Here is a 144179-nt window from a genome sequence, read left to right as displayed (position 1 = left end):
TGCTGACACACTCCAGCCACATGAGGTCTAGCATTGTCTTGCATTAGGAGGAACCCAGGGCCAACCGCACAAGCATATGGTCTCACAAGGGGTCTGAGGATCTCATCTCGGTACCTAATGTCAGTCAGGCTACCTCTGGCGAGCACATGGAGGGCTGTGCGGCCCCCCAAAGAAATGCCACCCCACACCATTACTGACCTACTGCCAAACCGGTCATGCTGGAGGATGTTGCAGGCAGCAGAACGTTCTCCTTGGCGTCTCCAGACTCTGTCACGTCTGTCACATGTGCTCAGTGAGAACCTGCTTTCATCTGTGAAGAGCACAGGGCGCCAGTGGCGAATTTGCCAATCTTGGTGTTCTCTGGCAAATGCCAAACGTTCTGCACGGTGTTGGGCTGTAAGCACAAACCCCACCTGTGGACGTCGGGCCCTCATACCACCCTCATGGAGTCTGTTTCTGATCGTTTGAGTAGACACATGCACATTTGTGGCTTGCAGGACGTCATTTTGCAGGGCTCTGGCAGTGCTCCTCCTGTTCCTCCTTGCACAAAGGCAGAGGAAGCGGTCCTGCTGCTGGGTTGTTGCCCTCCTACGGCCTCCTCCACGTCTCCTGATGTACTGGCCTGTCTCCTGGTAGCGCCTCCATGCTCTGGACACTACGCTGACAGACACAGCAAACCTTCTTGCCACAGCTCACATTGATGTGCCATCCTGGATGAGCTGCACTACCTGAGCCACTTGTGTGGGTTGTAGACTCCGTCTCATGCTACCACTAGAGTGAAAGCACCGCCAGCTTTTAAAAGTGACCAAAACATCAGCCAGAAAGCATAGGAGCTGAGAAGTGGTCTGTGGTCACCACCTGCAGAACAACTCCTTTATTGGGGGGTGTCTTGCTAATTGCCTATAATTTCCACCTGTTGTCTATTCCATTTGCACAACCGCATGTGAAATTGATTGTCAATCAGTGTTGCTTCCTAAGTGGACAGTTTGATTTCACAGAAGTGTGATTGACTTGGAGTTACATTGTGTTGTTTAAGTGTTCCCTTTATTTTTTTGAGCAGTGTATATATGTATATATATATATATATATATATATATATTGTGTGGTGAGGCACTGCAGTGCCTGGGTATGTGGAGCCTGTGCAGGGACATGTATGTGAAGTGTATTTAATGTAAAAATGCACTTACTGGTTGTGTGTCCCAGGAGGGGGGAATCCATGGCTGTGCAGGTTAGATTCCTCCAGTCATTTCCCCAAAAACTGAATGCCTTCCCCTCTAGCCTCCCACATGGAAGTATCATGGGGAGAGAGAGGAGCAGCTCAGCTTTCCAACAAGTAGAGTTGTTTTCTGGAGCTCCATAGGGATCATCTTTGGTGAGCAGGAAACCCTGACTGGGGATCTAGGCTGCCCATCTCTGGAGCCCAAATTCAGGCTGCAGATAGTAAGCAGGGTCCTGGGCAGATTCCTGGAAGTAAGTTTAGGCGGGAAAACTTTCCCCAGCCCAGGCTGAACATCACCGGGGCAGATTCCAGTCCTCCAGGATGGGATGGTCAATGGAGAGTGACCACTCCCCACTGTCCATAGAGGACAATGGGAGTCATTCCGAGTTGTTCGCTCGCTAGGAGATTTTAGCAGCATTGCACACGCTAGACCGCCACCCTCTGGGAGTGTATCTTAGCTTAGCAGAATTGCGAACAGAAAATTCTTAGCAGTTTCTGAGTAGCTCCAGACCTACTCACAGACTGCGATCAGCTCAGGCTGTTTCGTTCCTGGTTTGACGTCACAAACACGCCCTGCGTTTGGCCAGCCACTGCCCCTTTTCTCCAGACACTCCCGCGTTTTTTCCTGGCACGCCTGCGTTTTTCCGCACACTCCCAGAAAACGGCCAGTTTCCGCCCAGAAACACCCACTTCCTGTCAAACACACTCTGATCACTTCAACGATGAAAAATCTTTGTTCGGACGTGAGTAAATCTACTAAGATTTGTGCTAAAATACTAATCGCATGCGCACTGTGTACCATGCGCATGCGTATTTTTGCCTTAATCGCTCCGTTGCGAAAATCAGCAACGAGCGAACAACTCGGAATGACCCCCATTGGTAGCTGTGCATGTGACCAAGGCATGTACAGTACATGGGTAAACAGTGATTGGTTCTAAACCACAGGGCAGACTTACCCTCTGTGGTACTGTGTGGAAAATGGACATAAAAAGGAGGGCTGCGAGCCTTAAAAGGTGTATTATACCATCTACTTTCTGCTGTAAATATCTGCTGTATTGCTGAGTTCTTTTCAAAACTATTTTTGGTAAATAAACATCTGCCTCAAGACGACCACTTCATCTTGTGACCTGCAGGGCTAGGGGAAACCTAGCTCCATTTTCTGGCTGTCCAGGGTACACCCAGCATCTTCAAGCTCCGCCTTCCACCTGTTACCATGTTGTGCTTAGGCAAGCGACGATTGGGGATTCGTCAGCACCACACAGGGGTATGTCGATGCATACAGAGCAGAACCATGTTTCCAGACGCCACAACAGGGAAGATTCTAGTGGTGGCAGCATGGTACATGCCCACTGCACAGTGGGTGGAGTCAGAAACAGGCGGTTACTGACAGCAGGAATCCCCTATTTGGCCAGGTCCTGTGTGACCTAAAACTCCATTTTGTGACTGGGGACGGGACGCAAAGTGGTGAGGGCTCTCGTACAGAACCATCCGGTCACAGCCGACATCAGGGTATTGTACAGCAGGGGGGCATGGCTATGATGACGCGATTCAGCGTGAATTGCATCATCTGCCGCCTTGCAGATGGTGTTGATCTGGGGATGGATACAGCAGGGCCATATCTGGGAGACTTGCCTACTTTCCCGGGGGGGGGGGTTAGAGTGCCACCCCATTTTCGGGGGCCTCCCGTCATTCCGGGAGAGTAGGTAAGTATGTTGTGGTTCTGCTGACCACTGGCGTTGCTGGGCTTGGGAGGCATGGAGAAGGGGGGAGGGAAACAGCAGCTGGAAAGGGTATTACAAAGGGTATTACCGAAACACGAATTAATGATGAATATGGATCACCAATACATAAAGAAAATGATGTTCCTAACACAAGAGGAAACATTTATCTTAATTGTGTGTGTATGTAAACGCTAAAAAAAGAGGGAACTAGAAGTCCTTGCAGAAAACAAACGGTATGATATTATAGGTATTACTGAAACTTGGGACGGAACTCATGATTGGACAATTAATCTGGAGGGTTACACGCTGTTCAGGAGAGACAGAATTAACAAACAGGATGGAGGGGTATGTCTTTATGTAAAGCCTTTTTTAAAACCAGACATAAACGATGACATTCACAATGGGACTGTAAATACTGTGGAGACTTTATGGGTAGAAATTGCATGCGGGGGAAAGGGAACTAAAAAGCTACAAATAGGGATATGCTACAAGCCGCCTGATATTAATGTGTCTGATGAGGAATTGTTACTGAAGCAAATCGTAAAAGCGGCAGGATTAGGAGATGTAATAGTGTTGGGTGATTTTAAGTATCTAGAGATTAATTGGACAAATGATTAATGTGATACTGCTAGGGATAATAGGTTTTTAAACACACTAAATGATCACTACTTACTTCAATTGATTGAGGAACCAACTAGGTACAGATGGAGCCACGCTAGTCGTGGCTCCGCCTTTGTCAGGGCACGCCCATCCAGACGTGCCTAATACTGAGAGCATCTTCGGGCGGGTGCGCGCACCCGTGACGGAGATGCAACCCATTCACTAGAATGGGAGAATGTCTCCGTGCACTCCTGGCGGGGCTAGGCGGACAGATCGCCTAGTCACGCCGGGAGTGCACGCCTGCGATGGAGCCGCACTTGATGAGTGTGGCTCCATCAGTACAATGCAATCTTACACTTGGTACTAACAATGGGGAATTGATATCGAATAGTACAGTAGGGTAGCCCATGGGAAACAGCGACCACAATATGGTCACATTCAATATCACTTTTTACAAACAGGCCTATATAGGCTCTACCAAAACTTTAAACTTTAGCAAAGCCAAATTTGCCATGATGATGGAAACTTTAAGGGGTATTGACTGGGATTTTTTGTTTCAAGGCAAGAATACCACAGAGAAATGGATGTATTAAAAACGTTGCTCGCGAGTTATACTCCTAATTTCATTCCCATGGGCAAATGTAGGAGTAATTATTCAAAACCAATGTTTCTTAACAAAAAGATTAAGGAACTAATGGCTAAAAGAGGAGAGCATTCAAAAAGTATAAATCAGTTGTACAGTACAGTAGGCCATTGCTGTATCTTGCAGCTCCGTGTCACTGCAAGTATCCATATCTGTGCTGCATTGTTGTGAGCAGTATATAGTAGTACAGTGCAGCATTGTGGTGTCCAGTATACTACAGTACAATAGTCCAGTGCTGTTCTCGCTGCTCAGTGTCAGTTCTCCGTAGTATCATCAGTGCTCAGTATAATCAGTGATTGATCAGTATAATCAGTTCTCAGTATAATCAGTGCGCTGTTAGACGTGCGCCTGTTTTCCGCCATTAGTGCATTGGGATTTAGACAATTGATGAAGTTATTGTGTCCCCGGTACAAAATCCCATCTAGATTCCACTTCACTAAGCAGGCGATAGGGAGATTTTACCAATTAATATCAGTGATTTATAATTAATTTTTAATTACAGTGATCTTGCCAAATGATTCCAGTGATTTGGTCATTTTCTTCCAGTGATTTGGACCAATAATACCATTGATTAGAACGAATAATTCCTGTCATATTGAGATGTTTGTGTCGCTTAGCTTAGCCATCCAGCGACCACAGTGCACCTCTTTTTCTCTTTTCTTTGCATCATGTGCTGTTTGGGGACAATTTTTTTAAGTGCCATCCTGTCTGACACTGCAGTGCTACTCCTAGATGGGCCAGGTGTTTGTGCCGCCCTCTTGGGTCGCTTAGCTTTGTCATCCAGTGACCTTGGTGCAAATTTTAGGACTAAAAATAGTATTGTGAGGTGTGAGGTGTTCAGAATAGACTGGAAATGAGTGGAAATTATGGTTATTGAGGTTAATAATACTATAGGATCAAAATGACCCCCAAATTCTATGATTTAAGCTGTTTTTGAGGGGTTTTTGAAAAAAAACACCCGAATCCGACAAAAAATTTTAAGGGAGGTTTTGCCAAAACGCGTCCGAATCCAAAACACGGCCGCGGAACCGAATCCAAAACCAAAACACAAAACCCGAAAGATTTCCGGTGCACATCTCTAGTATGGAGGGAGGTGTCTGGATGTTGTAGTGTATGAGGGGAGGACTCTGTATGTTGTACTGTATACGGAGGTGTCTGGATGTTGTAGTGTATGGGGGAGGTGTCTGGATGTTGTAGTGTATGGGGGAGGTCTCTGGATGTTGTAGTGTATGGGGGAGGTCTCTGGATGTTGTAGTGTATGGGGGAGGTGTCTGAATTTTGTAGTGTATGGGGTGAAGTGTCTGGATGTTGTAGTCTATGAAAGGAGGTGTCTGGATGTTGTAGTGTATGGGAGGGAGGTGTCTGGATGTTGTAGTGTATGGGGGGAGGTGTCTGGATGTTGTAGTGTATGGGGGGAGGTGTCTGGATGTGGTAGTGTATGGGGGAGGTCTCTGGATGTTGTAGTGTATGCGAGAGATGTCTGAATGTTGTAGTGTATGGGGTGAAGTGTCTGGATGTTGTAGTCTATGAAAGGAGGTGTCTGGATGTTGTAGTGTATGGGAGGGAGGTGTCTGGATGTTGTGTATGGAGGGAGGTGTCTGGATGTTGTAGTGTATGGGGGGAGGTGTCTGGATGTTGTAGTGTATGGGAAGAGGTGTTTGGATGTTGTAGTGTATGGGGGGAGGTGTCTGGATGTTGTAGTGTATGGGAAGAGGTGTTTGGATGTTGTAGTGTATGGGGGGAGGTGTCTGGATGTTGTAGTGTATGGGGGGAGGTGTCTGGTTGTTGTAGTGTATGGGGGGAGGTTTCTGTATGTTGTAGTGTATGGGGGGGAGGTGTCTGGATGTTGTAGTGTATGGGGGGGCCGTAACTAGGGGGGGCTAAGGGGGCTGCGCCCCGGGTGCAGGATTTGAGGGGGCGCCAAGAAGTTACAGAGGATCAGCGATTTTTTTTTTTTGATTTTTTTTTACCGGCAGTGCTGTGCTGCTCCAGTGAGGCAGCAGACAGCACCCTTGGCAATGTCTCTGACCCACCTGTCTGTCCACAGCTGGCTCCAATGCTGTGCGGGTGAGCTCCAGTACCTGGGATAAACAAGTACAAAAAATAATTTGATGGAGGGCGCTGTCAATAGCCGCTGGTGCTGGGGGTGGTATATCCCCAAAGGAGTATAAATACAGAGAAAAACAAAAGGCACCTGCGCTCTGTGGCTAATAAGGGTAATTCCCCAACTTAGTAGAATATAAAGGATAAGGTTTGTATAAAAAGGACGGTAGGTTAAGTTGTATTAAAATATATATTCAATTTAATCAAAGCAATATCTAAAAAGAAAAGATGTCTTTCAAACATAAAAGCATTTCAATAAAATAAATTCATAGGTCATGGCACATTCACTGATCCCCTGAGAAGTATATCATACCCCAGGCTAGGATTCCCTCCGGAATTAAGTCCACACTTGTAGGTAGAAGGATTGTCAGATGATGGAGTTCATTAAGTCCCTTTTAAGCACAAAGTGCAAGCTTTTCATGCAGGTAGGGATATCTCCAGTATCTCCACAGGTGGTAGTGTCCAGAGAAGAAAATCCAATTGGTGCCGTCCGGGTAAAATTTGGAAGAGAGTTCTCCAGTCTCAAAGAGGGGATATTAGTGAAATGTCCAGCAATGTCGTCTCAACGCGTTTCGCTGGTGTTGACAGCTTCCTCAGGAGTGAATGGTAGAGTCTGACCTGAGACTCCTTATAAACCCTATGCCGTTAGTGAAATTCAAGACACCTGATAATCAATTAATTCAACAAACCTAACCGTCCTTAAAAAATATAGAAAATTATATCATATTAACCTAAGCTTAGGTCTCACATGTGGATGCATATAATATTAATTAAATGTTTTTCCAGTACCTGGGATGTCTTCTATGCCGGCTACTGTCTTAAACTCTCTCCTTTGCCACACAGTGCTGCGACTAGCGTGCGGTGTACTGTACAAGCTATAGAAGTGCACTGTGCTCTCAGTTAGCAGTATCAAGCTCCGCTTTGCCTCCCAAATGGGGGGATTTGGTGTAGCTTATAGGGGGATGTAGTGTAGTGATGTAGTGTACCATATAGGGTATGTAGTGTAGTAATGTATTGCAGTATATAGGGGCATGTAGTGCACTGATGTGGTGTAGCAAGTAAGGGGATGTAGTGTAGTGATGTAGTGTGGCATATAGGGTATGTGGTGCAGTGCATAGCGGCATGTAGTGTAGTGATGTAGTTCAGCGTGTAGAGGATGTAGTATAGTGATGTAGTGCAGTGGATAGGGAATGTAGTGCAGTGACGAAGTGTTATGATATAATGCAATGTATGGGGGGACACAGTGGAGCATGTAGTTGAACATGCTGGCAGGTCATGTGACGCATACTGTAGGGCATTTGAGGCACATAGGGGAATATTGTCCAATAGTATCCCCTTTTTTCAAATTTCCTGGTAATCTGATATTTTAGTCTGACAAAGTTTGTTTTACTGTTGTTTTTTGTTTTGTTTTGTTTGTTGTTTTTTGGGGGGGCGGCGGCGCAAACTATTGCCTTGCCCCGGGTGACGAAAATCCTAGTTTCGGCCCTGATGGGGGGAGGTGTCTGTATGTTGTAGTGTATGGGGGGAGGTGTCTGGATGTTGTAGTGTATGGGGGGAGGTGTCTGGATGTTGTAGTGTATGGGGGGAGGTGTCTGGAGGTTGTAGTGTACGGGGAAAGGTGTCTGGATGTTGTAGTGTATGGAGGGAGGTGTCTGGATGTTGTATTGTATGGGGGGAGGTGTCTGGAGGTTGTAGTGTATGGGGAAAGGTGTCTGGATGTTGTAGTGTATGGGGGAGGTGTCTGGATGTTGTAGTGTATGGGGAAGGTGTCTGGATGTTGTAGTGTATGGGGGGAGGTGTCTGGATGTTGTAGTGTATGGGGGGAGGTGTCTGGATGTTGTAGTGTATGGAAGGAGGTGTCTGGATGTTGTAGTGTATGGGGGGAGGTGTCTGGATGTTGTAGTGTATGGGAGGAGGTGTCTGGATGTTGTAGTGTATGGGAGGGAGGTGTCTGGATGTTGTGTATGGAGGGAGGTGTCTGGATGTTGTAGTGTATGGGGGGAGGTGTCTGGATGTTGTAGTGTATGGGAAGAGGTGTTTGGATGTTGTAGTGTATGGGGGATGGTGTCTGGATGTTGTAGTGTATGGGAAGAGGTGTTTGGATGTTGTAGTGTATGGGGGGAGGTGTCTGGATGTTGTAGTGTATGGGGGGAGGTGTCTGGATGTTGTAGTGTATGGGGGGAGGTGTCTGGATGTTGTAGTGTATGGGAGGAGGTGTCTGGATGTTGTAGTGTATGGGAGGGGGGTGCCTGGATGTTGTAGTGTATGGGGGGAGGTGTCTGGATGTTGTAGTGTATGGGGGGAGGTGTCTGGATGTTGTACTGTATGGGGGGAGGTGTCTGGATGTTGTAGTGTATGGGGGGAGGTGTCTGGATGTTGTAGTGTATGGGGGGAGGTGTCTGGATGTTGTAGTGTATGGGGGGAGGTGTCTGGAGGTTGTAGTGTATGGGGGGAGGTGTCTGGATGTTGTAGTGTATGGGGGGAGGTGTCTGGATGTTGTAGTGTATGGGGGGAGGTGTCTGGAGGTTGTAGTGTATGGGGGGAGGTGTCTGTATGTTGTAGTGTATGGGGGAGGTGTCTGGAGGTTGTAGTGTATGGGGGGAGGTATCTGGATGTTGTAGTGTATGGGAGGGGGGTGTCTGGATGTTGTAGTGTATGGGGGGAGGTGTCTGGATGTTGTAGTGTATGGGGGAGGTGTCTGGATGTTGCAGTGTATAGGGGGAGGTGTCTGTATGTTGTAGTGTATGGGAGGAGGTGTCTGGATGTTGTAGTTAATGGGGGGAGGTGTCTGGATGTTGTAGTGTATGGGGGAAGGTGTCTGGATGTTGTAGTGTATGGGGGAGGTGTCTGGAGGTTGTAGTGTATGGGGGGAGGTATCTGGATGTTGTAGTGTATGGGAGGGGGGTGTCTGGATGTTGTAGTGTATGGGGGGAGGTGTCTGGATGTTGTAGTGTATGGGAGGAGGTGTCTGGATGTTGTAGTTAATGGGGGGAGGTGTCTGGATGTTGTAGTGTATGGGGGAGGTGCACATCTGTCACCACTGATCGCAGCGTGCTTCTATCACCACTGATCGCAGCGTGCTTCTATCACCACTGATCGCAGCGTGCTTCTTATCACCATTGATCACAGCGTGCTTCTTATCACCATTGATCACAGCGTGCTTCTTATCACCACTGATCGCAGCGTGCTTCTATCACCACTGATCGCAGCGTGCTTCTTATCACCATTGATCACAGCGTGCTTCTTATCACCATTGATCACAGTGTGCTTCTTATCACCACTGATAACAGTGTGCTTCTTATCACCACTGATCACAGCGTGCTTCTTATCACCACTGATCACAGCGTGCTTCTTATCACCACTGATCACAGCGTGCTTCTTATCACCACTGATAACAGTGTGCTTCTTATCACCACTGATCACAGCGTGCTTCTTATCACCTCTGATCACAACGTGCTTCTTATCACCATTGATCACAGCGTGCTTCTTATCACCATTGATCACAGCGTGCTTCTTATCACCATTGATCACAGCGTGCTTCTTATCACCACTGATAACAGTGTGCTTCTTATCACCACTGATCACAGCGTGCTTCTTATCACCACTGATCACAGCGTGCTTCTTATCACCACTGATAACAGTGTGCTTCTTATCACCATTGATCACAGCGTGCTTCTTATCACCACTGATAACAGTGTGCTTCTTATCACCACTGATCACAGCGTGCTTCTTATCACCACTGATAACAGTGTGCTTCTTATCACCATTGATCACAGCGTGCTTCTTATCACCACTGATCACAGCGCGCTTCTTATCACCACTGATAACAGTGTGCTTCTTATCACCACTGATCACAGCGTGCTTCTTTTCACCACTGATCACAGCTTGCTTCTTATCACCATTGATCACAGCGTGCTTCTTATCACCACTGATCACAGCTTGCTTCTTATCACCACTGATCACAGCGTGCTTCTTATCACCACTGATCACAGCGTGCTTCTTATCACCATTGATCACAGCGTGCTTCTTATCACCACTGATCACAGCGTGCTTCTTATCACCACTGATCACAGCTTGCTTCTTATCACCACTGATCACAGCGTGCTTCTTATCACCACTGATCACAGTGTGCTTCTTATCACCACTGATAACAGTGTGCTTCTTATCACCACTGATCACAGCGTGCTTCTTATCACCACTGATCACAGCGTGCTTCTTATCACCACTGATCACAGCATGCTTCTTATCACCACTGATAACAGTGTGCTTCTTATCACCATTGATCACAGTGTGCTTCTTATCACCATTGATCACAGCGTGCTTCTTATCACCACTGATCACAGCGTGCTTCTTATCACCACTGATCACACCGTGCTTCTTATCACCATTGATCACAGTGTGCTTCTTATCACCACTGATCACAGCGTGCTTCTTATCACCACTGATCACAGTGTGCTTCTTATCACCATTGATCACAGCGTGCTTCTTATCACCACTGATCACAGCGTGCTTCTTATCACCACTGATCACAGCGTGCTTCTTATCACCACTGATCACACCGTGGTTCTTATCACCATTGATCACAGCGTGCTTCTTATCACCACTGATCACAGCGTGCTTCTTATCACCACTGATCACAGCGTGCTTCTTATCACCACTGATCACACCGTGCTTCTTATCACCATTGATCACAGTGTGCTTCTTATCACCACTGATCACAGCGTGCTTCTTATCACCACTGATCACAGCGTGCTTCTTATCACCACTGATCACAGCGTGCTTCTTATCACCACTGATCACACCGTGCTTCTTATCACCATTGATCACAGTGTGCTTCTTATCACCACTGATCACAGCGTGCTTCTTATCACCACTGATCACAGCGTGCTTCTTATCACCACTGATCACAGCGTGCTTCTTATCACCACTGATCACAGTGTGCTTCTTATCACCATTGATCACAGCGTGCTTCTTATCACCACTGATCACAGCGTGCTTCTTATCACCACTGATCACAGTGTGCTTCTTATTACCATTGATCACAGCGTGCTTCTTATCACCACTGATCACAGCGTGCTTCTTATCACCACTGATCACAGCGTGCTTCTTATCACCACTGATCACAGCGTGCTTCTTATCACCACTGATCACAGCATGCTTCTTATCACCAGTGATAACAGTGTGCTTCTTATCACCATTGATCACAGTGTGCTTCTTATCACCATTGATCACAGCGTGCTTCTTATCACCACTGATCACAGCGTGCTTCTTATCACCACTGATCACAGCGTGCTTCTTATCACCATTGATCACAGTGTGCTTCTTATCACCACTGATCACAGCGTGCTTCTTATCACCACTGATCACAGCGTGCTTCTTATCACCACTGATCACAGTGTGCTTCTTATCACCACTGATCACAGCGTGCTTCTTATCACCACTGATCACAGCGTGCTTCTTATCACCATTGATCACAGCGTGCTTCTTATCACCACTGATCACAGCGTGCTTCTTATCACCATTGATCACAGCGTGCAGCTTATCACCACTGATCACAGCGTGCTTCTTATCACCACTGATAACAGTGTGCTTCTTATCACCATTGATCACAGTGTGCTTCTTATCACCACTGATCACAGCTTGCTTCTTATCACCATTGATCACAGTGTGCTTCTTATCACCACTGATCACAGCGTGCTTCTTATCACCACTGATCACAGCGTGCTTCTTATCACCACTGATCACAGTGTGCTTCTTATCACCACTGATCACAGCGTGCTTCTTATCACCACTGATAACAGTGTGCTTCTTATCACCATTGATCACAGTGTGCTTCTTATCACCATTGATCACAGCGTGCTTCTTATCACCATTGATCACAGCGTGCTTCTTATCACCACTGATCACAGCGTGCTTCTTATCACCACTGATCACAGCGTGCTTCTTATCACCACTGATCACAGCGTGGTTCTTATCACCATTGATCACAGCGTGCTTCTTATCACCACTGATCACAGCTTGCTTCTTATCACCATTGATCACAGCGTGCTTCTTATCACCATTGATCACAGCGTGCTTCTTATCACCACTGATCACAGCGTGCTTCTTATCACCACTGATCACAGCGTGCTTCTTATCACCACTGATCACAGCGTGCTTCTTATCACCACTGATCACAGCGTGCTTCTTATCACCACTGATCACAGCGTGCTTCTTATCACTGCTGATCTCTGTATGTTTCTATGACTTCTGATGGATGATATATAAGAGAGTGACAGATGCAGGCTCCTGGCAGAAGAAAGTGGGTTTATTCCACTTTCCAATCAGATGCCAGATATTCCCTGATACCTGAGGCATTACATGGGAGCGATCAAGCGGCCTGGATGAGAGAGTAACCCGGAAAATGAATGTACCTGCTGGATATATATCTTAGCGGGCCGGCTGGTGTAACCTGCGTTCATGGTCTCTGAGTGATTGACGCTGCAGTAGATAAAGTAGGAGGACAATTACTTTTATTTGTAGAAAAAGGTAAAATTTATTTAAAAAAAGATGTTAACAACCCCAATGCGTCCTCCAGGGAGCCAGGGAACCATACATAAATAACAATGAATATATCATTTAGTTGAACAATGATATTATAAAGGAATCTATAAATAAATAAAATAAATAATAAAATAAATAAATTTCAAACAGGGCATTCTTTGTTATGATGATTAGCCAGATCCACCAGAGAAAGACGGGAGACCTCTTGTAGGATCAGGAGCCAGGCATGAGTATACGGAGGGAGGTCTAGCTTCCTCTTGTTCTAGGTCTCACCTGACAAGCTTTCCTGCAGCCCAACAAGTCACATCTTCTACCCTTAGTGAGATGAGGCTGAGTAACACAGCTCCCTGGACACATTCTGGAGATGCTGCTTCTGTAAAACGTTGGAGGTGGTGCAGCCAGGGCCTCAGCCGCTGGGAGGCAGGTTCTCTGTATTCTGGTGACTCCCTACAGATCATCAGGTCATCTCTCAGTGTGAGGAAAGCCATAAGTGACTGTGATACAGCGTCGGGCACAGCAGATGTGGACATATTGGTCAGTACATCTGTAGCTAGTGACACTCGCTCCAAGGTCAGGATCAGGCGGTCACTGGGCTCCAGGTCACATACAGACGGCTTGTGTCTCATCATTCTCCTGTAACATCTGGTTGCATTGATGGACATGTTCTTCTCAGAATCACTTTGCAGCTGTCTCAGGAGTTTGACGTCAGTGGGAGACACGGATAAATACCGGGACACCGGGCAGTGTCTTCTTTGCGGGGATCCACTCACTGCCACCACTAGTATGGTGATGGTCACAAGTCTGATGTCCATTGTTTATGTGCTGGTCTGGATACAGGGTTCTTCTGCTGGAAACCTGCCGGGTTACACTGCGTCTCTCCAGCGCTGGTCTCAGGTCTAGTTCCAGTCTCTCCATGTTTCTTCCTTTATATCTCAGTCTCCAGGAGAAAAGTCTCTTCATTTTCATGATGTTAAGGTTTCTTCTTGCGTCCGGAATACAAGTGACAGGAGAGAGGTGACAGCAGCCGCTGGGAATCCTGCACTACTTTCACTTTCCTTCCCATACAGGTGAGACGCTGATGTTAGGTAACTGGGAGGATACTTCCTCCTGTCACACCACAAGCGCCTCCCTCCTGTTACAGGTCAGACAAGGATTCCTCCTGTCACACAGAGATCACATCCATATTGCTGCATCTCCATGTATTACAGGGCTGGTGACTGCGGGGCTTGCTGTGCAATACGTTACTGACAGCTGTGACTAACAATAAGGGAATGACTGCAATGTATCACTGGCAGCGGGGCATTCTCCTTGTAAGGTGTGACTGATAATAGATAGGGGGTATCTCTGCGACAGGTATGGACGGACATGGGGATGCTGTCTCCACAAATATCTCTAGCCTAGGTATATGCATCCGTTGGGATCAGTGGTTGGTGATGACTTGGAGGACCCCGGCAGACTTCTTCCTGCTGCTTCTACAGAGCCCATACTTACTTGAGTTCTTGGATGGGAAAGCAGCTCCTATATCTCACACTACCTACAATAACCTCCGTATAGTGGGCTTTGGTCTCATTCAGTTCTATATATATGTGATACACCATTAGTAGCCACCTGTATTGATATATATTGGGCATCACTGTGCATACAGTATTTAAAAAAAAAAAACTGTAGGGACACTACAGATTATGAAGATACACAAATATCCCTCATAGAGGGACGGAGTTATACCGAGCAGTGTGTGATCTGTCTCTGAGGAGAGGGGCGGAGTGATTCAGGCTGAGGGTGATGAGTCCTGTCAGGGGTTCTCTCCTGAGGTAGCTTGGAGAGAGGGGAGCTGCCTTCCCCTTGGTGACTGACAGCAAAGGCTTGTAGTTAGGAGGAAACGCTGTCCTCAGCCCATACCTCCAAACTGTCTTGCTGTTTGGATACTGTCCCGCCAGCAGGCCATAGTGTCCCGCGGACGGGAAGGGGGGGCAGGTTGGGGAAGCCTATGACCGCTGCTCTGCTCTACGCATGTGCACGACATTTAACAGTGCAGGGAGATGAGCCGGGGAGCAGCTTAGGGAGAACTGGGCATGCCCACAAAATGATGAATGCTGGGTTCATACGGCAAGACCCCGCGCCATCCTCCTAAGGCCCCGCCCCATTTTGGTCATGGGAGCACCTCTGGCATGCCAGATCCCAATAACAAATCGTAAGAAGTTGAGGGGTATACTGAGGAACATGTCTGTCACCTGTGCCACACATTGCAATTGCACTGCAGCATTTATCATTGCAATAATCACAAAGCACAGTAAAAGCTGTAAACAAGTGAGCTCTCAGGGTGTAGTTAAAGATCAGACATTTCTCCTCAAGAAATAGCTCTCAGGAGAAGCTGCCTCTGAGACACTGTAATTGTAAGATCACATCTGCAGCAGACATCACTGCACAGAGCCACAGCAGATGACAAGAGACAGGGGCTAAGGGGGTAATTCAGACCTGATCGCTAGGCAGTGATTTTTGCAGCCCTGCAATCAGATAGTCGCTGCCTACAGGGGGAGTGTATTTTAGCTGTGTAAGTGTGAGAACGTATGTGTAGCAGAGCTGTACAAACAGATCTTGTGCAGTCTCTGCGCCGCCCAGAACTTACTCAGCCGCTGCAAACACTTCAGCCTGTCCGGGACCAGATTTGACGTCAGGAACCCTCCCTGCAAACGCTAGGACACGCCTGCGTATTTCCAGACACTCCCAGAAAACAGTCAGTTGCCACCCACAAACGCCTTCTTCCTGTCAATCTCCTTGCGAACGCCTGTGCGAATGGATCCTTCACACAATCCCGTCACTGAAAGGCCCTCCCCGTTGCAGCCGTGCGACGCGCCAGTGCAATGCGGTACATATGCATGCACAGTTCAGATCTGATCGCCCGCTGTGCGAAAACGCACAGCAGCGATCAGATCTGAATTACCCCCTAAGTACTATATCCTAGAACTAGGAGCTTCATCGCGCCCTACGGGCGCTCTTCACACCGTCGCAAGGGGCTACACCCCCTTAACCCTTGCATGCCTTTCTGGGGTTCAATATTTGTGTTATATGGAGTATCACCTGCATTCCTTTGTTAGTGGTTAAATATTGCACAATGAAAGGGTGTGCGATGGTGAAGTAGGCGCAGCCCCTTGCGACGGCGTGAACAGCACCTGCAGGCCACAATGTACAGAATGTAGCGGGTGCGGGGGGTAATGCGAATGGTGTCTGTAGATGCTGGGGATGGAGGGGGGACGGAAGTGGGGGTGGGGCCCGGATGGGGAAGGGTTGGGAGGTGCTGCGGGTGGGGGAGGGGCAGAGGAGTGGGGGATGCAGATGGGGGAGGCGTCCGGAGGCACTGCAGGTGGGGGAGGGGCAGGGGTGCCATGGGTGGGGGAGGGGCACGTGTGGCGATGTTGCAGATGGGTGAAGGGTTCCGGAGGTGCTGTGGGATGGGAAGGGGCGTTAGTGCCGCTGGTGGGGTAGGGGTCCGCAGGCGCCATGGGTAGGGGAGGGGCAGGTACGGGTGTTGTGGCGGATGGGGAAGGAGGTCCGGAGGTGCTGCAGGTGGTGGAGGGGCAGGTGCGGGGGTGCCATTGGTGGGGGAGGGGTGGGGGAGGGGGGGACCGCGGATGGAGGAGGGTGTCTGCAGATGCTGCGGGTGGAGGGGGGCAGGTGTGGGGGAGACATATAAGGGGGGTGAATGGTGGAGGGGGCCTGGAGATTGCTGGGGGTGGTAAAGGGGCGGAGGAGTGGGAGCCGCGGGTGGTGTAGGGGGTCTGGAGGCACAGCATGTTGGGGAGGGGTGGAGTGCCGCATGTGGTGGAGGGGAAGGTGCGGAGGTGTGGTGCATTGGGGAGAGGTCTGGAGGTGCTGCGGGTACTGTACCTGCCAAAAAGGTAGTTGGAGGGTATGCAGTAACAGGGCCAGGACAGGGGTGACAGGGTCAGAGCAGGGTTGACTGGGCCAGGACATGGGTGACAGGGTCAGAACAGGGGTGACAGGGTCAGAACAGGGGTGACGGGGCCAGGACAGGGGTGACGGGGCCAGGACACGGGCGACGGGGCCAGGACAGAAATGACAGGGACAGGATAGGGGTGACAGGGTCAGTGTAGGGGCGGAAGGACCAGGACAGGGGTGACAGGGCAAGTATAGGGTTGACAGGGCAGCACAGGGGTGACAGGGCCAGGATAGGAGTAGCAGGGCCAGCATAAGGGTGACAGGGCCAGGATAAGGGTGAAAGGGCCAGGATAAGGGTGGCAGGTCAAGGCCAGGGGTGACAGGGACATGACAGAACACAGGGCACGGGAGAGATTGGTATTAGGGACAGAACAGTGGTGACAGACAGATGTGTCTTACCGGAGTCACTGCTGCTGGCTGCTGCTGTTCCACTCCAACCTGTTGGGATCTGCTGCTGGTAGAGACTTGGCATGGCTGACTCTCTTAGGCTGTAGTCCTGCTTCCTCTGCCTGTCCGCATCACTCCCCCCCTCCTCAGTCACACACCGCAGACCTCGCGCAGCTGCCGGGCACTGTGGTAAGGTGAGACTGGGAGTGACTGGTAAGCCCCCAGGAGATGCTGCGGCTGGAGGGAGGAGGGGGTCATAGCATGCACGTGGCGCGGACCTCACGGTTGCTGGGCACTGTGGTAAGGGGAGACTGGGAGTGACTGGTTAGCTCCCAGGAGACGCTGCTGCTGGAGGGAGGAGGGGGTCAGAGCCTGCAAGCAGCGCGGACTTCTGCAGCGCTACCCGCCAGCTAAAGTGTGTGAAGGAGCTGGGCGCACCTCACTGCGGGTGGCAGCGCTGCAGCTAGCGGTGGGGTTGCCGGGGCTGGAGATAACAGAGGCAGTACGGAAAGTGCACAGCGGCTGGTGACCCACAAAACTACAGCTAAGAAGCGTGGAGTGTGCCAGAAAGTGACGCTCCTCCGCGCCAGAGAGACCCTGCTGAGTATGCTGATGTGGGGGGTCAAGTATGGCATACCCCCTCACAAACCCCCATACCTCCCAAATGTCCCGATTTTCGCCGGACAGTCACATTTTTGGGGGTCTGTCCCGCTGTCCCACCCGCGGGTCGCAGTGTCCTGCGGTGGGGGGGGGGGGGGGGGAGTTGGAAAGCTCCTGTACTCGCTGTTCTGCTTAGCAGAGCAGCGGTGAATAGTGGAGACAGAGGGAGATTAAGGGGGGGGCAGGCGGTACGTACCATTGGCCCCACAGTTGTAGGGGTCCCCCCGGCTCGAGTAGCTCTGTCCCAGCTCCGAAGCTCCCCCAACAACAACGGCAGCATTGTGCTACAGTCAGCACACGCTGCTGCGTGTTGGCAGGTCTGTGGTGTTGCAGGGAGGCAGCAGTCTCCCTGCTTTCTTCTGCCTGTGCGGGTGTGTAGGGGGAGCGACCACCTCCTCTGGATATAGCCCTAGCTGAGGGGCCAAAATTCCATTAAAAAAAAAAAAAAATCCCGGAATTTGCATGAGGGGGCGTGACCTCGCGGGCGCGATTAGGCCACGCCCCCAACCCCACAGCAGGCACAGCAATGAGATAGGGCTCCCCTGTCAAGTACCCTGTGCCCCCTGGACTCATAATCAGCCCCTGGGGGCATGCCAGCAGCTCACAGAGCGCTGGGCATGCCCCCTCACTGACGAAAACGGGGACCCTCCCGTGAAGCCACGCCCCCTTTTCGCTGTGTGTGTGTGTGTGTGTGTGTGTGTGTGTGTGTGTGTGTGTGTGTGTGTGTGTGTGTGTGTGTGTGTGTGTGTGTGTGTGTGTGTGTGTGTGTGTGTGTGTGGAAAGCTCATGAAGAAAGCTGGGAGATGTGCACCCCTGCCTGTGCCATGTCCATACTATCTGCTTCTGCAGCTGCTCCTAGTGTCCTATAGATTTGGCCAGATCTGTGACTCATTTGACTAACTCCGCCCACTGTTGTGACTCCGCCCAGCGTTAGCAAATGAATCACAAAATCACAGATCTGGGCTATTATATAGGAGATGGTAACTTCTACAGCAGTTTCAGATAATCCTTACCTTCAACTGTGCCATTGATCAGGATAAATCCAGAGCAACTTTCACTCTAGATAATTCACTAGCAGTGATATTTATTAAACATTTAAAAAAATCAAAACTATGGGATCTATTCAGGACCAGATTAAGAGCCACATAGGCCTGGAGCTGAAAATCTTCAAGGGCCTAATGTGAGATGCGGAGGGGCTGTGATCAGTGTGGGTGTGGGAGGGGCCAGAGCCACATGGCTTAGTAAACAGACCCCTATATATGCTAAGATCCATTACAGCATATACTTGACCCTGTTCAATAGATTTTTCAGGAGAGCTATTGCGAGTTGTGCCACAGTGGACAGGAGGGTGGATAGCGCAACAGCAAACAGAGGAGATTTCATTCTGCTAACATGCAGAACTGAAAAGATCCCGCTTCTAGTACTACAATATAACAGCAAAGAGCACAGGAAGGAGCTACTTACATTTCCTAAGTCTTCAGGGATCTTTCCAGTCAGACTGTAGTATTACAAAGCTTGAGTCTTAAACTAGATTACTAATGAACCCAGGCTCTCACCATTCAAGTGCTACTCTATAAAAGAGGAATTACGTACTATACACCTAAGTGTACCACCTCATAGAAATCAGCTGAACTGAATTGTGGGGTATTGTGGATCCACATTAGTCTAATATATTAATAACTGTTTTAGTAGCGGGTATTAGTGTGTCACTCTTGGTACCAAAATATTGGAAGTTGATGTTACACAATTGTAGTGTTATAACCTTTATTTGAATGTTTTCAGTATTCACGCTGACACCATAGGTAAGGTAATATATTGGAGTCTATGGTACCTCTAGGTTAAATCCTGACATAGGGTGGACTACGGCTACAGCACTTCGGGATTCCTGAATAATAAAGTTACTGCTTGGTCTTGGAGTGAATTGCATTGTATACTGGTGTTGTCTGACAAGTTATTGTAAAAGTGCTAATATATTGTTGGTAATTTAATTTTTACCTGATAAATATATCTCATAATACTGTAAATTGAAGCAATAGGTGAAACATTGTATGCAATTTCTAAGTTTGGACAATTATCTTCACCTCTCTGCAGAAGATTTGAGGAATGTGCAATTTAGAAAAGAGAACATACTCAGCTCTATAGAATTGTAGATCTAAAATAACAATAGCCCCGCCCTTATCGGCGGGTCTGATTATAATATGTCATAAGACGCCAAAGCTTCAAGGGCTTTTGTTTCCGCCCTAGAGAGATTAAACTTAATTTTAGCTGGGGCTGCTGAAAATGTAGTAATGGAGTCATCAAGCAGCCGGTGGAAGGATTTAAGAGAGGCGTTAGAAGAAACTGGATCAAACGAAGATCTTGATGCACGTTTGAGAAAACTTGAAAAAATGGAGGTGTCACTGGTGTCAGGAGAGTGCTGGAAAAACTCTTTAAGCCTCAGTTTGCGTGAGAATGCGTGAATGTCCTTGGACCAATTAAAGGCATCATGTAGGTTAGTGGGGACGAAACTCAGACCCTTGCTTAGCACCGATATTTCGGCCTGCTCAAGTTTCCGCTGGGATAGATTAAAAATTAGCGATGTTGACGCTGTGTTACTGCACGTACCCCTTTTGTTTTGGCCACCCCGGCGGGTGGCAGCGAGGTTGTAGGTTTTGAGGTGGCTCGGGTACCTTCCCCTAAAGGGGCTTCCTTGTTGCCAGGTGCATCCTCACCTTCAGATGCAGCAAATTCACTATCCGAACTTGAGCGTGGCCCATATCTATCCCTGGTAGAGGTGTTTTTAAGCCAGGGTCTCCTTGTTCTAGGGAATCTTTGGTGGACTTTCACTGGTTCACTCCCTGCTAACCACCTATCCACCTGATAGTCCTCATAATCTGCATCCACAGCCAATTTTTTATTACACTTAAATTTTAGCAGGTCTTTTTTGTATTGTTGGCATTGAGTTTCCAGTTTCCTGATCCAGTCTTGAGATGGATCTTCTTCCAAAAGTTTAAGAGAATCAGTTTCAAACACCACAATCTTAGACCGTATATATATTTATATGTAAAAGATGTTGTCTTATATATATATATAAGACATGCCCAAAGAGACGTTAGTCTACTGGGTTCTAGAGTCAACGCTATGTCGATTTCTGCTAGACGTGTCCTGTGGAACATGCAATGGACAGGTGATGCCGACTAAAAGAGGCATATGGAGGGTTTACCTTACAAGGCTGAGGAATTGTGTGGAGAAGGGCTCTCGGACCTGGTATCCACAGCTATAGCTGGTAATTCTGATCTTTTGCCTTATATTCCCTCACAGACTAAAAAAGCACGACATTATCAAATGCAGTCCTTTCGGTCGCAGAATAACAAGAAAGTATGAGGAGCGTCCTTTCTTACCAGAGGTAAGGGCACAGGGCACAGCTAGTTCTCAGGAACAGAAGTCCTCCCCGGCCTCTACTACATCCACTGCATGACGCGGGAGCTCCGCTAAGGGAGTCCGTCCCAGGGGGAGCACGTCTTCGACTCTTCAGCCACATCTGAGTTCACTCACAGGTGGATCCTGGGGCAATAAAAATTGTTCTCAGGGTTACAAAGGAATTCGAAAGGTGCCTCCTCGCCGGTTTTCCTTATCGGACCTACCGGCTTCTCCCCCAGAAAGGGAGAGTATATTAAATACAATTCACACATTGTATCTCCAACAGGTGGTGCTCAAGGTTCCCCTCCTGCAACAAGGAAGGGGATATTACTCAACCTTGGCTGTAGTCCTGAATCCGTACGGTTCGGTCAGACCTATTTAAAATTAAAATCTCTGAACCTATACTGGAAAAGGTTCAAATTTACAGTGGAATCGCTCAGAGCGATCATGGCCAGCCTGGAAAGGGGGGATTTGATGGTGTATCTAGACATAAAGGCTGCATACCTTCATGTTCCCATTTATCCTCCCCATCAGGCGTAGCTGAGAATTGCGGTACAGTATTGTCATTACCAATTTCAGGGTATTTGGCGGAAATGATGGTGCTCCTACGCAAGCAAGGAGTCACAGTTATCCCATACTTGCACGATCTCCTATAAGGGTGAGATCAAAAGAGCAGTTGTTGAACAGCGTGTCACTTTCGCTGAAGGTGTCACAGCAACACGGCTGGATTCTCAATATCCCGAAGTCACAGTTGGTTCCTATGACTAGTCTGCCCTTCTTGGGTATGATTCTGGATACGGACCAGAAAGGGGTTTACCTTCAGATAGAGAAGGCCCAGGAACTCATAACTCTGGTCAGGAACTTATTGAAACCAAGACAGGTGTCAGGGCATCACTGCACCCGAGTCCGGGGAAAATCATTCCCTTCGGCAGGTTCCATGCGAGGACTTTCAAATGGACAAGTGGTCCGGGTCACATCTACAGATTCATCATTTGATCACCCTTTCCCCCAGGGTATCTCTCCTGTGGTGGCTGCAGGGTGCTCACCTTCTATAGGGCCGCAGGTTCGGCATTCAGGACTGGATCCTGGTGACCACGGACGCGAGCCTCCGAGGTTGGGGAGCAGTCACACAGGGAAAAATAAAATTTCCAAGGTCTTTGGTCAAGTCAAGAGACTTGTCTTCACATCTTGGAACTAAGGGCCATATACAACGCCCTACGTCAGGCGGAGACCCTACTTCGTGACCAACCGGTTCTGATCCACTCAGACAACGTCACCGCAGTAGCTCATGTAAACCGCCAAGGCGGCACAAGGATCAGAGTGGCGATGGCGGAAGCCACCAGAATTCTTCGCTGGGCGGAGAATGATGTCAGCGCACTGTCAGCAGTGATCATTCCGGGAGTGGACGACTGGGAAGCAGACTTCCTCAGCGGACACGACCTACGTCCTGGAGAGTGGGGACTTCATCAGGAAGTCTTAGCACAGATTGCAATTCTGTGGAGACTGCCACTGATAGACATGATGGCGTCCCGCCTCAACACAAAGCCACAGAGTTATTGCGCCAGGTCAAGAGACCCTCAGGCAGTAGCTGTGGATGCCCTAGTGGCACCGTGGGTGTTCCAGTCGGTCTATGTGTTTACTCCTCTTCCTCTCATACCCAAGGTGTTGAGGATAATAAGAAAAAGAGGAGTGAGAACAATTCTCATTGTTCCAGATTGGCCACGGAGGACTTGGTATCCAGATCTGCAGGAAATGCTCACAGAGAATCCATGGCCTCTTCCTCTAAGACAGGACCTGCTGCAGCAGGGGCCCTGTCTGTTCCAAGACTTACCGCGGCTGCGTTTGACGGCATGGCGGTTGAACGCCGGATCCTAGCGGAAAAAGGTATTCCGGAGGAGGTCATTCCTACCCTAATTAAGGCTAGGAAGGAAGTGACATCGAAACATTGTCACCAAATATAGCGAAAATATGTTTCCTGGTGTGAGGCCAGGAATGCTCCTACGGAGGAATTCCTTTTGGGCCGTCTGCTTCACTTCCTTCAAACTGGAGTGAACTTGGGCCTGAAATTAGGATCGATAAAGGTTCAAATTTCGGCCTTATCCATTTTCTTCCAAAAAGAATTGGCTTCTCTTCCTGAAGTACAAACGTTTGTGAAGGGAGTACTGCATATTCAGCCTCCTTTTGTACCGCCGGTGGCGCCTTGGGACCATAACGTGGTGTTACGGTTCCTTAAGTCACATTGGTTTGAACCACTTAAGACAGTAGCGTTGAAATATCTCACCTGGAAGGTGGTCATGTTGTTAGCCTTGGCTTCGGCTAGGCGAGTTTCGAAATTGGCGGCTTTATCACCTAAAAGCCCCTTTCTGATTTTCCATATGGATAGAGCGGAATTGCGGACCCGTCCTCCATTCCTGCCTAAGGTGGTCTCATCCTTTCATATGAACCAACCTATTGTCGTGCCTGTGGCTACGCGTGACTTGGAGGATTCCGAGTCCCTCGATGTGGTCAGGGCTTTGAAAATTTAAGTGGCCAGAACGGCTAGGATCTGAAAAACAGAAGCACTGTTTGTCCTGTATGCAGCCAACAAGGTTGGCAGCCCTGCTTCAAAGCAGACTATTGCTCGCTGGATCTGTTACACGATTCAGCAGGCGCATTCTACGGCAGGATTGCCGTTACCTAAATCGGTTAAGGCCCATTCCACTAGGAAGGTGGACTCTTCTTGGGCGGCTGCCCGAGGGGTCTCGGCACTACAGCTGTGCCAAGCTGCTACTTGGTCGGGGTCAAATACCTTTGCAAAGTTCTATAAGTTTGATACCCTGGCTGAGGAGCACCTCCTGTTTGCTCAATTCGGTGCTGCAGAGTCATCCGCACTCTCCCGCCTGTTTGGGAGCTTTGGTATAATCCCCATGGTCCTTACGGAGTCCCAGCATCCTCTAGGACGTTAGAGAAAATAAGATTTTAAACCTACCAGTAAATCTTTTTCTCGTAGTCCGTAGAGGATGCTGGGCGCCCGTCCCAAGTGCGGACTACTTCTGCAAGACTTGTATATAGTTATTGCTTACATAAGGGTTATGTTGTAGTTTCATCGGTTTGGCCGAGACTATATTGTTTGTTCATACTGTTAACTGGGTAAGTTTATCACAAGTTATACGGTGTGATTGGTGTGGCTGGTATGAATCTTGTCCTTAGATTATCAAAATCCTTTCCTCGTAGTGTCCATCTCCTCTGGGCACAGTTTCTCTAACTGAGGTCTGGAGGAGGGGCATAGAGGGAGGAGCCAGTGCACACCCAGAGTTCTTTCTTAAAGTGCCCATGTCTCCTGCGGAGCCCGTCTATTCCCCATGGTCCTTACGGTGTCCCAGCATCCTCTACGGACTACGAGAAAAAGATTTACCGGTAGGTTTAAAATCTTATTTTTTCTATCACCACTGATCTGCAGTGGGCTTCTATCATTACTGATCGCAGTGTGCTTAAATCACAGCTGAACGCATACACATACACAGACATTATGAATAGGCTCTATTGAGAAAAATAAGAATTTACTTACCGATAATTCTATTTCTCATAGTCCGTAGTGGATGCTGGGGACTCCGTAAGGACCATGGGGAATAGCGGCTCCGCAGGAGACTGGGCACATCTAAAGAAAGCTTTAGGACTATCTGGTGTGCATTGGCTCCTCCCCCTATGACCCTCCTCCAAGCCTCAGTTAGGATACTGTGCCCGGACGAGCGTACACAATAAGGAAGGATTTTGAATCCCGGGTAAGACTCATACCAGCCACACCAATCACACCGTATAACCTGTGATCTGAACCCAGTTAACAGCATGATAACAGAGGAGCCTCTGAAAGATGGCTCACAACAATAATAACCCGATTTTTGTAACAATAACTATGTACAAGTATTGCAGACAATCCGCACTTGGGATGGGCGCCCAGCATCCACTACGGACTATGAGAAATAGAATTATCGGTAAGTAAATTCTTATTTTCTCTAACGTCCTAAGTGGATGCTGGGGACTCCGTAAGGAACATGGGGATTATACCAAAGCTCCCAAACGGGCGGGAGAGTGCGGATGACTCTGCAGCACCAAATGAGAGAACTCCAGGTCCTCCTCAGCCAGGATATCAATTTTGTAGAATTTTACAAACGTATTTGCTCCTGACCAAGTAGCTGCTCGGCAAAGTTGTAAAGCCGAGACCCCTCGGGCAGCCGCCCAAGATGAGCCCACCTTCCTTGTGGAGTGGGCATTTACAGATTTTTGGCTGTGGCAGGCCTGCCACAGAATGTGCAAGCTGAATTGTACTACAAATCCAACGAGCAATAGTCTGCTTAGAAGCAGGAGCACCCAGTTTGTTGGGTGCATACAGGATAAACAGCGAGTCAGATTTCCTGACTCCAGCCGTCCTGGAAACATATATTTTCAGGGCACTGACAACGTCTAGCAACTTGGAGGCCTCCAAGTCCCTAGTAGCCGCAGGCACCACCAATAGGTTGGTTCAGGTGAAACGCTGAAACCACCTTGGGGAGAAACTGAGGACGAGTCCTCAATTCCGCCCTGTCCGAATGGAAAATCAGATAAGGGCTTTTTCAGGATAAAGCCGCCAATTCTGACACGCGCCTGGCCCAGGCCAGGGCCAACAGCATGACTACTTTCCATGTGAGATATTTTAACTCCACAGATTTAAGTGGTTCAAACCAATGTGACTTTTGGAACCCAAAACTACATTGAGATCCCAAAGTGCCACTGGAGGCACAAAAGGAGGCTGTATGCAGTACCCCTTTTACAAACGTCTGAACTTCAGGGACTGAAGCTAGTTCTTTTTGGAAGAAAATTGACAGGGACGAAATTTGAACCTTAATGGACCCCAATTTCAGGCCCATAGACACTCCTGTTTGCAGGAAATGTAGGAATCGACCCAGTTGAATTTCCTCCGTCGGGCCTTACTGGCCTCGCACCACGCAACATATTTTCGCCAATTGCGGTGATAATGTTTTTGCGGTTACATCCTTCCTGGCTTTGATCAGGATAGGGATGACTTCATCCGGAATGCCTTTTTTCCTTCAGGATCCGGCGTTCAACCGCCATGCCGTCAAACGCAGCCGCGGTAAGTCTTGGAACAGACAGGGTCCTTGCTGGAGCAGGTCCCTTCTTAGAGGTAGAGGCCACGGATCCTCCGTGAGCATCTCTTGAAGTTCCGGTTACCAAGTCCTTCTTGGCCAATCCGGAACCACGAATATAGTGCTTACTCCTCTCCATCTTATCAATCTCAGTACCTTGGGTATGAGAGGCAGAGGAGGGAACACATACCCTGACTGGTACACCCACGGTGTTACCAGAGCGTCTACAGCTTATTGCCTGAGGGTCCCTGGACCTGGCGCAATACCTGTCGAGTTTTTAATCATGTGGAAGACTTCTGGGTGAAGTCCCCACTCTCCCGGGTGGAGGTCGTGCTGAGGAAGTCTGCTTCCCAGTTGTCCACTCCCGGAATGAATACTGCTGACAGTGCTATCACATGATTTTCCGCCCAGCGAAGAATCCTTGCAGCTTCTGCCATTGCCCTCTTCTTGTGCCACCCTGTCTGTTTACATGGGTGACTGCCGTGATGTTGTCCGACTGGATCAACACCGGCTGACCTTGAAGCAGAGGTCTTGCTAAGCTTAGAGCATTGTAAATGTCCCTTAGCTTCAGGATATTTATGTGAAGTGATGTCTCCAGGCTTGACCATAAGCCCTGGATATTCCTTCCCTGTGTGACTGCTCCCCAGCCTCGCAGGCTGGCATCCGTGGTCACCCGGACCCAGTCCTGAATGCCTAATCTGCGGCCCTCTAGAAGATGAGCACTCTGCAACCACCACAGGAGGGACACCCTTGTCCTTGGTGACAGGGTTATCCGCTGATGCATCTGAAGATGCGACCCGGACCATTTGTCCAGCAGGTCCCACTGGAAAGTTCTTGCGTGGAATCTGCCGAATGGGATAGCTTCGTAGGAAGCCACCATTTTACCCAGAACCCTTGTGCATTGATGCACTGAGACTTGGCTCGGTTTTAGGAGGTTCCTGACTAGCTCGGATAACTCCCTGGCTTTCTCCTCCGGGAGAAACACCTTTTTCTGGACTGTGTCCAGGATCATCCCTAGGAACAGAAGACACGTCGTCGGAACCAGGTGCGATTTTGGAATATTGAGAATCCAATCGTGCTGCCGCCACACTACCTGAGATAGTGCTACACCGACCTCCAACTGTTCCCTGGATCTTACCCTTATCAGGGAATTGTCCAAGTAAGGGATAACTAAAATTCACTTCCTTCGAAGGAATATCATCATTTCGGCCATTACCTTGGTAAAGACCCGGGGTGCCGTGTACCATCCATACGGCAGCGTCTGAACTGATAGTGACAGTTCTGTACCATAAACCTGAGGTACCCTTGGTGAGAAGGGTAAATTTTGACATGAAGGTAAGCATCCTTGATGTCCCGAGACATCATGTAGTCCCCTTCTTCCAGGTTCGCAATCACTGCTCTGAGTGACTCAATCTTGAATTTGAACCTCTGTACGTAAGTGTTCAAAGATTTTAGATTTAGAATCGGTCTCACCGAGCCGTCCGGCTTCGGTACCACAACAGTGTGGAATAATACCCCGTTCCTTGCAGGAGGGGTATCTTGATTATCACCTGCTGGGAATACAGCTTGTGAATGGCTTCCAAAACTGTCTCCCTGTCAGAAGGAGACATCGGTAAAGCCGACTTTAGGAAACGGCGAGGGGGAGACGTCTCGAATTCTAATTTGTACCCCTGAGATATCACCTGAAGGATCCAGGGGTCTACTTGCGAGTGAGCCCAGTGCGCGCTGAAATTCATTGAGACGGGCCCCCCACCGTGCCTGATTCTGCTTGTAAAGCCCCAGCGTATACTGAGGGCTTGGCAGAGCCGGGAGAGGGTTTCTGTTCCTGGGAACTGGCTGATTTCTGCAGCCTTTTTCCTCTCCCTCTGTCACGGGGCAGAAATGAGGAACCTTTTGCCCGCTTGTCCACGAAAAGACTGCGCCTGATAATACGGCGTCTTCTCATGTTGAGAGGCGACCTGGGGTACAAACGTGGAATTCCCAGCTGTTGCCGTGGCCACCAGGTCTGAAAGACCGACCCCAAATAACTCCTCCCTTAATAAAGCAATACTTCCAAATGCCGTTTGGAATACGCATCACCTGACCACTGACGTGTCCATAACCCTCTACTGGTAGAAATGGACAACGCGCTTAGACTTGATGCCAGTCGGCAAATATTCCGCTGTGCATCACGCATATATAGAAATGCATCTTTTAAATGCTCTATAGGCAAAAATATACTGTCCCTATCTAGGGTATCAATATTTTCAGTCAGGGAATCCGACCACGCCAACCCAGCACTGCACATCCAGGCTGAGGCGATTGCTGGTCGCAGTATAACACCAGTATGTGTGTAAATACCTTTTAGGATACCCTCCTGCTTTCTATCAGCAGGATCCTTAAGGGCGGCCATCTCAGGCGAAGGTAGAGCCCTTACAAGCGTGTGAGCGCTTTATCCACCCTAGGGGGTGTTTCCCAACGCACCCTAACCTCTGGCGGGAAAGGATATAATGCCAATAACATTTTAGAAATTATCAGTTGTTATCGGGGGAAGCCCACGCATCATCACACACCTCATTTAATTTCTCAGATTCAGGAAAACTACAGGTAGTTTTTCATCACCGAACATAATACCCCTTTTTTGGTGGTACTCGTATTATCAGAAATGTGTAAAACATTTTTCATTGCCTCAATCATGTAACGTGTGGCCCTACTGGAAGTCACATTCGTCTCTTCACCGTCGACACTGGAGTCAGTATCCGTGTCGGCGTCTATATCTGCCATCTGAGGTAACGTGCGCTTTAGAGCCCCTGACGGCCTATGAGACGTCTGGACAGGCACAAGCTGAGTAGCCGGCTGTCTCATGTCAACCACTGTCTTTTATACAGAGCTGACACTGTCACGTAATTCCTTCCAACAGTTCATCCACTCAGGTGTCGACCCCCTAGGGGGTGACATCACTATTACAGGCAATCTGCTCCGTCTCCACATCATTTTTCTCCTCATACATGTCGACACAAAAGTACCGACATACAGCACACACACAGGGAATGCTCTGATAGAGGACAGGACCCCACTAGCCCTTTGGGGAGACAGAGGGAGAGTTTGCCAGCACACACCAGAGCGCTATATAAATACAGGGATAACTTTATATAAGTGTTTTTCCCCTTATAGCTGCTGTATAGTTAATACTGCGCCTAATTAGTGCCCCCCTCTCTTTTTTTTAACCCTTTCTGTAGTGTAGTGACTGCAGGGGAGAGCCAGGGAGCTTCCCTCCAACGGAGCTGTGAGGGAAAATGGCGCCAGTGTGCTGAGATAGGCTCCGCCCCTTTTTCGCAGACTTTTCTCCTGCTTTTTTATGGATTCTGGCAGGGGTTAAATGCATCCATATAGCCCAGGAGCTATATGTGATGCATTTTTTGCCATCCAAGGTGTTTTTATTGCGTCTCAGGGCGCCCCCCCCCCCAGCGCCCTGCACCCTCAGTGACCGAAGTGTGAAGTGTGCTGAGAGCAATGGCGCACAGCTGCAGTGCTGTGCGCTACCTTGTTGAAGACAGGACGTCTTCTGCCGCCGATTTTCCGGACCTCTTCTGCCTTCTGGCTCTGTAAGGGGGCCGGCGGCGCGGCTCTGGGACCCATCCAAGCTGGGCCTGTGATCGTCCCTCTGGAGCTAATGTCCAGTAGCCTAAGAAGCCCAATCCACTCTGCACGCAGGTGAGTTCGCTTCTTCTCCCCTTAGTCCCTCGATGCAGTGAGCCTGTTGCCAGCTGGTCTCACTGAAAATAAAAAACCTAAACTAAAACTTTCACTAAGAAGCTCAGGAGAGCCCCTAGTGTGCACCCTTCTCGTTCGGGCACAGAGATCTAACTTGGAGGAGGGTCATAGGGGGAGGAGCCAGTGCACACCAGATAGTCCTAAAGCTTTCTTTAGATGTGCCCAGTCTCCTGCGGAGCCGCTATTCCCCATGGTCCTTACGGAGTCCCCAGCATCCACTTAGGACGTTAGAGAAATGTATAAATTTTTACTACCAAATGTCGTAATGTGATATATACTGAGGAGAAAAGAAATATAGATGTCAGGAGTAGGACAGGCACTGTCACTTCTGCTGTTTATTGTTTGCAAGATTGCATTGAATGATAAATGAGTGACAGATGCAGGCTCCTGGCAGAAGAAAGCGGGTTTACTTCTGCTTTCCAATGGGATGCTAGATAGTCACTGAAATCTGAGGCATTGCATGGAACCTATCAAGCGGCCAGGATGGGAGAGTAACCCGGAAAATGAATGTACCTGCTGGATATGTGTATAAAACAGGTGTCAATGCACTGTTAACATCACCAGCCTATATATGTGGCACCCCAGGAAACAAAGGTGCAGGTTAATTTAATTGAGAAAACAGTGCTTGCTAACATTGGTCACGTGTTCTAAGCAATGAGGTGGCGGGATCTGATTGGACAGAGTCTGATGAGAAAGTGGATTCTTTTGGGAAGAAGGGAGTGAGATGGTTGAGCTGGAATCATTGCAGGGAGCAGATATGTATGTGAGGAGCAGAGCAGAGCAGTGAACAGGAGAGCTGGGCGGTGACACAGAAGGCAGCTGTGAGACATGTGGGGGAGCTTGCATAAAAGTTGTGAGAGCTGGGAGAGCCAGTGTGGTACACCACAGCCGGGGACCAGACGCTACCAGGTCTATGCAGGGGCTCGGACGCCATTGCCATTTTGTGAAGTCTGCTGACGCAACGTGGAGACAAGCATAGACAAGGAGGAGCCGCTGAAAGTCTGAGTGAGTTACAGAGACTGTGCTAATCGTTGAACCACAGGAGGGTGAGTGCTAAACCTGATTCCCATTAACACATACGCACCGCCCAGCAACCACCTGGAGTAGAGTGCATAGAGACTGAACAGAGATAACTGCCACAGATTGATCCCTGTCTAAAGGTAGCACTGCCAGTACAGAGACACTTATTCCTTTGAGCAATCACCACAGAGACATTTTACTAAGATGGAACCTAAAGACATATTTGCCAAAGATATAGAGAGTCAGAGGTTTGATTACAGAACCTATATTTCTCTGACGTCCTAAGTGGATGCTGGGGACTCCGTCAGGACCATGGGGATTAGCGGCTCCGCAGGAGACAGGGCACAAAAGTAAAAGCTTTTAGGATCAGGTGGTGTGCACTGGCTCCTCCCCCTATGACCCTCCTCCAAGCCTCAGTTAGATTTTTGTGCCCGGCCGAGAAGGGTGCAATCTAGGTGGCTCTCCTAAAGAGCTGCTTAGAGTAAAAGTTTTGTTAGGTTTTTTATTTTCAGTGAGTCCTGCTGGCAACAGGCTCACTGCATCGAGGGACTTAGGGGAGAGAAGTGAACTCACCTGCGTGCAGGATGGATTGGCTTCTTAGGCTACTGGACACCATTAGCTCCAGAGGGAGTCGGAACACAGGTCTCACCCTGGGGTTCGTCCCGGAGCCGCGCCGCCGACCCCCTTGCAGATGCCGAAAAATGAAGAGGTCCAGAAACCGGCGGCAGAAGACTTTTCAGTCTTCATAAGGTAGCGCACAGCACTGCAGCTGTGCGCCATTGTTGTCAGCACACTTCATAGCAGCGGTCACTGAGGGTGCAGGGCGCTGGGGGGGGGCGCCCTGGGCAGCAATGATAGTACCTTATTCTGGCTAAAAATACATCACATATAGCCGCTGGGGGCTATATGGATGTATTTAACCCCTGCCAGGTCTCAGAAAAACGGGAGAAGAAGCCCGCCGAAAAGGGGGTGGGGCCTATTCTCCTCAGCACACAGCGCCATTTTCCCTCACAGAAATGCTGGTGGGAAGGCTCCCAGGCTCTCCCCTGCACTGCACTACAGAAACAGGGTTAAAACAGAGAGGGGGGGCACTTATTTGGCGATATGACTATATATATTAAAATGCTATAAGGGAAAAACACTTATATAAAGGTTGTCCCTGTATAATTATAGCGTTTTTGGTGTGTGCTGGCAAACTCTCCCTCTGTCTCCCCAAAGGACTAGTGGGGTCCTGTCCTCTATCAGAGCATTCCCTGTGTGTGTGCTGTGTGTCGGTACGTGTGTGTCGACATGTATGAGGACGATGTTGGTGAGGAGGCGGAGCAATTGCCTGTAATGGTGATGTCACTCTCTAGGGAGTCGACACCGGAATGGATGGCTTATTCAAGGAATTACGTGATAATGTCAACAGAGACGGCCGGCAAACAAAATAGTACCTGTCCAGGCGTCTCAAACACCGTCAGGGGCTTTAAAACGCCCATTTACCTCAGTCGGTCGACACAGACACAGACACAGACACGGACACTGATTTCAGTGTCAACGGTGAAGAAACAAACGTATTTTCCTTTAGGGCCACACGTTACTTGTTAAGGGCAATGAAGGAGGTGTTACATATTTCTGATACTACAAGTACCACAAAAAAGGGTATTATGTGGGGTGTGAAAAAACTACCTGTAGTTTTTCCTGAATCAGATAAATTAAATGAAAAGGCGCTCACACGCTTATCAAAACAAGTGGCGGTACCGTCTCCAGATAGGGCCGTCCTCAAGGAAAATATCCTAAGAAGTATATACACACATACTGGTGTTATACTGCGACCAGCGATCGCCTCAGCCTGGATGTGCAGAGCTGGGGTGGCTTGGTCGGATTCCCTGACTAAAAATATTGATACCCTTGACAGGGACAGTATTTTATTGACTATAGAGCATTTAAAGGATGCATTTCTATATATGCGAGATGCACAGAGGGATATTTGCACTCTGGCATCAAGAGTAAGTGCGATGTCCATATCTGCCAGAAGATGTTTATGGACACGACAGTGGTCAGGTGATGCAGATTCCAAACGGCACAAAGAAGTATTGCTGTATAAAGGGGAGGAGTTATTTGGGGTCGGTCCATCGGACCTGGTGGCCACGGCAACTGCTGGAAAATCCACCGTTTTTACCCTAAGTCACATCTCTGCAGAAAAAGACACCGTCTTTTCAGCCTCAGTCCTTTCGTCCCCATAAGAGTCATATCTGCCCAGGGATAGAGGAAAGGGAAGAAGACTGCAGCAGGCAGCCCATTCCCAGGAACAGAAGCCCTCCACCGCTTCTGCCAAGTTTCTCAGCATGACGCTGGGGCCGTACAGGACCCCTGGATCCTACAAGTAGTATCCCAGGGGTACAGATTGGAAAGTCGAGACGTTTCCCCCTCGCAGGTTCCTGAAGTCTGCTTTACCAACGTCTCCCTCCGACAGGGAGGCAGTATTGGAAACAATTCACAAGCTGTATTCCCAGCAGGTGATAATCAAAGTACCCCTCCTACAACAAGGAAAGGGGTATTATTCCACACTATGTTGTGGTACTGAAGCCAGAAGGCTCGGTGAGACCTATTCTAAATCTGAAATATTTGAACACTTACAAAGGTTCAAATCAAGATGGAGTCACCCAGAGCAGTGATAGCGAACCAGGAAGAAGGGGACTATAGGGTGTCCCGGGACATCAGGGATACTTACCTCCATGTCCCAATTTGCCCTTCTCACCAAGGGTACCTCAGGTTCGTGGTACAGAACTGTCACTATCAGTTTCAGACGCTGCCGTTTGGATTGTCCACGGCACCCCGGGTCTTTACCAAGGTAATGGCCGAAATGATGATTCTTCTTCAAAGAAAATGGACGACCTCCTGATAAGAGCAAGGTCCAGAGAACAGTTGGAGGTCGGAGTAGCACTATCTCAAGTAGTTCTACGACAGCACGGGTGGATTCTAAATATTCCAAAACCGCAGTTGTTTCCGACGACACATTGGCTGTTCCTAGGGATGATTCTGAACACAGTCCAGAAAAAGGTGTTTCTCCCGGAGAAGAAAGCCAGGGAGTTATCCGAGCTAGTCAGGAACCTCCTAAAACCAGGAAAAGTGTCAGTGCATCATTGCACAAGGGTCCTGGGAAAAATGGTGGCTTCTTACGAAGCGATTCCATTCGGCAGTTTTCACGCAAGAACTTTTCAGTGGGATCTGCTGGAAAAATGGTCCGGATCGCATCTTCAGATGCATCAGCGGATAACCCTGTCTCCAAGGACAAGGGTGTTTCTTCTGCGGTGGCTGCAAAGTACTCATCTACTAATGGGCCGCAGATTCGGCATTCAGGAAGGGTCCTGGTGACCAGGGATGCCAGCCTGAGAGGCTGGGGAGCAGTCACACAGGGAAAAAATTTCCAGGGAGTGTGATCAAGTCTGGAGAATTATCTCCACATAAATATACTGGAGCTAAGGGCAAGTTACAATGCTCTAAGCTTAGCAAGACCTCTGCTTCAAGGTCAGCCGGTATTGATCCAGTGGGACAACATCACGGCAGTCGCCCACGTAAACAGACAGGGCGGCACAAGAAGCAGAAGGGCAATAGCAGAAACTGCAAGGATTCTTCGCTGGGCGGAAAATCAGGTGATAGCACTGTCAGCAGTGTTCATTCCGACGCCCGGGAGAGTGGGGACTTCATCGGGAAGTCTTCCACATGATTGTGAACCATTGGGAAAGACCAAAGGTGGACATGATGGCGTCCCGCCTGAACAAAAAACTGGACAGGTATTGCGCCAGGTCAAGAGACCCTCAGGCAATAGCTGTGGACGCTCTGGTAACACCGTGGGTGTACCAGTCAGTGTATGTGTTCCCTCCTCTGCCTCTCATACACAAGGTACTGAGAATTATAAGACGGAGAGGAGTAAGAACTATACTTGTGGCTCCGGATTGGCCAAGAAGGACTTGGTACCCGGAACTTCAAGAGATGCTCACAGAGGACTCATGGCCTCTGCCGCTAAGAAGGGACCTGCTTCAGCAGGGACCCTGTCTGTTCCAAGACTTACCGCGGCTGCGTTTGACGGCATGGCGGTTGAACGCCGGATCCTGAAGGAAAAAGGCATTCCGGAGGAAGTCATTCCTATCCTGATCAAAGCCAGGAAGGAGGGGACCGCACAACATTATCACCGTATTTGGCAAAAAAATTGTTGCGTGGTGTAAGGCCAGGAGGGCCCCCACGGAGGAATTTTAACTCGGTCGATTCCTGCATTTCCTGAAGACAGGAGTGTCTATGGGCCTCAAATTGGGGTCCATTAAGGTTCAGATTTCGGCCCTGTCGATTTTCTTCCAGAAAGAATTGGCTTCAGTTCCTGAAGTCCAGACGTTTGTTAAGGGAGTATTGCATATACAGCCCCTTTTGTGCCTCCAGTGGCACCGTGGGATCTCAACGTAGTGTTGGGATTCCTCAAATCACATTGGTTTGAACCGCTCAAATCTGTGGATTTTAAATATCTCACATGGAAAGTGACCATGCGGTTGGCCCTGGCCTCGGCCAGGCGAGTGTCAGAATTGGTGGCTTTGTCTTACAAAAGCCCATATCTGATTTTCCATTCGGACAGGGCAGAACTGCGGACTCGTCCCCAGTTTCTTCCTAAGGTGGTGTCAGCGTTTCACCTGAACCAACCTATTGTGGTACCTGCGGATACTAGGGACTTGGAGGACTCCAAGTTGCTAGACGTTGTCAGGGCCCTGAAAATATATGTTCCAGGACGGCTGGAGTCAGAAAGTCTGACTCGCTGTTTATACTTTATGCACCCAACAAGCTGGGTGCTCCTGCTTCTAAGCAGACGATTGCTCGTTGAATTTGTAGTACAATTCAGCTCGCACATTCTGTGGCAGGCCTGCCACAGCCAAAATCTGTAAATGCCCAATCCACAAGGAAGGTGGGCTCAGCTTGGGCGGCTGCCCGAGGGGTCTCGGCTTTACAACTTTGCCGAGCTGCTACTTGGTCAGGGGCAAACACGTTTGCAAAATTCTACAAATTTGATACCCTGGCTGAGGAGGACCTGGAGTTCTCTCGTTCAGTGCTGCAGAGTCATCCGCACTCTCCCGCCCGTTTGGGAGCTTTGGTATAATCCCCATGGTCCTGACGGAGTCCCCAGCATCCACTTAGGACGTCAGAGAAAATAAGAATTTACTTACCGATAATTCTATTTCTCGTAGTCCGTAGTGGATGCTGGGCGCCCATCCCAAGTGCGGATTGTCTGCAATACTTGTACATAGTTATTGTTACAAAAATCGGGTTATTATTGTTGTGAGCCATCTTTTCAGAGGCTCCGCTGTTATCATGCTGTTAACTGGGTTCAGATCACAGGTTGTACAGTGTGATTGGTGTGGCTGGTATGAGTCTTACCCGGGATTCAAAATCCTTCCTTATTGTGTACGCTCGTCCGGGCACAGTATCCTAACTGAGGCTTGGAGGAGGGTCATAGGGGGAGGAGCCAGTGCACACCACCTGATCCTAAAAGCTTTTACTTTTGTGCCCTGTCTCCTGCGGAGCCGCTAATCCCCATGGTCCTGACGGAGTCCCCAGCATCCACTACGGACTACGAGAAATAGAATTATCGGTAAGTAAATTCTTATTTTCTTTAAGGAAGTGCCTAAAACCATTGTGCAACAAGTTCAGTTTAAGCCTCAGTATCCCACTGCAACACTGTGATACTGTAGGATCGATGAGCTCAAAAGTTTATTGCTGGTGAAGATCGGGACTGTGTGAAGGGAAATTGAGGGAAAATTAGAGGATTGTATTGTTTCTGAACCACAGTGACTTTAATTGATTTTTTGCAAATTGTTCATCTTTTTCACTGTCTTCTTGAAAATTGTAGTTAATAATGATGACATATCTGTGATTAGAGTGATTATAATATAAATCAGAGTTTTTATTAGCCACTGTTGAGTTAGGCCTGAACTGCATTCAGTCATCCAGTGTAATGTGAGCTGTAGTGAATTAATCTTTATTGAATGCTAATAAGTGATTTAATCTTTGTGAATATCTTAGGGAAAGGGTCCATCACCAAGCCACTGAACACCTGTGAGACCATCTCTAAGCACATAGACATCCGCCAACCCCCGGGCTGTTACATACATCCAGCCAGAAGGGGACAGACAGAGAGTGGTGCACAGTTGGGTAATGTCAGCTGCCTGCATCCATCTCCCTAATCTTAGCGGGCCGGCTGGTGTAACCTGCGTTCCTGGTCTCTGAGTGATTGGCGCTGCAGATAAAGTAGATAAAAGTAGGAGGACAGGTACATGTATTTGTAGGAAAAAGTAAAATTTATTAATAAAGATGTTAACCCCAATTCTTCCTCCAGGGAGCCAGGGAACCATATATAACAATAAATATAGAATTTAATTGAACAATGATATTATAAATTAATCTATAAATAAAATAAATAGGGTCTATCAAGCAGAGTATTGGGCATTCTTTGTAATGATGATTAGCCAGATCCACCAGAGAAAGACGGGAGACCTCTTGTAGGATCAGGAGCCAGGCATGTGTATACGGAGGGAGGTCTAGCTTCCTCTTGTTCTAGGTCTTACCTGACAAGCTTTCCTGCAGCCCAACAAGTCACATCTTCTACCCTTAGTGAGATGAGGCTGAGTAACACAGCAGCCTGGACACATTCTGGAGATGCTGCTTCTGTAAAACGTTGGAGGTGGTGCAGCCAGGGCCTCAGCCGCTGGGAGGCAGATTCTCTGTATTCTGGTGACTCCCTACAGATCATCAGGTCATCTCTCAGTGTGAGGAAAGCCATAAGTGACTGTGATACAGCGTCGGGCACAGCAGATGTGGACATATTGGTCAGTACATCAGCAGCTAGTGACACTCGCTCCAAGGTCAGGATCAGGCGGTCACTGGGCTCCAGGTCACATACAGTCGGCTTGTGTTTCATCATTCTCCTGTAACATCTGGTTGCATTGATGGACATGTTCTTCTCAGAATCACTTTGCAGCTGTCTCAGGAGTTTGACGTCAGTGGGAGACACAGATAAATACCGGTACACCGGGCAGTGTCTTCTGTGCGGGGATCCACACACTGCCACCACTGGTATGGTGATGGTCACAAGTCTGATGTCCATGGTTTATGTGCTGGTCTGGATACAGGGATCTTCTGCTGGAAACCTGCCGGGTTACACTGCGTCTCTCCAGCGCTGGTCTCAGGTCTAGTTCCAGTCTTTCCATGTTTCTTCCTTTATATCTCAGTCTCCAGGAGAAAAGTCTCTTCATTTTCATGATGTTAAGGTTTCTTCTTGCGTCCGGAATACAAGTGACAGGAGAGAGGTGACAGCAGCCGCTGGGAATCCTGCACTACTTTCACTTTCCTTCCCATACAGGTGAGACGCTGATGTTAGGTAACTGGGAGGATACTTCCTCCTGTCACACCACAAGCGCCTCCCTCCTGTTACAGGTCAGACAAGGATTCCTCCTGTCACACAGAGATCACATCCATATTGCTGCATCTCCATGTATTACAGGGCTGGTGACTGCAGGGCTTGCTGTGCAATACGTTACTGACAGCTGTGACTAACAATAAGGGAATGACTACAATGTATCACTGGCAGCGGGGCATTCTCCTTGTAAGGTGTGACTGATAATAGATAGGGGCTATCTCTGCGACAGGTATGGACGGACATGGGGATGCTGTCTCCACAAATATCTCTAGCCTAGGCAGTGTCGGACTGGAGCATGAAGGGCCCACCGGGGGTATGCAGTGGTAGGGGCCCATGATTAGAGGTGTGGCCAGCCTCCAAAGAGGGTGTGGCCCTTGATAATTTATATAGTAATTAATGCTAGTGCATGCATGATAATGTGGCAGATTAATGACAGTAATGTACTGTAGAGAATACATCATAATCCTGTGCAGTATAAGGTAACATATGTATAATGTATAATTCAAGAGCACAATCCAGAACTAGATCCCTAGAGGAGGAGGGGGCCCCAAGTAGTAGGGCCCACCGGTGGTTTCCCCTGTACCCCTGTGGGCCAGTCCAAGCCTGAGCCTAGGTATATGCATCCGTTGGGATCAGTGGTTGGTGCTGACTTGGAGGACCCCGGCGGACTTCTTCTTGCTGCTTCTACAGAGCCCATACTTACTTGAGTTCTTGGATGGGAAAGCAGCTCCTATATCTCACACTACCTACAATAACCTCCATATAGTGGGCTTTGGCCTCCTGTCAGCAGAGCTTTTTCTGAAGGTGATCAGAAGAAAGATAAAGATTCGGGACTAAAATAACTTGTCATAATAGTGAGACATATTTGTCAACCCAAGTAACCGCTATACTTTTCCAATCGTGGATATAGCATTTGGTTGCAGGTGCTCCCAGAATTAAGTAAGTGTACTCAATATTTTCCAGTTGCATAGAAGACAAAATATCTCCATGGGGCACACTTATGTAGTCTGCATTGTTTAAAATATAACTTTTAATATATTATATGAATAATATACTTGTAGCAATGCAAAATGTTATAAAATCGTATAAATTCCTAAGTTTAGGTCTCATTCAGTTCTATATATATATATATGATACACCATTAGTAGCCACCTGTATTGATATATATTGGGCATCACTGTGCATTCAGTATTTAAAAAAACCTGTAGGGACACTACAGATTATGAAGATACACAGATATCCCTCATAGAGGGGCGGAGTTATACCGAGCAGTGTGTGATCTGTCTCTGAGGAGAGGGGCGGAGTGATTCAGGCTGAGGGTGATGAGTCCTGTCAGGGGTTCTCTCCTGAGGTAGCTGGGAGAGAGGGGAGCTGCCTTCCCCTTGGTGACTGACAGCAGAGGCTTGTAATTGGGAGGAAACGCTGTCCTCAGCCCATACCTCCAAACTGTCCCTCTGTTTGGATACTGTCTCACCAGCAGGCCACAGTGTCCCGCGAACGGGGGGGGGGGGGGGGGGGCAGGTTGGGGAAGCCTGTGATCACCGCTGCTCTGCTCTACGCATGCGCACGACATTTAACAGTGCTGGGAGGTGAGCCAGAGAGCAGCTTAGGGAGCATTGGGCATGCCCACAAAATGACGAATGTGGGGGTCGTACTGCAAGACCCCGCACTATCCTCCCAAGGCCCCGCCCCATTTTGGTCACGGGAGCGCCTCTGGCATGCCAGATCCCATTTCCAAGTCATAAGAAGTTGAGGGGTATACTGAGGAACATGTCTGTCACCTGTGCCCCACATTGCAATTGCACTGCAGCATTTATCATTGCAATAATCGCAAAGCACAGTAAAAGCTGTAAACAAGTGAGCTCTCAGGGTTTAATTAAACAAAATCAGACATTTTTCCTCAAGCAATAGCTCTCAGGAGAAGCTGCCTCTGAGAGACTGTAATTGTAAGATCACATCTGCAGCAGACATCACTGCACAGAGCCACAGCAGATGACAAGAGACAGGGGCTAAGGGGGTAATTCAGATCTGATCGCTAGGCAGCGATTTTTGCAGCCCTGCAATCAGAGGTGTAACAAGGTGTCATGGTGCCTGGAGCAAGGTATGTTTCGGCGCCCCCCTCCCCTGTACTGAATTGGGGGCGTGGCATCCAGGGCTGGTTCTAAACCTAGTGACATCCAGGGCGAAAGTTTCCTTTGGCACGCCCCCCCCCCGCGCGCACACACACACACACACACACACACACACACACACAGAGGGTAAGCATAGTGCGCGCCGAAGGTGCGCTGCAGAAAATAGGAGTGTGGCTGCATAAGGAAGGGGCATGGCCACAGTTATGCCCCCTGTAGTTATGGACCCAGTAGTTGTGCCTCCTGTAGCTGTGCCCCCAGTAGATTTGCCCCCAGTAGATGTGCCCCCTGTAGCTGTGCCCCCTGTAGCTGTGCCGTCAGTAGGTGTGCCCCTAGTGGGTGTGCCTCCTGTAGCTGTGCCCTGAGTAATTGTGCAGCCTGGTCTGTGCCCCCTGTAGCTGTGTCCCCCATATATTTGTCCCCAGTAGTTGTGCCCCCTGTAGATTTGCCCCCTGTAGCTGTGCCCCCAGTAGGTGTGCCCCCTGTAGCTGTGGCCGCAGTAGGTGTGCCCCCAGTAGCTGTGGCCCCAGTAGGTGTGTCCCCTATAGATTTGCCCCAGTAGTTGTGCCCAGTGTAGATTTGTCCCCAGTAGTTGTGCCCCCTGTAGATTTGCCCCCAGTAGGTGTGCCCCCTGTAGATTTGCCCCCAGTAGGTGTGCCCCCTGTAGCTGTACCCCCAGTAGGTGTGCCCCCTGTAGCTGTACCCCCAGTAGGTGTGCCCCCTGTAGCTGTGGCCCCAGTAGGTGTGCCTCTGTAGCTGTGGCCCCAGTAGGTGTGCCTCTGTAGCTGTGCCCCCTGGAAGCGCTGAAAACATAAAATAAAATAAAAAACAATACAAACATAAAATACTCACCTGCCCGCTCCTGCTTCCCGACTGCTGCTGGCCGCGTCTCCGCCGTCCGTGCTTGTGACGCATGACGTCACACTAAAGTCACGGACCAGAGGGGAGGAGGGATGGGAGGGGAGCGGGGGGAGGGACGGGTGGGGGGGAGTGGAGAGGAGGAACGGGAGGGAGGCGAGGGGAGGGAGAGACTTGAAGCAGCTCGGGCTTCCAGCTGTCAGTGACTGACAGCTGCGGCTGCGAGCTGCTTGCGGCCAGGCAGAGGTTCCGGCGGAGTCGAGCTGCGGCGCCCTGTACTGTCTTGGGTGCCTGGAGCTCGAGCTCCACCGGAACTGCCCTCCCTACGTCCCTGCCTGCAATCAGATAGTCTCCGCCTACAGGGGGAGTGTATTTTAGCTGTGCAAGTGTGCGAACGCATGTGTATCAGAGCTGTACAAACAGATCTTGTGCAGTCTCTGCGCAGCCCAGGACTTACTCAGCCGCTGCGATCACATCAGCCTGTCCGGGGCCGGAATTGACGTCAGGAACCCTCCCTGCAAATGCTAGGACACGCCTGCGTTTTTCCAGACACTCCCAGAAAACAGTCAGTTGCCACCCACAAACGCCTTCTTCCTGTCAATCTCCTTGCGAACGCGCATGTGAATGGATCCTTCGCACAATCCCGTCGCTGAAAGGCGCTCCCTGTTGCAGCTGTGCGACACGCCAGCGCAGTGCAGTGCATATGCATTAGCAGTTCAGATCTGATCGCCCGCTGTGCGAAAACAGCAGCGATCAGATCTGAATTACCCCCTAAGTGCTATATCCTAGAATGGTAACTTCTACAGCAGTTTCAGATAATCCTAACCTTCAATTGTGCCATTGATTAGGATAAATCCAGAGCAACTTTCACTCTAAATAATTCACTAGCAGTGATAGTTTTGTTTTTTTAAAAATGTTTAATAAATATGGGATCTATTCAGGGCCAGATTAAGAGCCACATGGGCCTGAAGCTGAAAATCTTCAAGGGCCTACTGTGAGATGCGGAGGAGCTGTGATCAGTGTGGGTGTGGGAGGGGCCAGAGCCACATGGCTTAGTAAACAGACCCCTATAAATGCTAGGATCCATTACAGCATATACTTGAGCCTATTCAATAGATTCTTCAGGAGAGCTATTGCGAGTTGTGCCACAGTGGACAGGAGGGTGGACAGCGCAACAGCAAACAGAGGAGATATCATTCTGCTAACATGCAGAACTGAAAAGATCCCGCTTCTAGTACTACAACATAACAGCAAAGAGCACAGGAAGGAGTTACTTACATTTCCTAAGTCTTCAGGGATCTTTCCAGTCAGACTGTAGTATTACAAAACTTGAGTCTTAAACTACATTACTAATGAACCCGGGCTCTCACCATTCAAGTGCTACTCTATAAAAGAGGAATTACGTACTATACACCTAAGTGTACCACCTTATAGAAATCAGCTGAACTGAATTGGGGGGTATTGTGGATCCACATTAGACTAATAATAAGAATTTACTTACCGATAATTCTATTTCTCGTAGTCCGTAGTGGATGCTGGGGACTCCGTCAGGACCATGGGGTTTAGCGGCTCCGCAGGAGACAGGGCACAATAATAAAAGCTTTAGGATCAGGTGGTGTGCACTGGCTCCTCCCCCTATGACCCTCCTCCAAGCCTCAGTTAGGATACTGTGCCCGGACGAGCGTGCATAATAAGGAAGGATATTGAATCCCGGGTAAGACTCATACCAGCCACACCAATCACACCGTACAACCTGTGATCTGAACCCAGTTAACAGTATGATAACAACGAAGGAGCCTCTGAAAAGATGGCTCACAACAAGAATAACCCGATTTTTGTAACAATAACTATGTACAAGTATTGCAGACAATCCGCACTTGGGATGGGCGCCCAGCATCCACTACGGACTACGAGAAATAGAATTATCGGTAAGTAAATTCTTATTTTCTCTAACGTCCTAAGTGGATGCTGGGGACTCCGTCAGGACCATGGGGATTATACCAAAGCTCCCAAACGGGCGGGAGAGTGCGGATGACTCTGCAGCACCGAATGAGAGAACTCCAGGTCCTCCTCAGTCAGGGTGTACCCCTGACCAAGTATCAGCTCGGCAAAGTTGTAAAGCCGAGACCCCTCGGGCAGCCGCCCAAGATGAGCCCACTTCCTTGTGGAATGGGCTTTTACTGATTTTGGCTGTGGCAAGCCTGCCACAGAATGTGCAAGCTGAATTGTACTACAAATCCAGCGAGCAATCGTCTGCTTAGAAGCAGGAACACCCATCTTGTTGGGTGCATACAGGCTAAACAGCGAGTCAGATTTTCTGACTCCAGTCGTCCTGGAAACATATATTTTCAGGGCCCTGACAACATCAAGTAACTTGGAGTCCTCCAAGTCCCTAGTAGCCGCAGGTACCACAATAGGTTGGTTCATGTGAAAAACAGAAAACACCTTAAGGAGAAATTGAGGACGAGTCCTCAATTCTGCCCTGTCAGAATGAAAAATTAAGTAAGGGCTTTTATATGATAAAGCCGCCCATTCTGACACACGCCTGGCTGAAGCCAGGGCTAATAGAATCTTCACCTTCCATGTGAAATATTTTAATTCCACAGTGGTGAGTGGATCAAACCAATGTGACTTTAGGAAACTCAAAACAACATTGAGATCCCAAGGTGCCACTGGGGGCACAAAAGGAGGCTGTATATGCAGTACCCCTTTTACAAACGTCTGAACTTCAGGCACTGAAGCCAGTTCTTTCTGGAAGAAATTCGACAGGGTCGAAATTTGAACCTTAATGGACCCTAATTTTAGGCCCATAGACAGTCCTGTTTTCAGGAAATGTAGGAAACGACCCAGTTGGAATTCCTCTGTAGGGACCTTCTTGGCCTCACACCACGCAACATATTTTCGCCAAATGCGGTGAAAATGTTTTGCGGTTACATCCTTCCTGGCTTCGACCAGGGTAGGGATGACTTCATCTGGAATGCCCTTTCAGGATCCGGCGTTCAACTGCCATGCCGTCAAACGCAGCCGCGGTAAGTCTTGGAACAGACAAGGCCCCTGCTGGAGCAGGTCCTCTCTTAAAGGTAGAGGCCACGGTTCTTCCGTGAGCATCTCTTGAAGTTCCGGGTACCAAGTCCTTCTTGACCCATCCGGAACCACGAGTATCGTTCTTACTCATCTCCTTCTTATGATTCTCAGTACTTTTGGTATGAGATGCATAGGAGGGAACACATACCCTGACTGGTACACCCACAGTGTTACCAGAGCGTCCACCGCTATTGCCTGAGGGTCCCTTGACCTGGCGCAATATCTGTCTAGTTTTTTGTTCAGGCGGGACGCCATCATGTCCACCTTTGGTTTTTCCCAACGGTTTACAATCATGTGGAAGACTTCCCGCTGAAGTCCCCACTCTCCCGGGTGGAGGTTATGCCTGCTGAGGAAGTCTGCTTCCCAGTTTTCCACTCCCGGAATTAACACTGCTGAGAGTGTTATCACATGATTTTTCGCCCAGCGAAGAATCCTTGCAGTTTCTGCCATTTCCCTCCTGCTTCATGTGCCGCCCTGTCTGTTTACGTGGGCGACTGCCGTGATGTTGTCCCACTGGATCAATACCGGCTGACCTTGAAGCAGAGGTCTTGCTAAGCTTAGAGCCTTGTAAATTGCCCTTAGCTCCAGTATATTTATGTGGAGAGAAGTCTCCAGACTTGATCACACTCCCTGGAAATTTTTTTCCTTGTGTGACTGCTCCCCAGCCACTCAGGCTGGCATCCGTGGTCACCAGGACCCAGTCCTGAATGTCGAATCTGCGGCCCTTTCATAGATGAGCACTCTGCAGCCACCGCAGAAGAAAACACCCTTGTCCTTGGAGACAGGGTTATCCGCTGATGCATCTGAAGATGCGATCCGGACCATTTTCCCAGCAGATTCCACTGAAAGGTTCTTGCGTGAAATCTACCGAATGGGATCGCTTTGTAAGAAACCACCATTTTTCACAGGACCCTTGTGCAATGATGCACTGATACTTTTCCTGGTTTTAGGAGGTTCCTGACTAGCTCGGATAACTCCCTGGCCTTCTTCTCCGGGAGAAAACATCCTTTTCTGGACTGCGTCCAGAATCATTCCTAGGAACATTAGACGTGTCGTCGGAAAAAGCTGCGATTTTGGAATATTTAGAATCCACTCGTGCTGTCGTAGAACTACTTGAGATAGTGCTACTCCGACCGCCAACTGTTCTCTGGACCTTGCCCTTATCAGGAAAGCGTCCATATTTCTTTTAGGAAGATCATCATTTCGGCCATTACCATGGTAAAGACCCGGGGTGCCGTGGACAATCCAAACGGCAGCGTCTGAACTGATAGTGACAGTTCTGTACCACGAACCTGAGATACCCTTGGTGAGAAGGGCAAAATTTGGACATGTAGGTAAGCGTCCCTGATATCCAGTGACACCATATCGTCCTGGTTCGCTATCACTGCTCTGAGTGACTCCATCTTGATTTGAACCCTTGTATGTAATTGTTCAAATCTTTTAGATCTCACCGAGCCGTTTGGCTTCAGTACCACAATATAGTGTGGAATAATACCCCTTCCCTTGTTGTAGGAGGGGTACTTTGATTATCACCTGCTGGGAATACAGCCTGTGAATTTTTTCCCAATACTGCCTCCCTGTCGGAGGGAGACGTTGGTAAAGCAGACTTCAGGAACTTGTGAGGGGAAGACGTCTCGAATTTCCAATGTACACCTGGGATACTACGTGTAGGATCCAGGAGTCCACTTGCGAGTGAGCCCACTGCGTGCTGAAACTCTTGAGATGACCCCCCACCGCACCTGAGTCCGCTTGTATGGCCCCAGCGTCATGCTGCGGACTTGGCAGAAGCTGTGGAGGACTTCTGTTCCTGGGAATGGGCTGCCTGCTGCAGTCTTCTTCCCTTTCCTCTAACCCTGGGCAGATATGACTGGCCTTTTGCCCGCCTGCCTTTATGGGTACGAAAGGACTGAGACTGAAAAGACTGTGTCCTTTTCTGCTGAGATGTGACTTGGGGTAACAAAAGTGGATTTTCCAGCTGTTGCCATGGCCACCAGGTCCGATGGACCGCCCCTTTATACGGCAATACTTCCATGTGCCGTCTGGAATCTGCATCACCTGACCACTGTCGTGTCTATAAACATCGTCTGGCAGATATGGACATCACATCTACTCTTGATGCCAGAATGCAAATATCCCTCTGCGCATCTCGCATATATAGAAATGCATCCTTAAAATGCTCTATAGTCAATAAAATATTGTTCCTGTCAAGGGTATCAATATTTTCAGTCAGGAAATCCGACCAAGCCCCCCCAGCGCTGCACATCCAGGCTGAGGCGATTGCTGGTCGTAGTATAACACCAGTATGTGTGTATATACTTTTTAGGATATTTTTCAGCTTCCTATCAGCTGGCTCCTTGAGGGCGGCCGTATCTGGAGACGGTAACGCCACTTGTTTTTATAAGCGTGTGAGCGCCTTATCCACCCTAAGGTGTGTTTCCCAACTCGCCCTCACTTCTGGCGGGAAAGGGTATACCTCCAATAATTTTCTATCGGAGGAAACCCACGTATCATCACACACTTTAATTTATCTGATTCAGGAAAAACTACAAGTAGATTATTCCCACCCTACATAATACCCTTATTTGTGGTACTTGTAGTATCAGAAATATGTAACACCTCCTTCATTGCCCTTAACATGTAACGTGTGGCCCTAAAGGAAAATACGTTTGTTTCTTCACCGTCGACACTAAAGTCAGTGTCCGTGTCTGTGTCGACCAACTGAGGTAAATGGGCGTTTTTACAAGCCCCTGACGGTGTCTGAGACGCCTGGACAGGTACTAATTTGTTTGCCGGCCGTCTCATGTCGTCAACCGACCTTGCATCGTGTTGACATTATCACGTAATTCCTAAATAAGCCATCCATTCCGGTGTCGACTCCCTAGAGAGTGACATCACCAATACAGGCAATTTGCTCCGCCTCCTCACCAACATCGTCCTCCTACATGTCGACACACACGTACCGACACACAGCACACACACAGGGAATGCTCTGATAGAGGACAGGACCCCACTAGCCCTTTGGGGAGACAGAGGGAGAGTTTGCCAGCACACACCAAAAACGCTATAATTATACAGGGACAACCCCTTATACAAGTGTTTTCCCTTATAGCATTTTCACATATGTAATCATATCGCCAAATAAGTGCCCCCCCTCTCTGTTTTAACCCTGTTTCTGTAGTGCAGTGCAGGGGAGAGCCTGGGAGCCTTCCTCACAGCAGAGCTGAGCAGGAAAATGGCGCCGTGTGCTGAGGAGAATAGGCCCCGCCCCCTAAAACGGCGGGCTCTTCTCCCGGAGTTTGTGAGATCTGGCAGGGGTTAAATACATCCATATAGCCTCAAGGGCTATATGTGATGTATTTTAGCCATAAAAAATGTATAATACATTGCTGCCCAGGGCGCCCCCCCAGCGCCCTGCACCCTCAGTGACCGCTGGTATGAAGTGTGCTGACAACAATGGCGCACAGCTGCAGTGCTGTGCGCTACCTTATGAAGACTGAAAGTCTTCTGCCGCCTGTTTCTGGACCTCTGGACCTCTTCAACTTCGGCATCTGCAAGGGGGGTCGGCGGCACGGCTCCGGGACGAACCCCAGGGTGAGACCTGTGTTCCGACTCCCTCTGGAGCTAATGGTGTCCAGTAGCCTAAGAAGCAAATCCATCCTGCACGCAGGTGAGTTTACTTCTCTCCCCTAAGTCCCTCGTAGCAGTGAGCCTGTTGCCAGCAGGACTCACTGAAAATAAAAAACCTAACTTAAACTTTTATTCTAAGCAGCTCAGGAGAGCCACCTAGATTGCACCCTTCTCGGCCGGGCACAAAAATCTAACTGAGGCTTGGAGGAGGGTCATAGGGGGAGGAGCCAGTGCACACCACCTGATCCTAAAGCTTTTATTATTGTGCCCTGTCTCCTGCGGAGCCGCTAAACCCCATGGTCCTGACGGAGTCCCCAGCATCCACTTAGGACGTTAGAGAAATATTAATAACTGTTTTAGTAGCGGGTATTAGTGTGTCACTCTTGGTACCGAAATATTGGAAATTGATGTTACACAATTGTAGTGTTATAACCTTTGTTTGAATGTTTTCAGTATTCACGCTGACACCATAGGTAAGGTAATATATTGGAGTCTATGGTTCTTCTAGGTTAACATTGCTGCATCTCCATGTATTACAGGGCTGGTGACTGCAGGGCTTGCTGTGCAATACGTTACTGACAGCTGTGACTAACAATAAGGGAATGACTGCAATGTATCACTGGCAGCGGGGCATTCTCCTTGTAAGGTGTGACTGATAATAGATAGGGGGTATCTCTGCGACAGGTATGGACGGACATGGGGATGCTGTCTCCACAAATATCTCTAGCCTAGGTATATGCATCCGTTGGGATCAGTGGTTGGTGCTGACTTGGAGGACCCCGGCAGACTTCTTCCTGCTGCTTCTACAGAGCCCATACTTACTTGAGTTCTTGGATGGGAAAGCAGCTCCTATATCTCACACTACCTACAATAACCTCCGTATAGTGGGCTTTGGTCTCATTCAGTTCTATATATATGTGATACACCATTAGTAGCCACCTGTATTGATATATATTGGGCATCACTGTGCATTCAGTATTTAAAAAACCTGTAGGGACACTACAGATTATGAAGATACACAGGTATCCCTCATAGAGGGGCGGAGTTATACCGAGCAGTGTGTGTAAGGATGTGCCCTGTGGGCACATCCGCGCTGGGTGCGTGGCGGCGGCGGCGGGTGTCCGGTGCAGGGATTACCCTTTTCCCTGCACCGGACCCCAGGCTGGAGGGTTTGAACGTTGGCGCCCTCCGGGAGCCAATCGCGGCTCCCGGAGCGGCAGCCAATAGGAGAGAGACGCGGCGAGCCAATCGGCGCTCGCCGCGTCATAGGCCCCGCCCCCGGCGTCTGACGTCAGACGCCGGGCGGGACGGAGCGAAGGAGGCCGCGCCGAAGAGCGGCAGAAGACACGGGCGGGAGCCGAAGAGGGCACCGGAGGCCCCCGGGTTAGGTAAGGCCTCAGTGAGGCATCCTTCCCCCCTCCCCTTTTCCTCCCTAGACCACCAGGGACGGGCATTAGGCCCGAGGGCACAAGTCAGGCACTAGGCCTGTGGCGCGGTTAGGAGATTGGGGGTCATTATTCTGATTAGGTGGTTTGGGCATTAGGCCCAAGCCACCCAACCTCTGCGGCACCAGATAGGCAGGCACTAGGCCTGGGGGGCACATGTTGGGCACTAGGCCCATGAGGATAGTCAGGCCACCGGCCTGTGGGCACAGTTAGGCGGGCATTAGGCCCGAGGGGCACGTTCAGGCACTAGGCCTGTGGGGACATTAGAGGGCGCTAGGCCCTAGTGGATTTGTGGCCAATTAGGGATATGAAAGGTGACCCTGGGCACAAGGCCCAGGTCACCCAACGGGCGGCAAGTTAGGCGGGCGCTAGGCCCGTGGGCAAAGTCAGGCCTCCGGCCTGTGGGCAGTTAGGGGGCGCTAGGCCCAGCGAAGCAGCGTTTCCCTGAGGTGAGTAAAGGTGGTACTGGGCGCTAGGCTCAGGCCACCCTGAGAGTACGGTAGGTGGGTGAGCTGTGCGGTCCCCACTACTGGGTGTTCTGGGTCGGGTAGATAAAGGGACAGCACCGTTTTATGTTGTAACTCCGATAGTGTGTTATATGTTGTTACCGTGCAGGGCAAAGTGTATGTGTTGTGTAAGTTGTGCATAGTTGTGTTGCACCACACCCACAGAGCTAGTTTGAGGGCTCCGCTGTTGTAGATAGTATAGGGTGTGACACTAGGTCAGAGTTAGGCCCTGCACGGCTGTTTCTCTTTGCCTCCTTACAGGGACCTGTAAGTGGAGAAGATCGGAGTGCAAGACTCGTGACGGTGAGTAGCATCCGTGTACGTCTGTCCCTTGTTTGTCCCCGAGCGCCGGAGTTAGGATTGCTCACGGACGTGAGAATCCCTTTCATCACACTACGTGCGAAAGCGCGAGTGTGTGAAAGCTGGGTAGCTGAGGCTTTGTGCCGGTGATGACCATTCACCCAGCCGGTGAAGGTCGCAGCCACCCCTGGGGTATCCCCTGTTCCACCGGAAGAAGGGTCGATACCCCTTTGATGTAAACCCTTCTCTCCTCAGCTAGGTCGTCGGTCAGCTCCGAGAGGGAATCGCCGTGTCCGGATCCGAGTGAAGATTTCCAGGTCCGTTGAGGGTTCCGGTACCTGAAGGTGAGAGCGAGCGGCGCCTGGTGAGTACCGAGTCTACACCTGCACGGCAGCAGGCACCACCACACGCACAGCAGCCGCACCTCTCACACTTGGCGTAGTCGGCAGGATAAAAGAGACCGGATCACGGACACGATGTGGAACGCCACCAAGAAGACCTCCCTGCGGACGGCTCCGGAGAAGACTCACCCCCGGATGTGTGCGGACCAGAGCGACTGGGTGACGGTGTCTGGGGCAGACATCCTGAAGATGGTGCAGCGGTCGGTCCAGCGTGAAAAAGAAGAGCGCCGGGAGAAGGGGCGCAAGAAGGCCGCTGTGACGCCCTGCAAGAAATGTCGGCAAACAGGTCACTTTACCGATGAGTGTACTTGGCGCGAGACGTCCCCAAAGAAGGTGGTCCAGGAAGCGGACCGAAGACGTCAGAAGGGCCAAGCGAAGGAGTCCTGGTGTTTGCTCTGCGGAAACTACGGGCATGAGCACAACAGTTGTCCCTGGGACGAAGAGTCGAGCGAAGACGAGGTTGATTCCCGGTGTGAAAACTGTGGAGATCCCCGACATCTGCTCCTGGAATGTCCATGGACTGAAGACAGGACGGACTACGAGGCCACGGTGAAGAAGATGACGGAGTCTCGTCAGCAGCTTTGGGACCGGGTGGCTGCAGAGCCTGTGTGTGCGCTCTGCGAGGCGAGAGGACATGCGCTTCCCGATTGTCCGTGGAATGAAGACCGGATGATTGCGGATGGTCGCGCCCAGAGATGGGAGGAGGAAACCAGGGAAATGGAGCGGAAGGCCTTGCTTGAAGTTAGTTCGCAGGTGCCCATTTCCTCTGAGCCGGAACCAACGGGTGAAGATTCCCCAGTGAAGGAGGTGGACCAGGAACCCGTCTTGGGGAAGGTGGCAGTGGCCCTCCCTTGTTGGAAGTGTCGGCGACCAGGACATGCGGCCAGTGAGTGCCCTTGGGAAGATGCCGCGGACCTACTCTGTCCAAAAAAAGTGACCCCAGTAAGGCAGAATCCTTTCCCGCATGAGGCGGAGGTGGACGACTGGGAGGTGAAGAGGCCACGCTGTCAAGAAAAGCGTGAAGACCCAGTGACTGAGACGTCCGGAATCTCCCCGCGATGGAACCGTCCACGACCAGGACGTGCGGAACAGGAGTGTCCTGGGTACCAAGAGATGCCAGCGGAAGCGCAGGAGTACGCTGAGGAAGAAAAGGATCCAGCGGAAGCGAAGGAGTACGCTGAGGAAACAGAGGTGCCAGCGGAAAAGAATAAGTACGCTGAGGAGACCCCAGTCCAGATATCGGAAGAGGACTCTGACTACGGTGAGCTGTCCGCCGACGAATCCCTCCCAGAACAGATGGAGGACGACTCTGGCATCGGAAGCGCCGACGAGAGTGACTGGCAGGATCGGGTGGAGTCATGCTCCCAGTTGAATGCCCTCCGTGAAGAGGAGGAGATAGTCCTGGAGCAAGAATACCTGCCAGGAGTGCCGAAATGGACCGACGTACGGGGACAGGACTGTGATGCCTTGGGAGGACCCGTTCCAGAGGAAGACACAGGACCTTTGGAGATGCCCCACGAGGAAATCCGACATGTGGTGGCTGTTGCCCGGGAGGAAACGGATGCCCCGGAGGATTCCGCTGTTGGGTGGTGGTCGATACCACACCCGGACGACAGGGACGAAGCCACAGACGGAATCGGAGGCCAAGAGTGGGTGACTGTTGTCCCCGTGGAGGAAGATTCCCCTTGGTGGCCAACGTCGAGTGGCCGTGAAGAGATGTCACTCCCCCAGAGGATCCGCCGATGGAGGTCAGGACGCAAGAGGAACCCGGAGCTGGAGGAGGAAGGATGTGGGGTCACAGCTGGTCCAGGCTGGGCCCCCGAATGCACCCTCGCCGGAAGGACCTTGGAATTCCCTGACCCGCGGACGATGGACGTCGTAAGGAACTTTGTAGGGACTACAAAGGAAAAAGGGGGGGGAAATGTAAGGATGTGCCCTGTGGGCACATCCGCGCTGGGTGCGTGGCGGCGGCGGCGGGTGTCCGGTGCAGGGATTACCCTTTTCCCTGCACCGGACCCCAGGCTGGAGGGTTTGAACGTTGGCGCCCTCCGGGAGCCAATCGCGGCTCCCGGAGCGGCAGCCAATAGGAGAGAGACGCGGCGAGCCAATCGGCGCTCGCCGCGTCATAGGCCCCGCCCCCGGCGTCTGACGTCAGACGCCGGGCGGGACGGAGCGAAGGAGGCCGCGCCGAAGAGCGGCAGAAGACACGGGCGGGAGCCGAAGAGGGCACCGGAGGCCCCCGGGTTAGGTAAGGCCTCAGTGAGGCATCCTTCCCCCCTCCCCTTTTCCTCCCTAGACCACCAGGGACGGGCATTAGGCCCGAGGGCACAAGTCAGGCACTAGGCCTGTGGCGCGGTTAGGAGATTGGGGGTCATTATTCTGATTAGGTGGTTTGGGCATTAGGCCCAAGCCACCCAACCTCTGCGGCACCAGATAGGCAGGCACTAGGCCTGGGGGGCACATGTTGGGCACTAGGCCCATGAGGATAGTCAGGCCACCGGCCTGTGGGCACAGTTAGGCGGGCATTAGGCCCGAGGGGCACGTTCAGGCACTAGGCCTGTGGGGACATTAGAGGGCGCTAGGCCCTAGTGGATTTGTGGCCAATTAGGGATATGAAAGGTGACCCTGGGCACAAGGCCCAGGTCACCCAACGGGCGGCAAGTTAGGCGGGCGCTAGGCCCGTGGGCAAAGTCAGGCCTCCGGCCTGTGGGCAGTTAGGGGGCGCTAGGCCCAGCGAAGCAGCGTTTCCCTGAGGTGAGTAAAGGTGGTACTGGGCGCTAGGCTCAGGCCACCCTGAGAGTACGGTAGGTGGGTGAGCTGTGCGGTCCCCACTACTGGGTGTTCTGGGTCGGGTAGATAAAGGGACAGCACCGTTTTATGTTGTAACTCCGATAGTGTGTTATATGTTGTTACCGTGCAGGGCAAAGTGTATGTGTTGTGTAAGTTGTGCATAGTTGTGTTGCACCACACCCACAGAGCTAGTTTGAGGGCTCCGCTGTTGTAGATAGTATAGGGTGTGACACTAGGTCAGAGTTAGGCCCTGCACGGCTGTTTCTCTTTGCCTCCTTACAGGGACCTGTAAGTGGAGAAGATCGGAGTGCAAGACTCGTGACGGTGAGTAGCATCCGTGTACGTCTGTCCCTTGTTTGTCCCCGAGCGCCGGAGTTAGGATTGCTCACGGACGTGAGAATCCCTTTCATCACACTACGTGCGAAAGCGCGAGTGTGTGAAAGCTGGGTAGCTGAGGCTTTGTGCCGGTGATGACCATTCACCCAGCCGGTGAAGGTCGCAGCCACCCCTGGGGTATCCCCTGTTCCACCGGAAGAAGGGTCGATACCCCTTTGATGTAAACCCTTCTCTCCTCAGCTAGGTCGTCGGTCAGCTCCGAGAGGGAATCGCCGTGTCCGGATCCGAGTGAAGATTTCCAGGTCCGTTGAGGGTTCCGGTACCTGAAGGTGAGAGCGAGCGGCGCCTGGTGAGTACCGAGTCTACACCTGCACGGCAGCAGGCACCACCACACGCACAGCAGCCGCACCTCTCACATGTGTGATCTGTCTCTGAGGAGAGAGGCGGAGTGATTCAGGCTGAGGGTGATGAGTCCTGTCAGGGGTTCTCTCCTGAGGTAGCTGGGAGAGAGGGGAGCTGCCTTCCCCTTGGTGACTGACAGCAGAGGCTTGAAGTTGGGAGGAAACGCTGTCCTCAGCCCATACCTCCAAACTGTCCCTCTGTTTGGATACTGTCCCATCAGCAGGCCACAGTGTCCCGCGGATGGGAAGGGGGGGCAGGTTGGGGAAGCCTATGACCGCTGCTCTGCTCTACATATGTGCACAACATTTAACAGTGCAGGGAGGTGAGCCGGGGAGCAGATTAGGGAGCACTGGGCATGCCCACAAAATGACGAATGCGGGGGTCGTACTGCAAGACCCCGCACCATCCTCCCAAGGCCCCACCCCATTTTGGTCATGGGAGCACCTCTGGCATGCCAGATCCCAATTCCAAATCGTAAGAAATTGGGAGGTATGCAGTCCCTTACTGAGGAACATGTCTGTCACCTGTGCCACACATTGCGATTGCACTGCAGCATTTATCATTGCAATATTAGCAAAGCACAGTAAAAGCTGTAAACAAGTGAGCTCTCAGGGTGTAGTTAAAACAAGATCAGACATTTTTCCTCAAGAAATTGCTCTCTCAGGAGAAGCTGCCTCTGAGACACTGTAATTGTAAGATCACATCTGCAGCAGACATCACTGCACAGAGCCACAGCAGATGACAAGAGACAGGGGCTAAGAGGGTAATTCAGATCTGATCGCTGGCAGTGATTTTTGCAGCCCTGCAATCAGATAGTCGTCACCTACAGGGGGAGTGTATTTTAGCTGTGCAAGTGTGAGAACGTATGGGGTAGCAGAGCTGTACAAACAGATCTTGTGCAGTCTCTGCGCAGCCCAGGACTTACTCAGCCGCTGCGATCACATCAGCCTGTCATCGTGCACCGCACAGCAAAGGTCCTCTCCACGAAGGGAAACTAGACAGGTAGCGTCTAGTTCTCTTCACAGCGGGGGACACAGCGGGGGGGCACAGTAGCGGATCTTGCCATGGTGCAGCGCCCTCCGGATGGCGCTGGTGCCCTCCGGAAGGCGACGCCTCGGGCAAAAGTCCTGCTTGCCCGTGGCAAGATCTGCTACTGCTCACCACATATAGGACCTGATACACTAAGTAGCAGAACTTGCAATACTTTGGATCACATGCTGGGGGCCGCCCAAAGCAGAGCAAGACCATGCTGAAATTGCAGTCGCACCGCAATCTTAGCGTGATCACTAAAAATAGGGTAGCTTCATGCAGGCTGCACCGAGCTACACCCACAGGATGCCCGCTGCAATTTTAGTGATCGCAGCAGCTGCATGTGACATCACGCAGCTGCCCCGATCACGCCAATGCCACCCCGTTCACACCGACACGCCCCCGCTTTCACACTACGCCCCAGCAACTTTCCATCTCCACCCTGGAAACGGAGCATTGCCCCCCACCCCCCTGCCATTGGACACACATTGCTGAGCACACTGCCGGGTCCCTGCACAGCTTTCTCTGTGGGCAAAAGGCTGCATAGCGCAGTGCTGCCCTGTGGTTTTGCCTGCCTGAGCTGGCGAAATGATCACAGGGCACACTGCGATTTTTTCCCCCCCACTTTTTTTTGTTGTTGTTGTAAATTCGGCCCAGATGGCATTTCACCATTATATACTGTAAGTATGGCGAATGCGATGTGGGTTACTGAAAAATAGTGAGTTAAGGGGTTGGATCAGTTTGTCATGAAAACTGCTCCAAATGCCCTTTAATACATTTAAGTGATACTAAAATAACGTGAAAAGGCTTTTTCACATTTGTTTAGTAAAAATAATGTTAATAAATAGGCCTGTTACTCATAAGAAACATGTTAGATGGATATTTCTTCCACATGCAACATATCATATCCTTGTGCACTACGTTGATTACATCCTGATCATCTGGGATGGAACACAGAAGAAACTATTATTAAGCGGATAAAGTGGCTGGAGATAGAGTACCAACCAATCAGCTCCTAACTGTCATGGTACGGGCTGTATTTAAAAAAAATGTCCATTGGGAACTGATTGACTGGTAGTTTATCTCTCTTCAATGCTTAGTAAATAGACCCTTATCTTTGTGGATTCCCTACAATCTTGCATTTACCTATGAGCAGAAATGAGAACAATATGACAGCTACGGAAATCTTTAGGGAAATTACTTCCACCATTAGTCTGTTACACTGCACAGTCAGGGCCAGAGCTTCCACACTAGGCAGCTTTAGGCAGCTGCCTAGGGGCGCCGGATCCTGAGGGGGCAGCCTGCTACAGCTGCCTGAAAAAGGTAGCATGGTCCTACCTCACAGATGCCGCAATCCCCCCGGCACTCGTATCTTACAGTAATCGCAACTGGCAAGCTCCCGTATTGCAGCCTCCAGCTCCGCCTCCACCTGGCACAAGAAGTTTCTTTTGACAGCTCCTGGAGTCCTGGCTGGGGGTGACATGTGCGGCTGCTCTTCATTGCAGGCTCTTTCACAGGCTACTCAGTCCCAACTCTGCATCACATCCCGCAGGTAAGGTGGCTGCACAGTGCACTCTCTGCATTTGATAAGGAAAGAGGGGGGAGAGCAGCTGAGCAGCAGTCTGGATAGGGGGTGGGGTGGGGGGGGGCAGCAGGCATGCACACAGTCTGGGGGGGGGTGAGCAGCAGCACGCACACAGATGTGGAGGAGATAGAACAGCAGACATTTAACAGAGTGGGGGGGGGGGGGTGAGTGCTGCAGGCACCCACACATACTGGGGAGATGGGGAGAAGAAAGCAGCCATGCATCAGACTGGGGGTGGGGGAGAGTAGCAGCATGTCTTTCACCTGAAGGGTGGGTAGGGGGAAGGGGCAGTAGGCAGAAGTTTTGCCTAGGGTGCCGAGATACCTTGCACCGGCCCTGTAGCACAGTTCCCACTTTTCTCCCACTATAACCAGTGTCCCCAAGGGGAATGTCTTATATTGAGATGCAGTTGCTCAGATGATAAAGTCTGTGTCCGGAAACTCAGTGTAGCTGACATGAATTGTAAGCTTGCATATCTGTCACCAGAGCTGCCATCAAAAATTGTGTGGCCCAGGACAGACAAAATAGACTGGGCTCCTCAGCCCCTCCAAAAAAAGATTCTGCCGCACTGCTCCACCCTTATGTGATGTCAATGTCATACATTGTGATATTACATATAGGTTATACTAGGTGGAGTATTGCGGACCTACAGGAACGGTTTACAGAGAGCTGATGCGCAGGGAAGTCTAGTTTTAAGAAATCCTCCCTGTGCATCAGCCCTCTGTTGTTTCACAGCCTGGTGCAGCTCTCCAGGTATTAGTGCTAGGAGCCAGGGGTGGGCCCCCTTTCTGTAAGGGTCCAGGACACTAGTCCCCACAGTCCCCCCCCCCCCCCCCCCCCCCCCCCCCTAATGGCTGCTCTGTCTGTCACTATAAACCCTGCTCCCATTTTGATATTAAATCCTGCCTTTTATGTCCTTTTCACACTTACAAACCCAGGTCCAACCTGAGTTATTGAACATTGTTTCAAGACGTGTTACAGGTGATGAAACTGTGTTCACACTGTAGGCTGGACCTGGGTTATTGCTGGGTTGTCCCTTTCAGACGGCTCCTATGTACAGTCTGCCTGATCTGCCTGCTCTTGGAGATCACTTCATCTCCAGATACAGCAGATCCACCTCTCTGGTCCTTTGAGTATGACCTGGGTCAGATAACTCGGGTGGCGCTGTTCCCACAGCAGTGTACCCAGGACGGTCCCAGGACACACAACCCGGGTAGACCCTTTTACACCAAGCCAGGACCCCGGGTTGCCCCAGAAATATCCCAGGTCAGAAGCTTGGTGTGAAAGGGGTATGCAAGTATGGGTATAACCAGAGCCGGCCCGCCCGTTACGCGGGGTACGCGCACGGGTAAGGCGCCTCAGTGTAGAAGGCGCTGGCAGCCTGGACCACGCTCCATCACGCTTGGGCAGGGGTGGACAATCGCGGACATGTGACCAGTCGATCGCGATCCGCCGCCCATCCACACAAGGCAAGGAGAGCTCAGCGCGCGCCTCTCCTGCCTGCCGCCTTGCCCCTCAGTCTGGTCTCCGGCAGTGACGGCGGAGTGTACGACTCAAATCAGGTGCCAGTTCATTAGCCAATCAGAGCTCGCGGACCAGCACCTGATTTGAGATATACACGCTGCCGTCACCGCCGGAGACCAGACTGAGAGGCAGGGCAGCAGGCAGGAGAAGCGCGCGCTGCGCTCTCTACACAGCAGCAAAACGGTGAGCAGCACTATGGGGGCATATCTGGCACTGTGGACACGTGACACAGTGGGGGCATATCTGTATCTGGCACTGTGGAGGCATAGCTGGCACATGGCACTGTGGGGCATATCTATATCTGGCACTGTAGGGTCATATCTGGCACTGTGGGGGCATATCAGGCACAGTGGGCACATGGGGGATCATTCCGACCCGTTCGCCTCGCTGCGTTTTCACGCAGCAGAGCAAACGGGTCCCTGCTGCACATGCGCCTGCGCATGCGGGACGGTCGATGGCCGTGGCAGGACAGCGATTGCCACTGTCTGATTGACAGACAGAGGTGATCGATGGGCGGGAGGGGGCGAAATGGCGGCGTTTGGCCACCATTTTGTAGGCGCGGTCCGGCCAACCCAGGCGTGGCCGGACCGAACGGGGGGGAGTGCCGCAGCGGCTGCATGACGTCACACGCAGCCGCTGCGGGCCAGGGAGTGAGGAGTAGCTCCCGGCCAGCTCGCTAAAGCTGCGCTGGCCGGGAGTTACTCCTGAAGTGCAAAGGCATCGCCGCTGTGTGATGCCTTTGCACTTCTGCGAGGAGGAGCCGGACTGACATGCGGGGCGGACTAGCCCCGTGCTGGGCGTTCTCCCGCATGTCAGGAAAGTTGATCGTAGCTGTGCAAAATTTTGCACAGCTACGATCAACTCGGAATGATCCCCATGGCACTGTGGGGTCATATCTGTATCTGGCACTGTGGGGTCATATCTGTATCTGGCACTGTGGGGTCATATCTGTATCTGGCACTGTGGGGGCATAGCTAGCACTGTGGGGACATAGCTAGCACTGTGGGGGCATATCTGTATCTGGCACTGTGGGGTCATATGTGGCACTGTGGGGTCATATGTGGCACTGTGGGCACATGGCACCCACTATCTCCCTGTCACCCACTATCTCCCTGTGACCCTAGCCTCTTCAGTCACCCACTATCTCCATCACCTCTGCCACCCAGTCACGCACTTTCTCCCTGTCACTGACAATCTCCCTGGACCCCTGGGGAAATTATTGTGTGACCACGCCCCTTCCTTGTGAGACCACACCTCTTTTAAAATTTGATCCCATCAAGGGGCGCTAAATTCTAAATTTGAGTACCAAAAAAATTAAGCTTGGGCCGGCCCTGGGTATAACCAGTAACAAAGTGCCAGAATCGCATAGGACAGCTTCTAACTGACATGTCATAGGTTGTATGTGAAAAATTACAGTTAGGATCTGATTGATTGATTGATTGATGATTGATTGATTGATTGGTTGGTTGGTACTATAAGGGGTCTAATCTATGTCTTTGAAAACGCTCTGTTACATTATGCAGGTATGAAATAACACTTGCCGGAAATAGATGTATAAATTAGAGATGAGCGGGTTCGGTTTCTCTGAAACCGAACCCGCACGAACTTCATGTTTTTTTCACGGGTCCGAGCAGACTCGGATCCTCCCGCCTTGCTCGGTTAACCCGAGCGCGCCCGAACGTCATCATGACGCTGTCGGATTCTCGCGAGACTCGGATTCTATATAAGGAGCCGCGCGTCGCCGCCATTTTCACACGTGCATTGAGATTGATAGGGAGAGGACGTGGCTGGCGTCCTCTCCATTAGAAATTAGATTAGAAGAGAGAGATTGTGCAGAGTCAGACAGAGTTTACCACAGTGACCAGTGCAGTTGTTGTTAGTTAACTTTTATTTATTTTAATATATATCCGTTCTCTGCTATATCCGTTCTCTGCCTGAAAAAAAACGATACACAGCAGCAGCCAGTCACACAGTGTGACTCAGTCTGTGTGCACTCAGCTCAGCCCAGTGTGCTGCACATCAATGTATAAAAGGCAAAGCTTATAATAATTGTGGGGGAGACTGGGGAGCACTGCAGGTTGTTATAGCAGGAGCCCCCAGGAGTACATAATATTATATTAATTTAAAATTAAACAGTGCACACTTTTGCTGCAGGAGTGCCACTGCCAGTGTGACTAGTGGTGACCAGTGCCTGACCACCAGTATAGTAGTATATTGTTGTATGTATTGTATACTATCTCTTTATCAACCAGTCTATATTAGCAGCAGACACAGTACAGTGCGGTAGTTCACGGCTGTGGCTACCTCTGTGTCGGCAGTCGGAACTCGGCAGGCAGTCCGTCCATCCATAATTGTATTACAATATATACCACCTAACCGTGGTATTTTTTTTTCTTTCTTTATACCGTCGTCATAGTGTCATACTAGTTGTTACGAGTATACTACTATCTCTTTATCAACCAGTGTACAGTGCGGTAGTTCACGGCTGTGGCTACCTCTGTGTCGGCAGTCGGCAGGCAGTCCGTCCATCCATAATTGTATTATTATTATAATATATACCACCTAACCGTGGTTTTTTTTCCATTCTTTATACCGTCGTCATAGTGTCATACTAGTTGTTACGAGTATACTACTATCTCTTTATCAACCAGTGTACAGTGCGGTAGTTCACGGCTGTGGCTACCTCTGTGTCGGCAGTCGGCAGGCAGTCCGTCCATCCATAATTGTATTATTATTATAATATATACCACCTAACCGTGGTTTTTTTTTCATTCTTTATACCGTCATAGTGTCATACTAGTTGTTACGAGTATACTACTATCTCTTTATCAACCAGTGTACAGTGCGGTAGTTCACGGCTGTGGCTACCTCTGTGTCGGCAGTCGGCAGGCAGTCCGTCCATCCATAATTGTATTATTATTATAATATATACCACCTAACCGTGGTTTTTTTTTCATTCTTTATACCGTCGTCATAGTGTCATACTAGTTGTTACGAGTATACTACTATCTCTTTATCAACCAGTGTACAGTGCGGTAGTTCACGGCTGTGGCTACCTCTGTGTCAGCAGTCGGCAGGCAGTCCGTCCATCCATAATTGTATTATTATTATAATATATACCACCTAACCGTGGTTTTTTTTCCATTCTTTATACCGTCGTCATAGTGTCATACTAGTTGTTACGAGTATACTACTATCTCTTTATCAACCAGTGTACAGTGCGGTAGTTCACGGCTGTGGCTACCTCTGTGTCGGCAGTCGGCAGGCAGTCCGTCCATCCATAATTGTATTATTATTATAATATATACCACCTAACCGTGGTTTTTTTATACCACCTAACCGTGGCAGTCCGTCCATAATTGTATACTAGTAAACTATCCAATCCATCCATCTCCATTGTTTACCTGAGGTGCCTTTTAGTTCTGCCTATAAAATATGGAGAACAAAAAAGTTGAGGTTCCAAAATTAGGGAAAGATCAAGATCCACTTCCACCTCGTGCTGAAGCTGCTGCCACTAGTCATGGCCGAGACGATGAAATGCCAGCAACGTCGTCTGCCAAGGCCGATGCCCAATGTCATAGTACAGAGCATGTCAAATCCAAAACACCAAATATCAGAAAAAAAAGGACTCCAAAACCTAAAATAAAATTGTCGGAGGAGAAGCGTAAACTTGCCAATATGCCATTTACCACACGGAGTGGCAAGGAACGGCTGAGGCCCTGGCCTATGTTCATGGCTAGTGGTTCAGCTTCACATGAGGATGGAAGCACTCAGCCTCTCGCTAGAAAACTGAAAAGACTCAAGCTGGCAAAAGCACCGCAAAGAACTGTGCGTTCTTTGAAATCCCAAATCCACAAGGAGAGTCCAATTGTGTCGTTTGCGATGCCTGACCTTCCCAACACTGGACGTGAAGAGCATGCGCCTTCCACTATTTGCATGCCCCCTGCAAGTGCTGGAAGGAGCACCCGCAGTCCAGTTCCTGATAGTCAGATTGAAGATGTCAGTGTTGAAGTACACCAGGATGAGGAGGATATGGGTGTTGCTGGCGCTGGGGAGGAAATTGACCAGGAGGATTCTGATGGTGAGGTGGTTTGTTTAAGTCAGGCACCCGGGGAGACACCTGTTGTCCATGGGAGGAATATGGCCGTTGACATGCCAGGTGAAAATACCAAAAAAATCAGCTCTTCGGTGTGGAGGTATTTCACCAGAAATGCGGACAACAGGTGTCAAGCCGTGTGTTCCCTTTGTCAAGCTGTAATAAGTAGGGGTAAGGACGTTAACCACCTCGGAACATCCTCCCTTATACGTCACCTGCAGCGCATTCATAATAAGTCAGTGACAAGTTCAAAAACTTTGGGTGACAGCGGAAGCAGTCCACTGACCAGTAAATCCCTTCCTCTTGTAACCAAGCTCACGCAAACCACCCCACCAACTCCCTCAGTGTCAATTTCCTCCTTCCCCAGGAATGCCAATAGTCCTGCAGGCCATGTCACTGGCAAGTCTGACGAGTCCTTTCCTGCCTGGGATTCCTCCGATGCATCCTTGCGTGTAACGCCTACTGCTGCTGGCGCTGCTGTTGTTGCCGCTGGGAGTCGATGGTCATCCCAGAGGGGAAGTCGTAAGCCCACTTGTACTACTTCCAGTAAGCAATTGACTGTTCAACAGTCCTTTGCGAGGAAGATGAAATATCACAGCAGTCATCCTACTGCAAAGCGGATAACTGAGTCCTTGACAACTATGTTGGTGTTAGACGTGCGTCCGGTATCCGCCGTTAGTTCACAGGGAACTAGACAATTTATTGAGGCAGTGTGCCCCCGTTACCAAATACCATCTAGGTTCCACTTCTCTAGGCAGGCGATACCGAGAATGTACACGGACGTCAGAAAAAGACTCACCAGTGTCCTAAAAAATGCAGTTGTACCCAATGTCCACTTAACCACGGACATGTGGACAAGTGGAGCAGGGCAGGGTCAGGACTATATGACTGTGACAGCCCACTGGGTAGATGTATGGACTCCCGCCGCAAGAACAGCAGCGGCGGCACCAGTAGCAGCATCTCGCAAACGCCAACTCTTTCCTAGGCAGGCTACGCTTTGTATCACCGCTTTCCAGAATACGCACACAGCTGAAAACCTCTTACGGCAACTGAGGAAGATCATCGCGGAATGGCTTACCCCAATTGGACTCTCCTGTGGATTTGTGGCATCGGACAACGCCAGCAATATTGTGTGTGCATTAAATATGGGCAAATTCCAGCACGTCCCATGTTTTGCACATACCTTGAATTTGGTGGTGCAGAATTTTTTAAAAAACGACAGGGGCGTGCAAGAGATGCTGTCGGTGGCCAGAAAAATTGCGGGACACTTTCGGCGTACAGGCACCACGTACAGAAGACTGGAGCACCACCAAAAACTACTGAACCTGCCCTGCCATCATCTGAAGCAAGAAGTGGTAACGAGGTGGAATTCAACCCTCTATATGCTTCAGAGGTTGGAGGAGCAGCAAAAGGCCATTCAAGCCTATACAATTGAGCACGATATAGGAGATGGAATGCACCTGTCTCAAGTGCAGTGGAGAATGATTTCAACGTTGTGCAAGGTTCTGATGCCCTTTGAACTTGCCACACGTGAAGTCAGTTCAGACACTGCCAGCCTGAGTCAGGTCATTCCCCTCATCAGGCTTTTGCAGAAGAAGCTGGAGGCATTGAAGAAGGAGCTAACACGGAGCGATTCCGCTAGGCATGTGGGACTTGTGGATGCAGCCCTTAATTCGCTTAACAAGGATTCACGGGTGGTCAATCTGTTGAAATCAGAGCACTACATTTTGGCCACCGTGCTCGATCCTAGATTTAAAGCCTACCTTGGATCTCTCTTTCCGGCAGACACAGGTCTGCTGGGGTTGAAAGACCTGCTGGTGACAAAATTGTCAAGTCAAGCGGAACGCGACCTGTCAACATCTCCTCCTTCACATTCTCCCGCAACTGGGGGTGCGAGGAAAAGGCTCAGAATTCCGAGCCCACCCGCTGGCGGTGATGCAGGGCAGTCTGGAGCGACTGCTGATGCTGACATCTGGTCCGGACTGAAGGACCTGACAACGATTACGGACATGTCGTCTACTGTCACTGCATATGATTCTCTCAACATTGATAGAATGGTGGAGGATTATATGAGTGACCGCATCCAAGTAGGCACGTCACACAGTCCGTACTTATACTGGCAGGAAAAAGAGGCAATTTGGAGGCCCTTGCACAAACTGGCTTTATTCTACCTAAGTTGCCCTCCCACAAGTGTGTACTCCGAAAGAGTGTTTAGTGCCGCCGCTCACCTTGTCAGCAATCGGCGTACGAGGTTACATCCAGAAAATGTGGAGAAGATGATGTTCATTAAAATGAATTATAATCAATTCCTCCGCGGAGACATTGACCAGCAGCAATTGCCTCCACAAAGTACACAGGGAGCTGAGATGGTGGATTCCAGTGGGGACGAATTGATAATCTGTGAGGAGGGGGATGTACACGGTGATATATCGGAGGGTGAAGATGAGGTGGACATCTTGCCTCTGTAGAGCCAGTTTGTGCAAGGAGAGATTAATTGCTTCTTTTTTGGGGGGGGTCCAAACCAACCCGTCATATCAGTCACAGTCGTGTGGCAGACCCTGTCACTGAAATGATGGGTTGGTTAAAGTGTGCATGTCCTGTTTTGTTTATACAACATAAGGGTGGGTGGGAGGGCCCAAGGATGATTCCATCTTGCACCTCTTTTTTCTTTTCTTTTTCTTTGCATCATGTGCTGATTGGGGAGGGTTTTTTGGAAGGGACATCCTGCGTGACACTGCAGTGCCACTCCTAGATGGGCCCGGTGTTTGTGTCGGCCACTAGGGTCGCTAATCTTACTCACACAGCTACCTCATTGCGCCTCTTTTTTTCTTTGCGTCATGTGCTGTTTGGGGAGGGTTTTTTGGAAGGGACATCCTGCGTGACACTGCAGTGCCACTCCTAGATGTGCCCGGTGTTTGTGTCGGCCACTAGGGTCGCTAATCTTACTCACACAGTCAGCTACCTCATTGCGCCTCTTTTTTTCTTTGCGTCATGTGCTGTTTGGGGAGGGTTTTTTGGAAGGGCCATCCTGCGTGACACTGCAGTGCCACTCCTAGATGGGCCCGGTGTTTGTGTCGGCCACTAGGGTCGCTAATCTTACTCACACAGCTACCTCATTGCGCCTCTTTTTTTCTTTGCGTCATGTGCTGTTTGGGGAGGGTTTTTTGGAAGGGACATCCTGCGTGACACTGCAGTGCCACTCCTAGATGGGCCCGGTGTTTGTGTCGGCCACTAGGGTCGCTTATCTTTCTCACACAGTCAGCTACCTCATTGCGCCTCTTTTTTTCTTTGCGTCATGTGCTGTTTGGGGAGGGTTTTTTGGAAGGGACATCCTGCGTGACACTGCAGTGCCACTCCTAGATGGGCCCGGTGTTTGTGTCGGCCACTAGGGTCGCTTATCTTACTCACACAGCGACCTCGGTGCAAATTTTAGGACTAAAAATAATATTGTGAGGTGTGATGTGTTCAGAATAGGCTGAAAATGAGTGTAAATTATGTTTTTTGAGGTTAATAATACTTTGGGATCAAAATTACCCCCAAATTCTATGATTTAAGCTGTTTTTTAGGGTTTTTTGAAAAAAACACCCGAATCCAAAACACACCCGAATCCGACAAAAATAATTCGGTGAGGTTTTGCCAAAACGCGTTCGAACCCAAAACACGGCCGCGGAACCGAACCCAAAACCAAAACACAAAACCCGAAAAATTTCAGGCGCTCATCTCTAGTATAAATATCATGTATATTTGCCATTGAAAAGATTTAACACATGTTGCAAGTTACCGCTGATATCTCTTTTGATGACTCCACATACTAATTACCATGTCACTAATTAGAATTACGGCGCTCGGTTCTGTGAAAGAGATTAGAGCTCCCTTCATACAATGAAATCAATGTATAGATCATTAGCAAGGTGTAATTAAATCGTCCTATAATTAGAAGCCTTTACTCTCCAACGCAAAGCTGCCCTGGTTGCGATTTATTTTCTGTGTTACAAAGCCCTGTGATCAGGAAACCTTTTCTTTTACACAATTTAATTAACAACTCGTTATTACACAACCTGCTTCTCCAGCGGAATTACTGAGGGACTGTGTCTGCCCACAAAGCATCTGATCCCTACACGCCTTGCTGTTATCGTGTTGGAAGAAGTTATTTTAATTCTTACAAGTTTAATTAAGCTAATGGATATCATGTATCAGAACAAGGTGTGAGGAAGTGAACGCTTCTGGATTAATAAGGATCATTTCCAAATTACTCCATTACACAAAGGAAATCAAATCTTTGGGGATAATTCAGACCGGATAATGGCAGCGGTCGCAGTCTAAAGCCCTTGCTGGAGTGCGCTCCCCGGGAGACCAGTGAGATGCTATCAGCACAGGCAGATTGACAGGCAGAGGAGGGAGGGGGCGGGCCGAACAATGCAGGCGTGACCGTACGGTTGGGGTGGGGCGGGCCACAGCGTCTGCGTGACGTCACACGCAGCCGCTACCACCCGAAAATGCGTTGAGTAGCGGCCTGCCAGCGCGCAGCAGCTCCGCTGGCCGGGAGAAACTCGCCAGGTGCAAAAGCATCGCCGCCGTGCAATGCTATTGCACCTGTGCGGCGGGGGGGTTAGGGCCTGACATGCGGGTCGGACTAGCCCTGTGCTGGGCGTCCACCCATATGTCAAAGTAAATTTAGCACATCTACGACCAACTCTGAATCACCCCCTTTGTGCGGATGAGGTCCAAAGCCGCAAGCCCCGATCTTTCAGTGGCTGATACGCCTTCCTCTTACTGTCTCTGGCTACGACTTCTGCAGGGGTACCTATTCTTCTTCTCTCCCTGTAGCATGCCCAGAAGAAGTTATTTTTATTATCTCTGTACACAGGAGCACATATCTTTTCAGCCGTACTCCAGGAGCCACAGCGGACATGCCTCCTAAGGGAGGGCGGGTGATTTACCAATGTGTGAAACTAGGTCGCATGCCCTGGGGACGAGCTACAGCTGCATGTGACCGATTCTGCTGCGGCTTTTCCGTCACCTGTTCACCCCTCAATAGAACCTTTCATGCATAAGGGGCTGCAAGTACAGTACACATTACTGAGAACTCTATACACAGCATGCACAGAGCACCAGGGGGACTTACCTACGTGCAGGTTCGGACTGGCCCATAGGGGTACAGGGGGGGAACTCCCGGTAGGCCCCACTGCCTGTGGGCCCATCTTCTACTCTAGGGATCAGATTCCAGACTGTGAACTAGAAATATACATTATATTTATAATACATTATACTGTACAGGACTATGGTCTACTTTCTAGTACATTGCTGTTGTTAATCTGGTACATTATCATGAATGCACTAGCAGTATACTATTTACTATATATATTTATAAAGGGGCCCAGACCATATACTCTCTAAGAGTTAACAGCAATATACTGTAGAAATAGTACTGTGCACTGCAGTATATAAGCCTCTGTTGTAGCTAGCCACACCCCCACTGGATGCTGGCCACACCCATGTGCATGGGCCCCTACCGCAGCATCCCCCCGGTGGGCCCATCATGCCCCAGTCCGACACTGCGTACATGTAACGCTAAATCAGGCCTTGAAAGTACAATGAAGTATAGTATATTGATATGGTTGGTGCTGTGATTATGTTATAGACCACAAGATATTAGGCAACCTGTAACCACGTAAATTAAGTGTATTTCTGTTTATAACCAGCATGGTGACCTGTGAATGAAGCTTCATGAGTATTTCCAATGGCAGGGGTAATTATTTGTCTGAGAAGATACCAGGTGAGGGGGCAGATTTGTATATAGCCCATTAGGACTGCCAGCAAATGATCAGGTAATGATGGGGTCTTACTGTATATAATTTGGGTTTGCCCTTCTCACCAACCTGGGGATTGTTACCCCTTCATACCTGAGTGACAGCATCCTCTGGACAGACCCAGGCCAATGAACCAGCAGAAGAGGGGCTGCGTGACAGTCCAGGCAGGCATGAAACACCATGTAGAACTCTAAAACTGTACAATTCTTGGGAGCAGATCTGACACTGGTGATTGTCTCCCCACAAACAGATCCTATGTATGTTTCCTTCTTGTTTATAAGAAAACTACTTGCTTAGGACTATCTTTGTATGTCATTGTTACTGTGTTTTGTATCTGCTTTAAGCATTGTATCTTATATAAAACTTCAGTGAGATTGGTCTCTGTGATTCTTATCGGATCCATTGTGCCTGTGTATTTGGCTTATCCATGCTACATATCTGTACTACAGGTTATTATTTGGATATTGATAACTAAGATTTAGGCCAGGATGTACGAAAGGAAAGGGGTGTTAGCACATTTTCAAATGTTCTTACCCCTCGGCCGCCTGCTTACTGGTGCAGAGGGTAAAGCAAGGTTTTTGTGGCGTTACCCTATAGAAGCCTATGGGCTTCATTCTGCATCCCACCACCTCTGCTGCCCAGCACCTATCACTCTTGTCCCCCCTCACCTGTGTGCTGCCAGCGTCCCGCCATACTCCCAGTTCCCCAACCTCCTTTTCCTCCAGCAACACAGCCAGCTTCCAGTTGCAGGGAGAGGGAGCTCAGGACTCCCAGCAGACATCACCTACCAGGACTAGGAGGTGACGGAGACCCTCTCAACCGGGGGCGCACGCTTCGCAGGGGCAGCTCTTAGTACATATGCGATTAGTATCAATGCAAATTATTTTCTGCTGCGGAGTACACTGGGCTCCACAAGTCTGGACAATGGGGTGTAGAGTAGGATCTTGATCCGAGGCACCAACAGGCTCAAAGCTTTGACTGTTCCCAGAATGCACAGCGCCGCCTCCTCTATAACCCCGCCTCCCAGCACAGGAGCTCAGTTTGTCAGTTGGTGCTGCAGTAAGCAGGCACTTAACAGAGGGGCTGCTCCAAGCAGCCCTAAGAAGAGCTTTTTATGAGGTAAAAAGTGAAGACTTCAAGGGCAGCAGCAGGGGTAAATGTCTTGTGACATTCTCTGCTGCAGCTCCATCTCTCCCCAGCGGCGCTGTACACTCCCGAGCCCTGGTTGCCGGGTACCTACAGCGGAGGCTCAGGTTAACTTCACATTAGGCACACACGGCTGGGGCTCTCCAGGATCGTGTGGCCGCGCTTCGGGAGGTGGTAAGTGGCTCCCGCTCGCGGGACCCGGTCTTTATCGCGATCCGGCGTGGTCAGTGGGAGGCGGGCTGCGCGCGCTGGCGGTGGACACTGTGGATACAGGCGATCCCACTAGATCACCAGGGCATGGGCGCAGGTCAGGTTTTCTCTTAAAACCGATTTTAATATCGCCCACAGTACCCGGTGGTTTTGCCAGCAAGGGGGATAAGGCTTAGACCTGAAGCCCCAGCCCCAGGGCGCCATTTCCAGCAAGTGTTCCCGCCCTGGAGCTGCATCTCTGTCTTTTCCTCACTCCCTCTGCGGCGCCATTATCCCTCAGCTCACTGTTCCTGGGACTGCTTGGGCAAATCCTCCTATGTAAAGCCGCCTGGTTGTCAGTGCTGTGACTTTACATGACACTTAAGTATTCTACCTGCCTTTTGTTGTCAGTGTTAGTTAAGAAAGAGTGCACTTAGTCAGGGGTTTATAGTACAATTACCCTGTGATATACATCCAGTTTCTTACTGTGTACTGTTATATCTATTATTATATAGCTGTGTAAGCTAGTCCAGTGCAGTATTATTGTCAGTAATAACCTCTGCATTGTACAAACTGTGACCTTCTGTGTGTGCATTTGATAGCTGAGTGGTGTCCATTTCGTGTCTTTCACTCAACTTGCTATCCCTATATTCTATAACCTGAGGGGGCTTGGTGCGTCAGGTGTTATTTAATATAGGATTTTCACAAAGATATACTGTATTATGTATTTTTCTCTGTGATTTAGTCACCATATCTCTCCTTTATCTCTGCTGGTGCTGACTACACTGCGCAGGGGTTTGGGTTTAGGGATATAGTGCTGCTAATAATTGTACTGTGTTGCCTCATACTGCAAGTTATATCATGTCTGCTTCTGAGGGTAAAGGTTCTGGGGCGGAACACACTGCTGGTGTTGCTGAAGCCACAGGCACATATGGGGAGAATAATATAGCAGCTGTGGGCTCTGGTTCTGGGGGCTCCTTGCCCCACAGTGGGACTGTGGCAACAGAGGCACATACTGACCCTCCGTGGGCCGCTTTTTCCACGCTTCTGCATAAGCTAGTTCATAAACTAACACCCCCTATGGGACCCCCAATGCCGGTACAACCATATGTGGTCCCTGCAGTTAACCCGCCGTGGGCGAACGATTTATCTGCTCAATTAAAGAAGTTGAACCAGTCCCTGACTACTAAAAAGTCTGACCAACGCTCGCCTAAGTCCAAGAGGTCCTCTAAGCGAGCGCTTGTCTCCTCACAATCCACTGCTGTCACACACTGACGCCTCGTCGGATGAAGACAGCACATACACTGACCCCACAGGTTCTGACTCAGATACGGCTGATGGGGAGGGAAGTTCACATGTGGATGTTCCTGATCTTCTGGAGGCTATTAAGTTAATTCTGCAGATTACGGATGATCCCGAGCCATCCGTTCCTCCTAAGAAACCAGATAGGTTCAAGCGTCAGAAGGTGATTAAACAAGTTTTGCCTCACTCTGCCCACCTAGTGGATATACGTCAGGAACCCTGGCAAAGCCCGGGTACGAAGTTTGTGCCTCAAAAGAAGATGCTGGCTCGCTATCCCCTCGCACCAGAGCTGTCTAAGAATTGGGAAACGCCTCCTCCAGTAGACTCACATGTGGCTAGGATGGTGGTTTCCTCAGCTCTACCTGTCACTACCGTCACGTCTCTAAAAGATCCTACAGATAAACGTGTCGAGGGTTGTATAAAAGTGATTTACACCCTCACGGGTGCTGCACAAAGGCCCACTATTGCAGCTACATGGGCGGCAGAGGCTATTGAAGCATGGGCCTTGGAGTTAGAAGCTGAAATCTCCTCTGACCATGCTAGACAATGCTTGCCATATATTGTCACAGCTTCTCGCTATATTAAAGAGGCGGCTTCTGATGCCGGTATCCTAGCAGCCAAGGCCTCTACTACGTCAGTCCTGGCTCGCAGGATATTGTGGCTGAGATCCTGGTCTGTGGATCTGAACTCTAGAAAAACCCTGGAGGTACTCCCTTTCAAGGGGGATATTCTGTTTGGGGAGGACTTAAATAAGATAGTGGCTGACTTGGCTACTGCCAAAACTGCCTGTCTGCCTAATACAGCTCCTTCTGTGTCGAAGGCCAAAGGCACGTCCTTTCGCCCCTTTCGTCCTTCAGGTAAAGCAAAAGGTCAGGCGTACCATAAGCAGGCCCGCACTTCCAAACCTGGTAAGCCGAAGCCCAAAAGAGCCTGGGCTGCCCGTCAGCCAGCAGCCAAGACCGATAAGCCTGCCGCATGACGGGGCGGGCCTCCCCCTGGGGGATCCCAGGGTGGGGGTCGGCTTCTAGGGTACACCCAGGAATGGTTGAAGACCACTTCAGATGCCTGGGTATGGGAAGTCGTCACTCGAGGTTACGCCATAGCCTTCAAAAACCGCCCCCCTCATCGATTTTGCCAGACATACCTCCCGTCGGACCAGACAAAGGCAAACACTCTGCATTCGGTGGTACAGACCCTCCTGGATACAGGAGTCGTAGTACAGGTGCCTCTTGCTCAGACGGGGGTACTATTCTCCGCTGTTTCTAATCCCGAAACCGAATGGGTCCTCCCGGCACTGAACAAGGCACTGAACAAGTTTGTGAAGGTTTCCAAGTTCCGTATGGAAACCCTTCGCTCTATAGTTCTGGCCTTGAAACCTGGGGACTACATGGTCTCCCTGGACATACAGGATGCTTACCTGCATATTCCTATAGCAGTGTCACATCAACAATACCTGAGGTTCGCTATTGGCAACCTCCATTACCAGTTTCGGGCGTTACCTTTTGGTTTAACAACGGCTCCGCGAGTCTTCACCAAAGTTATGGCGGTGATGACGGCGGTACTCCGCCATCAAGTGGTCAGGATACTGCTGTATCTGGACGACTTGTTAATCCTGGCAAATTCCCCAGATCTTCTCCTGCGTCATCTGGATATGACGGTCCGGTTTCTACAAGCCCACTGGTGGCTCATCAACTGGAAGAAATCCTCCCTGGTCCCTGCTCAGAGCATGGTGCATCTGGGAGCACTGTTGGACACTCACAACCAGAGGTTGTTCTTGGCTCAGGAGAAAGTCCTGAAACTTCAGGACAGGATTCGTTGCTTCCTTTCTCGTCTGCAAGTGTCGATACATTCGGCAATGCAGGTGCTGGGCCTCATGGTGTCAGCATTCGACATGGTGGAGTACGCTCAATTTCACTCTCGCCCTCTCCAGAGGCTGATTCTAGCCAAGTGGGACGGCCTGCCTCACCGGATCAGGTCTCAAATGATCTCTTTGACTCCGAAGGTCCATCTGTCGCTGCTCTGGTGGCTCCAGGACCGACAATTGTGCAGAGGCCGTCCCTTCTGGATATCCAACTGGGTCCTGTTGACGACAGATCCTTGCAGGGTCGGTGGACCAAGGAGGAATCTCTCCTCTCGATCAACATTCTGGAGTTGCGGGCGGTCTTCAATGCGTTGAACCTAGCCCAGCATTTGATTCAGAACCGTCCTGTTCAAGTACAGTCGGACAACGCCACCACAGTGGCTTACATAACTCATCAAGGCGGCACTCGAAGCCGTTTGGCAATGAAGGAAGTCTCACGGATTCTACGTTGGGCAGAACGCCATCTACCGGCAATATCGGCAATATTCATTCCGGGAGTCCCGAATTGGGAAGCGGACTTTCTCAGTCGTCAGGACGTGCATGCCGGCAAGTGGGGCCTCCATCCAGAAGTGTTTCAACTCCTCGTGGAAAGGTGGGGTCTTCCAGATGTGGATCTGATGGCGTCTCGACACAATCACAAGGTTCCGGTCTTCGGAGCAAGGATAAGGGATCCTCAAGCAGCATTCGTGGATGCGCTGGCAGTGCTATGGAGGTTTCGGCTGCCATACGTGTTCCCTCCGGTGTCGCTCCTGCCCAGGGTAATTTGGAAGTTCAAGCAAGAAAAAGGAAATCTGCTTCTCATAGCTCCGGCGTGGCCCTGACGGCACTGGTTCTCAGACCTGCAAGGCCTATCGTCAGAGCGTCCACTTCTACTTCCACAATGCCCAGACCTCCTCGTTCAGGGCCCCTGTGTCTACCAGGACCTAGCCCGGCTGTCTTTGATGGCGTGGCTCTTGAAGCTTTCGTCTTAAGAGCTAAGAGTTTTTCTGAAGAGGTCATTAAAACTATGTTGCGGGCCCGAAAACCGGCCTCTGCTCGGATTTACCATCGGGTCTGGCATTCCTACTTTGGTGCGCATCTAACCATTATGACGCTTCCAAGTTTAGTACAGCCAAACTTTTGGTTTTTCTACAGCAGGGCCTAGATTTAGGCCTGCGTCTGGCCTCCCTCAAGGTTCATATTTCTGCCTTGTCGGTGTGGTTTCAGAGAAAAATTGCGACTTTACCTGATGTTCATACTTTCACTCAGGGTGTGTTGCGTATCCAACCTCCCTATGTCCTGCCTGTGGCTCCTTGGGACTTGTCGGTGGTTTTGGAGGCGTTGCAGGAGCCTCCATTTGAACCTCTTGGTTCAGCTGACCTTAAGTGGCTTTCCCTTAAGGTGGTGTTCTTGCTGGCTAGTGCCTCTGCTAGAAGAGTGTCGGATTTGGGGGCCTTGTCTTGTAGTTCCCCATATCTGATTTTTCACCGTGACTGGGCGGTTCTTAGAACTCGTCCTGGATATTTACCTAAGGTGGTTTTCTTCGTTCCACCTTAATCAGGAGATTGTGGTTCAAGCTTTTGTCTCTCCTGATTTGTCTCCCAAAGAGCGGTCTTTGGATGTGGTACAGGCTCTCCGTATCTATGTGAAGAGAACTGCTTCTATTCGAAAGTCTGATTCTCTCTTTGTTTTGTTTGGATTTCACAAACGTGGCTGGCCTGCTCACAAGCAGACCCTGGCCAGGTGGATTAGAATGGTGATGCTTATGTGAAGGCTGGTCTGTCAGCTCCGGTTCACATTACGCCCATTCTACTCGGTCTGTTGGACCTTCTTGGGCGGCCCAACGTGGTGCGACCCTTGACCAATTGTGCAAGGCGACTACGTGGTCCTTCGGGAACACGTACATAAGGTTCTTTGCCTTCTTTGCCTTCGATACTGCCGCTTCCCAGGATGCTTCCTTTGGACGCCGGGTTCTTGTGCCCGCTACAGTACGTCCCCTCCCATAAGGAATTGCTTTAGGACATCCCCATTGTCTAGACTTGTGGAGCCCAGTGTACCCCGCAGCAGAAAATGAGTTTTATGGTAAGAACTTACCCTTGTTAAAACTCTTTCTGCGAGGTACACTGGGCTGTACAAGGCGCCCACCCTGACGCACTTAGCTTCTTTGGGTTGATATGGCATTAGCCGCTGACACTTCTCTTGTCGTGAGAGTGTGGTGTATGTGGCTACTAACCGTTGTCCTCTCTTTTCCTGCTACTGCATTGGGCTGGTTAACTAAACTGAGCTCCTGTGCTGGGAGGCGGGGTGATATAGGAGGCGGCGCAGTGCATTCTGGGAACAGTCAAAGCTTTGAGCCTGTTGGTGCCTCGGATCAAGATCCTACTCTACACCCCATTGTCCAGACTTGTGGAGCCCAGTGTACCTCGCAGAAAGAGTTTTAACAAGGGTAAGTTCTTACCAGAAAACTCGTTATTGTATCCCGCCTTAATTGTAATTATGTAGGGAGATCAGAGAAACTTCCTACTTGGAGTAGATTCAGAATGGAATCCCAACGGTTGGGATCCCGGCAGTCATAAGGGATCGGTGGAATCCCGACAGCGAGCGCAGGCTTGCTGCACTCGCCATGTTCCCAGGCCACACTAATTTATTCCCCCTCGGGGGTGGCATGGACAACCCCTCTGAGTGGGGATTCTGGGCTCCGGTCAGGAATCCGACTGCCGAGATCCCAACAACCAGAAACTAACTGCTTCCCCTTGGAGTGTGTTGCTCCTGAATCAAATTCTGTGGTGGCAATTGTTGGTGACAAATTAATAGTAAGCGGTAGAGATACTGGGGAGTGCAGTGTTGGACTGGTGTATGAAGGGCCCATCGAGGGAATTCAGTGATAGGGGCCCATAGTTAGGGGTGTGGCCAGCCTACAAAGGGGGTGTGGCCAACCTCCACAGAGACTTGAAATACACAATAGTCTGGTGCAGTGTAATGCAACATATCTACCATGTTTAATACAAGTGCACAGTCTGGAACCTGATCCCTAGAGGAAGGAGTGGGCACTCATGCAGTGGGGCCTACCGGTGGTTTCCCTGGTACCCCTGTGGGCCAGTCCGACCCTGGGGGAGTGTAATCATTTCCGTAGACAGACCAGGTGGTTGTTTTTTTTTTATTAACCCTTTGTTCGACCCATGTCACATGGGCTCAAGTACGTGCAAAGTTATAGACAGTGGTGAGAGACTGGAGTATCTTTCAACCTGGTCTGTAACAGTTAGTAAGTACATATTATTTAGTTTTGCGGAAATTTTACTATGGGGACCCCCTGTAAATAACAAGGGTATATCTATATGTATATATCAGGGCCGTAACTACGTGTGTGCCAAGAGGGCGCATGGCCAGCGGCATGTAATGAGTCAAATTGACTCATTACATGCCGCCTCTGCTGTGTGCGCCGTGCGCCGCGCTGGAGGGAGAAGAGACCAGCGCCGGGCAGCGGACAAGGAGGAGGAGGGAGGGGGAGCAGGGAGCCGCAGCAGCGCTATTTCATTGGTAGTAAGCGCCGCTGCAGCATCCCCCTCTCCTTCTGTATTGGCTGCCCGGCGCTGCTATGGATGCTGGGATGCGGTTCCTCCATCCCAGCATCCACAGCAGCGCCAGGCAGCCAATACGGAAGAAGAGGGGGATGCTGCAGCGGCGCTTACTACCAATGAAATAGTGCTGCTGCGGCTCCCTGCTCCCCCTCCCTCCTCCTCCTTCTCACCTGCCTGCACCGAGAGGGAGATGCCAGCACGAGGAGCCTGTCAGCGGGGAGATGGTAAGTATGTCCCTCTCTCTCTTTCTCTCTCTCTCTCTCTCTCAGGGGGACACCGTCTGCCGCAATGTGTAAAAAGGGGTCCTGGCTGCCGCAATGTGTAAAAAGGGGGACTGGCTGCCGCAATGTGTAAAAAGGGGGCCTGGCTGCCGCAATGTGTAAAAAGGGGTCCTGGCTGCCGCAATGTGTAAAAAGGGGGACTGGCTGCCGCAATGTGTAAAAAGGGGGAATGGCTGCCGCAATGTGTAAAAAGGGGTCCTGGCTGCCGCAATGTGTAAAAAGGGGGACTGGCTGCCGCAATGTGTAAAAAGGGGGCCTGGCTGCCGCAATGTGTAAAAAGGGGTCCTGGCTGCCGCAATGTGTAAAAAGGGGGACTGGCTGCCGCAATGTGTAAAAAGGGGGAATGGCTGCCGCAATGTGTAAAAAGGGGTCCTGGCTGCCGCAATGTGTAAAAAGGGGGCCTGGCTGCCGCAATGTGTAAAAAGGGGGCATGGCTGCCGCAATGTGTAAAAAGGGGTCCTGGCTGCCGCAATGTGTAAAAAGGGGGAATGGCTGCCGCAATGTGTAAAAAGGGGTCCTGGCTGCCGCAATGTGTAAAGAGGGGGCCTGGCTGCCGCAATGTGTAAAAAGGGGTCCTGGCTGCCGCAATGTGTAAAAAGGGGGACTGGCTGCCGCAATGTGTAAAAAGGGGGAATGGCTGCCGCAATGTGTAAAAAGGGGTCCTGGCTGCCGCAATGTGTAAAAAGGGGGACTGGCTGCCGCAATGTGTAAAAAGGGGGCCTGGCTGCCGCAATGTGTAAAAAGGGGTCCTGGCTGCCGCAATGTGTAAAAAGGGGGACTGGCTGCCGCAATGTGTAAAAAGGGGGAATGGCTGCCGCAATGTGTAAAAAGGGGTCCTGGCTGCCGCAATGTGTAAAAAGGGGGCCTGGCTGCCGCAATGTGTAAAAAGGGGGCCTGGCTGCCGCAATGTGTAAAAAGGGGTCCTGGCTGCCGCAATGTGTAAAAAGGGGGAATGGCTGCCGCAATGTGTAAAAAGGGGTCCTGGCTGCCGCAATGTGTAAAGAGGGGGCCTGGCTGCCGCAATGTGTAAAAAGGGGGACTGGCTGCCGCAATGTGTAAAAAGGGGGCCTGGCTGCCGCAATGTGTAAAAAGGGGGCCTGGCTGCCGCAATGTGTAAAAAGGGGGACTGGCTGCCGCAATGTGTAAAAAGGGGGACTGTCTGCTGTAATGTGTAAAAAGGGGGACGTTGTCTGCTGTAATGTATAAAAGGGGCTCTACCTGGTGTAGTGGCGCTACTGTGCAGCGTAATTTGAATAATGTAGACTACTGTGCACAGTAGTATGAATTGCTATTATTTTGTGGCCACGCCCCTTCCCTGTGAAGCCACGCCCCTATACATTTTTCGCGCGTCTACGGCGCGCACTGCCCCTGTCTTACATGGAGGGGGGGGCGCCACTGTCGTTTCTTGCACACAGCGCTAAAATGCCTAGTTACGGCACTGGTATATATTGTATGTATGTACATATGGAGCCATGTTACACATTTCCCCGATGCAATACAGCAGACTTTTACATGTAACACGGGAGTGCGATCTCTTTAGCATGTGCTGCAGTGTCCGTCATACTTTTATATAGATGCCAGTTGGAGAATTACTGATATAACCTAAGCCATTCTTCCTCCCCACTCCAATCATCCTCTAGAGAAGAATACAATGTATTAAGATGTAACAGGATTATGGTGTTTAAATATCCCATTATTTCTAAAGATTATTCTTTGCTATGCAACATATTCCTAATCCCGACTATTCAGACAAACTGGGTCAATTTAAATGTAGATGTTTTTCACAGCAATATATCCAACCTGTTGCAGCCATTTATTCTGCAGGGACCGTGATTCCGAGCAGTTTTCAACAAACGTGAAAAGTTTTTCTGATTTCAAGTAACATTCAGTGATAGCAGGGCCGGTTCTAGCCCTTGTGGTGCCCAGGGCGAAAATAGAGGCGTGGCTTCATAAAGGGGTGTGGTCAATGTGCCCCCAGTAGTATTGCCCCCGTTTGTGCCCCCAGTAGTATTGCCCCCGTTTGTGGCCCCAGTAGTATATCCCCCATTTGTGGCCCCAGTAGTATTGCCCCCATTTGTGGACCCAGTCGTATTGCCCCCCGTTTGTGGCCCCAGTAGTATTGCCCCCATTTTGTGGCCCTAGTAGTACTGCCCCCGTTTGTGCTGCTTTAAAAATAAAATAAAATAAAAAATTAATACTTACCATCTCCGCTCCTGATTCCCGACCGCTGCTGCACTGCGTCTCCTGCCGCCGGTGCCGCTCCTCTGATCTATGGGAGAGACGTCATGACGTCTCTCCTATAGAACCGCACAGACACTAGAGGTCAATCATGACCCCTATTGTCTAAGTGCCGCTCCCACAATGTAGTGCGGTGCACAATGACTTCATCACGCACCGCACAGCAGTACCGGCACCGGAGGGGGGGGGGGGGGGCACCACCAGTGGCGGATCTTGCCGCGGCGGCAGCACCCTCCAGAAGGTGGCGGCGCACTCCAGAAGGCGGCGCCCCAGGCAAAAGTACTGTGTGCCCGTAGCAAGATCCGCTACTGAGTGATGCAATGTTGTTGCCTCATTCTACATATATTACACTGCATACTGTGCTGCTGCGCGGCCACCTTTATCAGCAGGTGCGGAGCAGTGCATCGACAGGTTGCAAAGCAAAATGTAGAAGCCAAGAGGTGCCGCAGCAGTGCACCCCCCACCCCCATGAGCGATGACGGGTCGTCTGAGCATGCACACTGAAGTGCAACCATTTTGCAGGTGCCACTCGGAAATGAAGGGTCACACACACTCACACACACACACACACACACACACACACACACACACACACACACACATATATACATATTTACAAGCAGTATATACATATAGGATACACATGCCCTAAGCTGAGAGGAGACTGGCGGCCAATGTGTGGGAGGTGGGTGGGCATATGCAGCAGCTCCCCCCGGACATTCTCAATGCAGAACTCTCTCTGTAGTCTGTGGCGGCGTCTCTGCAGTTGCTGTCTGCACTGAGACGGAGATGCAACTGTCTCCGTCTCCGACAAACAAAATTCGTCTAATCAGGGAGGATTTCTAGGTACTCAAAACCCCCCCTTATGTGCGCCACTGCATGTGTCATGATTTTTTGCTTGTACAGAGTCGCAGTACAGATGTGGATGGGCGGTGTCACAGGGGTGGTTAAAAGACACACAGACATGTTGCATCTTACGGGAGTTCCGCAGGTTTGAGCGTGAAAGCAGATGTGTACAGAGGGCCTGATTCAGATTTGTAAGCAAACCCGATGGATTAAGTACAAATCTGATGGTTTGGAGTCTGTTCATATGCAGAACGGGTCCTCTGATATTGTCGCAGCCCCCTCCCCCCCAATTTAAAGGGCAGAGCAGTGGGGGCAACCGCCACTGTTCTTCAAAATGGGGCACGTCGATCCCATTTTGTAGACATGATGGGCCCAAGGTCCATAGGGGTCCCGCAGGCTCCATGCAGGGAAGACACACGCAGCGACGGAGGATATCCAGTTGTAGATCCTGGGGGGGGGAGATGGGGCAGCTATACAGCGCAGCGGCAGGAGGAGAGAGGAAACTGCTACTACTCAGCGGAATCAGCGTCACTGGGCCCACTGCAGCCCAGCAGACAGCAGCATGTGCTGGGCTACGGGGAGAGAGACCCACAGGCCCACACCAGGCCCCATCCACAAGCCTGGGCAGGGGTAAAGAGAACTTGGCTCCCTCTGTTGGACCACCTGGGGGCATGTCTGGAGGCTCCTGGAGTGCTGGGCATGCTCCCAACATGCTGAAAATGGGGGAGTGGGTCGCAGAGGCTGCATTTTCCCTATTTCGGACATGCGCCTTTGATGTGCACTAATGTCCCTGTTTCATTTTCAAGAATGTTGGAAGGTATGAGATAATGATTTGCATTAAAGGCGCTTATATTGCTATGTAACCATAAAAGTAAAACATATAGGCTTGCTGCTGTAAGATGCTCATTCTCCAGTCCGGCACATTTACACTACCCATCATTCCGTTGTGAAACCTGTCATTAATGTGACCTCATTAGTAAAAGTCTATAACGCCGTGCCTCCAGGAGGCTCTCTGTGTCGCTAATGCCGACCTTAGGGGTTACTTAAGCTGTTGGCTGGGGCAGAACCGGTGACATTAATATCATGTGATAATGTAAAGCCAATGTACTGAAAGCGCTGAGGATAGCCCAACTAGATTGTAAGCTCTCAGAACTAGAGCCCTCTCTCCTCCTGTCGTCTTGTCCATTCTCATCCTGTAAACAAGTGCAGTCTGGTGTTCACCTCTTGTATGTTAGATATTAAGCTTTATCCCTGTCCAGGGTTTCTATATTGAGTTAGTTCCCCGCAGTATGTGGTCGGCAGGATACCGCGGTGCCCTATAAAACCAAGGAATGATAGCAATGATGTCTCACAGTGTGCATGCTCTGGCTCATTAATACTCATCAATATTCATGTCTGTCAGGAAGATAGATAACAATGCTGCTAGGAGATAAAGTGTTCATTTGTACTATGCCGTAAATGTAACATGTGCTAAGTTATTATGTGCTGTCTGTTCACATATATCTTTAACTATCTGCTGTGCCTGACATTGACTAGAGTGCGCTTCCTCTCCTGAGTCCCATCCTTCTCTCTCCTCCCCTTGTCTTTCTTTTTCTCTTCACCCTTCTCTCTCTCCTCCCCTTGTCTTTCTTTTTCTCTTCACCCTTCTCTCTCTCCTCCCCTTGTCTTTCTTTTTCTCTTCATCCTTCTCTCTCTCCTCCCCTTGTCTTTCTTTTTCTCTTCATCCTTCTCTCTCTCCTCCCCTTGTCTTTCTTTTTCTCTTCATCCTTCTCTCTCTCCTCCCCTTGTCTTTCTTTTTCTCTTCACCCTTCTCTCTCTCCTCCCCTTGTCTTTCTTTTTCTCTTCACCCTTCTCTCTCTACCCCCTTGCCACGTCTCTCTCTTCCTTTCTGATCCCAATTCTTTCTCTCTTTCCCCTGTTTATCTCTTCTTCTTCCATCCATCTTTCTCTCTCTATCTCATTCCCACCTCACCCCTTTCTGACCCCTGGCCAAACAGCTCTGCGGCTCCTGAAGGGTGTATAAGAAGTGAAATGATCGCAAGGATTCTCCTTTGGGATCTGGGGCCACACACGTGCGGCGGTCTCCCGGTAATTTATTATGGAATGTAGCCCATAAGCTACACTGGCTAACGCCATCTTCAGCTTGATAAATCAGACAACTTCTCAGCCTATGGGAACTGCTTCTGCTGTCGGAAATGGAGGGACCGTGGCAGACATGGAGGTATCTGCTGCTGTTCCTCCTTCCTATATTAGTGGGTGTCCACTGTAAATATTTTTTGATAAATATTATCCTCTATCTCCCTCTCCTGCAATTTTCTCTTTTTCTACTTCTCCCCTTCTTTCCCTCTCTCCTATCTCTCTCCCTCCTTGACTCTTTCTCCTACTCTCTCTGTCTTCTCTGTTTCCTCATCTCTCTCTCTCTCTCTCTCTCTCTCTCTCTCTCTCTCTCTCTCTCTCTCTCCCTCTCCCTCCTCCTGGTCTCTATTTCTCTCTCCCTCTCCCCATCTCTCTCTCTCCTTCTCTCCCCCCCCCACCTCTATTTCTCTCTTCCTCTTCTATCTTTCTATCTCCCTCTCCCCATCTCTCTTCTTCTTTCTCTCTCCCTGTGGTCTCTCTCTATTTCTCTTTCCCTCTTCTCTCTATCTCCCTCTCCCTATCTCTCTCCTTCTTTCTCTCTCCCTCTCCCCATCTCTCTGTCTCCTTCTCTCCCCCCACCTCCCTCTATTTCTCTCTTCTCTCTCTCTCTCTCTCTCTCTCTCTCTCTCTCTCCCTCTCCCCATCTCTCTCCTTCTTTCTCTCTCCCTTTGATCTCTCTCTATTTCTCTGTCCCTCTTTTCTCTCTCTCCCTCTCTTCATCTCTCTCCTTCTTTCTCTCTCCCTTTGATCACTCTCTATTTCTCTGTCCCTCTTTTCTCTATCTCCCTCTCCCCATCTCTCTCCTTCTTTCTCTCTCCCTGTGGTCTCTCTCTATTTCTCTTTCCCTCTTCTCTCTATCTCCCTCTCCCCATCTCTCTCCTTTTCTCTCACTCCCCATGATCTCCCTCTATTTCTATCTTGCCCTTCTCTTTCTCTTCGTCCCTTTCCCCATCCCCCTGCCCCTCCAGTCTCTCTCTCTCTCTCTCTCTCTCTCTCTCTATCTATCTCTATATCCCTCTTCTCATCTGTCTCTCTCCCTCACTCCCCTTCATCTCTGTCTATTTCTCTCTTCCTCTTTTCTCTCTCTCTCTCTCTCTCTCTCTCTCTCTTTATTTCCCTCTCCCCATCTCTCTCCTTCTCTCTCTCTCCCCCTGGTCTCTCTATTTCTCTCTTGCTCTACTCTCTCTCTATCCCCCTCTCCCCATCTTTCTCCTTCTCTCTCTCTCCCCCTGGTCTCTCTATTTCTCTCTTGCTCTGCTCTCTTTCTATCCCCCTCTCCCCATCTCTCTCCTTCTCTCTCTCTCTCCCCCTGGTCTCTCTATTTCTCTCTTGCTCTGCTCTCTCTCTATCCCCCTCTCCCCATCTCTCTCCTTCTCTCTCTCTCCCCCTGGTCTCTCTATTTCTCTCTTGCTCTGCTCTCTCTCTATCCCCCTCTCCCCATCTCTCTCCTTCTCTCTCTCTCTCCTCCTGGCCTCTCTCTAGGGGCCTAATTCAGACCTGATCGCTGTTGTGGGAATTTGCACAGCGGACGATTATGGAATGACTGCGCATGAGTATGCACTGCAATGCGTAGGCGTGAGCCCAAACAGCAACAGAATGGTGCGGAAATTTCCATCACTAGGCGTACACAAGGTGGTTGACAGGAAGTGGGCATTTGTGGGTGGTAACTGGCTGTTTACTGGGAGTGTCAGGAAAAACGCAGGCGTTCCCAAGTGTTTTCAGGGAGGGTGTGTGACGTCACCTGCGGCCCCGATCAACCTGATTTCTTCGCACTGTAGGAGTAATGGGCACCTCCACACTGGAAGTTCTGCCGCCGAGCTGCCCGACGGCGGATATGGCCGACAGGCGACCCGACGGCAGGGGGGAGGTGACGGGGGAGTGAAGTTTCTTCATAGCATAGCTCCATAGCACTGCATGCTAATATGGACAATCTCGTCCATATTGGCCTGCATGCATAAGCGACGGGGCACCAATGATTAACAAGCGCAGGGCCCCGCATCGTTAATCGTTGGTGCCTACACAGCTGCACGATATGAACGAGTTCTCGTTCATTAATGAACGTTCATATCGTGCAGTATTATCTGCCAGTGTGTAGGGCCCTTAAGTCCTGGGCTGTGCACAGACTGCACAGACCGGAAAAAGCATTCAATGGTGAGTGAGCTGCGAATGGATTTGCAGATGTCTACTCCCTGGTGAAGTTTTTGCACGGCGTACGCATGCATTTGCACACTTGCACAGGGCGGGTTTTTACTCTCTATGGGCGGCGGCTATCTGATCGCAGACTGCTGCAAATTTGCAGAGGAGCAATCAGGTCTGAGTTAGGCCCTATGTCTCTCTTCCTCTTCTCCTTATTCACCTTTCTCTCCCATCTCTCTCTTTCTGCCCCCTGGTCTCTGTCTGTTTCTCTCTTGCTCGTCTTATTTCTCTCTCTTCCACTCTCCATCTCTATATTTCTCCCTCTCCCCTCTTCTCTCATTCTCTCTCTCTCTCTCCATCTCTCTCTTTCTCCCTCCCCCTCTTCTCTCATTCTCTCTCTCTCTTTCTCCCTCTCCGCTCTTCTCTCATTCTCTCTCTCTTTCTCCCTCCCCCCTCTTCTCTCATTCTCTCTCTCTTTCTCCCTCTCCGTTCTTCTCTCATTCTCTCTCTCTTTCTCCCTCTCCCCTCTTCTCTCTTTCTCTCTCTCTCTCTCCATCTCTCTCTTTCTCCCTTCCCCCTCTTCTCTCATTCTCTCTCTCTTTCTCCCTCTCCGCTCTTCTCTCATTCTCTCTCTCTTTCTCCCTCCCCCCTCTTCTCTCATTCTCTCTCTCTTTCTCCCTCTCCGCTCTTCTCTCATTCTCTCTCTCTTTCTCCCTCCCCCCTCTTCTCTCATTCTCTCTCTCTTTCTCCCTCTCCGCTCTTCTCTCATTCTCTCTCTCTTTCTCCCTCCCCCCTCTTCTCTCATTCTCTCTCTCTTTCTCCCTCTCCCCTCTTCTCTCTTTCTCTCTCTCTCCATCTCTCTCTTTCTCCCTCCCCCCTCTTCTCTCATTCTCTCTCTCTTTCTCCCTCTCCCCTCTTCTCTCATTCTCTCTCTCTTTCTCCCTCTCCGCTCTTCTCTCATTCTCTCTCTCTTTCTCCCTCTCCGCTCTTCTCTCATTCTCTCTCTCTTTCTCCCTCACCCTCTTCTCTCATTCTCTCTCTCTTTCTCCCTCCCCCCTCTTCTCTCATTCTCTCTCTCTTTCTCGCTCTCCGCTCTTCTCTCATTCTCTCTCTCTCTTTCTCCCTCCACCCTCTTCTCTCATTCTCTCTCTCTTTCTCCCTCCCACCTCTTCTCTCATTCTCTCTCTCTTTCTCCCTCCCCCCTCTTCTCTCATTCTCTCTCTCTTTCTCCCTCTCCGCTCTTCTCTCATTCTCTCTCTCTTTCTCCCTCTCCCCTCTTCTCTCATTCTCCCTCTCCCCTACTCTGAGCGTGGCATTATGGGGACAGACTTGCACAGGGTCGGACTGGCCCACAGGGGTACAGGAGAAAATACCGGTAGGCCCCACTGCCTATGGGCCCACTCCTTCCTCTAGGGATCTGGTTCCAGACTGTGCACTTGTATTATACATGGTAGATATGTTGCATTACACTGCACAAGACTATTGTGCATTTCAAGTCTCTGTGGAGGCTGGCCACACCCCCTTTGTAGGCTGGTGACACCCCTAAATATGGGCATTCCCTCGGTGGGCCCTTCATACCCCAGCCCGACACTGTACTTGTATACTTTTCAAAAAGCATTACAGGGTATTGTTAAAGCAACGTTTTAATCACTCGTTGATAAATGGGCCCCATAATTTTACAAATCATGGGCCTGATTCATTGTTGGATACTAGCAGCATGGCTGCTGCATGTTTGGATGAGAAAAGGCGCCTTCTGACAACATGGAAGATCTGAATGCAGCGCCTCCATCCCTGCCCCCAAAATAGCACATACATAGCGCTCCCACCAATGTCCAGTATTTGTACACATATGAGTGTATTTTCCTACAACTAAGAATCAGGCCCCATGAGCAGTTCTCACAGTACAATAAAGAACATCTGCAATGTCGCAGACGGAGCCAGTAGTCCTACACTTTAGCCGGGGAACCCACCAACATGAGATGTTTTACCATAGGCGTGACTTTGCGTTCAGAATATGATGCTCTCTACTAACCTATCGCTCAAGTCAGCAGCGAGGTGTCAGACAATGTGTCCCCAGGATTCTCCCGCTTTTCTATGCAAAACTTCAGCAAACAATTCCAAGATCATTCCGTCCTCTGCTGTAAATTTAGATCTGACTAATGAACGCATACATCTTTAATGTACCGCAGCTGACACCCGTCCCAGCCGTCCTCAGTGCCACCGTTTATTCTTACCACCAAATGGTGCACAGGGGGTGTCTCAGTACCTTGTACGTTATGCCAGGCCAAATAGCGAAAAGCCGGGTGGGAAGATTAGACAAGAAATAGCTCGGTTACCATGGAATCCGCAGAGACAGGGATCGCTACAGACGGTAGAGGGGTGGATGTACTGGGCTCGGTATGACAGTGACAAATATTGATGTGACATTACATTTACTGATCTGTGCAGAAGATTCCAGAGTGACAGCGGACCAAGAGCCTAGGGAACTGGAACAGGCCAGTCCCAACTTGGCCCAAAATTCTAGATTGCAATAAGGAAGATTCCCAGAAGGTTTTGTTAGGGAAAACTGGCGACGAACAATTTAACCCCTTCACGTGGGGCGTTTTAAGAGAAGAGGTGGCCCGTGTGTAGACTCAGGCTGGGCCCCCTTCTCTCCACTGCACATTGGGGGTCATTCCGACCCGATCGCTCGCTGCAGTTTATCGCAGCGCAGCGATTGGGTCGGATATGCGCATTCGCCGGCGCCGCAGTGCGCTGGCGCATGCTGGACAGCCGAAGGCCGTTGCTCCCTAGCGATTGCCTCTGTCTGATTGACAGGCAGAGGCGGTCGATGGGCGGCAGGGGGCTGGGCGGCGGCGCGGTCCGGCCAACGCAGGCGTGGCCGGACCGTTGGGGAGTCGGGCCGCGGCGGCTGCGTGACATCACACGCAGCCGATGCGACCCGGGCAGCGAAGAGGTTCTCCCAGCCAGCCGCAGTAGCTGCGCTGGCAGGGAGTTACTCCTCAAATGCAAAAGCATCGCCGCTGTGCGATGCTTTTGCATTTCTGCGGGGGAGAGGGGGCGGCACTGACATGCGGGGCGGACTAGCCCTGTGCTGGGCGTCCCCCCGCATGTCTGAGTGCCTGATCGTAGCTGTGTTAAATTTAGCACAGCCACGATCAACTCGGAATGACCCCCCATTGTGTCGGAGTCTACTGCGAATGCGCAGGCCTCCGGAAACATGGTGCCCGCCATGGTCAGGAGACTAATTTCTAAATGTGCATGCACGGCGGCCATTTGTGAAGTGATTTTTGCTGCAGCGCACGTCGTGGGACTCCGGAAAGATAAGCATTAAAACTGCATGGGTACAATGGGGTATATTTACTAAGCTCCCGATTTTGACCGAGATGCCGTTTTTTCTTCAAAGTGTCATCTCGGTTAATCTCGGTCATTTACTAAACACTAATCACGGCAGTGATGAGGGCATTCGTAATTTTTCGCTAGTTCAGGTAAAAAATTACGAATGAATACACCATCGGTCAAATTACGCCTGTTTAGATATGAATCTCGGTCATTTACTAAGAAGTGCAAAGCAAAAAAACACAAAACACTGCCGTGAAAAATTACAACTCGTAAAAAAGTCCTAAAAAAAAACAGACCTGCTTTTTTTTTCCGTGATTTGAGATGCATGCAGGGATCCATGAGATCCGTGCATGTATATCAGTGGGAAGGGGTGGGAAAGTGCTTATTTTTGCCAAAAAAATTGCGTGGGGTCCCCCCTCCTAAGCATAACCAGCCTCGGGCTCTTTGAGCCGATCCTGGTTGCAGAAATATGGGGGGAAAAATGACAGGGGTTCCCCCATATTTAAGCAACCAGCATCGGGCTCTGCGCCTGGTCCTGGTCCCAAAAATACGGGGGACAAAAAGAGTAGGGGTCCCCCGTATTTTTAAAACCAGCACCGGGCTCCACTAGCTGGACAGATAATGCCACAGCCGGGGGTCACTTTTATACAGCGCCCTGCGGCCGTGGCATCAAAAATCCAACTAGTCACCCCTGGCCGGGGTACCCTGGGGGAGTGGGAACCCCTTCAATCAAGGGGTCCCCCCCCCCCAGCCACCCAAGGGCCAGGGGTGAAGCCCGAGGCTGTCCCCCCCCATCCAATGGGCTGCGGATGGGAGGGCTGATAGCCTTTGTTGTAAAATAAAAGATATTGTTTTTAGTAGCAGTACTACAAGTCCCAGCAAGCCTCCCCCGCATGCTGGTACTTGGAGAACCACAAGTACCAGCATGCGGCGGAAAAACGGGCCCGCTGGTACCTGTAGTACTACCACTAAAAAAATACCCAAAAAAACACAAGACACACACACCGTGAAAGTATAATTTTATTACATACATACACACATACATACATACTTACCTTATGTTCTCACGCAGGTCGGTCCTCTTCTCCAGTAGAATCCAAGGGCTACCTGTTGAAGAAATTCTACTCACCAGATCCATGGGTCCAGGCTCCTCGGCAAATCCAGGGTTAATCCACGTACTTGAATAAAAAAAAAAAACGGTGTCCCGACCACGAACTGAAAGGGGACCCATGTTTGCACATGGGTCACCTTTCCACGAATGCCAGAAACCCACTTTGACTTCTGTCTAAGTGGGTTTCTTCAGCCAATCAGGGAGTGCCACGTTGTAGCACTCTCCTGATCAGCTGTGTGCTGCTGTCCTCACTGACAGGCGGCACACGGCAGTGTTACAATGTAGCGCCTATGCGCTCCATTGTAACCAATGCTGGGAACTTTCTGCTCAGCGGTGACGTCACTTTAGGTCAACCGCAGGGCAGAAAGTTCCCATCATTGGTTACAATGTAGCGCATAGGCGCTACATTGTAACACTGCCGCGTGCTGCCTGTCAGTGAGGACAGGACCACACAGCTGATCAGGAGAGTGCTACAACGTGGCACTCCCTGATTGGCGGAAGAAACCCACTTAGACAGAAGTCAAAGTGGGTTTCTGGCATTCGTGGGAAGGTGACCCATGTGCAAACATGGGTCCCCTTTCAGTTCGTGGTCGGGACACCGTTTTTTTTTATTTATTCAAGTACGTGGATTAACCCTGGATTTGCCGAGGAGCCTGGACCCATGGATCTGGTGAGTAGAATTTCTTCAACAGGTAGCCCTTGGATTCTACTGGAGAAGAGGACCGACCTGCGTGAGAACATAAGGTAAGTATGTATGTATGTGTGTATGTATGTAATAAAATTATACTTTCACGGTGTGTGTGTCTTGTGTTTTTTTGGGTATTTTTTTAGTGGTAGTACTACAGGTACCAGCGGGCCCGTTTTTCCGCCGCATGCTGGTACTTGTGGTTCTCCAAGTACCAGCATGCGGGGGAGGCTTGCTGGGACTTGTAGTACTGCTACTAAAAACAATATCTTTTCATTATCACAAATGGCTATCAGCCTCCCCATCCGCAGCCCATTGGATGGGGGGGGACAGCCTCCGGCTTCACCCCTGGCCCTTGGGTGGCTGGGGGGGGGGGGGACCCCTTGATTGAAGGGGTCCCCACTCCCCCAGGGTACCCCGGCCAGGGGTGACTAGTTGGATTTTTGATGCCACGGCCGCAGGGCACTGTATAAAAGTGACCCCCGGCTGTGGCATTATCTGTCCAGCTAGTGGAGCCCGGTGCTGGTTTTAAAAATACGGGGGACCCCTACTCTTTTTGTCCCCCGTATTTTTGGAACCAGGACCAGGCGCAGAGCCCGATGCTGGTTGCTTAAATATGGGGGAACCCCTGTCAATTTTTTCCCCATATTTCTGCAACCAGGATCGGCTCAAAGAGCCCGAGGCTGGTTATGCTTAGGAGGGGGGACCCCACGCATTTTTTTTTGTGATTTTACATTGTTTAATTAAAAAAAAAAAAAAATAAGAACCCCAGCACGGATCACACAGATCCGGCCGAGATTGATTGTAAAAAAAAACGGCAGTGTTTTGCTAATCACTGCCGTAAAAATAGGTAAAAAAAAACGAATGACATCGACATCGGAAGCAAAGAAAAATACGAATACGACAGCTTAGTAAATCCATCGTAATCAATTCAAAAAGTTGCAGTTTTACCCTGTCGATGTCATTCGTGATTGAACTTTGACCTATTTTCGGAAATTACGAATCTTAGTAAATATACCCCATTGTGTGCAGTGTGGGCCCCCCTGGCGCACACATTACACCCATGATAGGAACGCTAATGCTTTCATCACTAGGGTGGTTCACGCCCCAATGAACCAAACTGTTTGACCACAGCTTCGTCTCAGCTAAATAATTTTTTTAAACTTTTATTTTCTTAAGGATAAATTAGCACATTTTATGTTTTATTCATTTTTTGTTTAGTGCGGCTTATGTCAGAATAAATATGTATATTTGTTGTTCATTTTGAAGTGAAAAATTGGAATGCATTTGGGCAATGCTTGTAGGGAGAAAATGTGATTAAAATTAAAACCAATTACTTAAAAGCAGAAGGGCAGAGTTTCTGCAATTTTTACAAATGAGTCTTCTACAAGAATTTAAAAAAAAAGTTAATGTTTGTAAGTAAAGCAGAAAAGCAAGTAACTTGGTGGGGGGAGGGGGCAGATGTAACATGCGCAGAGAGATTAGATTTGGGTGGGGTGTAGGGTGTTTCCAAACTGAAAACCTTATTCAGCCTCAGTTCCAGTCTTGTTAGAATCGCATATTGGGCTCCGTAGACAGGTGCAGCGCGGCCATTTCTTCCTTTGCAGCAGCCGTGTGTGACGTCATGCGGCGGCCCCAGACCCACCCACATTTTGATGCAATGCCCCCGGCTACCCTGCGAATGCCTCCGCCCGTCAATCAGGCAGAGGCATTCGCATCAATGCGATGCGACCGCATCTCCTGGGCTGCTCATGCGCAGAACAGGTCCTGTGTGTGTGCACTGGCCAGAAATTCGGGAATGTGCAATCGCATCGCACCAGCGATCCAAGCTGAATAAGGTCCTGAAATCTAAGTTGCAGTGTCAAAATAAAGCTGGCTAACATTTGTGGGCAACATGCAAAAGCAGCCAGTATCTACCCTGCACACAAACAATATAAATGTATTTCCTCCCCCTTACACAGCAGCATGGTTTGTTCCAGACACAAATTTACTGTGTGCTTTTTGTGCTTTACTTATATACAAACATGAATCAGGTCCCATGAATGAAAATTGTCTTTTAGAACGTAATACTTCAGTAGGGTCTATTGCAAGGTTTAAGTAACAAAAATATTAAGCAAACTAAATGTTTTTACATCTAAAGAGTCTTTTCGCAATAAAAAAAACAACCCTATTATTTTATTTGACAGTAATTTGTAATTTTGTTTATCAGAAAAGGAGTTGTGGGTCCAGTGTCAGGAATTACTATCAGTGAATTGAAGAACCAGAAATGTCTTGGGCAGGACCGTAACTAGGTGTGTGCCAGTGGTGCCTTGCACACAGCGCAGATGCATTCTGGGCGCAGGACCACCAGCAACACGCGCCTGGCCGCTCCGCCTGGACACACTAAGGGGTCTGCGTCCACCTAGCCACCTGCCCGCCGTCAACGCTCAGCTGCAGTGCATTGCCCAGCTACATCCTCTCACATTGATAGCCGGGCATCGCTGCAGCTCCCCCTCCTCACCTCCTGTATCCCCCTACGTGCCCCCCCACCTCCGTGTTATGGGAGAGATGACATCTCTCCCAGTTAAACTCCAGCCCACCCACAACACCCTGCGTTGCGAAGAGCCGCAGCGCAGGTCGGGAAGGGAGAGAGGAGAGGTGTGCCACAGGTAAGTATATCACATCTCTCTCTCTCTCTCTGTCTCTCTCTCTCTCTTGGACTCTGCTTGCCTAATGTGCAAAAAGGGGGACTCTGCTGCTGTAATGTATAAAAGGGGGACTCTTCCTGCCATAATGTGTAAAAAGAGGGACTCTGCTGTCTAATGTGTCTAATGTATAATAAGGGGGACTCTGCTGCCGTAATATGTAAAAAGGGGACTCTGCCTGCTGTAATGTGCAAAAATTAGGACTCTGCTGCCGTAATGTTTTAAAAAGGGGACTCTAACTGCCGTAATGTGTAAAAGGGAGCTCTACCAGCCGTAATATGCAAAAGGGGACTACCTGCCGTAATGTGTAAAAGGGAGCTCTGCCTGTCGTAATGTGTAAAAGGGAGCTCTGCCTGCAGTACTGTGTAAAAGGGGACTCTACCTGGCATAAATCGTAAAAGGGGACTCTACCTGCCGTATTTTGTAAAAGGGGACTCTACCTGCCGTACTGTGTAAAAGGGACTCTACCTGCCGTACTGTGTAAAAGGGGTCTCTACCTGGTGTAATGTGTAAAAGGGGACCTACCTGGTGTAATGTGTGTAAGTGGCGCTACTGTGCGGCGTAAATGTAATAATGGAGACTACTGTACGGCTTAATATGAATTGGTATTATTTTGTGGCCACGCCCCTTCGACGTGAAGCCATGCCCCTATATTCTGGCCCTGTTTTGTATATGAGGGGCGCTGATGCTGTTTCTTGCACAGAGCGCTAAAATGTCTAGTTACGGCACTGGTCTTGGGCATACGGGGACTCATAGATAAAACTACAATGACCAGCATGCCTTTGTATCCAGGGCCCTCTTGGACTTCAATGTATTGGTACAGGCAAAAAAATAAGGGTCACGGGAACATCAGAATATAATTCCTCCCAGTGTCTTCCGCTGTCAACCTGCAGGAGTGGATGTAGCATGGGTTTAGCAGCAGAATCATAGCTTGTATGAATTAGGATCAAGAAGGCACACTCAGGAGAGAGAAGAGAGGTTCTACGCAGCCAAGGTCTGATGTTAGTGAGGAAGGGTTCACTATGGGGGATGTGACACGAGAAACACATTGCAGCTCTCTGGAGCCCACAGTGGGTGACTGACCACAGACAGACGGACGATCTCTAGGGCTGTAGAGGGCTTGTACGCTATTTGTCTCTGGCAGTACTGAGAGGTTGTGACTTAAACACAGTGGACGGAGTGCATCAAGCGTCGCATAGTGCACAGCATAGCTGCCTTAAGTAAAACCTCTCAAAGGACGGCTCTTCGGATAAGAGCTGTACTTTACAATACACGGACGTCTGGGTTTAGGACCTGTGAGTCTTTCTGCCCATGCTTCAGGTGACACTGGGAACGATCCCTATAGGCTTCTGTTAGGTAATGCCATCTACAGATGGCATTACCTACCAGGTCTAAGATCCAGAATGGATTGCATCTTTATCTTGGTGCATATGACAACTGCGGCCAAACCTCAGAGAACGCCATTTTCGCAGGTTTGGCCGCATTTTTTCCTTTGCAGCGTCCTGCCCTATTTATTATTTATTTATTACCAGTTACTTATATAGCGCACACATATTCCGCAGCGCTTTACAGAGAGAATATTTGGCCATTCAAATCAGTCCCTGTCCCAGTGGAGCTTACAATCTATATTCCCTACCACATGTACACACAGACACATTCACACCAGGGTTAATTTTGTTGGAAGCCAAATAACCTACCTGTATAATTTTGGAGTGTGGGAGGAAACCAGAGTACCCAGAGGAAACCCACGCAAGTACGGGGAGAATATACAAACTCCACACAGTTAGGGCATGGTGGGAATCGAACCCATGACCTCAGTGCTGTGAGGCGGTAATGCTAACCATTACACCATCCATGCTGCCACTGTTTCTTTCCAGAAACACAATGTATTGTATTGTTGTCACACATTTTATTATTCCTGAGTATTGTTTCGTCATCCACTAGATCTCATACAGGAATTAGAATGTTTGGGAGCCATGTGCTGCCTTTCTGTACAATGATTGCAATGACCACTGAGATCAGCAGGTACATTTAAAACTAAGGGGGAGATTTATCAAAGCTTGGAGAGTGATAAAGTGGAGAGATAAAGGGGTCTATTTACTAAGCTGTCATTTTTCAAACAGCCTGTAATATGGGAGTTCCAGTTACAGTTATAGATGCTGATTGGCTGTAGATGCTGATTGGTTGTCATTGCCTGCATACTGGCAACAGATCTGAGTCTCCAGCGTGAAGATACAACGTAGAGGAATATTATACCGCCGTATTATTTGCAGTGAATAAGGGGGTAATTCAGACCTGATTGCTAGGCTGCGTTTTCGCACAACGGGCGATCAGGTCTAAACTGCGCATGCATATGCACCGCAATGCGCAGGCGCGTCGCACAGGTACAAAGCGTATCGCTGCTCAGCGATGGGTTTGTGCGAAGTATACGTTCGCACGGGTGATCGCAAGGAGATTGACAGGAAGAAGGCGTTTGTGGGTGTCAACTGACCATTTTCTGGGAGTGGTTAAAAAACATAGGCGTGTCCAAGCGTTTGCAGGGCGGGTGACTGACGTCAATTCCGGCCCCGGACAGGCTGATGTGATCGCAGCGGCTGAGTAAGTCCTGGGCTGCGCAGAGACTGCACAAGATCTGTTTGTACGGCTCTGCTACACATGCGATCGCACACTTGCACAGCTAAAATACACTCCCCCTGTAGGCGACGACTATCTGATCGCAGTAGTGCAAAAATCGCCTGCTAGCAATCAGGTCTGAATTACCCCATATGTCATCTGTTATATGAAGCCTCACTTACTGAATCTGCTAAAGCTCTTTACTCTCAGCGTACACATTTCCTGTTTCAATAACTCTCATTATCATCCAGCCAGGGCTGCGCTTTCCTGCGCAGTGACCGCCTCTCATTATGCCAAGATAATGAAGATGCATGTACATGTGTGTCATCTAGATGGTCGTTAGGACAATGACCGCATGTGACAGGCTAATGGTGACTTGTCAGTTCCGCCCACTCGGCTAATATCTGAATGGCCACATCTTACAGACAGAGGTCAGCTCAGTGGCCAGATTGCTTTGTGTATGACAGTATAAAGGCAATCTTAATGCTGTCAGGTTAAATTCTCCCATAGGTGAAATGCTTTCTCAGAGAACGGAGGCCTGGGGAATGTCTGGATGGGACTGCAGTGTTGCTGGAAGCAATGGGGGTCGTTCCGAGTTGATTGCTCGTTATCAACTTTTTGCAGCGCTGTGATCAGATAGTCGCCGCCTATGGGGGAGTGTATTTTCGCTTTGCAAGTGTGTGAACGCTTTTGTAGCCGACGGCACAAAAAGTTTTTTTGCAGTTTCTGAGTAGCTCTGGACTTACTCAGCCGCTGCGATCACTTCAGTCTTTTTGGTCCCGGAATTGACGTCAGACACCCGCCCTGCAAACGCCTGGACACGCCTGAGTTTTTCCAAACACTCACAGAAAACGGTCAGTTGACACCCACAAACGCCTTCTTTCTGTCAATCTCCTTACCATAATATACAGAAATGGGTTCTCTGCGCACTGAGGTGTTAATCTGAGGCGGGCTGTGCTGCTGGTAATGAGGGGTGTCCCACCCCCCCTTAAATGGTAAGTATACAGATGTGGATAAATCCTCTGGAAGACCCTAACAGGTCGAAACGCGTTGGAGCTACCCATCTATACTACATTGGACTGAGGACGAATATTCACTACAAAGAAGGACAGTACTGCTAATCCTTTCCGCAAACCATCCGGTCACGTGATCCGGAGTTCCGGAAGCAACCGGTTGCCAGGCGACGGAAGAAGCCCGAGACAGCGGAGAGTGGAAGGCGGAGGGGAAGGGAGAAGGTAAGTCCCTGTAGGAGGAGGAGAGGCGCGGCCAGCCGCTCGGAGAGCTCCGGCCGGGTCCACTTCGCCTCTGTGACAGGCGCACACCCCAGGTCAGCGGCCCCACAGAGCGGGCCTGATTCGGGCGCTCTACTGTGGGACGTGCTGCAGGAGGAATAGCGCCAGTCCAGGGTCCTTATTCTCCACTCTAACCAAAGCATACACTACCGCTGTCAACTGTTCATCACTTCACAAGAGAATCCTTCACTTCAGAGCACAGATTAGCGGGACGCCGCTGTCTGTATAGACTTGTAAACCGTTTGGACTTTAGTACATATTATCATTAATATTTTTTTGTGGCATTTTTCTTTTTCTTTTTTTCTACTTTACAAAGATTACAGCATTTGTTCTTTCAATTGAACCTTGCACTTCAGAATTTAAGCTCAAACCAGGAGCGTGCCCCAATCACTGATTGACTTTTAAACCGAATTTATACCTGTTGGGAAAGAAAGTATCTCAGCATCTTAGAATAAACAACCTTAAGTATATTACCTGCTTTTTCATTATTGATTTTAGTTTCACTTTATAACCGTATCATTCACCACTACAAATAGGGTTTGAGCGCTGGTTCCCTCCTTACCATAATGTCCGCCGAATCCTGGCGATGACCCCTACCGCCGCCGGGCCAATGCCCGCTACTGCCTCTGAGCCGATGCCTGCTGCCACCGCCAATGGCTTACAAACTCGGCCACCATCAACTGACCCAGCCCTCCGCCACTAATTAGCATCTCAGTCCGATGCCGCCAATGCCCGCTGCCTGCCTGCTCATCATAAAAAAATAAAAATTAGTGCTTGGGACTGGGAAGGGAGTGGGAGGAGGACATTAATGCAGTTTTGTTGTCCAGGGCTTCCAGTAACTTGATGTAAAAAAAAAATGTCTGAGGTCCCCCCTCCTAAGTATAACCAGCCTCGGGCTCTTTGAGCCGGGCCTGGTTGTTTAAATACTGGGGAAAAAATTGGACAGGGGTTCCCCGTATTTAGACAACCAGCACCGGCCTCTTAGTCCAGTCCTGGTTCCAAAAATACGGGGGACAAAAGATATAGGGGTCCCCCGTATTTTTAAAACCAGCACCGGGATCCACTAGCCAGGGTCATAATGCCACAGTCGGGGGACACATTTATGTAGGTCCCTGCGGCCGTGGCATTACCCCCCCAACTAGTCACCTCTAGCCGGGGTTCCCTGGAGGAGTGGGGACCCCTTAAATCAAGGGGGTCCTCCCCTCCAGGCACCCAAGGGCCAGGGGTGAAGCCCGAGGCTGTCCCCAGCACCCCTGAGCGGTGGGTGCCGGGCTGATAGCCATGTGTGTAAAAAAAGAATATTGTTTTTTGTTGTGGAACTACAAGGGCCAGCAAGCCTCCCCCGCTTGCTGGTACTTGGAGAACCTCAAGTACCAGCATGCGGGGAAATAAAGGGTCCGCTGGTACCTGTAGTTCTACAACAACAAAAATACCCAAACAAAAACACAACACACACACCGTGACAGTAAAATTTTATTATAACACACGTACACACTCACACATACTTACCTACATCCCACGCCGGTCACGTCCACTTGTCCATGTAGAATCCAATAGGGTAGGGGTACCTGTAAAAATGAGAGAGAGAACAAATTATGGCAGACAGCTTCCCCTTTTTACACATTACGGCAGACAGTGCGCCCTTTTATACACATTACGGCAGACAGCATCCCCTTTTTACACATAATGGCAGACAGCGTGCCTTTTTTACACATTACGGCAGACAGCAAGCCCTTTTATACACATCACGGTAGACAGCGTCCCCTTTTTACACATGATGGCAGACAGCGTGCCCTTTTTACACATTACGGCAGACAGCGCGCCCTTTTTTACACATTACAGCAGACAGCGCCCCCCTTTTTACACATTACGGCAGACAGCGCGCCCTTTTTTACACATTACGGCAGACAGCACCCCCCTTTATACACATTACGGTAGACAGCGTCCCCTTTTTACACATGACGGCAGACAGCGTGCCCTTTTTACACATTACGGCAGACAGCACGCCCTTTTTTACACATTACAGCAGACAGCGCCCCCCTTTTTACACATTACGGCAGACAGCGCGCCCTTTTATACACATTACGGCAGACAGCGTCCCCTTTTTACACATAACGGCAGACAGCGTGCCTTTTTTACACATTACGGCAGACAGCGTGCCCTTTTATACACATTACGGTAGACAGCGTCCCCTTTTTACACATGACGGCAGACAGCGTGCCCTTTTTACACATTACGGCAGACAGTGCGCCCTTTTTTACACATTACAGCAGACAGCGCCCCCCTTTTTACACATTACGGCAGACAGCGCGCCCTTTTTTACACATTACGGCAGACAGCACCCCCCTTTATACACATTACGGTAGACAGCGTCCCCTTTTTACACATTACGGCAGACAGCGCGGCCTTTTTTACACATTACGGCAGACAGCGCCCCCCTTTTTACACATTACGGCAAACAGCATCCACTTTTTACACATTACGGCAGCCAATCCCTCTTTTTACACATTACAGCAGGCAGTCCCCCTTTTTACACATTATGGAAGACAGCGTCCCCTTTTTACACATTAAGAGAGAGAGAGAGAGAGAGAGGGGGAATAAAAAAACCTGCCTGCTGCTGTGTGCGGACAGAGCCGCCAGAGAAGGACAGGGGAGAGCCGCACAAGTCAGCGGGAGGGGAGGACGGAGCCACCGGACACTTCCAGCTGAGAGCCGCCCAGAGGAGAGAGACGTCTGGTGCCTGTGAGCGGGAGGGGGGGGACGGAGCCGTAGGACACTTCCAGGTGGTGAGAGCCGCCCAGAGGAGAGAGACGTCTGGTGCCTGTGAGCAGGTGGGGGGGGGGACGGAGCCGGCGGAGCATGACAGGGGAGAGCAGCAGTCACTGCAGACCCACCGCTGCTCCCGTCCCAACTTCCGCCTCCCGCTGCGTCTGGGTGATTGGACAAGCGGATCCAGTAGTGGATCCGCAGTCCAATTACAGCTGCCTCGCTGACACGGGGGTGGTGTCCCTGTCAGCGAGGCACTTTTTCAGTGCCGCTTTCCCACTGTTTTTCAATGGGCTTTTAAAGCCCAGTGCTAGGCTCCGCCCCCTGCTCTCTCCCCGTTCCTGTTATGTATGGGAGGCACTGCTATCAGTGCCTCCCAAAGTCATTTTACACAATAAAAAATATTATGACATTAATATGTGTCATAAGTATCTTCTATGTATTATTTTACTAATTAATCACCCTCCCCTGACTGCACGTCCCTGGTGCGAATGGATTCTTCGTTAAATCCATCACCCAGCAACGATCCGCTTTGCACCCGTACAATGCGCCTGCGCAATACGGTGCATACACATGCACAGTTTTGCCGAGATTTAACCTGATCGCAGCGCTGCAAAAAGTTGCTAGCGAGCGATCAACTCGGAATGACCACCAATGCCCCTACTTATGTTAGGTTTGGAGGGGACAGTACGCAGGATTTCCATCCAGTGCCAAAAGAAAATTGTATTGTTTGGTGCATTTTACCTTAGTCCACTTTGGCCCTAATTTAACCCGGTCGCTGCAGCGGCAGCGATTGTAGCCTAACGCCCTTTCTGGAGTGCGCACACGCAGCAGCCGCACTGCACGTGCGCACCCAGCGAGATGCGAAAGCTGATTGACAGGCAGAGGTGGATGTGGGGTGGGAGGGGGCATGCCAACGGCGTTAGACGCCATTGTTGGGGCGCAGTCAAGACAACGCAGGCTTGTTTGGACCATTGCGGGGGCGGGCCGCAGGGGCTATGTGATGTCACACGCAGCCACTGCGACCCAGAACGCAGCAGGTATCCTCCTGTGCCATGTACACTGCAGGTGGGGCAGATGTAACATGTGCAGAGAGAGTTAGATTTGGGTGGGGTGTGTTAAAACTGAAATCTAAATTGCAGTGTAAAAATAAAGCAGACAGTATTTACCCTGCACAGAAACAATATAACCCACCCAAATCTAACTCTGCTCTGGGGTTAGCCAGTGCCTCCTGAGCCATTTAGCTCACCGCACGTCCCTGCTGCACATGTTATATCTGCCCCAACCGCAGGGCACAGGGGGGGTCATTCTGAGATGATCGTAGCTGTACAAGAGTAGCTCCCGACCAGCGCAGCTTTAGGGTGCTGGCCGGGAGCTACTCATCGGTCCGCGGCCCGCAGTAGCTGCGTGTGACGTCACGCAGCCGCTGCGGCCCGCCCCCCGTTCGGTCCGGCCATGCCTGCGTTGGCCGGACCGCACCCACGAAATGGCGGCCAAACGCCGCCGTTCCGCCCCCTGCCCAGCAACCGCCTCTGCCTGTCAATCAGGCAGAGGCGATCGTAGCAGCCCAACGGCGTTCGGCCGTCTGGCATGCACCGGCGCACTGCGGCGCCGGCGCCTGCGTAGTTCTGACCTGATCGCACCGCTGTGATAAACTGCAGCGTGCGATCGGGTCAGAATGACCCCCAAAGTACTGTCTATTGCACTCTGTCACCACTATAGCGCTCTGACACACTGCAATACCCACTCAGTCCACTTATACAGCAGTCAGTCAGATATACAGTAATCAGAGACCAGATATACCGTAATCAGAGACCAGATATACCGTAATCAGAGACCAGATATACCGTAATCAGAGACCAGATATATAGTAATCAGATACCAGATATACAGTAATCAGAGACCAGATATACAGCAGTCAGTCAGATATACAGTAATCAGAGACCAGATATACAGTAATCAGAGACCAGATATACAGTAATCAGGGACCAGATATACAGTAATCAGAGACCAGATATATAGTAATCAGATACCAGATATACAGTAATCAGAGACCAGATATACAGCAGTCAGTCAGATATACAGTAATCAGAGACCAGATATACAGTAATCAGAGACCAGATATACAGTAATCAGGGACCAGATATACAGTAATCAGGGACCAGATATACAGTAATCAGGGACCAGATATACAGTAATCAGAGACCAGATATACAGTAATCAGAGACCAGATATACAGTAATCAGAGACCAGATATACAGTAATCAGAGACCAGATATACAGTAATCAGGGACCAGATATACAGTAATCAGAGACCAGATATACAGTAATCAGGGACCAGATATACAGTAATCAGGGACCAGATATACAGTAATCAGGGACCAGATATACAGTAATCAGAGACCAGATATACCGTAATCAGAGACCAGATATACAGTAATCAGAGACCAGATATACAGTAATCAGGGACCAGATATACAGTAATCAGAGACCAGATATACAGTAATCAGGGACCAGATATACAGTAATCAGAGACCAGATATACAGTAATCAGGGACCAGATATACAGTAATCAGAGACCAGATATACAGTAATCAGAGACCAGATATACAGTAATCAGGGACCAGATATACAGTAATCAGAGACCAGATATACAGTAATCAGGGACCAGATATACAGTAATCAGAGACCAGATATACAGTAATCAGGGACCAGATATACAGTAATCAGATACCAGCTATACAGTAATCAGGGACCAGTGGCATAACTACTGCCCCCGCAGTCCTCGCGGTGGCTTGGGGGCGAGGGGCTGCGGGGGCGCCACTGACTTAGCACAGATTGACATGCGGACGAGCGTCCGCATGTCAATCTACGGTCTCCTTCCCTCCGCTGCTGTGTTGGAGGGACCCGGAGGGCACAGTGCGCGCCTCTTCCGTGTCCCTCCTGGCTCTCCGGCCGGTCTAATAAAGGAAGAGCCGTTCGTGAGCTCTGATTGGCTCATGAACCGGCACTTCCTTTATTAGACCGGCCGGAGAGCCAGGAGGGACACGGGAGAGGCGCGCGCTATGCGCTCCGTGTCCCTCCAACACACAGGAGCCTTCAACACAAAGGAGCAAGGGGGGGGGGGGGGGAGCAGGCACTGAGGAGGGCATATGTGGCACTGTGGGGGAATATCTGGCACTGGGGGCATATACCTGGCACTGTGGGGGTATATCTGGCACTGGGGGGAGCAGGCACTGAGGGGGCATATGTGGCACTGTGGGGGAATATCTGGCACTGAGGGGCATATGTGGCACTGGGGCGGTATATTTGGCACTGGGGGCATGTACCTGGCACTGTGGGGGAATATCTGGGACTGGGGGCATATACCTGGCACTGTGGGGGAATACCCAAATAAAAACAGGACACACACACCTTGAAAGTACAACTTTATTTATTATTTGCGGTCAGCGGTGAGGTTACTTTCGGTCAACCGCTGACCACAAAGTTCCCACCATTGGCTACAATGGAGCGCATAGGCGCTACATTGTATCTCTGCCGTGTGCTGCCTCACAGACACTACAGGAGCACACAGCCAATCAGGAGAGTGCCACGACGTGGCGCTCCCTAATTGGCTGAAGGGACCCTCTTTGACAGGAGTCAGGGGGGGGTCCTGGCAGTCGGGGAAAGGGGTCCCATGTGTAAACATGGGACCCCTTTCAGTGCGTGGTCGGGTTTCCGTTTTTTTGTTTTGCCAAGTACGTGGATTATTAAAAAAGGACACGACACACTGGATTTAGGTGAGTATAATTTTATTTTCAGGTACCCTGGAATCGACGTCGACACGTGGGCCGAGTCGGCATCTGAACATAGGTAAGTATGTGTGTGTCGGAATGTATGTAATAAAGTTGTACTTATAAGGTGTGTGTGTCCTGTTTTTATTTGGGTATTTTTTTTGCAGAAGAACTATAGGTACCAGCGGGCCCGTTTAACCCCTGCATGCTGGTACTTGTGGTTCTCCAAGTACCAGCTTGCGGGGGAGGCTTGCAGGGACTTGTAGTTCTGGTGCAAAAAACAATATTCTTTTATTTTACACTTGGCTATCAGCCCCCCATCCGCAGCCCATGGATGGGGGGACAGCCTCGGGCTTCACCCCTGGCCCTTGGGTGGCTGGAGGGGGGGTCCCCTTGATTTAAGGGGTCCCCACTCCTCCAGGGTACCCCGGCCAGGGGTGACTAGTTAGTGATTTAATGCCAGGGCCGCAGGGACCTATATAAAAGTGTCCCCCGGCTGTGGCATTATCTCTCTGACTAGTGGAGCCCGGTGCTGGTTTCAAAAATACGGGGGACCCCTACGCTTTTTGTCCCCCGTATTTTTGGAACCAGCACCAGGCGCAGAGCCCGGTGCTGGTTGATTAAATATGGGGGAACCCCTGTCATTTTTTCCCCCATATTTTTTCAACCAGGACCGGCTCAAAGAGCCCGAGGCTGGTTGTGCTTAGGAGGGGGGACCCCACGCAATTTTTTTTTTCTGTTTTTACACTAAACACATCCTTTCCCATAGATGACCATGCACAGATCTCACTGATCCGTGCATGGTTATCCAAACTCGACTGGAAAAAGCAGGTCTATTTTTTTGCTGCTTTTTTTAACTAATCGAAAAAAAATAGACCCGCACTTGAGCACTCAGAGACTAACACCCAAATACGAATGAATAGTGAATGCCCGTATTGTATGAAATAACAGCCGCGTTTGACCGATGGTCTATTCATTCGTATTTCAGAACTTTGCCAATCAAACCATTACGAATAGACCAGATACTGCCGAGTTTTCTGCTTAGTGAATTCCCGGATTGGGACTTAGAAAAAAAAACACAAATCTGCCAAACTCAGATTTTTAGTAAATACTGGCCATTGTGTGTAAGGAACACTATTGTGGCTGTTGTGTGTAAGGCAGCTAATTGTGTGCATAGAGGGGGTGTGAAAATATATTTATTTATAGTCTGATAATATGAAGTTACGAGGCCACGCCCACTTTCCCAGAGGCCACGATCACTTTCCCTGGAGCGCGCGCATAGGGGTTAAGGGGGGGGGGGGGGGGCGCTTTTACATTTTCTCGCTCAGGGTTTTAGTAGGCCTGGAGCCGGCCCTGTATCAGAGATGTTCTGCAAATTCCTGATAAGGTGTCAGAGGAGTGTGAGGGATCTTATTTTAATGTCAAAAATAAGTCCTCAGTCACTTTTCCTGCATCAAAGGAATTGAAAACCCTGTTTGAAGAACCGTGGGTTAATCCTGATAAGAAATTTCAAATCCCTAAAAGGTTGCTCTCATCTTTTCCTTTTTCCCTAGAGGATAGAGAAAAATGGGAAAATCCACCGATAGTGGACGCATCAGTCTCTAGGCAGTCACGTAATTGTATTGAGACTACACTCAAATCATCGTACACAGCTGCTGGGGTGGCCCAAAGACCCACTATTGCATGTGTGTTGATCACAAAAGCCATTGTTAAATGGTCAGGTAACCTAATTGAGGTGTTAGATTCCTTGTCTAGGGGGATGTTGTTTTACTCCTGCAGCATATACAGGACTCTGCGAACTTTATGGTGGAGGCCATAAAAGAGATTGGTTTGCTTAATGCATGCACCCCCGCTATGGCAGTGTCAGCACCCAGGGGCTTGGGGCTACGCCAGTGGACTGCTGATGCGACTCCAGGAAAGGCGTGGAAGGCCTGCCATTCACAGGAGAGGCCTTGTTTGGAGACAAACTAGACAAATGGATCTCCAAAGCTACTGCGGGTAAGTCTACGTATCTTCACCAGCCAGGAAAGCTTATTCAGCTTCAAATTTACAGTCTTCTCGGACAGCCAAGTTTAAGGGAAAATCCAGAGGCGCTTCTACGTCTTCCAGAGGTGCAAGAGGTAAACCACGCAAACCAGCAACTGCAGGTGCTCAGGAACAGAGCTCAGGCTTTGCTTCCTCAAAGCCTTCAGCATGACAGTGGACTGCGAGGCCTGGAGGGCTGTCAGGTGGTGGCAGTTCATGCCGGGATCCCTGGGTCATAGATCTTATTTCCCAGGAATACAGACTGGAGTTCCAAGACCTCCCACCTCACAGATTCTTCAAATCAGGCTTACCAGCTTCACAAATGGCAAGTATAACTTTACAGCACACCATCCAAAAACTGGTACAGACTCAAGTCTTTGTTCCAGTTCCCCCTCATCTGCATAACAAGGGGTACTACTCCAACTTGTTTGTAGTACCGAAACCGGACGGTTCGGTATGACCAATTCTCAACCTCAAGTCCTTGAATCCGTTCTTAAAAGTGTTCAAGTTCAAGATAGAGTCTGAGAGCGGTGATCTCAGGTCTGGAGGAAGGGGAATTCCTTGTATCTCTGGATATCAAGGATGCGTACCTTCACATTCCGTTCTGGCCGCCTCATCAGGCTTATCTACGGTTTGCACTACAGGACTGTCACTACCAGTTCCAGGCCCTGCCATTTGGTCTCTCAATGGCACCGAGGGTATTCACCAAAGTGATGGCAGAGATGATGTTTCTCCTTCGCAAGCAGGGAGTGAACATAATTCCGTACCTGGACGATCTTCTAATAAAGGCGCCGTCCAGGGAGAGGATTCTGGACAGCATTGGCCTCTCAAACTTCTCCAGGATCACGGGTGGATTCTGAACCTTCCGAAATCTCACCTAGAGCCAACACGGAGGCTCCCATTCTTGGGAAGGATACTGGACACGGAGTCGCAGAAAGTGTTCCTTCCATTGGAAAAGGCATTGGTAATCCAGTCAATGGTTCTGGATGTCCAGAAGCCAACCCAGATATCGGTGCATCTATGCATTCGACTTCTGGGGAAAATGGTGGCCTCTTACGAGGCGCTCCAATATGGAAGGTTACACGCAAGACCCTTCCAGCTCGATCTGTTGGACAAACGGTCAGGATTGCATCTTCACATGCACCAGAAGATCCATCTGTCGCCAAAAGCCAGGATCTCCCCTCTGTGGTTGCTACAGATTTCTCACCTCATCGAGGGTCAGTGGTTCGGAATTCAGGACTGGATCCAGTTAACCACAGACGCAAGCCTCAGGGGGTGCAGTTTCAAGGAAGATGGTCAAGTCAGGAAGTCACCCTTCCAATAAACATTCTGGAACTCAGGGCCATATACAACGCCCTTCTGCAGGCCTCTTATCTTCTTCAGGATCAGGCCATTCAGGTCCAGTCGGACAATGTGATGGCAGTGACGTACATAAACAAACAGGGTAGAATGAAAAGCAGAGCAGCAATGTCAGAGGTGTCAAGAATTTTCCGCTGGGCAGAAAAAAACGCTATGGCATTATTGGTGGTCTTCATTCTGGGAGTAGACAACTGGGAAGCAGACTTCCTCAGCAGATACGACCTGCACCCGGGAGAGTGGGGCCTTCACCCGGAGGTGTTCAGGTGCTTGACACATCGGTGGGGATATCCACACATCGACATGATGGCCTCTCATCTCAACAAGAAGCTCAAGTGGTATTGTTCCAGGTCGAGAGACCCACAGGCAGTGGCGGTGGATGCTCTGACGACTCCATGGGTCTATCAGATGGTATACGTGTTTCCTCCACTTCCTCTGATCCCAAGAATTCTGAAAAGAATAAAAAGGGAAAAGGTTCAAGCAATTCTCATTGCTCCGGACTGGCCAAGAAGGGCCTGGTACGCGGATCTCCTGGAGATGCTCCTCAAAGATCTGTGGCCTCTACCTCTTTGCAAGGATCTTCTGCAACAGGGCCCGTTCGTCTATCAGGACTTACCATGATGGCATGGAAGTTGAACAGCTGATTCTAGCCATAAGAGGGATCCCTAATAAAGTTATCCCGAAGATGATCCGTCTAAACATTCCAGATTTCAGCCTTCTCCATTTTCTTTCAAAAACAATTGGCTTCTCTCCCTGAGGTCCAGACCTTTCTGAAAGGTGTTCTGAGCATCCACAGCACTTTGGGATCTCAATTTGGTGCTACAGTTCCTCCAGTCAGGCTGGTTTGAACCGTTACAGAAGGTTGACGTAAAGTACCTTACGTGGAAGACCGTCACACTGTTGGCCTTGGCTTCAGCAAGACGTGTGTCGGAGCTAGGGCCGTTGTCTCACAAGGGTCCCTACTTAATTTTTCATGAGGACAGAGCTGAATTCAGAACTCTTCAGCAATTTCTTCCTAAGATGGTGTCCGCGTTTCACATCAACAAACCTATTGTGGTTCCGGCTGTTACGGACACCCCTGCTACTTCAAAGTCTTTGGATGTTGAGAGGGCTTTGAAGGTATATGTAAAGAGAACAGCTTGTCACAGGAAATCCGATTCGCTGTTCGTTTGATATGATCCCAATAAAATTGAGTGTCCTGCTTCAAAGCAGACAATTGCATGCTGGATCAGGTTCACTATTCAGCATGCTTATTCCACGGCAGGTTTGCCGGTTCCGAAATCTGTACCGACCCACTCTACTAGGTCGGTGGGTTCTTCCTGGGCGGCTGCCTGGGATGTCTCGACTTTACAGCTCTGCCGAGTGGCGACTTGGTCAGGTTCGAACACATTTGCTAAGTTCTATAAGTTCGATACTTTGACCTCTGAGGACCTTCAGTTTGGTCAATCAGTTCTGCAGGAACCTCAGCCCTCTCCCGCCTGGTTTGGGAGCTTTGGTACATCCTCATGGTACTAAATGGAACCCCAGTATCCTCTAGGACAAAAGAGAAAATAGGATTTTAATTACCTACCGGTAAATCCTTTTCTCGTAGTCCGTAGAGCAGGGGTGGGGAACCTTTTTCATGCCAAGGGCCATTTGGATTTTTTCGACATCATTCGCGGGCCATTTTTTAAGCGCCCCCCACCCCCATGCACACACTCTCCTAGGAAAGTAGGCGTGGCATTAAATCCCCTTCTCAAAGCAAGAGTATTTTCTACATTGAAACTTCTTGCCCACAGAAATACCCCTCGCTCACTGATTCCACTCACACTCCCTTCCCCTGCGTTGAACCACACTGACACTCCACTCACATTCCCTCTCCCTGCACTGTACCACACACTGACCCCAACACACCCTCCCCTGCAACACACTGACACTCACACTCCCTCCCCTGCCCTGTAACACACACTGACACTCACACTACCTCCCCTGCCCTGTAACACACTGACACTCACACTCCCTCCCCTGCCCTGTAACACACTGACACTCGCACTCCCTCCCCTGCCCTGTAACACACTGACACTCACACTCCCTCCCCTGCCATGTAACACACTGACACTCACACTCCCTCCCCTGCCATTACACACACTGACACTCACACTCCCTCCCATGCCCTGTAACACACACTGACACTCACACTCCCTCCCCTGCCCTGTAACACACTGACACTCACACTCCCTCCCCTGCCATGTAACACACTGACACTCACACTCCCTCCCCTGCCCTGTAACACACTGACACTCACACTCCCTCCCATGCCCTGTAACACACACTGACACTCACACTCCCTCCCATGCCCTGTAACACACACTGACACTCACACTCCCTCCCTTGCCCTGTAACACACACTGACACTCACACTCCCTCCCCTGCGCTGTACCACACACTGACACTCACACTCCCTCCCATGCCCTGTAACACACACTGACACTCACACTCCCTCCCCTGCCCTGTAACACACACTGACACTCACACTCCCTCCCCTGCCCTGTAACACACACTGACACTCACACTCCCTCCCCTGCGCTGTACCACACACTGACACTCACACTCCCTCCCCTGCCCTGTAACACACACTGACACTCACACTCCCTCCCTGCCCTGTAACACACACTGACACTCACACTCCCTCCCCTGCCCTGTAACACACACTGACACTCACACTCCCTCCCCTGCGCTGTACCACACACTGACACTCACACTCCCTCCCCTGCCCTGTAACACACACTGACACTCACACTCCCTCCCTGCCCTGTAACACACACTGACACTCACACTCCCTCCCATGCCCTGTAACACACACTGACACTCACACTCCCTCCCCTGCCCTGTAACACACATTGACACACTCCCTCCCCTGCGCTGTACCACACTGACACTCACACTCCCTCCCCTGCCCTGTAACACACACTGACACTCACACTCCCTCCCTGCCCTGTAACACACACTGACACTCACACTCCCTCCCATGCCCTGTAACACACACTGACACTCACACTCCCTCCCCTGCGCTGTACCACACTGACACTCACACTCCCTCCCCTGCCCTGTAACACACACTGACACTCACACTCCCTCCCATGCCCTGTAACACACACTGACACTCACACTCCCTCCCCTGCCCTGTAACACACACTGACACTCACACTCCCTCCCCTGCCCTGTAACACACATTGACACTCACACTCCCTCCCTTGCCCTGTAACACACTGACACTCACACTCCCTCCCCTGCGCTGTACCACACACTGACACTCACACTCCCTCCCATGCCCTGTAACACACACTGACACTCACACTCCCTCCCCTGCCCTGTAACACACACTGACACTCACACTCCCTCCCCTGCGCTGTACCACACTGACACTCACACTCCCTCCCCTGCCCTGTAACACACACTGACACTCACACTCCCTCCCCTGCCCTGTAACACACACTGACACTCACACTCCCTCCCCTGCCCTGTAACACACATTGACACTCACACTCCCTCCCTTGCCCTGTAACACACTGACACTCACACTCCCTCCCCTGCGCTGTACCACACACTGACACTCACACTCCCTCCCCTGCCCTGTAACACACACTGACACTCACACTCCCTCCCCTGCGCTGTACCACACTGACACTCACACTCCCTCCCATGCCCTGTAACACACATTGACACTCACACTCCCTCCCCTGCCCTGTAACACACTGACACTCACACTCCCTCCCTTGCCCTGTAACACACTGACACTCACACTCCCTCCCCTGCGCTGTACCACACACTGACACTCACACTCCCTCCCCTGCCCTGTAACACACTGACACTCACACTCCCTCCCCTGCCCTGTAACACACTGACACTCACACTCCCTCCCCTGCGCTGTACCACACACTGACACTCACACTCCCTCCCCTGCGCTGTAACACACACTGACACTCACACTCCCTCCCATGCCCTGTAACACACACTGACACTCACACTCCCTCCCCTGCTCTGTACCACACTAACGCTAACAGTTACACTCCCTCCCCCTTGCACTGTATGTATTCTTACCGGCGGCTCCTGAGTATGCACCGGTCTTCCCTCAAGGTGGCCGCGCTGCTACCTGCAATGCTGGAGACGGGCGCGGAGCAAAGGCCCATGGGAAGGGCAGCTGCGGCATCAAGGGAGATGTAGTTCTCTCACAATGTACACTGAATACAGTGCGAGAAAACTACATCTCCCAGGAAGCCATGCACCGAGGACGGCTTTACACAGCTGCCTCATACCTCTCTGAGCCGTCTGCCGCGCACTACATCATGGGAGATGTCGTTTACTCACACTGTACATTGAATACAGTGCACAGTGTAGAGAAAACTACATCTTCCAGGAAGCCGGGCGCCGCAAACGGCTTTACACTCGGCGGCTGCCTCCGGGCCGGCCAAGATGCCTCTCCGGGCTGGATAAGGCCCACGGGCCGGAGGTTCCCCACCCCTGGCGTAGAGAATACTGGGCGCCCGCCCGGTGCTTCGTTCTTCCTGCACTGTTACTTGGTTAAGTATTGTTGGTTCAGCTGTTCCTGTTTAAAGTTGGGTTAGCATAGCTATCTTCTGTTTGTGTGTGCTGGTTTGGAATCTCACCACTATCTTTAGCTATCCTCTCAAAGTATGTCCGTGTCCTCAGGCACAATTTCCTAGACTGAGTCTGGTAGGAGGGGCATAGAGGGAGGAGCCAGCCCACACTATCAAATTCTTGAAGTGCCCATGGCTCCTAGGGGACCCGTTTATACCTTATGGTACTAAATGGAACCCCAGTATCCTCTACGGACTACGAGAAAAGGATTTACCGATAGGTAATTAAAATCCTATTTTTTGTGCATTCGTAACATGGGTTGCAAAAATTAAATGTTACTAGCAGATTTCCAGATTTCTAGGTTGAGTTCCCTCAAATGCCATTTACAGTTCAGTTATGAAACAAACAGAAGCAGCTGAAGCCCAAATAATCCTGCAAAATGTCAAAATATTAATGTTTTCCCATTTACAGTAGTTTGGCGCCGACATCTTCCGACACGTTGCAGACAAATCACAGCATTCTACGGATGAGCTTCTCCCAGGTTGAACACTAAGACAATAGTATGACATCTCCCTCACAGCCCATCGCCATGCTGATGAATAATTCAAGGCTTTATTCTTTGCTTTGGTAACCACGGACGAGGAGCTTCGCCCCGCTAATGGAGATACAAATCTGCAGCATGCACTCCTGACAGCGTTCTCTATGGCTCTGCCATAGACTGCTGGGACCGCACATAAATGTTTTGTGACAGACTAGGCAGGAGCAGGGATCCTGGAGGACACAGAGCATCGTCTGAACAATCCAGCACATTGTTTGATATCCTATTTATAAAACTGAAAAATGAACCCAGCCTGACCCACAATGCTGAAAGATGGAGCGGGAGGGAAGGACAACCAAGCTACAGCTTCTCTAGTTATTGGCTTGTGGCCTCCTGAGTTATGAGAAGTCACTGTCCTTCTGATATTCCCAGAACATGAAAAAGAAAGAGAAAGGCGCATGCTTCTGCTTTCCGCACTGTTCTCTTTCTTTTTCTTTACCAGGATATACCATAACCTCTCTCTGATACAGGATGAGAGAGAGGATATGGTATATCCGGGTTTAGTATGAATTACCCACAATCAAAATCCCGACGGTCAAAATACCGACAACAATTGCCCGGCGGTCAAAATCCCGACAAGGTCAAAATACCGACACTTAAATTTTTGGCAGGTCAAAAAGTCGACACGAGTTTTTCATTGTTTTTTTGGTGTGTATGTCAACATAGGTCAACATGGACATCGTATAAGTGTACTGCGTACGCTCGCCATGCTTCGGGCACAGAGCCTCGCTGCGCTCGTCACACTATTATATTCCCCCTCCAGGTCCGCTGGGATGGTAAAGTATGAACAAGTCGTTTTCAATGAAAAAATCATGAAAAACTCATGTCGACTTTTTGACCTGTCGACATTTTGACCTTGTCGGGATTTTGACCATCAGCCAATGGTTGTCAGGATTTTGATTGTAGGTAAATTGACAGCATCCCCATGTAGCCATGGCAGCATCACTGGATGGCAGAGTTGCTGTACTGCAGAGATGGAATAACAGAATGAATGGGGACAATGCAGTGCACTGAGTGCAGTGGGCGGTCTGTCACGTGGGGGGTGGGGCCACATGACAACACACAAAATGGGTCCCACAGACATGGTGGCCTACCAGGAATCTTCCTGGTGAGTCGTATGGGCAATGCACTCCTGCACCCTGGTATTATTCCCTTACTATATACCTATGAATGAATATGCAGCAGCCATTTGCTTTCATGTTATGTTGATTATGTGTTGAGACTACCTACTGTATATGCCTAGAAACGTACAATGAAAATGTCACATAGAACAACTTCACCCTTTATATTAAGAACTCACCTGCTACTATACATGCCTTCCTAGGCTCATGTTTAAGCAGTCCTAAGTGTATCCAGGATTATGTGGATCACTAGAGTACGTAAAAACTCCAAATAATCATTTTATTGATTATTATTTGATGTAAAAATGTGCATGTTATTTGTCCGCTCTATTTGATGTGTGTGTGTGTGTGTGTGTGTGTGTGTGTGTGTGTGTGTATATATATATATATATATATATATATATATAGTAAAAACTCTATTGAATGATTACATACTGTAAGAGAGTGCTCAGTAATTTATTGGGTCCTTCATACTGAATATATTTGGATTGACTCTGTAGGACTTTTATATAGGTACAATATATATGTATACATATATATGAGCATTTGTGTACTTGATTTGTTTTCATTTACAACATTCAAAGGGAGTACATACAAACGCCACTGGTCTTTATATTTTTTATTTTGGATATGAAATCAACCAAGGACTGCGATAGCCTTTGGTAAAGGGTGAACAGTGTTTACTGTATGTATTGTAACGTGTGATAAATTACCTCCTCTGACAGTCACAAAATATTGTGCAACCACACCAGCATACCATTGTATACCTGAACAGTAACAGGCTGGAGCATGGAGGGTCCACCAAGGGGATGCAGTGGCAGGGGTCCATGCTTAAGGGGTGTGGCAAACTAACCTAGGGATGTGGCCACCAGCCCCCTTAGAGGCTTGGCCAGCCATTAGAGACCATATAAGTGACCCTCTAATAGAGTGACAGTGTATAAGGTGAGCGCACAGTCTGCAACCTGACTTTAAAGAAGGGATGGGGTCCTCAGTCAGTAGAGCCCACCAGTGATTTTCCCTGTGCCCCCGTGGGCCAGACCAACCTTGTACCTGAACCTAAGCAAACCATGACTGGAAGCACCTACCCTCAATGCCCAATGGAAAAAGTGCAGGTAAGTGTGAATGAGCCCTTAAACAATGCTGTCAGGGAGTAAATGAATGTTTTGCTATTCCTCCACGCTTCCGGCCTAACTAGATTTTTGGTTTATGTTTGGTACTGTTTTATGTTCATGGTGTGAGGTCGGCAAGGGTCACACCACTATTCAATGGATTAACTAGAGTCTTATCGCTCTTTAGCAGAAGTACATTTTGTTTTTGCTCCATTCGTCTTCTTATTGTTGCCATTATGAGTTTCTGTTTGATTAATTCGCAGCCACAGGCATCCCATGCGTGTATATCATCATTTTATATAGAGTACGTTCTCTACAAGAATTGTACAATTAACCTATTGTGGCCGGAGAGCCCCAGCCACGAGGCAAATGGCCGCCTTGGCACTGAAGGGGTTAATCCCTAGTGCCCGGCGCCATTTTTAAGGACAAAGGGCGCTTGGCGCCAGATTTGAAAAATGTATTGTGGGCGCTAGGCGCCGTGTTTTATTAATGTAAAGAAATGTATTTTTTTGGATGTGCCGTGGTCCTGGACCCCCCCGGAGACCACGGCAGGGAGGACAGCCCCCGGCGCGCTCAGCAGTGTGTGCGCGCCGGGGGAGAGGAGGCAGCCGCTGACCGCCGGAGTCCGGGAGCTCCGCTCCCGGCAGCGGTCAGTGTAGCCCCGGGCGCACTGGAGTGTGCGCGCCGGGGAGAAGGGTGAGCGCTGCGGCTGGGAGCTCGGCTCCCGCTGCAGTGCTCTCTGTGAGAGCCGCCGCTGGGGGCCGGGAGCTCTGCTCCCGGCGCCTCAGCCCAGCACGGGTGGCCAGCCGCAGCAGCCGGGACGGACGTCCCGAAATGCTAGCCGGCGAGGGGGGTGCGCCGCAGCCCGGCTCCCCGCCGGACGCTGCGGCGAGGCTACCAGTCAGGCGCCGCGCATGGGGGACCGGGCTAGCCGGCTCCCTAGCGGCGTGGGTGAAATTAGGCTGCCCAGCAGGATGGTGAGCGCTGGGGTCCGGGAGCTACGCTCCCGGCGCCTCAGCGCTGAAACAAGCCAGGGTCACGGCGGCCAGGACAAGTGTCCCGGGCCGCCGGACTTCGGTACAGGGGGGTGCGCCGCTGCGTGCGGCGAGGCCACTGGTTAGTGCCACACTGGGGGGACAGGGAGAGCCAGCTCCCTGGAACCCCAGAGGCAGGAAGGCAGGCTGGAGGATGGGGGAAGCCAGCCCCATACCTCCAGCACTGAGAGAGAGCCCTAGCAGCCAGGCTGCAGGGCTAGGGAAGCCCAGCGCTGAGCGCTGGGCGCAGCAGTTAAATAATGACCTACAGTGTGTTGTAAGGCACTGCAGTGCCTGAGTATGTAGAGTCTGTGCAGGGCACAGGCTCAGTGTATATTTAACAGGGGAAATGTACAGTGTGATTTAAGTGTAATGTATGTAAAGGTAAAATGCACTTACTTGATTGTGTGTCCCAGGAGGGGGGAATCCATGGCTGTGCAGGCTGATGGATTCTCCCAGACCTTGTCCCCAAAAACGGAATGCTTTCCCATCCAGCCTCACATTTCCAAAGGGTACAGGGAGAAAGAGAAGCAGCTTAGCTATGAAACAAGCTGAGTGGTTTCTTGGAGCTCCATGGAGATCAGCCGTAGTGCCAAGAAACCTGGACCGGGGAGCCCGGCTGCCCAGCTCTGGAGCCCAAATCCAGGCTGCGGGCAGTGAGAGGGGTCCCGGGCAGATTTCTGGAAGTCAGATTTAGGAGGGAAAACCTCCCCCCAGCCAGACTGAACGGCACCATGGGAGTATCCTACTCTCCCAGATGGGAGAGACAAAGGAGACCGACCACTCCCCACTGTCCATAGGGAACAATGTTAGGTGTGCATGAGACCAGAGCATGCACAGCTCATGGGTAAACATTGATTGGTTGTGCACCACAGGGCGGGCTTACCCCCTGTGGTAAGGGGTCTTGGAGAGGGATAAAAGAAGGGCAGTTGGCCCATAGGAGTGTGTATTGTAACATCTTCTTCTGCTGAAAAACATCTTGATTGTATGCTGTTGCCCCTAGCAATAGGGAGGAGCCTTTTTAAAGGTTATTTGAGCAATAAACACCTTTGCCTCAAGAAGACTGCTTCATCTTGTGACCTACCGGGTTAGGCCAAACCTAGCCCCGTTCTCCGGCTGTCCAGGGAAGCACCTGACGTCTCCAAGCTCCGCCTTCCGCCAGCTACCGGTAGAGGCCTAGCAAGTGGCTAGTGGGGATTCGTCAGCACCACACAGCTGTGGTAAGGCAGTGCGTCGGCACATACAGAGCAGAACCGTGGTTCCAAACGCCACGGCAGGTTAGGAGTTTGGTGGTGGCAGCGAGAACCCGCCCACAGCGCAGTGGGTGGAGTCAGTAACAGGCGGTTACTGACGGTAAGCGGGAATCCCCTATGTGGTCAGGCCTCGTGCGGCTTGACTTTCCATTCTGTGCGCAGTCGACGGGATGCGGCAAGCGGCGAGTGCTTCCGTACGGTACCGTCCTGTCACAGAAATTGGTGGCATAGTGGTGGGATAATCCCAGGCGGCTTTTCATCACCTGATTGGAGAAGCCGAGTTACTCAGGAGAGGAGTAACTGCAGCGCAGGAGAACGCACAAGATGGCGGAATTCAGCGGAATGTCCAAGGAGGATCTGGAGATCGTATGCCAGGGGAAGGGTGTGGATATTCCTTCCAACGCATCCAGGAGCGTCATGCAGGCGGCGCTCAGGAGCTGGGAGGAGTCTCATCGGGCGGAGGTGGAAAGCACTGACGGCGTCAGCATCGCAGAGGACGGCCCACCAGTGGACCTTCGTAAGGAACCGGTGAGAACCACAAGCCCCGCCCTCTCTCACAGCAGCAATGTTTCCCAGCAATCCCTAGCAGGGCCAGGATCCCAACGTCCCAGGGGGGGCGGCCCGGATACCCTAGCAGATCGGCTAGCGGAATTGGGGGAAAGGGCAACGGAGCAAGAGCGCTTGATCATCATCCAGATGTGGCGTGATGAGCGGGCACCACAGGCCGTGGTACCCCGGGAGCCGTTGTCAGCTGTTGTACGCAGATCAGGACGTATTCAGTTTGCCAAGTTTGCAGACAGTGATGGGGACATTGATGGACATTTACAAGTTTTTGAAAGGACTTGTAAACTACACGATCTACCCAAGTCAGAGTGGGTGAGACACCTTGTGCCCACTCTGCATGGAGAGGCCTTGGAGGCGTATCGAGGAGTGGCGACGGAGGACTGTGGGAACTACGACGAAGTCGCGAAGGCCCTCCTCCAGCGATTCTTCATCACTCCCGAGTCTTACAGGAAGAAATTCAGAGACTTGCCTAAGAATCCTAGCAGCACCCATGAGCAGTTCGCCACCCAGCTGCGGCAGTACGTGGTGAAGTGGGTGAAGGATGCGGAAGCCACTACATGGGATGCACTGATCGACCTGATCTGCAGGGAGCAGTTCTACCGCCGGTGCGCCCAAGAAGTGAAGGAGTGGGTGCTAGATCGGGAGCCACCCTGCTTAAAGATGGCTGCCCAATTAGCAGACAAGTATGTGGCAATTCGGCCACGGGGGCAGAAGCGCCCCGCCAGCAGCCAGCTCCAACAGACTGTACCACCAAGGGGACCACCCTCTTCAGCTCATCACCCCCAAAGACAAGCATCTTCCAACCCGGGTGCTCTTGGCCAGCAACCGCACCGCAGCGTCCCTGCAACTGATCAGAGATCATCGGTGCCACGACTGGAGAAGAAGTGCTACGGCTGTGGGAAAATCGGACATCTGAGGATGAACTGTCCTGCATCCCAAGCACCCCAGACTCGTGCCCCAAATCCGAGTGCTGGAGCCCGGATCGCTTGTTTGACGAGAGGAGATGAGCCTACAGAGACTGTTCCCCCTCCAGTCAGTCCGATGGAGTGTGGCGAGAGACAGGGGCACTCTGCGGAGAGAGTCACCTGCATGGCCAAACAGCCCCTACACAACATGTGGAGGCACCTGCAGCCGGTCCACGTGGGACCCCTGCAGGGGGATGGCCTAAGAGACTCTGGGGCCTCAATCACTGTGGTGAGCCCCCACCTTATAGATCCTGCTGCAGTATTGCAGGGTCGCACTGCCACGATCACCCTGGCAGAAGGAACAGAAAAAGCGGTTCCCATGGCAAGAGTCTACCTGGACTGGGGAGCTGGACCAGAGTTGCGAGAAGTTGCCGTCATGGATGGTCTCCCAACTGATGTGGTCCTAGGAAATGACCTGGGTGGTGGGATCGTCACTACGTTTGTTGGCGCCATTCCCCGGAGTCAAGTTCCAAACCCACCGTTGACATCAGCTACTCCAGCACAGCCCAGCCCAGAGGAAAAGACTACAGCTGCTAGACAACTGCCAGCACAGCCAACCACAGCATCAACCAGCCCAGAGGAAAAGATCACAGCGGCTAGATCAGTACATCGACCCCGCATGCCTTTTGCCTCTGGTATGCCTACGTCCCCTAGCAACGCAGAGGATGTCGGTTCCAGCTCGTGTGATCCTGTGGGGGTGCCCAATGATGCTCCTGACCCAAGTGGTTTGCCAACTCCGGCGGTGAGTATGAGAAACCACACTGATTTTTCCATGACTGACCCCTACCAGACTGACCCTAGTAGTCCCCACCTAGATCCCCCTGTAGTGTGTCCCAATTTAGGAGAGATTGAGGGCCGCAGGCAGGAGTTTAGGGAGGCTCAACTCTCTGACCCATCCCTGAAAGGCATGAGGCGCCACTCTGGCAGCGGCCTTGACAGGGTTGGGGCAGGAAGTTTGACCTGGCGGGAAGGGTTAAGGTACAGGGTAGCCAGGAAAGTGGGAGGGGATAGACCAGATAGGGAATGTGTCCAACTGGTCCCCTCAGGGAACGTTCCTGCGCAACCGGTGTCGGTTGCCAGCGAAACCCCTTTGGACAGCAACCCGGAGACAGACCGTACCCTGAAGTGCCTGACACAGAGCTTACCCTGGTCTGGAATGTCGGATGACGCCCAGACCAAATGTAAGGCTGGTGCCATGCGTTGGCAGCCGGGGCACTCCAGCGGTTGTGTTGTCTCTGGGCCTCTGCCCATAGGAGAACCCTTGCAGCAAGTTGCTGTGGACATAGCAGGTCCCCTGCCTGTGCACAGTAGATCGGGGAAGACACGCAGCCTCCCTGTAGTGGATGCCACACAGGATCCAGAGGCTGGTGGTCTGGCCGCCATCACTGTGGCCCAGGTAGCGGATGAGGAGGAAGGAGTAGGCCTAGGTGACAGGGTAGGTTTCCCGAGTCATAGGTCGACAGAAGAGGATTGGAGGGCAGGTCTGACAGTTAGGGCAGGCAGTTGCCAGATAGGTATGACGGAGGTGCAGTGCCTGGGGCACCATGTGGGAGGAGACAGGGGTAGGCCCAACCCAGAGGGGGTGGAGGCAACCAGAGGCTGTCCCCGACCCACATCACCCAGACCGGTACTGACCTTAGAACCTGACAGAACAAAATGTAAGTTGCTCAAATCAATTAGGAAGCACAATTCAGGTGCATGAAAGGGAGGGGGTAGTCTGGCTAGAAATACATTGGGGATAAACCCCTGGTGTTCCCCAGCACACCGAGCTGTACCTGTGCCAAGACATGAAAGACTATATATATATACATATAATAGAAATCCAGAGGTCTTAGTTACATACAGTTTGCAAAAGTATGATAAGCCACCAGGCCCCGACAAGGCTCCTCTGATGCTGGTGGTCCCTAACTCTAGGTCTGGGCCCGGGGTGGAACCCCACAAACCGGCAAAGGCCAGCTAACCCAGGGCAGCACAAAGCGAGAAGGTAAAGTGTTAGTATGTGTTAATAAAAGGAAACCAAAATCTATATACAAAAATTAATATACTAGTGAGAGTGCAATTAAAAGACCAGAAGGATTAATAAATGTGTTAAGGGGGTGCTAAATAAGATCTCACAGTGTGCTACCCCAGAGCAGCCCAGCCCCACCAATCCAGGGGGAACCGCACCCCAGACCCACCCCAGGTACTAATAATAATAATAACAACCTTTCCGGGTAATATAACATAATGCCACATGATAATGGCATCTGAGCAAATGTATCCAAATTGAGAGCTAACTTACCTGAAGATACCCCCGGGATCTCCAAATGGCAATACAGAGACCAGCATGCCCTCCAAACACTGGTCCCATCCATGCCCCTCATACTGACAGAACAAAATGTAAGTTGCTCAAATCAATTAGGAAGTACAATTCAGGTGCATGAAAGGGAGGGGGTAGTCTGGCTAGAAATACATTGGGGATAAACCCCTGGTGTTCCCCAGCACACCGAGCTGTACCTGTACCAAGACATGAAAGACTATATATATATACATATAATAGAAATCCAGAGGTCTTAGTTACATACAGTTTGCAAAAGTATGATAAGCCACCAGGCCCCGACAAGGCTCCTCTGATGCTGGTGGTCCCTAACTCTAGGTCTGGGCCCGGGGTGCAGAACCCCACAAACCGGCAAAGGCCAGCTAACCCAGGGCAGCACAAAGCGAGAAGGTAAAGTGTTAGTATGTGTTAATAAAAGGAAACCAAAATCTATATACAAAAATTAATATACTAGTGAGAGTGTAATTAAAAGACCAGAAGGATTAATAAATGTGTTAAGGGGGTGCTAAATAAGATCTCACAGTGTGCTACCCCAGAGCAGCCCAGCCCCACCAATCCAGGGGGAACCGCACCCCAGACCCACCCCAGGTACTAATAATAATAATAATAACAACCTTTCCGGGTAATATAACATAATGCCACATGATAATGGCATCTGAGCAAATGTATCCAAATTGAGAGCTAACTTACCTGAAGATACCCCCGGGATCTCCAAATGGCAATACAGAGACCAGCATGCCCTCCAAACACTGGTCCCATCCATGCCCCTCATACTGACAGAACAAAATGTAAGTTGCTCAAATCAATTAGGAAGCACAATTCAGGTGCATGAAAGGGAGGGGGTAGTCTGGCTAGAAATACATTGGGGATAAACCCCTGGTGTTCCCCAGCACACCGAGCTGTACCTGTACCAAGACATGAAAGACTATATATATATACATATAATAGAAATCCAGAGGTCTTAGTTACATACAGTTTGCAAAAGTATGATAAGCCACCAGGCCCCGACAAGGCTCCTCTGATGCTGGTGGTCCCTAACTCTAGGTCTGGGCCCGGGGTGCAGAACCCCACAAACCGGCAAAGGCCAGCTAACCCAGGGCAGCACAAAGCGAGAAGGTAAAGTGTTAGTATGTGTTAATAAAAGGAAACCAAAATCTATATACAAAAATTAATATACTAGTGAGAGTGTAATTAAAAGACCAGAAGGATTAATAAATGTGTTAAGGGGGTGCTAAATAAGATCTCACAGTGTGCTACCCCAGAGCAGCCCAGCCCCACCAATCCAGGGGGAACCGCACCCCAGACCCACCCCAGGTACTAATAATAATAATAATAACAACCTTTCCGGGTAATATAACATAATGCCACATGATAATGGCATCTGAGCAAATGTATCCAAATTGAGAGCTAACTTACCTGAAGATACCCCCGGGATCTCCAAATGGCAATACAGAGACCAGCATGCCCTCCAAACACTGGTCCCATCCATGCCCCTCATACTGACAGAACAAAATGTAAGTTGCTCAAATCAATTAGGAAGCACAATTCAGGTGCATGAAAGGGAGGGGGTAGTCTGGCTAGAAATACATTGGGGATAAACCCCTGGTGTTCCCCAGCACACCGAGCTGTACCTGTACCAAGACATGAAAGACTATATATATATACATATAATAGAAATCCAGAGGTCTTAGTTACATACAGTTTGCAAAAGTATGATAAGCCACCAGGCCCCGACAAGGCTCCTCTGATGCTGGTGGTCCCTAACTCTAGGTCTGGGCCCGGGGTGCAGAACCCCACAAACCGGCAAAGGCCAGCTAACCCAGGGCAGCACAAAGCGAGAAGGTAAAGTGTTAGTATGTGTTAATAAAAGGAAACCAAAATCTATATACAAAAATTAATATACTAGTGAGAGTGTAATTAAAAGACCAGAAGGATTAATAAATGTGTTAAGGGGGTGCTAAATAAGATCTCACAGTGTGCTACCCCAGAGCAGCCCAGCCCCACCAATCCAGGGGGAACCGCACCCCAGACCCACCCCAGGTACTAATAATAATAATAACAACCTTTCCGGGTAATATAACATAATGCCACATGATAATGGCATCTGAGCAAATGTATCCAAATTGAGAGCTAACTTACCTGAAGATACCCCCGGGATCTCCAAATGGCAATACAGAGACCAGCATGCCCTCCAAACACTGGTCCCATCCATGCCCCTCATACTGACAGAACAAAATGTAAGTTGCTCTCGCTTTATGCTGCCCTGGGTTAGCTGGCCTTTGCCGGTTTGTGGGGTTCTGCACCCCGGGCCCAGACCTAGAGTTAGGGACCACCAGCATCAGAGGAGCCTTGTCGGGGCCTGGTGGCTTATCATACTTTTGCAAACTGTATGTAACTAAGACCTCTGGATTTCTATTATATGTATATATATATAGTCTTTCTGACCTTAGAACCTGTAAGGCCCTACGGACATGTTGTCATTGACTTTAGTCCTGTAGTGAACCCCTTGACAGAGATGGCTAGGAAGGGCATTCCCAAGTCAGTGGACTTTGCACCCGCTTGCGAGTTGGCATTCCAGTCATTGAAGGAAGCTCGGGTACCCGCTCCAGTGCTGATGGCGCACATTCTTGACCAGGACTGTGTGTTACGAACTATTGCGCCACTGCACGGACTGGGAGCAGTACCGAGCCAGAAAGAGCCATATGGGCAGGAGCACCCTGTGGCCTGGTTGAGCAGTATACTGCTATTGTGGGAGGTGGGGTATGCCACAGTTGGGACACCGTGGGTGGCACTTGTTTGTAACCGGCCCCCCACCGTGGTGACTTACCACCTACCTGTTAGGTGGCTGCAACCTACCTTGGGGGAATTGGACAGACTTTTGTGGTGGAGCCTTGAACTTGGACTTCAGGTGGACTATTTGAACATTGTGCACCCACGAAGAGAGGCCCACTACACTATGGATGAACTGTCTAGGCCAGAGCCTACAACCCCCAGGTAGCGTCCCCTTCACCCCAACGGACTGCGGGACCAGGACCCAAATCGTTGGGACATGGGACCCTGGTTGACCCGCTTGAATGGGGGGGGAGGAGTGTGGCCGGAGAGCCCCAGCCACGAGGCAAATGGCCGCCTTGGCACTGAAGGGGTTAATCCCTAGTGCCCGGCGCCATTTTTAAGGACAAAGGGCGCTTGGCGCCAGATTTGAAAAATGTATTGTGGGCGCTAGGCGCCGTGTTTTATTAATGTAAAGAAATGTATTTTTTTGGATGTGCCGTGGTCCCGGACCCCCCCGGAGACCACGGCAGGGAGGACAGCCCCCGGCGCGCTCAGCAGTGTGTGCGCGCCGGGGGAGAGGAGGCAGCCGCTGACCGCCGGAGTCCGGGAGCTCCGCTCCCGGCAGCGGTCAGTGTAGCCCCGGGCGCACTGGAGTGTGCGCGCCGGGGAGAAGGGTGAGCGCTGCGGCTGGGAGCTCGGTTCCCGCTGCAGTGCTCTCTGTGAGAGCCGCCGCTGGGGGCCGGGAGCTCTGCTCCCGGCGCCTCAGCCCAGCACGGGTGGCCAGCCGCAGCAGCCGGGACGACAAAGGAGACCGACCACTCCCCACTGTCCATAGGGAACAATGTTAGGTGTGCATGAGACCAGAGCATGCACAGCTCATGGGTAAACATTGATTGGTTGTGCACCACAGGGCGGGCTTACCCCCTGTGGTAAGGGGTCTTGGAGAGGGATAAAAGAAGGGCAGTTGGCCCATAGGAGTGTGTATTGTAACATCTTCTTCTGCTGAAAAACATCTTGATTGTATGCTGTTGCCCCTAGCAATAGGGAGGAGCCTTTTTAAAGGTTATTTGAGCAATAAACACCTTTGCCTCAAGAAGACTGCTTCATCTTGTGACCTACCGGGTTAGGCCAAACCTAGCCCCGTTCTCCGGCTGTCCAGGGAAGCACCTGACGTCTCCAAGCTCCGCCTTCCGCCAGCTACCGGTAGAGGCCTAGCAAGTGGCTAGTGGGGATTCGTCAGCACCACACAGCTGTGGTAAGGCAGTGCATCGGCACATACAGAGCAGAACCGTGGTTCCAAACGCCACGGCAGGTTAGGAGTTTGGTGGTGGCAGCGAGAACCCGCCCACAGCGCAGTGGGTGGAGTCAGTAACAGGCGGTTACTGACGGTAAGCGGGAATCCCCTATGTGGTCAGGCCTCGTGCGGCTTGACTTTCCATTCTGTGCGCAGTCGACGGGACGCGGCAAGCGGCGAGTGCTTCCGTACGGTACCGTCCTGTCACACCTATCTTGCCCAGTCTCTTGCTTCCTTGTATTAATGTCCTGAAACTATTTTGCTAATTCAGTATAATATTCATGTTGAATAACAATGCAGACTGTCTAACTAATACCTACCAGGCAATCACATAAAAATACAATAAAATAGAACTTGAATAGTAAAGAGATGTAAATTACTGCGCTCTTAAGTAAACATGCAGTCACAGTGCTACAGACTTTAGCGGTGATTCTGAGGCGCATCGGCTCTGTGAACCTTTCCTGTAGGTCCGCAACAGTCCATCTATATGACATCACTTAGTGTGGAGTGGTGTGGCACAATCTTATTTTTTGGGGGGGGAAGGGCCCTATCTCTTTTGTTAGTCCTGGGTCCCACAATTTCTATGCCAACTTGTTTATGGCCTATTGGGAAGACTCGGTCATTTGCCAGGAAGATCAGCTGGGAGCGGGCCTGGTGACATGGAACAGGTACATAGACGATGTCTTTTTTATTTGGAAAAGTATGGAGGAAGAACTAAAGGGTTTCTGTGACTCCTTAAACATAAATGATGTAAACATAAAATTAACTTTTTTAACCAGCCCCACTGAAATTTATTTTTTAGACCTTTGTATTTATAATCAAAATGGAAAATTGCATGCTAAAACCTATAGGAAGAGCACCAATTCAAATGCATATATTGATAGAATAAGCTTGCATCATGATAACTGGCTGTACTGAGTGCCATATGGACAGTTCTTACATGTTGAGAGGAACTGTGACCTCCGTACCCAGAGCGCCTGCACTTAACATAAAGACAACTGAAGGCCCTCTGGTATGCCCAATCAGGTCAGTCCTTTGTAATGCCAGATCTATAAGAAACAAGACTGCAACAATTGCTGACCTTATTGAATCTGCAGATCTAGCCTGTATTACAGAGACCTGGCTAGATGAAAATGCAGCACCTATATTGGAGGCTGCGATCCCAACAAACTACTCTGTCATCCACAACCCAAGACTGGAACGCAGGGGTTGCGGGGTGGCTAACGGCTTCAAAAAAGACCTTAAACTTAGGGTCCACCCTATTGAAATTACTCGCTCATTCGAGTGCATTTCTGCCCAGAGTTCGACAGGATTAGGTTTCAGAGTACTTCTCATTTACCGGCCCCCTGGAGATGGAAAGATATTTCTACAAGAAATTGCAGACACTGTTGCTGGCCTGATTCTGGAACATCAAAGATGGCTCATCCTCAGGGATTTCAATGCATGGGTGGATGATGAGCTCTCACGCCTTGGCCAAGACCTCTTGTGCACAATGTATGGTCTGGGCTTCACACAGGTCATTCCTTCTGCCAAACATAAAAGTGGTCACACTCTTGATCTTGTCTTTCAGATTGGATTAGAAGTCACTGACCTAAAAATAAACCCAGTCATCTGGTCAGACCACCACTCCCTTTGGTTCTCAGATGCAACCCCTCAAATAAGATCTCTGCCGGTGAAGTTGACCAGGTATCGTCCAAGGAGGGGTATGACTCCCCAGGCTCTAGAAGCAAATCTGGATCTCTCTGCTATACTGGGTGCCTGTGAAGATCCCTGTTCCCTAGTCCGTTATTATTATAATAGGGATGTTATGGCTGCAATTGATATTATCGCCCCTGTGCGTATAAGACCTCGTAAACCACAACGTCGAGCTCCCTGGTTCGACAACAGTGTTAGTGAGCTCAAGAAAAGGGGCGTAGACTAGAAAGACGATGGATGAAGACCAACCTAGTGGATGACAAATAAAACTAATAAAGCATAACGAAGAATATCAATCGACAATCACCCGTAAGAAATCACAGTTCCTGTCAAATGAGATCACGCCAGCTCAACTTTTCCGCACAGTGGAGATGCTTTGCAAGCCAGCATGCCTGCAGACTGATGACACCCTCTCCCAGGCAAGATGCAACGAGTTTGCAAACTTCTTTGCAGATAAAATATCCACCATCCGGGCTGAATCTCCATCCAGTGCCATCAAAGGAGTGCCAAACTACAAAGCCTGCCAATATAAGCCACCTGTCTTCATGGACCAGCTTTAACCCAGTGGATTTAAAGGACATTGCTGAAATTGCTCGGATTTTGCGTCTCACCACCTGTGATCTGGACCCTGCCTCAACCAAGCTTCTAATAGGTTGTATGGATATAATTGGTCCTGTCTTTGCAAAAATTGTTCAATGCTCTTTGCAGACAGGCATTTTTCCTGGACCCCTAAAGGAAGCAATTGTTAGACCTCTTCTTAAAAAACCTAATTTAGATCCCGACTGCATGACCAACTACAGACCGGTATCAAACCTTCCTTTCTATCAAATCAACTAGAAACCCGCCTGACAACCCATGATATCTTTGATCCATTCCAATCAGGATTCAGGAGAAGACATACTGTAGCACTGAAACAGCCCTGGTGTGTGTGTTAAATGATCTTCTGATGGCAAGAGACAGAGGTGACTGTTCAATATTAATCCTTCTGGATCTCTCTGCAGCATTTGATACCGTGGACCATGGGCTACTGATTGAGCGACTGATTCATTTTTGTGGACTGGATGGCACAGTCCTAAGCTGGTTCAAATCATTTCTTACAGGCAGGTCCCAGAGAGTATCGTCTGGAGTATACTCATCACCATCAGTGCCATTGCCATGTGGTGTCCCACAAGGTTCTATACTATCCCCCATGCTTTTTGTAGTATACATGCTCCCACTGGGTGAAATAATCAGATGCCATGGGCTCGTCTACCGCTGCTATGCAGATGATACACAACTGTACTTGTCCTTTGCTCCGGGCACTGATAACCCAATAGCAACCCTAAATGGCTGTCTAGCTGAACTCCAGGAGTGGATGAGCGCCAGTTGGCTGCAACTGAACCCGGATAAAACAGAGGTCCTTATGGTAGAACCGCAACATCAAAGGACAAGACTGCAGCATAGTCAACCAACTGGACTTACACTCTGGGATTCAGAATTACAAACCACTGATCGTGTGCGGAATCTTGGCGTTGTCCTGGATGGTGGCTTGACACTTAAACATCAGATATCAGCTACAATCAAATCCTCATTCTTTCACCTGGGGAACATAGCCAGAATCAAGCACTTAATTCTCTCAGATGATATGCCAAAAGTCATCCATGCATTTGTATCATCTCGATTAGACTACTGTAATGCTCTCTACCTTGGTCTCCCAGCAAAATAATTTTACCGCTTACTGTGCAAAACACAGCCGCCAGGCTGTTAACCGACCAGCCCCATTCTAGCCACATAACACCCATTCTCTACTCCCTTCACTGGCTGCCTGTAAGATGGCGAATCATCTTCAAGATTGGCTTACTGAGTTTCAAAGCCCTACATGACCAGGGCCCAAGGTACCTGAAGCAGCTTCTGACCCCATAAGATTACTGACCCCATACGATGCCCCACTCGATTACTGCAATCTGTAGATGAAGGAGTTTTAGCAGTACCTAGAATCTCCCGTAATTCATCTGGGGGTCGAGCTTTTAGTCATGCGTCTCCGACTCTATGGAACTCACTTCCCCGCACAGTGGGAGAGGCCCCAACTATAGAGTCCTTCAAAAGTAGACTCAAGACTTTCCTGTTTACTCAAGCATTTCCATAACGTCCCTTTAGTATCTTCATGCTTCTGTATTTTATGAAAAGCTTTTCTGTACTTCATTATTTTCTGTACTATATTATGCTATGTATCTGTTAAGCGCCTTGAGTTCTATTGGAGAAAGAGCGCTATATTTAAAATTGTATATATATATATAAAATTATGATTATTATTATTATTACTGTACTGATAGGGAAGTATGTGCCCAACAATCTAGTGAGATGGAACAGCATTTTATTGATAGGGGTCACGACAGAGAAAAAGTAAAATTAGCACAGGAGAAGGCTAATAGGGTTGAGAGAATGATTTTATTAGAGGAGAAAAAGGTGGAATCTAAGAAGAATGACCATCAGTGGTCTTTCATAAGTAATTTTAATGTTCAGCATAAGGAAATTTAACTAGTTTTTAGAAAACATTGGAATATTTGAAAGGACGATCCCATCATAGGGAATCAAATACCAGAGAAACCATCTTTTATTTCTCTAACGTCCTAAGTGGATGCTGGGGACTCCGTCAGGACCATGGGGAATAGCGGCTCCGCAGGAGACAGGGCACAAAAATAAAGCTTTAGGATCAGGTGGTGTGTACTGGCTCCTCCCCCTATGACCCTCCTCCAAGCCTCAGTTAGGTTTTTGTGCCCGTCCGAGCAGGGTGCAATCTAGGTGGCTCTCTTAAAGAGCTGCTTAGAAAAAGTTTTTTAGGTTTTTTATTTTCAGTGAGTCCTGCTGGCAACAGGCTCACTGCATCGAGGGACTTAGGGGAGAGAATTTCAACTCACCTGCGTGCAGGATGGATTGGATTCTTAGGCTACTGGACACCATTAGCTCCAGAGGGAGTCGGAACACAGGTCTCGCCCTGGGGTTCGTCCCGGAGCCGCGCCGCCGACCCCCCTTACAGATGCTGAAGATTGAAGGTCCGGAAACAGGCGGCAGAAGGCTTTTCAGTCTTCATGAAGGTAGCGCACAGCACTGCAGCTGTGCGCCATTGTTGTCACACACTTCACACCAAGCGGTCACGGAGGGTGCAGGGCGCTGCTGGGGGCGCCCTGGGCAGCAATATTTTATTACCTTAAGGCAAAAGAATACATCACATATAGCCATTAAGGCTATATGTATGTATTTAACCCATGCCACTTATCTAAATCCACGGGAGGAAAGCCCGCCGAAATAGGGGGCGGGGCTTATTCTCCTCAGCACACAGCGCCATTTTCCTGCTCAGCTCCGCTGTGAGGAAGGCTCCCAGGACTCTCCCCTGCACTGCACTACAGAAACAGGGTAAAACAGAGAGGGGGGGCATTTTTTGGCGATATACTGGATATATTTAAGCTGCTATAAGGAACAACACTTATATAAGGCTGTTCCCATATATATTATAGCGCTTGGGTGTGTGCTGGCAAACTCTCCCTCTGTCTCCCCAAAGGGCTAGTGGGGTCCTGTCTTCGATAAGAGCATTCCCTGTGTGTCTGCTGTGTGTCGGTACGTGTGTGTCGACATGTATGAGGACGATGTTGGCGTGGAGGCAGAGCAATTGCCGATAATGGTGATGTCACCCCCCAGGGAGTCGACACCGGAATGGATGGCTTTGTTTATGGAATTACGTGATAATGTCAGCACATTACAAAAATCAGTTGACGACATGAGACGGCCGGCAAACCAGTTAGTACCTGCCCAGGCGTCTCAGACACCGTCAGGGGCTGTAAAGCGCCCTTTACCTCAGTCGGTCGACACAGACCCAGACACAGACACTGAATCTAGTGTCGACGGTGATGAAACAAACGTATTTTCAGGAGGCTTTGCATATCTCTGATGCTGCAAGTACCACAAAAAGGGGTATTATGTGGGGGGTGAAAAAACTACCTGTAGTTTTTCCTGAATCAGAGGAATTAAATGATGTATGTGATGAAGCGTGGTTTAACCCAGATAGAAAAATGCTAATTTCAAAAAAGTTATTAGCATTATACCCTTTCCCGCCAGAGGTTAGGGCGCGCTGGGAAACACCCCCTAGGGTGGATAAGGCGCTCACACGCTTATCAAAACAAGTGGCGTTACCGTCTCCGGATACGGCCGCCCTCAAGGATCCAGCAGATAGGAGACTGGAAACTACCCTAAAAAGTATATACACACATACTGGTGTTATACTGCGACCGGCCATCGCCTCAGCCTGGATGTGCAGTGCTGGGGTCGTCTGGTTGGATTCCCTGACTGAAAATATTGATACCCTGGATAGGGACAGTATTTTATTGACTATAGAGCAATTAAAGGATGCTTTCCTTTATATGCGAGATGCGCAGAGAGATATTTGCACTCTGGCATCGAGAGTAAATGCGATGTCCATATCTGCCAGAAGGAGTTTATGGACGCGACAGTGGTCAGGTGATGCGGATTCCAAACGACATATGGAAGTATTGCCGTATAAAGGGGAGGAATTATTTGGCGTCGGTCTATCGGATCTGGTGGCCACGGCAACTGCCGGAAAATCCACCTTTTTACCTCAGACCCCCTCCCAACAGAAAAAGACACCGTCTTTTCAGCCGCAGTCCTTTCGGTCCTATAAGAACAAGCGGACAAAAGGACAGTCATATCTGCCTAGGGGCAGAGGAAGGGGTAAGAGAGGGCAGCAAGCAGCCCCTGCCCAGGAACAGAAGCCCTCCCAGAGTTCTGCAAAGCCCTCAGCATGACGCTGGGGCCTTACAAGCGGACTCAGGAACGGTGGGGGGTCGACTCAAGAATTTCAGCGCACAGTGTGCTTGCTCACAGGTGGACCCCTGGATTCTGCAGGTAGTATCTCAGGGTTACAGGTTGGAATTCGAGAAGTCTCCCCCTCGCCGGTTCCTAAAGTCTGCTTTGCCAACGTCTCCCTCAGACAGGGAGACGGTATTGGAAGCCATTCACAAGCTGTTTGCTCAGCAGGTGATAGTCAAGGTACCCCTCCTACAACAGGGAAAGGGGTATTACTCCACGCTATTTGTGGTACCGAAGCCGGACGGCTCGGTAAGACCTATTCTAAATCTGAAATCTTTGAACCTGTACATACAAAAATTCAAGTTCAAGATGGAGTCACTCAGAGCAGTGATAGCGAATCTGGAAGAAGGGGACTTTATGGTGTCCCTGAACATAAAGGATGCTTACCTGCATGTCCCAATTTGCCCTTCACATCAAGGGTACCTCAGGTTCGTGGTGCAAAACTGTCATTATCAGTTTCAGACGCTGCCGTTTGGATTGTCCACGGCACCTCGGGTCTTTACCAAGGTAATGGCCGAAATGATGATTCTTCTGCGAAGCAGAGGCGTATTAATTATCCCTTACTTGGACGATCTCCTGATAAGGGCAAGGTCCAGAGAACAGCTGGAGGACGGAGTAGCACTAACCCAAGTAGTGCTGCAACAACACGGGTGGATTCTGAATTTTCCAAAATCTCAGTTGACCCCGACAACACGTCTGCTGTTCCTGGGAATGATTCTGGACACGGTTCAGAAAAAGGTGTTTCTTCCGGAGGAGAAAGCCAGGGAGTTATCCGAACTTGTCAGGAACCTCCTAAAACCAGGGACAGTGTCTGTACATCAATGCACAAGAGTCCTGGGAAAGATGGTGGCTTCTTACGAAGCGATTCCATTCGGCAGATTCCACGCACAAACTTTTCAGTGGGATCTGCTGGACAAATGGTCCGGATCGCATCTGCAGATGCATCAGCGGATAACCTTATCGCCACGGACAAGGGTGTCTCTTCTGTGGTGGTTGCAGAGTGCTCATCTGTTAGAGGGCCGCAGATTCGGCATACAGGACTGGGTCCTGGTGACCACGGATGCCAGTCTGAGAGGCTGGGGAGCGGTCACACAAGGAAGAAACTTCCAGGGAGTATGGTCAAGCCTGGAGATGTCTCTTCACATAAATATACTGGAGCTAAGAGCGATTTACAATGCTCTAAGTCTGGCAAAACCCCTGCTTCAGGGTCAGCCGGTGTTGATCCAGTCGGACAACATCACGGCAGTCGCCCACGTAAACAGACAGGGCGGCACAAGAAGCAGGACAGCAATGGCAGAAGCTGCAAGGATTCTTCGCTGGGCGGAAGATCATGTGATAGCACTGTCAGCAGTATTCATTCCGGGAGTGGACAACTGGGAAGCAGACTTCCTCAGCAGACACGATCTACACCCAGGAGAGTGAGGACTTCATCCAGAAGTCTTCCACATGATTGTGAACCGTTGGGAAAAACCAATGGTGGATATGATGGTGTCCCGCCTCAACAAAAAACTGGACAGGTATTGCGCCAGGTCAAGAGATCCTCAGGCAATAGCTGTGGACGCTCTGGTAACACCGTGGGTGTTCCAGTCAGTGTATGTGTTCCCTCCTCTGCCTCTCATACCAAAAGTACTGAGAATTATACGGCAGAAGGGAGTAAGAACGATACTAGTGGCTCCGGATTGGCCAAGAAGAACTTGGTACCCGGAACTTCAAGAGATGCTCACGGAGGATCCGTGGCCTCTACCTCTAAGACGGGACCTGCTTCAGCAGGGACCGTGTCTATTCCAAGACTTACCGCGGCTGCGTTTGACGGCATGGCGGTTGAACGCCGAATTCTAAAGGAAAAAGGCATTCCGGAAGAGGTCATTCCTACACTGGTAAAAGCCAGGAAGGAGGTGACTGCACAACATTATCACCGCATTTGGAGAAAATATGTTGCGTGGTGTGAGGCCAGGAAGGCCCCCACGGAGGAATTTCAACTGGGTCGATTCCTACATTTCCTGCAAACAGGATTGTCTATGGGCCTCAAATTGGGGTCCATTAAGGTTCAAATTTCGGCCCTGTCGATTTTCTTCCAGAAAGAATTGGCTTCAGTTCCTGAAGTCCAGACTTTTGTAAAAGGAGTACTACATATACAGCCCCCGGTTGTGCCCCCAGTGGCACCGTGGGATCTTAATGTAGTCTTGGATTTTCTCAAATCCCATTGGTTTGAGCCGCTCAAATCGGTGGAGCTGAAGTATCTCACATGGAAAGTAACCATGCTACTGGCCCTGGCTTCAGCCAGGAGAGTATCAGAATTGGCGGCTTTATCATATAAGAGCCCATATCTGATTTTCCATAGGGACAGGGCAGAACTGCGGACGCGTCCTCATTTTCTGCCTAAGGTGGTGTCAGCGTTTCACCTGAACCAGCCTATTGTGGTGCCTGCGGCTACTAACGAGTTGGAGGATTCCAAGTTGTTGGACGTGGTCCGGGCATTGAAAATATATATTTCAAGAACGGCGGGAGTCAGAAAGTCTGACTCACTGCTTATATTGTATGCACCCAACAAGATGGGTGCTCCTGCTTCTAAGCAGACGATTGCTCGTTGGATTTGTAGCACAATTCAACTTGCACATTCTGTGGCAGGCTTGCCACAACCTAAATCTGTCAAGGCCCATTCCACAAGGAAAGTGGGCTCATCCTGGGCGGCTGCCCGGGGAGTCTCGGCATTACAACTCTGCCGAGCTGCTACTTGGTCAGGGGCAAATACGTTTGCAAAATTCTACAAATTTGATACCCTGGCTGAGGAGGACCTTGAGTTCTCTCATTCGGTGCTGCAGAGTCATCCGCACTCTCCCGCCCGTTTGGGAGCTTTGGTATAATCCCCATGGTCCTGACGGAGTCCCCAGCATCCACTTAGGACGTTTGAGAAAATAAGAATTTACTTACCGATAATTCTATTTCTCGTAGTCCGTAGTGGATGCTGGGCGCCCATCCCAAGTGCGGATTGTCTGCAATACTTGTACATAGTTATTGTTACAAAAAAATCGGGTTGTTATTTGTTGTGAGCCGTCTGTTCAGAGGCTCCTACGTTTATCATACTGTTAACTGGGTTCAGATCACAAGTTATACGGTGTGATTGGTGTGGCTGGTATGAGTCTTACCCGGGGTTCAATATCCTTCCTTATTGTGTACGCTCGTCCGGGCACAGTATCCTAACTGAGGCTTGGAGGAGGGTCATAGGGGGAGGAGCCAGTACACACCACCTGATCCTAAAGCTTTATTTTTGTGCCCTGTCTCCTGCGGAGCCGCTATTCCCCGTGGTCCTGACGGAGTCCCCAGCATCCACTACGGACTACGAGAAATAGAATTATCGGTAAGTAAATTCTTATTTTATAGACAAGCAAGAAATTTAAAGGATAAGCTAGTATTTAGTGCAGTAGAAGAGAATAAAAGAACAAGTGTCAGGACTCAAGGGTTTCACAGATGTGAAATCTGTGCTATGTGTCATAATGTAAAAGGTAAAAGTAAGATCAAAGATTTTGAAGTGAATGGAATAAAGTATCCGATACGTCATTTTATCACATGTGATTCTAAAAATGTTTTTCTATGCCCTGGAATGTAAATGTGGTATTTTTCATGTAGGGAAGACCTCTAGAAACTCAAAAACTCGTTTAGTAGAGCATATTTACAATATTAAAAAGGGTCTTGAAACCCATACCTTTTCCAAGCACTTTAATTCAAAACATGATTGTAATCGTAATGAAATTAAAACCTTTTGTGGCATTCAGACAGTTGCTACAAACTGGAGGAATAGAGATCTTGAAACAAAGCTGGCAAAAACGGAAATGAGATGGACTTTTAAATTAAAAACTCTGGTCCCTAAGGGTCTGAATGGGGAATTTGATATGAAGTGGTTTTTATAGTGTTTTTTTAGCTGTATTTTTAATCTGTTTTTCTCTTTTATGTATATATGGACAAATACTGAACTTTTTATGGACGATTTTACTGGACATCCTGATTGTGATTAAAGTTGGACTTCACTGATGACTTTACCCTGACAAAAGACTTGGTATACTTCAAATACTTAATGGAATGCAATATATGCTGTTGACATTGGGAGAGATGCCATTTCCGGTCATGAGATGTATATGGATGTGAGGTGGAACGCATTCAGTACTTCCGTTTCATCGTAACTTTCACCGGGGGAGGTTTTGCCGTCGCTTCAGGTCACGGGCCATGTTGGAGTGCGGGGGAAGGGGGGTGGAGAACTTGGTATGAGTTCTCAGTTCCCTCTGCTTCCGCGGGCAGGCTTTCTGCCGCAAACAGAGTGCAACGTCATCTCCGCCGGCGTCAATTGGCTGGAAGCGGCGGGAAAAGAGGTCCACACCTGTTACAATGTTTGTGATCGATAAGGGGTATAAATATAGGATGTTTTCTCATAATCACCACGCTTCTGATGAAGGATCTAGTGTAGGGACAGTGCTACAGGACCTACGACTTACCTGAGGAGGAGAGAGGATCCCAGGCTTTCGGACTCTCATTCCCATTACATCTGTGAGGGTAATATCATGGAGGCTGAGCATTTGTGATCCCATACCCACAGCTTTTGTGTGGTGACATGCTTTTTTGATGTTTATATTGTGAGTTTAATGTAATAAAAATGCAGTCATTTATTCAGACAGTGTTGCACTAGATCCCATTTCTTTTATTTTTGAGATTGGAAATCCACTGGAATTTGTCTATGGGAACATCTATGGTGTGTGGATAAGAACTACTCCAATTAAAAAGATTTGGACTTTTCATGGTCTCAACCTTATTACGTAAGAACTTCTTCATTTTATCATGTGGTTTTGCGCCAGTGTGAGGAAAAATATTTTTGAATTCCCAAAATTTCTGATGGCAACCGGGCCTGGTACTGGGGGTTCATGCCAGATGTCTAGGGCCAAATGTAATAGAGTGAGAGTTTCAGAAAGTGAGAGATTTGGTAAGGTTTTTCAGGTTTTTTTTAAAGTGGCAATCATTTACACTGAGAAACCAGGTTGATCTTGCTGTGTAAATGATTGCCAATTTAAAAAAAAACTGCAAAACCTTACCAAATCTCTCTCTTTTTGAAACTCTCACTCTATTACATTTGGCCCCTAGTCTCACATCTCATATTTTTGAGCACATTCAGTTTTACAATGCTAAGTCCCTTTTATTTGAGAAACTATAGGTATTTTTGTAACACGTAACAAAAGATTGATAGGACCAGAGCCGGATTAAGGTTATAGGGGGCCCGGGGCACTTCAGACAATGGGGCCCCTAATAAAGAGGCAGGCAGATAAATTGTGTATATATATATATATATATATATATATATACACACACACACACACACTGCGGTCGAAGTGGGAATTTTGAAGTGAGGGTATGGAAAATGTAAAGGGGTATAGTGTCCACTCCGGTGTGTACTGTTGCGTACGTCACAGGTGTGCACGTCAAAGGCATGCGCGCTGAAAAGGGGCGTGTCCTCAAGGACTGGATGAGAGGGAGGACACATGGTGGAGGAAGGACTGAGGAGGACTGGGGCAGTGGGTGGGAGGAGGACATAATAAGGAGAGGGACAGAGGAAAGGGGGGATGCTGGATGGGAGAGGATGCAGGGTGGGAGAGGGTCATATTGTGGGTGATTGGGACACTGGGTGAGAGAGGGACATATTGGGGATTGGGACTCTGGGTGGGACAGGGTTGCAGGGTGAGAGAGGGGCACCAGGTGAGAGGGGGGATGCAGGGTGTGAATAGGACATATTGGGGAGAGGGAAAGAGGAAGACAGGGACACAGTATGGGAGAGGGACACCAAGTGAGCCGGGGGTGTGCAGGGCGAGAGGACGCAGAGTGAGAGGGGGGGGTGTAGGTTGGGAGAGGACGAAGGGTGAGAGGGGGGGTATGCAGGTTGGGAGAGGACACAGGGTGAGAGAGGACGCAGGGTGAGAGTGGGGGTGTTCAGGTTGGGAGAGGATGCAGGGTGAGAGGGGGGTGTGCAGGGTGGGAGAGGACGCAGGGTGAGAGGGGGTTGTGCAGGGTGGGAAAGGACGCAGGGTGAGAGGGGGTTGTGCTGTGCAGGCTGAGAGAGGACATAGGGTGATAGAGGGGTGTGCAGGGTGAGAGGGGGTTGTACTGTGCAGGGTGGAAGAGGACGCAAGGTGTGAGGGTGTGTGTGCGGGGTGGGAGAGGACACAGGGTGATAGAGGGGTGTGCAGGGTGGGAGAGGACGCAGGATGAGAGGGGTGTGTGTAGGGTGAGAGAGGGGATGCAGGATGAGAGAGGGATATGCAGGGTGAGAGAGGGGTGTGCAGGGTGAGAGAGAACTCAGGGTGAGAGGGGGGTATGCAGGGTGGGTGAGGTTGCAGGGTGAGAGGGGGGTCTGCAGGGTGGGAGAGGACACAGGGTGATAGAGGGGTGTGCAGGGTGTGAGAGGACGCAGGATGAGAAGGGGGTGTGCAGGGTGAGAGGGGACGCAAGGTGAGATGGGACGCAGGGTGAGAGGAGGGTGTGCAGGGTGGGTGAGGATGCATGGTGAGAGGGGAGTGTAGGGTGGGAGAGGAACATATTTGATGATTTGGATTCAACAATAAAGCCTACCAGTGGGCGCACTGCGTGGCCCCAGAGGCGGCAGGAACTGGATGCAACCCACGTGGTAGCCCGGCGGCAGGGACAGGAACCGGGTGCACCCCATGTGGGAACCTGGCGGCAGCAGGGACGAGACATTGCACGTGGGCGCCCGGCGGAGCGCCGGCAGGGACGGGAGCAGCATCTATAAGTGCAGCAGGCTGGCCACTTCCTCCTCTGCTGCACTCAGCTGCCCTGTCCTGTCTTCTATGCGGCGCTGGCAGCTACGAGTTTGCCTGCCAGTGCCGCGAGGATCCGGGAGCGCTGCAGCTCGGGTCGGAAGATCCGACATGTGGCAGCTGACAGGGGGCCCTTTTAGACAGAGGGGCCCGGGGTACTTACCCCCAGGAACCCCCCCTTAATCCGGCTCTGGATAGGACAAGAACTTTCTAAATCATCAAACTGAATCAATAGATACAATCTCTTATTTTTGGCTCAGATAAACTCATTGTCCCCTTTAAAAAAAATTCAAGATAAATAAACTAGACGTGCATCGAAATAATTTTAAGTGTCTACAGAAAGGATATAATGTTTGGTTTGGCTGTACACCCTGAAAGGCATCGCTGTAATAAATAATGTCTTATTTGTGTTCTATCATTGTATAATAAACCCTCAGATGCTTTTTATTACTAACAGGGAGCGATGGCCAGTAATGTATATTTACAGCTAACCTCCCACACATTTTGTGTAATAGTAGTAAGTATCACAGTTTATGATGTTCCCTCTGTGAGTTTGCCTGGCTATAAATGTGCTGTTATCCAGGCAATAAGAGCAATGCTGTAGTTTGCAAATTTTCTGCAATTTTTAAGTGAGATTCCTTTAGTTTTCCCTCAAAGCAATAAATGGAGATTTAGAGACCTAGTATGAGACTGTACATCGAGTTTCAGCAAGAAATCCAATTGCCTGGCCTGCATACACTCATTATTGTACCACTCTCCAGCCCTTCGGCAAACAAATTGCCTTCTGTTACAGCCAATTATTTCAAGTTTTGACTCATCAGTCCAGAGCACCAGCTGCCATTTTCCTGCACCTCAGTTCCTATGTTTTCATGCATAGTTGAGTTGCTTGGCCTTGTTTCCATGTCAAAGCTACAGTATGACTTTTTGGACTCAATTCTTCCATGAAGACCACTTCTGGCGAGACTTCTCCAAACAGTAGATGGGTGTACCTGGGTCCCACTGGTTTCTGGCAGTTCTGAGCTGATGGCACTGCTGGACATCTTCTGATTTCGAAGGGAAGTGTGATGTGTCTTTCATCTGATGCACTCCTTGGCTGACCACTGCGTTTATGGTCCTCAACGTTGCCCATTTCTTTGTTCCTCAATACTGAGAAATACAGGAAGGTACTTATCCACCATGAAATACCATCAGGGAGGCATCTGATTGGCTCCAAATTTATTTTGCAGCAGGACAATGACCCCAAACATATAGCCAATGTCATTAAGAACTATCTTCAGAGTAAAGAAGAACAAGGAGTCCTGGAAGTGATGATATGGCCTCCATAGAGCCCTGATCTCAACATCATTGAGTGTGTCTGGGATTACATGAAGACACAGAAGGATGTGAGCAAGCCTAATGTACATCCAGAGAAGATCTGTGGTTAGTTCTCCAAGATGTTTGGAAAAACCTTCCTGTCGAGTTCCTTTAAAAACTGTGTGCGAGTGTACCTAGAAGAATTGATGCTGTTCATTCACTTTGCATTTTGTCAATAGATAAAAATAAACTGTTAACACTTCTATTTTTTTAAGCATTCTTACTTTGCACCATTTTTTCCACACATGCCTAAAACTTTTGCAGACAGACATAAATGTGAAAGCTAAATAGTGATTTTCAAATATGCTCAGTGTTGTTTGAACACATATGAAAAAACATCGGGCGCACTATTTACATAGCCAATTGGCACAGCCTAGAGGAAGGATAAATCCAGTACTATACAGCTCAAAATGTGATAATAGCTTAAGCAGCTCCTATATGGCAATCTGGATGTCCATCAACAATTACATAAAAAAACATTGGTACTAATATACTCAATGATAAGGAGCGCTAGATAATTTAAAAACATATATTATTTTAATGAAAAATAACAAGATAGAAAAGAATAAAGAAAATAAAAAGCTATATTAGATGTTGGACTATGACATGATTCAATCCTGCGACCTTGTGGGCTGAGGTCAAGGGACTAACTATGTGAGCCACAGGAGAAACTAAGTTGGAATACTAATAGTACAAACTGTCTAGCACTTGATACAATCTGATACTTCTTTGTGATGCCAATAACCTTTGTTTAATTTATATATACAGGTTGAGTATCCCTTATCCAAAATGCTTGGGACCAGAAGAATTTTGGATATTGGATTTTTCCGTATTTTGGAATAATTGCATATCATAATGAGCAGGGCCGGCTCCAGGCATGTTCGAATAGAGCGGCCGCACGGGGCACCACCCTTAATGGGCACCGCGCGCTGGCGCCACCATATTCGTTCCTGGAGCCGGCCCTCTGCTGCACTGCCTGGCCTTAAACTGTTGTGTGCCAGTGCGCGCTGTGCGGTGCCGGCGTCTGACGTCAGACGCCGTCGCCGCGCGCATAGCGCACACAATCCACGATTTTGAAGTCCGCCCGCGCCCTCAGACAGCAGCACTCATCCCCCTCCCAGCGCCGCAGGTATTGGGGGCATTTATGGATGGCATTATGTGGGGTCATATCTGCACTATGGGGGCATTTTTGTATCTGGCACTGTGGGGGCATATCTGCACTGTGGGGGCATTTATTTATCTGGCACTGTGGGGGCATTTATGTATCTGGCACTGTGGGGGCATTTATTTATCTGGCACTGTGGGGGCATTTATTTATCTGGCACTGTGGGGGCATTTATGTATCTGGCACTGTGGGGGCATTTATGTATCTGGCACTGTGGGGGCATATCTGGCACTGTGGGGCATTTATGTATCTGGCACTGTGGGGGCATTTATGTATCTGGCACTGTGGGGCATTTATGTATCTGGCACTGTGGGGCATTTATGTATCTGGCACTGGGGGCATTTATGTATCTGGCACTGTGGGGGCATTTATGTATCTGGCACTGTGGGGGCATATCTGGCACTGTGGGGGCATTTATGTATCTGGCACTGTGGGGGCATTTATGTATCTGGCACTGTGGGGGCATTTATGTATCTGGCACTGTAGGGGCATATCTTGCACTGTGGGGGCATTTATGTATCTTGCACTGTGGGGGCATATCTGCACTGTGGGGGCATTTATGTATCTGGAACTGTGGGGGAATATCTGGCACTGGGGGCATTTATGTATCTGGCACTGTGGGGGCATTTATGTATTTGGCACTGTGGGGGCATATCTGCACTGTGGGGGCATTTATGTATCTTGCACTGTGGGGGCATATCTGCACTGTGGGGGCATTTATGTATCTGGCACTGTGGAGGCATATCTGGCACTGTGGGGGCATTTATGTATCTTGCACTGTGGGGGCATATCTGCACTGTGGGGGCATTTATGTATCTGGAACTGTGGGGGCATATCTGGCACTGGGGGCATTTATGTATCTGGCACTGTGGGGGCATTTATGTATTTGGCACTGTGGGGGCATATCTGCACTGTGGGGGCATTTATGTATCTGGCACTGTGGGGGCATATGTGCACCGTGGGGGCATATCTGGCACTGGGGGCATTTATGTATCTGGCACTGTGGGGGCATATCTGGCACTGTGGGGGCATTTATGTATCTTGCACTGTGGGGGCATATCTGGCACTGTGGGGGCATTTATATATCTGGCACTGTGGGGGCATTTATGTATCTGGCACTGTGGGGGCATATCTGGCACTGTGGGGGCATTTATGTATCTTGCACTGTGGGGGCATATCTGCACTGTGGGTGCATTTATGTATCTGGCACTGTGGAGGCATATCTGCACTGTGGGGGCATTTATTTATCTGGCACTGTGTGGCCATTTATGTATCTGGCACTGCTGGGGGGCATGTCACGTGTTGCTGGCACTGCTGGGGGGCATGTCACGTGTTGCTGGCACTGCTGGGGGGCATGTCATGCGTAGCTGGCATGGCTGGGGAGCATATCATGTAGTGTTCCCGCTAGGCGTCTGTGGCTAGGCAATGTGTCTCAGTGCTCTGCCTGGCACAATGTGTCTCAGTGCTCTACCTGGCGCAATGTGTCTCAGTGCTCTACCTGGCGCAATGTGTCTCAGTGCTCTACCTGGCACAATGTGTCTCAGTGCTCTACCTGGCGCAATGTGTCTCAGTGCTCTACCTGGTGCAATGTGTCTCAGTGCTCTACCTGGCGCAATGTGTCTCAGTGCTCTACCTGGTGCAATGTGTCTCAGTGCTCTACCTGGTGCAATGTGTCTCAGTGCTCTACCTGGCGCAATGTGTCTCAGTGCTCTACCTAGCGCAATGTGTCTCAGTGCTCTACCTGGTGCAATGTGTCTCAGTGCTCTACCTGGTGCAATGTGTCTTAGTGCTCTACCTGGCGCAATGTGTCTCAGTGCTCTACCTAGCGCAATGTGTCTCAGTACTCTTCCTGGCGCAAAGTGTCTAACGTGCTGTGCCTGGCACAAAGTGTCTAACGTGCTCTGCCTGGCGCAAAGTGTCTAGGCGGTTCTACCTGGTGCAATGTGTATTAGCTGCACTACTGTGTGGTGTAATGCGAATTGCCACTATTATGTGGCCACGCACCTTCCCCACGAAGCAACGCCCCTAAATTTTTGCTGAGCGCTTTCGGCGCGCACTGTCCATGCTTTGGCATGTAGGTAGATGAGCACCAAGCATTACAGTATGTACATCATTTTGCCCTCCTAACTTAAAAATGTGCCCTCCCTGTGATCAGCACCCTGCCCTAAAAAGTGAACACTATCATGTGTAGCTGGCACTGCTGTGGGGCATGTCATGTGTAGCTGGCACGGCTGCGGGGCATCTCATGTGTAGCTGGCACTGCTGCGGGGCATGTCATGTGTAGCTGGCACTGCACATTATGTGTAGCTGGCACTATACTGGAGACATTATATGTATCTGGGACTATACTGGAGACATTGTGTAGCCGGCACTATACTGGAGACATTGTGTGTAAGGAACACTACTGTGGCTGTTATGTGTAAGGCTGCTAATTGTGTGCGTAGAGGGTGTGTGAAAATATAGTTTTTTATAGTCTAATAATATGAAGTTATGAGGCCACGCCCACTTTTCCTGGAGCGCGGGGGTGGAGGGGCGCTTTTACATTTTCTCGCTCAGGGTGCTACTAGGCCTGGAGCTGGTCTGATAATGAGATATCATGGCGATGGGACCCAAGTCTAAGCACAGAATGCATTTATGTTTCATATACACCTTATACACACAGCCTGAAGGTCATGTAATACAATATTTTTTATAACTTTGTGCATTAAACAAAGTTTATCTCAGTCTCACTCAAAAAAGTCTGTATTTCGGAATATTTGGATATGGGATACTCAGCCTGTATTTATATTACTTTATATTTTTATGCCTAGATTGAAGTTGATACAACATTTTTATATGTGATGTTATGTATTATCCTGTTAATATTTTATAAATATGTCTTGTAAAACCATTGTGATCTCTGTTATGCGCAGGTGCTGTGTTTTAAATGCGGATTGGTTGGACTGGCTTTAAATACACACTTGACACAGACGCCTGCATGTATCTCCTGAGGAAACCGCTGAAAAACACAGCGGAGAAACGCATAGAGGGAGCTCACCTTTTATGCACAATTGCTTCAGATATCGTGGTGGAATTGTAGCTGTGCCTGCCTCCGTCTGGCGTGGATCCCCTGCTCTGACCAATAACCGGGTGGATATATTGCCGTGACTGCCTGCTCCGTTACAGAAAATTTCACCCTGAGTGTCTCTGGAATGGACACTTAATCAGGATTGCCAGCCCGCTCCAAATGCTGCAAAGTTCTAATTGCACGTCTAAAGAACCTTACCTGCTTTGTCTCTACGGCGGAGAGCTGAGCGTCTGAGCCCTGCAAGAGGTTCCTGGACAATCATCTTTAAAAGGTCAACAAGGGTGAGAACTTCCACATAATATCGGGGGCAATTGCCAACTAGCCGGCTCTAGGCTTAACCACAATTACCAATTGACCATTTCTATCCTGGAAATAGCACTGTTCATATGTGTGAGCATTTTTGTCATCCATACCAGCCAACCAAAAATGTATATCAGAGATCACTTTTTATTCTGTTTATTCTGAGTATTATTTTCTATCTTGTTATTTTTCATTAAAATAATATATGTTTTTAAATTATCTAGCGCTCCTTATCATTGAGTATATTAGTACCAATTTTTTTATGTAATAAATGTGAAAGCCCTCACTCATCACTAATTCTCTTACTTCCCGATATGTTAGGAAGATGATATGTAACATACAGTAGGTATTCTTCAGGTGGGAAATAGGAAAACGACGTAATCAGAATTTTAATCACTAATGGGATGAAAAGGGTGTTGTCATATCACATCATTACCGATGCGTGGCTTGCACTGCATGAACGATAACGCCCAAACGGACACTCAGATCAAAATTTGGATTGTGCCTCCAGTGTGTAGAATTTACTAAATTACATAAATGGTCCTGTCACTTTTTACCGTATCTGCTATGGGTGCTCCTCGGGTAACGGCAAGAACCATGGATTATTATGTACTTAAGACGTCTCAAATTTACATCTCTATAGATTTACCAAATTTTTAACACTCATTTATATTTCCATCCATAAAGATCAGAAACTCCGGTGCGAAGAACAGGTAGAACAGCTAGTATATATATGCTATGTGCCCCTGTCCTTATCACCGCTGCTATCTAAAAGATAGCAAGCCGATAAGCGTGGGCAATGGCCCTCATTCCGAGTTAGTAACATAGTAACATAGTATCTGAGGTTGAAAAAAGACAATTGTCCATCGAGTTCAACCTATTTGTGGTCTCCTATGCATGATAATTTGACTAAAATTTCTGACTGATGCTGCTGTCAGCCGTTGCATTTTATCCCTATTTATAGTAACTATAATGCATGACTATGCACCATACCCCTGGATATCCTTATCCATTAGGAATTTATCTAACCCATTCTTAAAGGTGTAGACAGATTCCGCCATTACAACTCCCTCGGGCAGGGAATTCCAAACATGTATTGTCCTTACCGTGAAAAAGCCTTTACGCCGTATTGTGCGGAATCTCCTCTCCTCTAACCTGAGCGAGTGTCCACGAGTCCTCTGTGTTGATCTAACCAAAAACAGGTCCCGCGCAAGCTCTGTGTATTGTCCACTTATATATTTGTAGATGTTGATCATATCCCCTCTTAGTCTCCGCTTTTCCAATGTAAACATGCCTAGTCTTCCAAGCCTTTCCTTGTGTTCCATCGTCTCCATGCCCTTAATTAGTTTGGTCGCCCTCCTCTGTACCTTTTCAAGCTCCAGGATATCCTTTTTGTAGTACGGTGCCCAGAATTGTACACAGTATTCAAGGTGTGGCCTCACTAGTGATTTATATAACGGGAGTATAATACTCTCGTCCCTAGCATCAATACCCC

At 49.7% G+C, this 144179-nt stretch overlaps 3 protein-coding genes across 4 annotated transcripts; 1 reads left to right on the top strand and 2 right to left on the bottom strand.

Moving 5' to 3' along the window:
- Positions 1-12983: 12983 nt before the first annotated feature.
- LOC135022432 (interferon lambda-3-like) lies at positions 12984-13912 on the bottom strand. Its single transcript, XM_063953317.1, has one exon. The coding sequence runs from the start codon at positions 13639-13641 to the stop codon at positions 13099-13101; it is 543 nt and encodes a 180-aa protein (XP_063809387.1). The 5' UTR covers positions 13642-13912; the 3' UTR covers positions 12984-13098.
- Positions 13913-37576: 23664 nt separating this feature from the next.
- Positions 37577-38525, bottom strand: LOC135022273 (interferon lambda-3-like). The gene has a single exon (XM_063953305.1). The coding sequence runs from the start codon at positions 38252-38254 to the stop codon at positions 37712-37714; it is 543 nt and encodes a 180-aa protein (XP_063809375.1). The 5' UTR covers positions 38255-38525; the 3' UTR covers positions 37577-37711.
- Positions 38526-50718: 12193 nt separating this feature from the next.
- LOC134930572 (uncharacterized) lies at positions 50719-142844 on the top strand. Of its 2 annotated transcripts, none has more exons than XM_063925349.1 (2): positions 50719-53164; positions 142230-142844. In XM_063925349.1, the coding sequence occupies exons 1-2, from the start codon at positions 50992-50994 to the stop codon at positions 142241-142243; spliced, it is 2187 nt and encodes a 728-aa protein (XP_063781419.1). In that variant the 5' UTR covers positions 50719-50991; the 3' UTR covers positions 142244-142844. The 2 variants fall into 2 exon arrangements, 1 of the variants encoding a protein (XP_063781419.1); XR_010178681.1 differs by lacking the exon at positions 50719-53164 and adding an exon at positions 132781-134792.
- Positions 142845-144179: the final 1335 nt, after the last annotated feature.

This window comes from Pseudophryne corroboree, chromosome 1 (genome assembly GCF_028390025.1).
Source record: "Pseudophryne corroboree isolate aPseCor3 chromosome 1, aPseCor3.hap2, whole genome shotgun sequence".
Lineage (NCBI taxonomy): Eukaryota > Metazoa > Chordata > Amphibia > Anura > Myobatrachidae > Pseudophryne > Pseudophryne corroboree.
The sequence above is the reverse complement of the archived record's forward strand: the minus strand, read 5'-3'. Positions and strand labels throughout refer to the sequence as shown.

What these genes read in the sequence shown, in the direction of transcription:
- LOC135022432 (XM_063953317.1), bottom strand. Translation starts at nt 13,641, where the DNA reads ATGGACATCAGACTTGTGACCATCACCATACTAGTGGTGGCAGTGAGT.
- LOC135022273 (XM_063953305.1), bottom strand. Translation starts at nt 38,254, where the DNA reads ATGGACATCAGACTTGTGACCATCACCATACCAGTGGTGGCAGTGTGT.
- LOC134930572 (XM_063925349.1), top strand. Translation starts at nt 50,992, where the DNA reads ATGTGGAACGCCACCAAGAAGACCTCCCTGCGGACGGCTCCGGAGAAG.